Source organism: Brassica rapa, chromosome A04 (assembly GCF_000309985.2).
Source record: "Brassica rapa cultivar Chiifu-401-42 chromosome A04, CAAS_Brap_v3.01, whole genome shotgun sequence".
In the NCBI taxonomy this organism is placed as follows: domain Eukaryota; kingdom Viridiplantae; phylum Streptophyta; class Magnoliopsida; order Brassicales; family Brassicaceae; genus Brassica; species Brassica rapa.
The window spans coordinates 14,287,877-14,428,197 of NC_024798.2; the positions used below are offsets into that span (position 1 = coordinate 14,287,877).

At 34.1% G+C, this 140,321-nt stretch overlaps 15 protein-coding genes and 6 long non-coding RNA genes across 28 annotated transcripts in view; 8 read left to right on the plus strand and 13 right to left on the minus strand.

Annotated features, from left to right (window-relative positions):
• Positions 1 to 5,004: 5,004 nt before the first annotated feature.
• LOC117133674 lies at positions 5,005 to 13,300 on the minus strand. 3 transcript variants are annotated; one of them, XR_004457614.1, is made up of 4 exons: positions 11,756 to 13,300; positions 7,609 to 11,653; positions 5,533 to 7,506; positions 5,005 to 5,430 (listed from the first exon to the last, which is right to left on the minus strand). It is a non-coding gene; the product is annotated as an uncharacterized LOC117133674 (long non-coding RNA). The 3 variants fall into 3 exon arrangements; XR_004457613.1 differs by having other exon boundaries at positions 5,006 to 7,506; positions 7,609 to 9,578; positions 9,682 to 11,653; XR_004457612.1 differs by having other exon boundaries at positions 5,006 to 7,506.
• Positions 13,301 to 13,382: 82 nt separating this feature from the next.
• LOC117133675 lies at positions 13,383 to 14,439 on the minus strand. Its single transcript, XR_004457615.1, has 2 exons — positions 13,825 to 14,439; positions 13,383 to 13,721 (listed from the first exon to the last, which is right to left on the minus strand). It is a non-coding gene; the product is annotated as an uncharacterized LOC117133675 (long non-coding RNA).
• A 6,995-nt stretch (positions 14,440 to 21,434) lies between these two features.
• LOC117133420 lies at positions 21,435 to 24,456 on the minus strand. The gene is made up of 2 exons (XR_004457208.1): positions 22,788 to 24,456; positions 21,435 to 22,684 (listed from the first exon to the last, which is right to left on the minus strand). It is a non-coding gene; the product is annotated as an uncharacterized LOC117133420 (long non-coding RNA).
• Positions 24,457 to 26,081: 1,625 nt separating this feature from the next.
• On the minus strand, positions 26,082 to 27,215 carry LOC117133421. Its single transcript, XR_004457209.1, has 2 exons — positions 26,926 to 27,215; positions 26,082 to 26,822 (listed from the first exon to the last, which is right to left on the minus strand). It is a non-coding gene; the product is annotated as an uncharacterized LOC117133421 (long non-coding RNA).
• Positions 27,216 to 33,251: 6,036 nt separating this feature from the next.
• Positions 33,252 to 34,537, minus strand: LOC103864685 (mitochondrial fission 1 protein A). The gene is made up of 5 exons (XM_009142447.2): positions 34,308 to 34,537; positions 33,983 to 34,121; positions 33,777 to 33,898; positions 33,637 to 33,700; positions 33,252 to 33,543 (listed from the first exon to the last, which is right to left on the minus strand). The coding sequence occupies exons 1-5, from the start codon at positions 34,398 to 34,400 to the stop codon at positions 33,458 to 33,460; spliced, it is 504 nt and encodes a 167-aa protein (XP_009140695.1). The 5' UTR covers positions 34,401 to 34,537; the 3' UTR covers positions 33,252 to 33,457.
• A 3,380-nt stretch (positions 34,538 to 37,917) lies between these two features.
• LOC103864686 (sulfite exporter TauE/SafE family protein 3) lies at positions 37,918 to 41,254 on the plus strand. The gene is made up of 12 exons (XM_009142448.3): positions 37,918 to 38,601; positions 38,674 to 38,833; positions 38,910 to 39,110; positions 39,367 to 39,431; positions 39,537 to 39,564; positions 39,672 to 39,751; positions 39,829 to 39,915; positions 40,000 to 40,050; positions 40,138 to 40,359; positions 40,431 to 40,524; positions 40,601 to 40,741; positions 40,912 to 41,254. Exons 1-12 carry the CDS (start codon positions 38,404 to 38,406, stop codon positions 40,995 to 40,997), a joined length of 1,413 nt encoding a protein of 470 aa, XP_009140696.1. The 5' UTR covers positions 37,918 to 38,403; the 3' UTR covers positions 40,998 to 41,254.
• Positions 41,255 to 45,529: 4,275 nt separating this feature from the next.
• Positions 45,530 to 49,400, minus strand: LOC103864688 (protein unc-13 homolog). Its single transcript, XM_009142449.3, has 5 exons — positions 48,823 to 49,400; positions 47,589 to 48,452; positions 47,043 to 47,498; positions 46,775 to 46,967; positions 45,530 to 46,696 (listed from the first exon to the last, which is right to left on the minus strand). The coding sequence occupies exons 1-5, from the start codon at positions 49,345 to 49,347 to the stop codon at positions 45,759 to 45,761; spliced, it is 2,976 nt and encodes a 991-aa protein (XP_009140697.1). The 5' UTR covers positions 49,348 to 49,400; the 3' UTR covers positions 45,530 to 45,758.
• Positions 49,401 to 59,073: 9,673 nt separating this feature from the next.
• LOC103864690 (aquaporin TIP4-1) lies at positions 59,074 to 61,194 on the plus strand. The gene is made up of 3 exons (XM_009142451.3): positions 59,074 to 59,364; positions 59,535 to 59,773; positions 60,667 to 61,194. The coding sequence occupies exons 1-3, from the start codon at positions 59,238 to 59,240 to the stop codon at positions 61,048 to 61,050; spliced, it is 750 nt and encodes a 249-aa protein (XP_009140699.1). The 5' UTR covers positions 59,074 to 59,237; the 3' UTR covers positions 61,051 to 61,194.
• LOC103864689 (putative pentatricopeptide repeat-containing protein At5g40405) lies at positions 61,154 to 63,465 on the minus strand. The gene is made up of 2 exons (XM_009142450.3): positions 63,258 to 63,465; positions 61,154 to 63,090 (listed from the first exon to the last, which is right to left on the minus strand). The coding sequence occupies exon 2, from the start codon at positions 63,061 to 63,063 to the stop codon at positions 61,231 to 61,233; it is 1,833 nt and encodes a 610-aa protein (XP_009140698.1). The 5' UTR covers positions 63,064 to 63,090; positions 63,258 to 63,465; the 3' UTR covers positions 61,154 to 61,230.
• A 3,610-nt stretch (positions 63,466 to 67,075) lies between these two features.
• On the plus strand, positions 67,076 to 68,126 carry LOC103864692 (ethylene-responsive transcription factor ERF042). The gene has a single exon (XM_009142452.2). The coding sequence runs from the start codon at positions 67,130 to 67,132 to the stop codon at positions 67,739 to 67,741; it is 612 nt and encodes a 203-aa protein (XP_009140700.1). The 5' UTR covers positions 67,076 to 67,129; the 3' UTR covers positions 67,742 to 68,126.
• Positions 68,127 to 75,589: 7,463 nt separating this feature from the next.
• LOC103864693 (probable transcriptional regulatory protein At2g25830) lies at positions 75,590 to 81,813 on the minus strand. Its single transcript, XM_009142453.3, has 7 exons — positions 81,595 to 81,813; positions 77,219 to 77,554; positions 76,958 to 77,019; positions 76,708 to 76,864; positions 76,355 to 76,632; positions 76,122 to 76,242; positions 75,590 to 75,924 (listed from the first exon to the last, which is right to left on the minus strand). The coding sequence occupies exons 2-7, from the start codon at positions 77,504 to 77,506 to the stop codon at positions 75,832 to 75,834; spliced, it is 999 nt and encodes a 332-aa protein (XP_009140701.1). The 5' UTR covers positions 77,507 to 77,554; positions 81,595 to 81,813; the 3' UTR covers positions 75,590 to 75,831.
• Positions 81,814 to 81,947: 134 nt separating this feature from the next.
• On the minus strand, positions 81,948 to 86,646 carry LOC103864694 (nuclear poly(A) polymerase 2). 2 transcript variants are annotated; one of them, XM_009142455.3, is made up of 13 exons: positions 86,190 to 86,606; positions 86,042 to 86,119; positions 85,872 to 85,979; positions 85,722 to 85,784; positions 85,490 to 85,651; positions 85,095 to 85,208; positions 84,946 to 85,008; positions 84,532 to 84,861; positions 84,298 to 84,462; positions 83,282 to 84,169; positions 83,087 to 83,182; positions 82,685 to 82,761; positions 81,948 to 82,591 (listed from the first exon to the last, which is right to left on the minus strand). In XM_009142455.3, exons 1-13 carry the CDS (start codon positions 86,289 to 86,291, stop codon positions 82,561 to 82,563), a joined length of 2,277 nt encoding a protein of 758 aa, XP_009140703.1. In that variant the 5' UTR covers positions 86,292 to 86,606; the 3' UTR covers positions 81,948 to 82,560. The 2 variants fall into 2 exon arrangements, with proteins under 2 accessions (XP_009140703.1, XP_009140702.1); XM_009142454.3 differs by having other exon boundaries at positions 81,948 to 82,761; positions 86,190 to 86,646.
• A 7,285-nt stretch (positions 86,647 to 93,931) lies between these two features.
• Positions 93,932 to 97,250, plus strand: LOC103864695 (tryptophan--tRNA ligase, chloroplastic/mitochondrial). Of its 3 annotated transcripts, XM_009142459.3 has the most exons (16): positions 93,932 to 94,226; positions 94,301 to 94,417; positions 94,473 to 94,569; positions 94,689 to 94,730; positions 94,815 to 94,904; positions 94,976 to 95,098; positions 95,202 to 95,273; positions 95,345 to 95,457; positions 95,566 to 95,587; positions 95,679 to 95,744; positions 95,998 to 96,054; positions 96,281 to 96,327; positions 96,413 to 96,494; positions 96,591 to 96,680; positions 96,783 to 96,923; positions 97,038 to 97,250. In XM_009142459.3, the coding sequence occupies exons 1-15, from the start codon at positions 94,180 to 94,182 to the stop codon at positions 96,912 to 96,914; spliced, it is 1,197 nt and encodes a 398-aa protein (XP_009140707.1). In that variant the 5' UTR covers positions 93,932 to 94,179; the 3' UTR covers positions 96,915 to 96,923; positions 97,038 to 97,250. The 3 variants fall into 3 exon arrangements, with proteins under 3 accessions (XP_009140707.1, XP_009140705.1, XP_009140709.1); XM_009142457.3 differs by having other exon boundaries at positions 93,955 to 94,226; positions 96,783 to 97,045; XM_009142461.3 differs by having other exon boundaries at positions 93,979 to 94,226; positions 94,482 to 94,569; positions 96,783 to 97,045.
• A 144-nt stretch (positions 97,251 to 97,394) lies between these two features.
• On the minus strand, positions 97,395 to 101,953 carry LOC103864696 (receptor-like protein 32). The gene is made up of 3 exons (XM_009142462.3): positions 98,691 to 101,953; positions 97,757 to 98,495; positions 97,395 to 97,645 (listed from the first exon to the last, which is right to left on the minus strand). Exons 1-3 carry the CDS (start codon positions 100,513 to 100,515, stop codon positions 97,609 to 97,611), a joined length of 2,601 nt encoding a protein of 866 aa, XP_009140710.1. The 5' UTR covers positions 100,516 to 101,953; the 3' UTR covers positions 97,395 to 97,608.
• A 233-nt stretch (positions 101,954 to 102,186) lies between these two features.
• On the plus strand, positions 102,187 to 105,442 carry LOC103864697 (endoribonuclease YBEY, chloroplastic). Its single transcript, XM_009142463.3, has 12 exons — positions 102,187 to 102,642; positions 102,708 to 102,959; positions 103,059 to 103,154; positions 103,410 to 103,587; positions 103,661 to 103,729; positions 103,816 to 103,916; positions 104,033 to 104,125; positions 104,219 to 104,290; positions 104,403 to 104,522; positions 104,594 to 104,644; positions 104,737 to 104,925; positions 105,098 to 105,442. Exons 1-12 carry the CDS (start codon positions 102,250 to 102,252, stop codon positions 105,263 to 105,265), a joined length of 1,782 nt encoding a protein of 593 aa, XP_009140711.1. The 5' UTR covers positions 102,187 to 102,249; the 3' UTR covers positions 105,266 to 105,442.
• A 718-nt stretch (positions 105,443 to 106,160) lies between these two features.
• LOC103864698 (oleosin 1) lies at positions 106,161 to 108,383 on the plus strand. The gene has a single exon (XM_033289695.1). The coding sequence runs from the start codon at positions 106,291 to 106,293 to the stop codon at positions 106,729 to 106,731; it is 441 nt and encodes a 146-aa protein (XP_033145586.1). The 5' UTR covers positions 106,161 to 106,290; the 3' UTR covers positions 106,732 to 108,383.
• Positions 108,384 to 108,638: 255 nt separating this feature from the next.
• Positions 108,639 to 111,973, plus strand: LOC103864701 (probable cyclic nucleotide-gated ion channel 12). Of its 2 annotated transcripts, none has more exons than XM_009142465.3 (8): positions 108,639 to 108,973; positions 109,208 to 109,641; positions 109,836 to 110,039; positions 110,150 to 110,451; positions 110,524 to 110,635; positions 110,728 to 110,964; positions 111,045 to 111,439; positions 111,517 to 111,973. In XM_009142465.3, the coding sequence occupies exons 2-8, from the start codon at positions 109,225 to 109,227 to the stop codon at positions 111,797 to 111,799; spliced, it is 1,950 nt and encodes a 649-aa protein (XP_009140713.1). In that variant the 5' UTR covers positions 108,639 to 108,973; positions 109,208 to 109,224; the 3' UTR covers positions 111,800 to 111,973. The 2 variants fall into 2 exon arrangements, with proteins under 2 accessions (XP_009140713.1, XP_009140714.1); XM_009142466.3 differs by lacking the exon at positions 108,639 to 108,973 and adding an exon at positions 108,994 to 109,128.
• LOC103864700 lies at positions 111,963 to 114,638 on the minus strand. The gene is made up of 2 exons (XR_004457286.1): positions 112,929 to 114,638; positions 111,963 to 112,821 (listed from the first exon to the last, which is right to left on the minus strand). It is a non-coding gene; the product is annotated as an uncharacterized LOC103864700 (long non-coding RNA).
• A 447-nt stretch (positions 114,639 to 115,085) lies between these two features.
• Positions 115,086 to 120,954, minus strand: LOC103864702. The gene is made up of 3 exons (XR_632283.2): positions 118,425 to 120,954; positions 115,975 to 118,332; positions 115,086 to 115,339 (listed from the first exon to the last, which is right to left on the minus strand). It is a non-coding gene; the product is annotated as an uncharacterized LOC103864702 (long non-coding RNA).
• Positions 120,955 to 134,488: 13,534 nt separating this feature from the next.
• On the minus strand, positions 134,489 to 137,001 carry LOC103864704 (piRNA biogenesis protein EXD1). Of its 2 annotated transcripts, none has more exons than XM_009142469.2 (10): positions 136,862 to 137,001; positions 136,320 to 136,498; positions 136,112 to 136,243; positions 135,961 to 136,011; positions 135,778 to 135,874; positions 135,520 to 135,566; positions 135,209 to 135,428; positions 134,993 to 135,122; positions 134,855 to 134,897; positions 134,489 to 134,761 (listed from the first exon to the last, which is right to left on the minus strand). In XM_009142469.2, the coding sequence occupies exons 1-10, from the start codon at positions 136,914 to 136,916 to the stop codon at positions 134,687 to 134,689; spliced, it is 1,029 nt and encodes a 342-aa protein (XP_009140717.1). In that variant the 5' UTR covers positions 136,917 to 137,001; the 3' UTR covers positions 134,489 to 134,686. The 2 variants fall into 2 exon arrangements, with proteins under 2 accessions (XP_009140717.1, XP_009140716.1); XM_009142468.2 differs by having other exon boundaries at positions 136,320 to 136,501; positions 136,862 to 136,999.
• Positions 137,002 to 138,186: 1,185 nt separating this feature from the next.
• The window catches only part of LOC103864705 (protein EARLY FLOWERING 3), a 3,687-nt gene continuing 1,552 nt past the window's right edge, over positions 138,187 to 140,321 (plus strand). The window contains exons 1-2 of the mRNA XM_009142470.3: positions 138,187 to 138,769; positions 139,149 to 139,702. Of these exons, the coding sequence (XP_009140718.1) occupies positions 138,536 to 138,769; positions 139,149 to 139,702 (788 nt within the window). The 5' untranslated portion in view covers positions 138,187 to 138,535. The remainder of the gene's footprint in view (positions 138,770 to 139,148; positions 139,703 to 140,321) is intronic.

Below are 140,321 nucleotides of genomic sequence, written 5' to 3' on the forward strand. Positions count from 1 at the left end.
GCAAGGTTTTCAATTCCACAGGTTTTGGAAAAAAAAATTAAATTTCAATACGATTGTCAAGGTTCTGGGACGGGTTCCAGACTGGTATGTGGCACACTGATAAGCGCCTTAAATCGGTAGTCAAACTCGGCAAATTTCATCTTTCAACTGAGTGCAATTTAACCGATTTATGTCCTTATATACAAGTATTTCAAGACTTATTACCATGTCTTGATAGCTTTTGTCAGAGGCTTTTAGTTGATGTCTTGACATTTATTTTGGATCGTCTTTTGATTATTGTTGATTTTTCAAGATCATCATATGATTATCAGTTTTTGTAACATCCATCCAAAATTTGATCAGCGGTGAGTTATAGTTTCTTGATAAAGAATATATATTTATTTTATTAATTCGTTTTAAAATATAACTTATACAAGAGTTCAAACTTGTAGGCTCTAGATTTACATTATTTTAACTATGAAAGATATTTTCTTATGTATTTTTTTAGGCATTACAATTTATTTAAACAAGCAAAATCAGTACTATCTCCACCGTAAATTTTGAATTGAAACTCATGACTTTGGTATAATCATTCCGTTTTGATATGTCGATTTTTTTGTTTTTACAAAATATTTGCACCCATACATATCCAACAAGCTAGTTAACGTAACAAATACATGAAGTAAAAAACACTAAAATTTAATAGAAAGTTATATAACGGTTTCTTTATTTTATATTTGAATTCTAAAATACGTCTTAGTGATTAATGCACTATCGTTGCCACATTGTTCATATTCTCTGATTATATCTTCTATAATTACAGTTAGGGGTGTCAAATGAGTCAACCCATCCATAACCCAAATAGGTTTACTGTTAATGGGTCATGGGTCAACCAAACCCATTTAATAAATGAGTTTGATTGACCCATGACCCATTAAATTAAATAAGTTAGATGGGTTAATGGTTGACCCATCAACCCAACATCCTACTATATAAAATGGACTAAATTCAAGGCTTTTGGGAGTATCCACCTCAACCAAAATATTATCATCCAAAAAAAATTAGAAATAAATATCATGTAAAAGATAATTAACTAACATACAACTTTTGATATTTCTAAAAATTTTAAATATGTAACTGCTAATTTATTAATAGAATCATATATCTATATTGAATTATGTTCTATTTTTAATAGTTAGACTTCAAGGATAAATAAATTATTAATTTATAATATATATAGTTTATAACTTTATATTGTAGTTATAAATAAAGAGAAAATAACCAGGAAGGGTGAAGAAGCTCATATAAAATTATGTAATTAAAATGGTAAAATGGTGAGTATGATGAGGTGAATCTAAGAAAATTTGTTGTACAAATTATTGTGTTTTCTTCGTCCACTATAGTGATTTAAAATAAAATATATATTCACATAAATAAGTCAATATTTATTATTTTTTTTGGTAAGATCTTACTATATAAAAGGGACTAAATTCAAGGCTTTTGGGAGTATCCACCTCAGCCAAAATATTCTCATCCAAAAAAATTAGAAATAAATATCATTTAAAATATAATTAACTAACTAACATACAACTTTTGATATTACTAGAAATTTTAAATTTGTAACTGCTAATTTATCTATATTTAATTATGTTTTATTTTTAATCGTTAGACTTTAAGGGTAAATAAATTATTAATTTATAATATATATAGTTTATAACTTTATTTTGTAGTTATAAATAAAGAGAAAATAACGGGGGAGGGTGAAGAAGCTCATATAAAATTATGTAATTAAAATGATGAATATAATGAGGTGAATCTAAGAAAATTTGTTATACAATTTATGGTGTTTTCTTCGTCCACTATTTTAAATTACTATTTTAATGTAAACAAACCGACAAATAATATTATAAATAAAATAAATTTATAAGACACAATCCGCGCGAAGCGCGGAAAAAATCTCTAGTCTTTATAATGAATTGTTTTTAAGTTAAGACCAAGTTGATCAAAATGAGAAAACGTTTTTTGTCGTTTAGGCGGAAAAACGCATTTTGCGGAAAAATGAGTTTTTACAGTTTCGGTGGAAAAATGAGTTTTGCTGTTTTGGTGGAAAACATTTTTTTGCGATTTAGGCATGAAAACACGTTTTTGCGAGAAAATGAGTTTTTGCAGTTTTGGCGGGAAAACGCGTTTTTTGGTTTTAGCGGAAAAATGTGTTTTTGCGGATTTGGCGGGAAAACACGTTTTAGGTTTTGGCGGGAAAACGCGATTTTGCGGGAAAACACGGTTTTGCGGGAAAACGAGTTTTACAGTATTGGCGGGAAAACTCGTTTGGTTGTTTTGGCGGAAAAACACATTTTGGCGGAAAACGAGTTTTGCAGTTTTGGCGGAAAAACGAGTTTTTGCAGTTTTGGCGGAAAAAAGCGTTTTGTGGTTTTGGCGGGAAAACGCGTTTTGCGGTTTTGGTGGGAAACACAGTTTTGCGGGAAAACTAATTTTTACAGTGTTGACGGGAAATTGCGTTTTGCGGTTTTGGCGGGAAAACACATTTTTACGGTTTTGGTGGGAAAACACGTTTTTGCGGAAAATTTGATTTTTCAATTTTGGCGGGAAATTGCGTTTTGTGGTTTTGGCGGGAAAATGCGTTTTTTGCGGTTTTGGCGGGAAACATGTTTTTGCGGGAAAACGAGTATTTGCGGGAAAACGAGTTTTTGCAGTTTTGGCGGAAAATGTGTTTTTTTGGTTTTGACGGGAAAACGCGTTTTTGCGGTTTTGGCAGGAAAACGCGTTTTTGCTGTTTTGGCGGAAAAACATATTTGCGCGGTTTTAGCGGAAAAAAGTATTTTTGCGCTTTTGGCGGAAAACGCATTTTACCTATGAATAAATGATTGAACTTTAGAGAAACTCATGATTTTCCAATTTTATCAAACCTTAGAATTGAGTTTACTCATGGTTTTTTTTAATTGAAAATAAAATGGATCAGAGTTTACCCAACCCAATAAATTCATTAACTTGTTAACCCATTAACCTGTTAACTCATTAACATGTTAATCCATAACCTATTAACCCATTAATCAATTGGATCAAAAATAAATAGTTCATTTGGGTTAATGGGTCAACTTGGGTTAACTTGGGTTGGGTCAATCCATGGGTCATAACCCATTTTGACACCCCGAATCACAGTAACAAGCCAACCTTTGACAATCTAGCATAAACCTCTTTTTTCTAATACAATGATGTGCACATTCTTGACAAAATCCAAGTGGATTATTGGCAGCATGAGGTTTAATTTTTTCATCATGAAGCACTTGGTTTTGTATTTGGATATCAAGTTGAGGGCTAGGTGCTTGACTTGAAATATCTGTTTTATCTTCAGAAGAGGATTTTGCAAAAATATTTGAGGCACCTACAAAATTTTCAGTCATATATAGAGCTATTAGATATTCATTTAAAATATTAAAGATATTAAAAAAGTATGATATTATATTTATCACTGAAAATCAACTTACATGACATAAAAATTACTAGAAGAGTTGCAAATAAAACACCAGATTTCATCTTTTTGGAAATTTAATAGTAGTTAAGAATTACCGATTTTAAAATCTATTTATTTTGATATTTTGTTGTGATGTTTAAAAAGTTTGATGTCTTCCTATTTATATAGGTTTTCACAAATGTTACGAAAAAACAATGTTTTAAGTTTCAATTTGTGATATTAATAAGCACAAAAGAAACTGCTAACTCTTAGATACTTTTACGAAACTATGTGGAACTGCAGTTACTTATTTTTTGTATTGTGAAATGTTAGAAACTGTAATAAGACTGTGCAATGGCCAAATGTTTGTACACATAGTAAAAATGATTGTTATTATGATGAAATTAAAAGTTTGAATTTGTACAGTTCACGGAGATTTATGATCAGTTTCAAAAGTTTAAAGTGATGTTTGTAAATATTGTAAAATAGAAGGACCACCTTGCAGACAAATAAAAACGATTTTATGTCTTCATCAAGTGCATCGATTCAATTTGAAGCCCAAAATATGTATTTACTCGTTTCAGCGCCTCCCCCCCCCCCCATACTTTTTCTACAGCCTCCTTTGCGGATTAGGATTAAAATTGCTGAACTTTTGTTTATCCCTATTCACCTCTTTTGGATTTTGCCAATAAATAAATGTGATTTCTAGTATTTTAATAATTACACTTTATTGGTTTTAGTTTTGAAAATTTATGGTCGCATTATAGCTTGTTTTAAATGATTTTGTAAGCTTCTACTTTTTTACTTTCAAAATGTTCCACCGTCAAAGAGATTTAGCAAATCATTGATGATTTCATGTTTGATTCAGAATTACAGTGGAAACTATACAGTTCCAGAAACTCAACAGCGTTGACCGTTCATTATTTGACCACTTGAATCAAGGAGAATCTGATGGGCAAGGTTTTCAATTCCAGAGGTTATGGGAAAACAATTAATATTCTAACCGAATGTCTAGGTTCTGGGACGGGTTCCAGACTGGTATGTGGCACACTGATAAGCGCCTTAAATCGGTAGTTAGACTCGGCAAATTTCATCTTTCAATAGGTGCAATTTGACCTATTTATGACCTTACAGACAAGTATTTCAAGACTTATTACCATGTCTTGATAGTTTTTGTCAGAGGCTTTCATTTGGTGTCTTGACATTAATTTTGGATCGTCTGTTGATTATTGGTGATTTATTTACTCTTCATGATCATCATATGATTATTGGTTTTTGTAACATCCATCCAAAATTTATCCAGCCATGTGTTATAATTTCTCTATAAAGAATATATATATTTTATTAGATTTAAAAATATAACTTATACAAGATTTCAGACTTGTAAGCTCTAGATTTTCATTATTTTAACTATTAAAAATGTTTTCTTCTGAATTTTTTGAGACATTAAAATTTGTCTTAACTACCAAATCAGTAATATCTCCACCGTAAATTTTGAATAAAAATCTGTAACTTATGTATAATCATTCCATTTTAATATGCTGATTTTTAAAAAAAATATATATGCACCCATACATAACCTACAAGCTAGTTAACGTAACAAATACGTGAAGTAAAAACACTAAAATTGAACAGTAAATAATATAATGGTTTCTTTATTTTATATTGGAATTCCAAAATACATCTTAGTAATTAATGCACCATAATCTTTGCCACCCTTTACATATTCTCTGATTATATCTGCTATGATCACAGTAACAAGCAAAGTTTCGGCATTCTAGCATAAACCTCTTCTTTCTAATACAATGATGTGCACATTCTTGACAAAATCCAATTGGATTATTGGCAGCATGAGGTTTAATTTTTTTTATCATGAAGCACTTGTTTTTTTATTTGGATATCAAGTTGAGGGCTAGGTGCTTGACTTGAAATATCTGTTTTATCTTCACAAGAGGATTTTGCAAAAATATTTGAGGTACCTACAAAATTTTCAGTCATGTATAGAGCTATTAGATATTCATTTAAAATATTAAAGATATTAAAAAGTATGATATTATATTTATCACTGAAAATCAACTTACATGACACAAAAATTACTAGAAGAGTTGCAAATAAAACACCAGATTTCATCTTTTTGGAAATTTAGTAGTAGTTAAGAATTACCGATTTTTAAATCTATTTGTTTTGATATTTTGTTGTGATGTTTAAAAAGTTTGATGCCTTCCTATTTATATAGGTTTTCACAAATGTTATGAAAAAACAATGTTTTAAGTTACAGTTTGTGATATTAATAAGCACAAAAGAAACTCCTAACTCTTAGATACTTTTACGAAACTATGTGGAACTACAGTTACTTATTTTTTTGTATTGTGAAATGTTAAAAACTGTAATGAGACTGTGCAATGCCCAAATGTATGTACACATAGTAAAAATGATTGTGTTATTATGATGAAATTAAAAGTTTGAATATGTACAGTTCACGGAGATTTATGATCAGTTTGAAAAGTTTAAAGTGATTTTTGTAAATATTGTAAAATAGAAGGACCACCTTGCAGACGAATAAAAACGACGTTATGTTTTCATCAAGTGAATCAATTCAATTTGAAGCCCAAAATATGTATTTTCCATCAAAATGTTCAATATTTATACTCGTTTCAGCGCCTCCCCCCCCCCCCCCTAGACTTTTTCTACAGCCTCCTTTGCGGATTAGGATTAAAATTGCTGAACTTTTGTTTATCACTATTCACCTTTTTTGGATTTTGCCAATAAATAAATGTGATTTCTAGTATTTTAATAATTACACTTTATTGGTTTTAGTTTTGAAAATTTATGGTCGCATTATAGCTTGTTTTAAATGATTTTGTAAGCTTCTACTTTTTTACTTTCAAAATGTTCCACCGTCAAAGAGATTTAGCAAATCATTGATGATTTCATGTTTGATTCAGAATTACAGTGGAAACTATACAGTTCCAGAAACTCAACAGCGTTGACCGTTCATTATTTGACCACTTGAATCAAGGAGAATCTGATGGGCAAGGTTTTCAATTCCAGAGGTTATAGGAAAACAATTAATATTCTAACCGAATGTCTAGGTTCTGGGACGGGTTCCAGACTGGTATGTGGCACACTGATAAGCGCCTTAAATCGGTAGTTAGACTCGGCAAATTTCATCTTTCAATTGGTGCAATTTGACCGATTTATGACCTTACAGACAAGTATTTCAAGACTTATTACCATGTCTTGATAGTTTTTGTCAGAGGCTTTCATTTGGTGTCTTGACATTAATTTTGGATCGTCTGTTGATTATTGGTGATTTATTTACTCTTCACGATCATCATATGATTATTGGTTTTTGTAACATCCATCCAAAATTTATCCAGCCATGTGTTATAATTTCTCTATAAAGAATATATATATTTTATTAGATTTAAAAATATAACTTATACAAGAGTTCAGACTTGTAAGCTCTAGATTTTCATTATTTTAACTATTAAAAATGTTTTCTTATGAATTTTTTGAGACATTAAAATTTGTCTTAACTACCAAATCGTAATATCTCCACCGTAAATTTTGAATAAAAATCCGTAACTTATGTATAATCATTCCATTTTAATATGCTGATTTTTTTTTTAAAATATATATGCACCCATACATAACCTACAAGCTAGTTAACGTAACAAATACGTGAAGTAAAAACACTAAAATTGAACAGTAAATAATATAATGGTTTCTTTATTTTATATTGGAATTCCAAAATACATCTTAGTAATTAATGCACCATAATCTTTGCCACCCTTTACATATTCTCTGATTATATCTGCTATGATCACAGTAACAAGCAAAGTTTCGGCATTCTAGCATAAACCTCTTCTTTCTAATACAATGATGTGCACATTCTTGACAAAATCCAATTGGATTATTGGCAGCATGAGGTTTAATTTTTTTATCATGAAGCACTTGGTTTTTTATTTGGATATCAAGTTGAGGGCTAGGTGCTTGACTTGAAATATCTGTTTTATCTTCACAAGAGGATTTTGCAAAAATATTTGAGGCACCTACAAAATTTTCAGTCATATATAGAGCTATTAGATATTCATTTAAAATATTAAAGATATTAAAAAGTATGATATTATATTTATCACTGAAAATCAACTTACATGACACAAAAATTACTAGAAGAGTTGCAAATAAAACACCAGATTTCATCTTTTTGGAAATTTAGTAGTAGTTAAGAATTACCGATTTTTAAATCTATTTGTTTTGATATTTTGTTGTGATGTTTAAAAAGTTTGATGCCTTCCTATTTATATAGGTTTTCACAAATGTTATGAAAAAACAATGTTTTAAGTTACAGTTTGTGATATTAATAAGCACAAAAGAAACTCCTAACTCTTAGATACTTTTACGAAACTATGTGGAACTACAGTTACTTATTTTTTTGTATTGTGAAATGTTAAAAACTGTAATGAGACTGTGCAATGCCCAAATGTATGTACACATAGTAAAAATGATTGTGTTATTATGATGAAATTAAAAGTTTGAATATGTACAGTTCACGGAGATTTATGATCAGTTTGAAAAGTTTAAAGTGATTTTTGTAAATATTGTAAAATAGAAGGACCACCTTGCAGACGAATAAAAACGACGTTATGTTTTCATCAAGTGAATCAATTCAATTTGAAGCCCAAAATATGTATTTTCCATCAAAATGTTCAATATTTATACTCGTTTCAGCGCCTCCCCCCCCCCCCCAGACTTTTTCTACAGCCTCCTTTGCGGATTAGGATTAAAATTGCTGAACTTTTGTTTATCACTATTCACCTTTTTTGGATTTTGCCAATAAATAAATGTGATTTCTAGTATTTTAATAATTACACTTTATTGGTTTTAGTTTTGAAAATTTATGGTCGCATTATAGCTTGTTTTAAATGATTTTGTAAGCTTCTACTTTTTTACTTTCAAAATGTTCCACCGTCAAAGAGATTTAGCAAATCATTGATGATTTCATGTTTGATTCAGAATTACAGTGGAAACTATACAGTTCCAGAAACTCAACAGCGTTGACCGTTCATTATTTGACCACTTGAATCAAGGAGAATCTGATGGGCAAGGTTTTCAATTCCAGAGGTTATAGGAAAACAATTAATATTCTAACCGAATGTCTAGGTTCTGGGACGGGTTCCAGACTGGTATGTGGCACACTGATAAGCGCCTTAAATCGGTAGTTAGACTCGGCAAATTTCATCTTTCAATTGGTGCAATTTGACCGATTTATGACCTTACAGACAAGTATTTCAAGACTTATTACCATGTCTTGATAGTTTTTGTCAGAGGCTTTCATTTGGTGTCTTGACATTAATTTTGGATCGTCTGTTGATTATTGGTGATTTATTTACTCTTCACGATCATCATATGATTATTGGTTTTTGTAACATCCATCCAAAATTTATCCAGCCATGTGTTATAATTTCTCTATAAAGAATATATATATTTTATTAGATTTAAAAATATAACTTATACAAGAGTTCAGACTTGTAAGCTCTAGATTTTCATTATTTTAACTATTAAAAATGTTTTCTTATGAATTTTTTGAGACATTAAAATTTGTCTTAACTACCAAATCGTAATATCTCCACCGTAAATTTTGAATAAAAATCTGTAACTTATGTATAATCATTCCATTTTAATATGCTGATTTTTTTTAAAATATATATGCACCCATACATAACCTACAAGCTAGTTAACGTAACAAATACGTGAAGTAAAAACACTAAAATTGAACAGTAAATAATATAATGGTTTCTTTATTTTATATTGGAATTCCAAAATACATCTTAGTAATTAATGCACCATAATCTTTGCCACCCTTTACATATTCTCTGATTATATCTGCTATGATCACAGTAACAAGCAAAGTTTCGGCATTCTAGCATAAACCTCTTCTTTCTAATACAATGATGTGCACATTCTTGACAAAATCCAATTGGATTATTGGCAGCATGAGGTTTAATTTTTTTATCATGAAGCACTTGGTTTTTTATTTGGATATCAAGTTGAGGGCTAGGTGCTTGACTTGAAATATCTGTTTTATCTTCACAAGAGGATTTTGCAAAAATATTTGAGGCACCTACAAAATTTTCAGTCATATATAGAGCTATTAGATATTCATTTAAAATATTAAAGATATTAAAAAAGTATGATATTATATTTATCACTGAAAATCAACTTACATGACACAAAAATTACTAGAAGAGTTGCAAATAAAACACCAGATTTCATCTTTTTGGAAATTTAGTAGTAGTTAAGAATTACCGATTTTTAAATCTATTTGTTTTGATATTTTGTTGTGATGTTTAAAAAGTTTGATGCCTTCCTATTTATATAGGTTTTCACAAATGTTATGAAAAAACAATGTTTTAAGTTACAGTTTGTGATATTAATAAGCACAAAAGAAACTCCTAACTCTTAGATACTTTTACGAAACTATGTGGAACTACAGTTACTTATTTTTTTGTATTGTGAAATGTTAAAAACTGTAATGAGACTGTGCAATGCCCAAATGTATGTACACATAGTAAAAATGATTGTGTTATTATGATGAAATTAAAAGTTTGAATATGTACAGTTCACGGAGATTTATGATCAGTTTGAAAAGTTTAAAGTGATTTTTGTAAATATTGTAAAATAGAAGGACCACCTTGCAGACGAATAAAAACGACGTTATGTTTTCATCAAGTGAATCAATTCAATTTGAAGCCCAAAATATGTATTTTCCATCAAAATGTTCAATATTTATACTCGTTTCAGCGCCTCCCCCCCCCCCCCCCAGACTTTTTCTACAGCCTCCTTTGCGGATTAGGATTAAAATTGCTGAACTTTTGTTTATCACTATTCACCTTTTTTGGATTTTGCCAATAAATAAATGTGATTTCTAGTATTTTAATAATTACACTTTATTGGTTTTAGTTTTGAAAATTTATGGTCGCATTATAGCTTGTTTTAAATGATTTTGTAAGCTTCTACTTTTTTACTTTCAAAATGTTCCACCGTCAAAGAGATTTAGCAAATCATTGATGATTTCATGTTTGATTCAGAATTACAGTGGAAACTATACAGTTCCAGAAACTCAACAGCGTTGACCGTTCATTATTTGACCACTTGAATCAAGGAGAATCTGATGGGCAAGGTTTTCAATTCCAGAGGTTATAGGAAAACAATTAATATTCTAACCGAATGTCTAGGTTCTGGGACGGGTTCCAGACTGGTATGTGGCACACTGATAAGCGCCTTAAATCGGTAGTTAGACTCGGCAAATTTCATCTTTCAATTGGTGCAATTTGACCGATTTATGACCTTACAGACAAGTATTTCAAGACTTATTACCATGTCTTGATAGTTTTTGTCAGAGGCTTTCATTTGGTGTCTTGACATTAATTTTGGATCGTCTGTTGATTATTGGTGATTTATTTACTCTTCACGATCATCATATGATTATTGGTTTTTGTAACATCCATCCAAAATTTATCCAGCCATGTGTTATAATTTCTCTATAAAGAATATATATATTTTATTAGATTTAAAAATATAACTTATACAAGAGTTCAGACTTGTAAGCTCTAGATTTTCATTATTTTAACTATTAAAAATGTTTTCTTATGAATTTTTTGAGACATTAAAATTTGTCTTAACTACCAAATCGTAATATCTCCACCGTAAATTTTGAATAAAAATCCGTAACTTATGTATAATCATTCCATTCTAATATGCTGATTTTTTTAAAAATATATATGCACCCATACATAACCTACAAGCTAGTTAACGTAACAAATACGTGAAGTAAAAACACTAAAATTGAACAGTAAATAATATAATGGTTTCTTTATTTTATATTGGAATTCCAAAATACATCTTAGTAATTAATGCACCATAATCTTTGCCACCCTTTACATATTCTCTGATTATATCTGCTATGATCACAGTAACAAGCAAAGTTTCGGCATTCTAGCATAAACCTCTTCTTTCTAATACAATGATGTGCACATTCTTGACAAAATCCAATTGGATTATTGGCAGCATGAGGTTTAATTTTTTTATCATGAAGCACTTGGTTTTTTATTTGGATATCAAGTTGAGGGCTAGGTGCTTGACTTGAAATATCTGTTTTATCTTCACAAGAGGATTTTGCAAAAATATTTGAGGCACCTACAAAATTTTCAGTCATATATAGAGCTATTAGATATTCATTTAAAATATTAAAGATATTAAAAAGTATGATATTATATTTATCACTGAAAATCAACTTACATGACACAAAAATTACTAGAAGAGTTGCAAATAAAACACCAGATTTCATCTTTTTGGAAATTTAGTAGTAGTTAAGAATTACCGATTTTTAAATCTATTTGTTTTGATATTTTGTTGTGATGTTTAAAAAGTTTGATGCCTTCCTATTTATATAGGTTTTCACAAATGTTATGAAAAAACAATGTTTTAAGTTACAGTTTGTGATATTAATAAGCACAAAAGAAACTCCTAACTCTTAGATACTTTTACGAAACTATGTGGAACTACAGTTACTTATTTTTTTGTATTGTGAAATGTTAAAAACTGTAATGAGACTGTGCAATGCCCAAATGTATGTACACATAGTAAAAATGATTGTGTTATTATGATGAAATTAAAAGTTTGAATATGTACAGTTCACGGAGATTTATGATCAGTTTGAAAAGTTTAAAGTGATTTTTGTAAATATTGTAAAATAGAAGGACCACCTTGCAGACGAATAAAAACGACGTTATGTTTTCATCAAGTGAATCAATTCAATTTGAAGCCCAAAATATGTATTTTCCATCAAAATGTTCAATATTTATACTCGTTTCAGCGCCTCCCCCCCCCCCAGACTTTTTCTACAGCCTCCTTTGCGGATTAGGATTAAAATTGCTGAACTTTTGTTTATCACTATTCACCTTTTTTGGATTTTGCCAATAAATAAATGTGATTTCTAGTATTTTAATAATTACACTTTATTGGTTTTAGTTTTGAAAATTTATGGTCGCATTATAGCTTGTTTTAAATGATTTTGTAAGCTTCTACTTTTTTACTTTCAAAATGTTCCACCGTCAAAGAGATTTAGCAAATCATTGATGATTTCATGTTTGATTCAGAATTACAGTGGAAACTATACAGTTCCAGAAACTCAACAGCGTTGACCGTTCATTATTTGACCACTTGAATCAAGGAGAATCTGATGGGCAAGGTTTTCAATTCCAGAGGTTATAGGAAAACAATTAATATTCTAACCGAATGTCTAGGTTCTGGGACGGGTTCCAGACTGGTATGTGGCACACTGATAAGCGCCTTAAATCGGTAGTTAGACTCGGCAAATTTCATCTTTCAATTGGTGCAATTTGACCGATTTATGACCTTACAGACAAGTATTTCAAGACTTATTACCATGTCTTGATAGTTTTTGTCAGAGGCTTTCATTTGGTGTCTTGACATTAATTTTGGATCGTCTGTTGATTATTGGTGATTTATTTACTCTTCACGATCATCATATGATTATTGGTTTTTGTAACATCCATCCAAAATTTATCCAGCCATGTGTTATAATTTCTCTATAAAGAATATATATATTTTATTAGATTTAAAAATATAACTTATACAAGAGTTCAGACTTGTAAGCTCTAGATTTTCATTATTTTAACTATTAAAAATGTTTTCTTATGAATTTTTTGAGACATTAAAATTTGTCTTAACTACCAAATCGTAATATCTCCACCGTAAATTTTGAATAAAAATCCGTAACTTATGTATAATCATTCCATTTTAATATGCTGATTTTTTAAAATATATATGCACCCATACATAACCTACAAGCTAGTTAACGTAACAAATACGTGAAGTAAAAACACTAAAATTGAACAGTAAATAATATAATGGTTTCTTTATTTTATATTGGAATTCCAAAATACATCTTAGTAATTAATGCACCATAATCTTTGCCACCCTTTACATATTCTCTGATTATATCTGCTATGATCACAGTAACAAGCAAAGTTTCGGCATTCTAGCATAAACCTCTTCTTTCTAATACAATGATGTGCACATTCTTGACAAAATCCAATTGGATTATTGGCAGCATGAGGTTTAATTTTTTTATCATGAAGCACTTGGTTTTTTATTTGGATATCAAGTTGAGGGCTAGGTGCTTGACTTGAAATATCTGTTTTATCTTCACAAGAGGATTTTGCAAAAATATTTGAGGCACCTACAAAATTTTCAGTCATATATAGAGCTATTAGATATTCATTTAAAATATTAAAGATATTAAAAAAGTATGATATTATATTTATCACTGAAAATCAACTTACATGACACAAAAATTACTAGAAGAGTTGCAAATAAAACACCAGATTTCATCTTTTTGGAAATTTAGTAGTAGTTAAGAATTACCGATTTTTAAATCTATTTGTTTTGATATTTTGTTGTGATGTTTAAAAAGTTTGATGCCTTCCTATTTATATAGGTTTTCACAAATGTTATGAAAAAACAATGTTTTAAGTTACAGTTTGTGATATTAATAAGCACAAAAGAAACTCCTAACTCTTAGATACTTTTACGAAACTATGTGGAACTACAGTTACTTATTTTTTTGTATTGTGAAATGTTAAAAACTGTAATGAGACTGTGCAATGCCCAAATGTATGTACACATAGTAAAAATGATTGTGTTATTATGATGAAATTAAAAGTTTGAATATGTACAGTTCACGGAGATTTATGATCAGTTTGAAAAGTTTAAAGTGATTTTTGTAAATATTGTAAAATAGAAGGACCACCTTGCAGACGAATAAAAACGACGTTATGTTTTCATCAAGTGAATCAATTCAATTTGAAGCCCAAAATATGTATTTTCCATCAAAATGTTCAATATTTATACTCGTTTCAGCGCCTCCCCCCCCCCCCAGACTTTTTCTACAGCCTCCTTTGCGGATTAGGATTAAAATTGCTGAACTTTTGTTTATCACTATTCACCTTTTTTGGATTTTGCCAATAAATAAATGTGATTTCTAGTATTTTAATAATTACACTTTATTGGTTTAGTTTTGAAATTTATGGTCGCATTATAGCTTGTTTTAAATGATTTTGTAAGCTTCTACTTTTTTACTTTCAAAATGTTCCACCGTCAAAGAGATTTAGCAAATCATTGATGATTTCATGTTTGATTCAGAATTACAGTGGAAACTATACAGTTCCAGAAACTCAACAGCGTTGACCGTTCATTATTTGACCACTTGAATCAAGGAGAATCTGATGGGCAAGGTTTTCAATTCCAGAGGTTATAGGAAAACAATTAATATTCTAACCGAATGTCTAGGTTCTGGGACGGGTTCCAGACTGGTATGTGGTACACTGATAAGCGCCTTAAATCGGTAGTTAGACTCGGCAAATTTCATCTTTCAATTGGTGCAATTTGACCGATTTATGACCTTACAGACAAGTATTTCAAGACTTATTACCATGTCTTGATAGTTTTTGTCAGAGGCTTTCATTTGGTGTCTTGACATTAATTTTGGATCGTCTGTTGATTATTGGTGATTTATTTACTCTTCACGATCATCATATGATTATTGGTTTTTGTAACATCCATCCAAAATTTATCCAGCCTGTGTTATAATTTCTCTATAAAGAATATATATATTTTATTAGATTTAAAAATATAACTTATACAAGAGTTCAGACTTGTAAGCTCTAGATTTTCATTATTTTAACTATTAAAAATGTTTTCTTATGAATTTTTTGAGACATTAAAATTTGTCTTAACTACCAAATCGTAATATCTCCACCGTAAATTTTGAATAAAAATCCGTAACTTATGTATAATCATTCCATTTTAATATGCTGATTTTTTTAAAAATATATATGCACCCATACATAACCTATGGATATCAAGTTGAGGGCTAGGTGCTTGACTTGAAATATCTGTTTATCTTCACAAGAGGATTTTGCAAAAATATTTGAGGCACCTACAAAATTTTCAGTCATATATGAGCTATTAGATATTCATTTAAAATATTAAAGATATTAAAAAGTATGATATTATATTTATCACTGAAAATCAACTTACATGACACAAAAATTACTAGAAGAGTTGCAAATAAAACACCAGATTTCATCTTTTTGGAATTTAGTAGTAGTTAAGAATTACCGATTTTTAAATCTATTTGTTTTGATATTTTGTTGTGATGTTTAAAAAGTTTGATGCTTCCTATTTATATAGGTTTTCACAAATGTTATGAAAAACAATGTTTTAAGTTACAGTTTGTGATATTAATAAGCACAAAAGAAACTCCTAACTCTTAGATACTTTTACGAAACTATGTGGAACTACAGTTACTTATTTTTTGTATTGTGAAATGTTAAAAACTGTAATGAGACTGTGCAATGCCCAAATGTATGTACACATAGTAAAAATGATTGTGTTATTATGATGAAATTAAAAGTTTGAATATGTACAGTTCACGAGATTTATGATCAGTTTGAAAAGTTTAAAGTGATTTTTGTAAAATATTGTAAAATAGAAGGACCACTTGCAGACGAATAAAAACGACGTTATGTTTTCATCAAGTGAATCAATTCAATTTGAAGCCCAAAATATGTGTTACAGTTTGTGATATTAATAAGCACAAAAGAAACTCCTAACTCTTAGATACTTTTACGAAACTATGTGGAACTACAGTTACTTATTTTTTGTATTGTGAAATGTTAAAAACTGTAATGAGACTGTGCAATGCCCAAATGTATGTACACATAGTAAAAATGATTGTGTTATTATGATGAAATTAAAAGTTTGAATATGTACAGTTCACGGAGATTTATGATCATTTTGAAAAGTTTAAAGTGATTTTTGTAAATATTGTAAAATAGAAGGACCACCTTGCAGACGAATAAAAACGACGTTATGTTTTCATCAAGTGAATCAATTCAATTTGAAGCCCAAAATAAATAGAAGGACCACCTTGCAGACGAATAAAAACGACGTTATGTTTTCATCAAGTGAATCAATTCAATTTGAAGCCCAAATATGTATTTTCCATCAAAATTTTCAATATTTATCTCGTTCAGCGCGCCTCCCCCCCCCCCCAGACTTTTTCTACAGCCTCCTTTGCGGATTAGGATTAAAATGCTGAACTTTTGTTTTATCACTATTCACCTTTTTGGATTTTGCCAATAAATAAATGTGATTTCTAGTATTTTAATAATTACACTTTATTGGTTTTAGTTTTGAAAATTTATGGTCGCATTATAGCTTGTTTTAAATGATTTTGTAAGCTTCTACTTTTTTACTTTCAAAATGTTCCACCGTCAAAGAGATTTAGCAAATCATTCATGATTTCATGTTTGATTCAGAATTACAGTGGAAACTATACAGTTCCAGAAACTCAACAGCGTTGACCGTCATTATTTGACCACTTGAATCAAGGAGAATCTGATGGGCAAGGTTTTCAATTCCAGAGGTTATAGGAAAACAATTAATATTCTAACCGAATGTCTAGGTTCTGGGACGGGTTCCAGACTGGTATGTGGCACACTGATAAGCGCCTTAAATCGGTAGTTAGACTCGCAAATTTCATCTTTCAATTGGTGCAATTTGACCGATTTATGACCTTACAGACAAGTATTTCAAGACTTATTACCATGTCTTGATAGTTTTTGTCAGAGGCTTTCATTTGGTGTCTTGACATTAATTTTGGATCGTCTGTTGATTATTGGTGATTTATTTACTCTTCACGATCATCATATGATTATTGGTTTTTTTAACATCCATCCAAAATTTATCCAGCCATGTGTTATAATTTCTCTATAAAGAATATATATATTTTTAGATTTAAAAATATAACTTATACAAGAGTTCAGACTTGTAAGCTCTAGATTTTCATTATTTTAACTATTAAAAATGTTTTCTTATGAATTTTTTGAGACATTAAAATTTGTCTTAACTACCAAATCGTAATATCTCCACCGTAAATTTTGAATAAAAATCTGTAAGTTATGTATAATCATTCCATTTTAATATGCTGATTTTTTTAAAAATATATATGCACCCATACATAACCTACAAGCTAGTTAACGTAACAAATACGTGAAGTAAAAACACTAAAATTGAACAGTAAATAATATAATGGTTTCTTTATTTTATATTGGAATTCCAAAATACATCTTAGTAATTAATGCACCATAATCTTTGCCACCCTTTACATATTCTCTGATTATATCTGCTATGATCACAGTAACAAGCAAAGTTTCGGCATTCTAGCATAAACCTCTTCTTTCTAATACAATGATGTGCACATTCTTGACAAAATCCAATTGGATTATTGGCAGCATGAGGTTTAATTTTTTTATCATGAAGCACTTGGTTTTTTATTTGGATATCAAGTTGAGGGCTAGGTGCTTGACTTGAAATATCTGTTTATCTTCACAAGAGGATTTTGCAAAATATTTGAGGCACCTACAAAATTTTCAGTCATATATAGAGCTATTAGATATTCATTTAAAATATTAAAGATATTAAAAAGTATGATATTATATTTATCACTGAAAATCAACTTACATGACACAAAAATTACTAGAAGAGTTGCAAATAAAACACCAGATTTCATCTTTTTGGAAATTTAGTAGTAGTTAAGAATTACCGATTTTTAAATCTATTTGTTTTGATATTTTGTTGTGATGTTTAAAAAGTTTGATGCCTTCCTATTTATATAGGTTTTCACAAATGTTATGAAAAAACAATGTTTTAAAGTTACAGTTTGTGATATTAATAAGCACAAAAGAAACTCCTAACTCTTAGATACTTTTACGAAACTATGTGGAACTACAGTTACTTATTTTTTTGTATTGTGAAATGTTAAAAACTGTAATGAGACTGTGCAATGCCCAAATGTATGTACACATAGTAAAAATGATTGTGTTATTATGATGAAATTAAAAGTTTGAATATGTACAGTTCACGGAGATTTATGATCAGTTTGAAAAGTTTAAAGTGATTTTTGTAAATATTGTAAAATAGAAGGACCACCTTGCAGACGAATAAAAACGACGTTATGTTTTCATCAAGTGAATCAATTCAATTTGAAGCCCAAAATATGTATTTTCCATCAAAAGTTTCAATATTTATACTCGTTTCAGCGCCTCCCCCCCCTAGACTTTTTCTACAGCCTCCTTTGCGGATTAGGATTAAAATTGCTAAACTTTTGTTTATCACTATTCACACTTTTTTGGATTTTGCCAATAAATATGTGATTTCTAGTATTTTATAATTACACTTTATTGGTTTTAGTTTTGAAAATTTATGGTCGCATTATAGCTTGTTTTAAATGATTTTGTAAGCTTCTACTTTTTACTTTCAAAATGTTCCACCGTCAAAGAGATTTAGCAAATCATTGATGATTTCATGTTTGATTCAGAATTACAGTGGAAACTATACAGTTCCAGAAACTCAACAGCGTTGACCGTTCATTATTTGACCACTTGAATCAAGGAGAATCTGATGGGCAAGGTTTTCAATTCCAGAGGTTATAGGAAAACAATTAATATTCTAACCGAATGTCTAGGTTCTGGGACGGGTTCCAGACTGGTATGTGGCACACTGATAAGCGCCTTAAATCGGTAGTTAGACTCGGCAAATTTCATCTTTCAATTGGTGCAATTTGACCGATTTATGACCTTACAGACAAGTATTTCAAGACTTATTACCATGTCTTGATAGTTTTTGTCAGAGGCTTTCATTTGGTGTCTTGACATTAATTTTGGATCGTCTGTTGATTATTGGTGATTTATTTACTCTTCACGATCATCATATGATTATTGTTTTTTGTAACATCCATCCAAATTTTATCCAGCCATGGTTTATAATTTCTCTATAAAGAATATATATATTTTATTAGATTTAAAATATAACTTATACAAGAGTTCAGACTTGTAAGCTCTAGATTTTCAATATTTTAACTATTAAAAATGTTTTCTTATGAATTTTTTGAGACATTAAAATTTGTCTTAACTACCAAATCGTAATATCTCCACCGTAAATTTTGAATAAAAATCCGTAACTTATGTATAATCATTCCATTTTAATATGCTGATTTTTTTTTAAAAATATATATGCACCCATACATAACCTACAAGCTAGTTAACGTAACAAATACGTGAAGTAAAAACACTAAAATTGAACAGTAAATAATATAATGGTTTCTTTATTTTATATTGGAATTCCAAAATACATCTTAGTAATTAATGCACCATAATCTTTGCCACCCTTTACATATTCTCTGATTATATCTGCTATGATCACAGTAACAAGCAAAGTTTCGGCATTCTAGCATAAACCTCTTCTTTCTAATACAATGATGTGCACATTCTTGACAAAATCCAATTGGATTATTGGCAGCATGAGGTTTAATTTTTTTATCATGAAGCACTTGGTTTTTTATTTGGATATCAAGTTGAGGGCTAGGTGCTTGACTTGAAATATCTGTTTTATCTCACACAGAGGATTTTGCAAAAATATTTGAGGCACCTACAAAATTTCAGTCATATATAGAGCTATTAGATATTCATTTAAAATATTAAGATTTTAAAAAAGTATGATATTATATTTATCACTGAAAATCAACTTACATGACACAAAAATTACTAGAAGAGTTGCAAATAAAACACCAGATTTCATCTTTTTGGAAATTTAGTAGTAGTTAAGAATTACCGATTTTAATCTATTTGTTTTGATATTTTGTTGTGATGTTTAAAAAGTTTGATGCCTTCCTATTTATATAGGTTTTCACAAATGTTATGAAAAAACAATGTTTTAAGTTACAGTTTGTGATATTAAAAAGCACAAAAGAAACTCCTAACTCTTAGATACTTTTACGAAACTATGTGGAACTACAGTTACTTATTTTTTTTGTATTGTGAAATGTTAAAAACTGTAATGAGACTGTGCAATGCCCAAATGTATGTACACATAGTAAAAATGATTGTGTTATTATGATGAAATTAAAAGTTTGAATATGTACAGTTCCGGAGATTATGATCAGTTTGAAAAGTTTAAAGTGATTTTTGTAAATATTGTAAAATAGAAGGACACCTTGCAGACGAATAAAACGACGTTATGTTTTTCATCAAAGTGAATCAATTCAATTTGAAGCCCAAAATATGTATTTTCCATCAAAATTTCAATATTTATACTCGTTTCACAGCGCCTCCCCCCCCCTAGACTTTTTCTACAGCCTCCTTTGCGGATTAGGATTAAAATTGCTGAACTTTTGTTTATCACTATTCACCCTTTTTGGATTTTGCCAATAATAAATGTGATTTCTAGTATTTTAATAATTACACTTTATTGGTTTAGTTTTGAAATTTATGGTCGCATTATAGCTTGTTTTAAATGATTTTGTAAGCTTCTACTTTTTTACTTTCAAAATGTTCCACCGTCAAAGAGATTTAGCAAATCATTGATGATTTCATGTTTGATTCAGAATTACAGTGGAAACTATACAGTTCCAGAAACTCAACAGCGTTGACCGTTCATTATTTGACCACTTGAATCAAGAGAATCTGATGGGCAAGGTTTTTCAATTCCAGAGGTTATAGAAAACATTAATATTCTAACCGAATGTCTAGGTTCTGGGACGGGTTCCCAACTGGTATGTGGCACACTGATAAGCGCCTTAAATCGGTAGTTAGACTCGGCAAATTTCATCTTTCAATTGGTGCATTGACCGATTTATGACCTTACAGACAAGTATTTCAAGACTTAATTACCATGTCTTGATAGTTTTTGTCAGAGGCTTTCATTTGGTGTCTTGACATTAATTTTGGATCGTCTGTTGGATTAGGATTAAAATTGCTGAACTTTTGTTTATCACTATTCACCTTTTTTGGATTTTGCCAATAAATGTGATTTCTAGTATTTTAATAATTACTTTATTGGTTTTAGTTTTGAAAATTTATGGTCGCATTATAGCTTGTTTTAAATGATTTTGTAAGCTTCTACTTTTTTACTTTCAAAATGTTCCACCGTCAAAGAGATTTGGCAAATCATTCATGATTTCATGTTTGATTCAGAATTACAGTGGAAACTATACAGTTCCAGAAACTCAACAGCGTTGACCGTTCATTATTTGACCACTTGAATCAAGGAGAATCTGATGGGCAAGGTTTTCAATTCCAGAGGTTATAGGAAAACAATTAATATTCTAACCGAATGTCTAGGTTCTGGGACGGGTTCCAGACTGGTATGTGGCACACTGATAAACGCCTTAAATCGGTAGTTAGACTCGGCAAATTTCATCTTTCAATTGGTGCAATTTGACCGATTTATGACCTTACAGACAAGTATTTCAAGACTTATTACCATGTCTTGATAGTTTTTGTCAGAGGCTTTCATTTGGTGTCTTGACATTAATTTTGGATCGTCTGTTGATTATTGGTGATTTATTTACTCTTCACGATCATCATATGATTATTGTTTTTTGTAACATCCATCCAAAATTTATCCAGCCATGTGTTATAATTTCTCTATAAAGAATATATATTTTTTATTAGATTTAAAAATATAACTTATACAAGAGTTCAGACTTGTAAGCTCTAGATTTCATTATTTTAACTATTAAAAATGTTTTCTTATGAATTTTTTGAGACATTAAAATTTGTCTTAACTACCAAATCGTAATATCTCCACCGTAAATTTTGAATAAAAATCCGTAACTTATGTATAATCATTCCATTTTAATATGCTGATTTTAAAAAAAAATATATATGCACCCATACATAACCTACAAGCTAGTTAACGTAACAAATACGTGAAGTAAAAACACTAAAATTGAACAGTAAATAATATAATGGTTTCTTTATTTTATATTGGAATTCCAAAATACATCTTAGTAATTAATGCACCATAATCTTTGCCACCCTTTACATATTCTCTGATTATATCTGCTATGATCACAGTAACAAGCAAAGTTTCGGCATTCTAGCATAAACCTCTTCTTTCTAATACAATGATGTGCACATTCTTGACAAAATCCAATTGGATTATTGGCAGCATGAGGTTTAATTTTTTTATCATGAAGCACTTGGTTTTTTATTTGGATATCAAGTTGAGGGCTAGGTGCTTGACTTGAAATATCTGTTTTATCTTCACAAGAGGATTTTGCAAAAATATTTGAGGCACCTACAAAATTTTCAGTCATATATAGAGCTATTAGATATTCATTTAAAATATTAAAGATTTTAAAAAAGTATGATATTATATTTATCACTGAAAATCAACTTACATGACACAAAAATTACTAGAAGAGTTGCAAATAAAACACCAGATTTCATCTTTTTGGAAATTTAGTAGTAGTTAAGAATTACCGATTTTTAAATCTATTTGTTTTGATATTTTGTTGTGATGTTTAAACAGTTTGATGCCTTCCTATTTATATAGGTTTTCACAAATGTTATGAAAAAACAATGTTTTAAGTTATAGTTTGTGATATTAATAAGCACAAAAGAAACTCCTAACTCTTAGATACTTTTACGAAACTATGTGGAACTACAGTTACTTATTTTTTTGTATTGTGAAATGTTAAAAACTGTAATGAGACTGTGCAATGCCCAAATGTATGTACACATAGTAAAAATGATTGTGTTATTATGATGAAATTAAAAGTTTGAATATGTACAGTTCACGGAGATTTATGATCAGTTTGAAAAGTTTAAAGTGATTTTTGTAAATATTGTAAAATAGAAGGACCACCTTGCAGACGAATAAAAACGACGTTATGTTTTCATCAAGTGAATCAATTCAATTTGAAGCCCAAAATATGTATTTTCCATCAAAATTTTCAATATTTATACTCGTTTCAGCGCCTCCCCCCCTAGACTTTTTCTACAGCCTCCTTTGCGGATTAGGATTAAAATTGCTGAACTTTTGTTTATCACTATTCACCTTTTTTGGATTTTGCCAATAAATAAATGTGATTTCTAGTATTTTAATAATTACACTTTATTGGTTTTAGTTTTGAAAATTTATGGTCGCATTATAGCTTGTTTTAAATGATTTTGTAAGCTTCTACTTTTTTACTTTCAAAATGTTCCACCGTCAAAGAGATTTAGCAAATCATTGATGATTTCATGTTTGATTCAGAATTACAGTGGAAACTATACAGTTCCAGAAACTCAACAGCGTTGACCGTTCATTATTTGACCACTTGAATCAAGGAGAATCTGATGGGCAAGGTTTTCAATTCCAGAGGTTATAGGAAAACAATTAATATTCTAACCGAATGTCTAGGTTCTGGGACGGGTTCCAGACTGGTATGTGGCACACTGATAAGCGCCTTAAATCGGTAGTTAGACTCGGCAAATTTCATCTTTCAATTGGTGCAATTTGACCGATTTATGACCTTACAGACAAGTATTTCAAGACTTATTACCATGTCTTGATAGTTTTTGTCAGAGGCTTTCATTTGGTGTCTTGACATTAATTTTGGATCGTCTGTTGATTATTGGTGATTTATTTACTCTTCACGATCATCATATGATTATTGGTTTTTGTAACATCCATCCAAAATTTATCCAGCCATGTGTTATAATTTCTCTATAAAGAATATATATATTTTATTAGATTTAAAAATATAACTTATACAAGAGTTCAGACTTGTAAGCTCTAGATTTTCATTATTTTAACTATTAAAAATGTTTTCTTATGAATTTTTTGAGACATTAAAATTTGTCTTAACTACCAAATCGTAATATCTCCACCGTAAATTTTGAATAAAAATCCGTAACTTATGTATAATCATTCCATTTTAATATGCTGATTTTTAAAAAAATATATATGCACCCATACATAACCTACAAGCTAGTTAACATAACAAATACGTGAAGTAAAAACACTAAAATTGAACGGTAAATAATATAATGGTTTCTTTATTTTATATTGGAATTCCAAAATACATCTTAGTAATTAATGCACCATAATCTTTGCCACCCTTTACATATTCTCTGATTATATCTGCTATGATCACAGTAACAAGCAAAGTTTCGGCATTCTAGCATAAACCTCTTTTTTCTAATACAATGATGTGCACATTCTTGACAAAATCCAATTGGATTTTTGGCAGCATGAGGTTTAATTTTTTTATCATGAAGCACTTGGTTTTTTATTTGGATATCAAGTTGAGGGCTAGGTGCTTGACTTGAAATATCTGTTTTATCTTCACAAGAGGATTTTGCAAAAATATTTGAGGCACCTACAAAATTTTCAGTCATATATAGAGCTATTAGATATTCATTTAAAATATTAAAATATTAAAAAAGTATGATATTATATTTATCACTGAAAATCAACTTACATGACACAAAAATTACTAGAAGAGTTGCAAATAAAACACCAGATTTCATCTTTTTGGAAATTTAGTAGTAGTTAAGAATTACCGATTTTTAAATCTATTTGTTTTGATATTTTGTTGTGATGTTTAAAAAGTTTGATGCCTTCCTATTTATATAGGTTTTCACAAATGTTATGAAAAAACAATGTTTTAAGTTACAGTTTGTGATATTAATAAGCACAAAAAAACTCCTAACTCTTAGATACTTTTACGAAACTATGTGGAACTACAGTTACTTATTTTTTTGTATTGTGAAATGTTAAAAACTGTAATGAGACTGTGCAATGCCCAAATGTATGTACACATAGTAAAAATGATTGTGTTATTATGATGAAATTAAAAGTTTGAATATGTACAGTTCACGGAGATTTATGATCAGTTTGAAAAGTTTAAAGTGATTTTTGTAAATATTGTAAAATAGAAGGACCACCTTGCAGACGAATAAAAACGACGTTATGTTTTCATCAAGTGAATCAATTCAATTTGAAGCCCAAAATATGTATTTTCCATCAAAATTTTCAATATTTATACTCGTTTCAGCGCCTCCCCCCCCCCCATACTTTTTCTACAGCCTCCTTTGCGGATTAGGATTAAAATTGCTGAACTTTTGTTTATCACTATTCACCTTTTTTGGATTTTGCCAATAAATAAATGTGATTTCTAGTATTTTAATAATTACACTTTATTGGTTTTAGTTTTGAAAATTTATGGTCGCATTATAGCTTGTTTTAAATGATTTTGTAAGCTTCTACTTTTTTACTTTCAAAATGTTCCACCGTCAAAGAGATTTAGCAAATCATTGATGATTTCATGTTTGATTCAGAATTACAGTGGAAACTATACAGTTCCAGAAACTCAACAGCGTTGACCGTTCATTATTTGACCACTTGAATCAAGGAGAATCTGATGGGCAAGGTTTTCAATTCCAGAGGTTATAGGAAAACAATTAATATTCTAACCGAATGTCTAGGTTCTTGGACGGGTTCCAGACTGGTATGTGGTACACTGATAAGCGCCTTAAATCGGTAGTTAGACTCGGCAAATTTCATCTTTCAATTGGTGCAATTTGACCGATTTATGACCTTACAGACAAGTATTTCAAGACTTATTACCATGTCTTGATAGTTTTTGTCAGAGGCTTTCATTTGGTGTCTTCACATTAATTTTGGATCGTCTGTTGATTATTGGTGATTTATTTACTCTTCACGATCATCATATGATTATTGGTTTTTGTAACATCCATCCAAAATTTATCCAGCCATGTGTTATAATTTCTCTATAAAGAATATATATATTTTATTAGATTTAAAAATATAACTTATACAAGAGTTCAGACTTGTAAGCTCTAGATTTTCATTATTTTAACTATTAAAAATGTTTTCTTATGAATTTTTTGAGACATTAAAATTTGTCTTAACTACCAAATCGTAATATCTCCACCGTAAATTTTGAATAAAAATCCGTAACTTATGTATAATCATTCCATTTTAATATGCTGATTTTTTAAAAAAATATATATGCACCCATACATAACCTACAAGCTAGTTAACGTAACAAATACGTGAAGTAAAAACACTAAAATTGAACAGTAAATAATATAATGGTTTCTTTATTTTATATTGGAATTCCAAAATACATCTTAGTAATTAATGCACCATAATCTTTGCCACCCTTTACATATTCTCTGATTATATCTGCTATGATCACAGTAACAAGCAAAGTTTCGGCATTCTAGCATAAACCTCTTCTTTCTAATACAATGATGTGCACATTCTTGACAAAATCCAATTGGATTATTGGCAGCATGAGGTTTAATTTTTTTATCATGAAGCACTTGGTTTTTTATTTGGATATCAAGTTGAGGGCTAGGTGCTTGACTTGAAATATCTGTTTTATCTTCACAAGAGGATTTTGCAAAAATATTTGAGGCACCTACAAAATTTTCAGTCATATATAGAGCTATTAGATATTCATTTAAAATATTAAAGATATTAAAAAAGTATGATATTATATTTATCACTGAAAATCAACTTACATGACACAAAAATTACTAGAAGAGTTGCAAATAAAACACCAGATTTCATCTTTTTCGAAATTTAGTAGTAGTTAAGAATTACCGATTTTTAAATCTATTTGTTTTGATATTTTGTTGTGATGTTTAAAAAGTTTGATGCTTTCCTATTTATATAGGTTTTCACAAATGTTATGAAAAAACAATGTTTTAAGTTACAGTTTGTGATATTAATAAGCACAAAAGAAACTCCTAACTCTTAGATACTTTTACGAAACTATGTGGAACTACAGTTACTTATTTTTTTGTATTGTGAAATGTTAAAAACTGTAATGAGACTGTGCAATGCCCAAATGTATGTACACATAGTAAAATGATTGTGTTATTATGATGAAATTAAAAGTTTGAATATGTACAGTTCACGGAGATTTATGATCAGTTTGAAAAGTTTAAAGTGATTTTTGTAAATTTTGTAAAATAGAAGGACCACCTTGCAGACGAATAAAAACGACGTTATGTTTTCATCAAGTGAATCAATTCAATTTGAAGCCCAAAATATGTATTTTCCATCAAAATGTTCAATATTTATACAATGTTAAAAACTGTAATGAGACTGTGCAATGCCCAAATGTATGTACACATAGTAAAAATGATTGTGTTATTATGATGAAATTAAAAGTTTGAATATGTACAGTTCACGGAGATTTATGATCAGTTTGAAAAGTTTAAAGTGATTTTTGTAAATATTGTAAAATAGAAGGACCACCTTGCAGACGAATAAAAACGACGTTATGTTTTCATCAAGTGAATCAATTCAATTTGAAGCCCAAAATATGTATTTTCCATCAAAATGTTCAATATTTATACTCGTTTCAGCGCCTCCCCCCCCCACCCCCCAAGACTTTTTCTACAGCCTCTATTGCGGATTAGGATTAAAATTGCTGAACTTTTGTTTATCACTATTCACCTTTTTTGGATTTTGCCAATAAATAAATGTGATTTCTAGTATTTTAATAATTACACTTTATTAGTTTTAGTTTTGAAAATTTATGGTCGCATTATAGCTTGTTTTAAATGATTTTGTAAGCTTCTACTTTTTTACTTTCAAAATGTTCCACCGTCAAAGAGATTTAGCAAATCATTGATGATTTCATGTTTGATTCAGAATTACAGTGGAAACTATACAGTTCCAGAAACTCAACAGCGTTGACCGTTCATTATTTGACCACTTGAATCAAGGAGAATCTGATGGGCAAGGTTTTCAATTCCAGAGGTTATAGGAAAACAATTAATATTTTAACCGAATGTCTAGGTTCTGGAACGGGTTCCAGACTGGTATGTGGCACACTGATAAGCGCCTTAAATCGGTAGTTAGACTCGGCAAATTTCATCTTTCAATTGGTGCAATTTGACCGATTTATGACCTTACAGACAAGTATTTCAAGACTTATTACCATGTCTTGATAGTTTTTGTCAGAGGCTTTCATTTGGTGTCTTGACATTAATTTTGGATCGTCTGTTGATTATTGGTGATTTATTTACTCTTCACGATCATCATATGATTATTGGTTTTTGTAACATCCATCCAAAATTTATCCAGCCATGTGTTATAATTTCTCTATAAAGAATATATATATTTTATTAGATTTAAAAATATAACTTATACAAGAGTTCAGACTTGTAAGCTCTAGATTTTCATTATTTTAACTATTAAAAATGTTTTCTTATAAATTTTTTGAGACATTAAAATTTGTCTTAACTACCAAATCAGTAATATCTCCACCATAAATTTTGAATAAAAATTCGTAACTTATGTATAATCATTCCATTTTAATATGCTGATTTTTTTAAAAAATATATATGCACCCATACATAACCTACAAGCTAGTTAACGTAACAAATACGTGAAGTAAAAAACACTAAAATTGAACAGTAAATAATATAATGGTTTCTTTATTTTATATTGGAATTCCAAAATACATCTTAGTAATTAATGCACCATAATCTTTGCCACCCTGTACATATTCTCTGATTATATCTGCTATGATCACAGTAACAAGCAAAGTTTCGGCAATCTAGCATAAACCTCTTCTTTCTAATACAATGATGTGCACATTCTTGACAAAATCCAATTGGATTATTGGCAGCATGAGGTTTAATTTTTTCATCATGAAGCACTTGGTTTTTTATTTGGATATCAAGTTGAGGGCTAGGTGCTTGACTTGAAATATTTGTTTTATCTTCACAAGAGGATTTTGCAAAAATATTTGAGGCACCTACAAAATTTTCAGTCATATATAGAGCTATTAGATATTCATTTAAAATATTAAAGATATTAAAAAGTATGATATTATATTTATCACTGAAAATCAACTTACATGACATAAAAATTACTAGAAGAGTTGCAAATAAAACACAAAATTTCATCTTTTTGGAAATTTAGTAGTAGTTAAGAGTTACCGATTTTCAAATCTATTTGTTTTGATATTTTGTTGTGATGTTTAAAAAGTTTGATGCCTTCTTATTTATATAGGTTTTCACAAATGTTATGAAAAAACAATGTTTTAAGTTACAGTTTGTGATATTAATAAGCACAAAAGAAACTCCTAACTCTTAGATACTTTTACGAAACTATGTGGAACTACAGTTACTTATTTTTTGTATTGTGAAATGTTAAAAACTGTAATGAGACTGTGCAATGCCCACATGTATGTACACATAGTAAAAATGATTGTGTTATTATGATGAAATTAAAAGTTTGAATATGTACAGTTCACGGAGATTTATGATCAGTTTGAAAAGTTTAAAGTGATTTTTGTAAATATTGTAAAATAGAAGGACCACCTTGCAGACGAATAAAGACGACGTTATGTTTTCATCAAGTGAATCAATTCAATTTGAAGCGCAAAATATGTATTTTCCATCAAAATGTTCAATATTTATACTCGTTCCATTAATATTCTAACCGAATGTCTAGGTTCTGGGACGGGTTCCAGATTGGTATGTGGCACACTGATAAGCACCTTAAATCGGTACTCAAACTCGACAAATTCCATCTTTCAATTGAGTGCAATTTGACCGATTTACGACCTTAGAGACAAGTATTTCAAGACTTATTACCATGTCTTGATAGCTTTTGTCAAAGGCCTTCATTTGGTGTCTTGATATTAATTTTGGATCGTCTGTTGATTATTGGTGATTTATTTACTCTTCGCGATCATCATATGATTATCGGTTATTGTAACATCCATCCAATTTGCATCGATTTTATATCTTCATCAAGTGCATCGATTCAATTTGAACCCAAAATATGTATTTTCTATCAAAATGTTCAATATTTATACTCGTTTCAGCGCCTTCCCTTCTCTTCTCCCCCCCCCCCTAACTTTTTCCACAGCCTCCTTTGCTGATTAGGATTAAATTTGCTGAACTTTTTTTAATCACTATTCACATCTTTAGGAATTTGCCAAGAAATAAATGTGATTTCTAGTATTTTAAAAATTAGAGTTTATTGGTTTTAGTTTTGAAAATTTCTGGTCGTATTATAGCTTGTTTTAAATAGTTTTGTAAGCTTCTATTTTTTATTTTCGAAATATTCCACCGTCAAAAAGATTTAGCTAATCAATGCTGATATATGTTTGATTCAGAGTTACAGTGGAAACAATACAGTTCCAGAAACTCAATAGCGTTGACCGTTCATTATTTGGCAACTGGAATCAAGGAGAATCTGATGGGAAAGTTTTCAGTTCTAGAGGTTTTGGGAAAAAATTAATATTTCTAACTGATTGTCAAGGTTCTAGGACGGGTTTCAGACTGGTTTGTGGCATACTGATAAGCGCCTTAAATCGGTAGTCAGGCTCGACAAATTTCATCTTTCAACTGAGTGCAGTTTGACCGATTTATGACCTTATAGACAAGTATTTCAAGACTTATCACCAAGTCTTGATAGCTTTTGTCAAAGGCTTTCATTTGGTATTTTGACATTAATTTTGGATTGTCTGTTGATTATTGGTGATTTATATACTCTTCACGATCATCATATTATCAGTTTTTGTAACATCCATCCAAAATTTGATCAGGGGTGTGTTATAATTTCTCTATAAAGAATATATATTTATTTAATTAGATTTAAAAATATAACTTATACAAGAGTACTTCAGACTTGTAGGCTCTAGATTTTCATTATTTTAACTATTAAAGATGTTTTTTATGAATTTTTTGAGACATTTCAATTTGTCTAAACGACCGAATCAGTACTATCTCCACCGTAAATTTTAAATAAAAATTCGTAACTTATGTATAATCATTCCGTTTCTATATGTCGATTTTTTGTTTTTAAAATATATTTGCACCCATACATAACGTACAAGCTAGTTAACGTAACAAATACGTGAAGTAAAAACACTATAATTTAATAGTAAATAATATAATGGTTTCTTTATTTTATATTTGAATTCTAAAATACATCTTAGTGATTAATGCACCCATAATCTTTGCCATCCTTTATATATTCTCTGATTATATCTGGTATGATCACAGTAACAAGCCAAATTTCGACAATCTAGCATAAACCTCTTCTTTCTAATACAATGATGTTTAAAAAGTTTGATGCCTTCCTATTTATATATGTTTTCACAAATGTTACAAAAGAGCAATGTTTTAAATTACAATTTGTGATATTAATAGGCACAAAAGAAACGACTAACTTTTTGATACATTTACGAAACTATGTGGAACTGCAGTTACTTATTTTTTGTACTGTGAAATTTTAATATTGTAATGAGATTGTGCAATGCCCAAATGTATGTACACATAGTAAAAATTATGAAATTAAAAGTTTGAATATGTACAGTTCACGGGGATTTATGATCAGTTTAAAAAAGTTTGAAGTGATGTTTGTAAATATTGTAAAATAGAAGGACCATCTTGCAGACTAATACAAACGACGTTATGTCTTCATCAAGTGCATCGATTCAATTTGAAACCTAAAATATGTATTTTTCATCAAAATGTTCAATATTTATACTCGTTTCAAAGCGCCCCCCAACCCCCCAAAAAAAACATTTTCTACAACCTCCTTTGCGGATTAAGGTTTAAATTGCTGAAATTGTTTTATCACTATTCATCTTGTTTGAATTTTCCCAAGAAATAAACAAGATTTCTTGTATTTTAATAATTACAATTTATTAGTTTTAGCTTTGAAAATTTGTGGTCGTATTGTATCTTGTTTTAATTGCTTTTTGTAAACTTCTATTTTTCACAATGTTCCACCATCAAAGAGATTTAGCTAATCAATGATGATTTTCTGTTTGATTTAGGATAGCAGTGGAAATTATAAAGTTTTAAAAACTCGACAGTGTTGACCGTTCATTATTTGGCTACCGGAATCAAGGAGAATCTGATCGGCAAGGTTTTCAATTCCAGAGGTTTTGGGGAAATTTTTTTAGTATTTCAAACTGACTGTCAAAGTTTTGTGACGGGTTTCAGACTTGTATGTGGCACACTGATAAACGCTTTAAATCAGTAGTCAGACTCGACAAATTTCATCTTTCAACTGAGTGCAATTTCACTGATTTATGACTTTCTAGACAAGTATTTCAAGATTTCTTACCATGTCTTGATAGCTTTTGTCAGAGGTTTTCATTTGGTGTCTTGACAATAATTTTGGATCGTCTGGTGATTATTGGTGATTTATTTACTCTTCACGATCATCATATGATTATCAGTGTTTCTAACATCCATCCAAAATTTGATCAGGGTTGAGTTATAATTTTCCTATAAATATTTACTTTAGTAGTTTTGAAAATAGAACACATACAAGATTTTAGACTTAGGCTCTAAATTTTCGTTATTTTAACTATTTAAGACGTTTTCTTTTGATTTTTTTGAGGCATTACAAATTTGCCTAAACAGCCAAATTACTATTATCTCCACCGTAAAATTTGAATAACAATTAATACCTTATGTAAATATTATAATTATTCCATTTTGATATGTCAATTATTTTCTTACAAAATATTTGCACACATACATAACCTATAAGTTAATTAATACGTTTAGTAAAACTTGGTCCCTCTAGTTGCTTAAGTTATTTGAGAACATGAATATGTTAATCAACACAATGTTCAAGTTAATGCCATTGGTTCCTTTCAATTTATGTTTTCCAGGGAAATTTGCTCGGCGTGTTCTTTGTTAATGTCTTAAACTAACATTCCATCAAGTTTTCTATGAGATTATTAGGCATATGTTTATAGCTAAATATTTGTTTTATGTCTTACGTTCATGAGATTTATGAAGTGAACGACGTGGTTGACGATTAGTTATATGGTACTTTATATCTATGCTATGTCTTCTACAAACAAACAATTATCAGATTATGACCGTAGAAAGACAATAAGTTTGGCTCTGACTTTGGGATATAGGCGTGAGGGGAGAGTTACTATTTGAACAGAGCATAGAAAATAAAGTAATGGAACATCTGAAAGCTGAAAAAACAAAAAAAAAAGAACTTAAAAGAAAGCATATGTTATTTATATGCACAGGGAATCTGCGAGGGTCACTTTTTGCGAGCCAAAGCAGCAGCGATTCCACCGGCTATGAGGCCAACGGCCGTAGCCGTGATGCCTATCCCAATAACACCATCTGCAAATTAGGACCAACAAAGTTTAACATCACATCATTTTGTCCAGATTAGCAACAAAAGAAGAAAAGATCCAAAGCCGCATTTTAATTTACCTTTTGCGATTTTGTCTTCAATGGTTTTCTTTAAGGCTAAAGCTTGCCTCCAATCAGGTTGAACCTATTGAAACAAAAACACGTTACAAGAGTTTAAAAAAAACATTTGTTTTATTAACACTATGAGGCTATTATCAAACCTCGAGACAGCGTTCCACGAGCTGCCTGCTTCTTGAGTAGTCTCCAGTACGATAATAACCAACAGCGAGAAGATAAATCTTCTCCCGGTCCTGCAAAGGAGGGCTACTACTTGCTAGAGAAGCTACATCAAAAAAAGAGTTTCGTCAAGCTTTGTAATAATAATTTTTTTTTTAAAACACTTTCATTTGATGCAAACAGTGTATACCTTCGAGCATGGCGATTCCACGCTGGATATCTTCGGCTTGTCGGGAATGGACAAGAGCCCAAGACAATCGCATAATGCTCTCTTTCTTTTGGTCTTCCGAGTCACCGTCCGTTGCTGTCTTAACTTCTTTCTCACATTCCTAAAAACAACCAATCATCATGCTTTGACTTATAATCTGAATTTATACACATCAATTACGGTTTTCAGATAAGATTAAGAGTCTTCCGATCAATCATCGAGAAATCAAACAGATTATGAGAAATCACCCATAAATCGAATATCGTGATTTTGTTCGCTTTACATGATCGAGAGAGAGGAGACTTACAAGGATGACGTCACGGTCGCACCAAGGGATCTTATCGCCGCCGCTGAAGAAGGAACCGATGGAGTCGAAGAAATTTCCCATTTTAGAATCCATTTGAGGAGCTTTTAACGAATTAATGATTTGTTTCTCTTCTCTCTTAATTGTTAAGAAGCGACGGACTTGACGCCCAAGGCCAGACAAATTATATTCTTGTTGAAATTGCAGGAAGACACATGTATTTTAGGATATTCATAAAAGTATCTCTATATTTTCATGTCAGTCAATTCACTGATTATAAAGGCTAAAACGGCAGATTACCATGTCTGATAAGCCCATTTTCTTTCGTAACACATGTACCGGTAAGGCATGTACAGTGAAATAGTTGAATCTCTCGTTTAATTAAATTCATTGCAAAAGATAGTTGAACTTTTTGAAAAGACACGTATGGATTGAATAGAATTGACTACATTCAATTGGTTATATACAAAAATTGGAATATGTAGTGATATATGTTGAAATGTGAGTGGAAAAATGGTGAGAAAGTGAAGCACACACTAATATGTTTATCCATTTATGAGTTGTTGTGGTTTTCTAAGTTGTCTAATTATTTTTGATACTTTTATCCTCTAGAATTATTGGAATTCCATTAATTTGAAGTAAATATTTTAAAAAAAATATTTATATTAAACTTCATGATCTTTTATGATTTATAAATAACGAATAATTTCATTTCATTTAAATATAAACATGCTCGTATCAAAACTAATTTTCAGACATACTATTAAAAATTTTGTATTCAAAATATTTTAATCATCCACATTTTTATCCAAAAATCCATCAGTAGTGAGCTATAATTTTCCTATAAAGAATATATATTTATTTTACTTGTTTTAAAAATATAACTTATACAAGAGTTCAGACTTGTAAGCTCTAGATTTTTATTATTTTAACTATTTAAGATGTTTTCTTATGAATATTTATGAGGCATTTCAATTTGTCTAAACGACCAAATCAGTACTATCTCCACCGTAAAATTTGATTAAAAATTCATAACTTCTGTATAATCATTCCGTTTTGATATGTCATTTTTTGTTTTTAAAAAAATATTTGCACACATACATAACCTACAAGCTAGTTAACATAACAAATACATGAAGTAAAAATCACTAAAATTTAACAGAAAGTAATATAGCGGTTTCTTTATTTTATATTTGAATTCCTAAATAAATGTTAGTGATTAATGCACCATAATCTTTGCCATCCTGTACATATTCTCTGATTATATTTGCTATAATCACAATAACAAGCCCAATTTCGACAATTTAGCATAAACCTCTTCTTTCTAATACAATGATGTGCACATTCTTGACAAAATCCAAGTGGATTATTGGCAGCATGAGATTTAATGTTTTCATCATGAAGCACTTGATTTTTTATTTGGATATCAAGTTGAGGGCTAGGTGCTTGAGTTGAAATATCTTTTTTATCCTCAGAAAAGGATTTTGCAAAAAAATTTGAGGTACCTACAAAGTTTTCAGTCATATATAGAGTTATTAGATATTCGTTTAAAATATTAAATATTTTAAAAATGTATGATATTATATTTGTCACTGAAAATCAACTTACATGACATAAAAATTACTATAAGAGTTGCAAACAAAACACTAGATTTCATCTTTTTGGAAATTTATTAGTAGTTAAGAATTACTAATTTTAAATTCTATTTGTTTTGATATTTTGTTGTGATGTTTAAAAAATTTGATTCCTTCATATTTATATATGTTTTCATAATGTTACAAATGTGTAATATTTTTAATTACAGTTTGTGATATTAATAAGCATACAAGAAACTGCTAATTTTTAGATATTTTTACGAAACTATATGAAACTTCAGTCACTTAATTTTTGTATGGTTAAATGTTAAAACGGTAATGAGACTATGAAATAGCCAAATGTATGTACACATAATAAAAATTATTTTGTTACGTTCTGAGGGAAATAAAAGAGATTTCTTGTATTTTAATAATTACAGTTTGTTGTTCAAAAAAAAAAAATAATAATTACAGTTTATTGGTTTTAGCTTTAAAATTTTCCAGTCGTATTATAGCTTGATTAAATATATTTTGTAAGCTTCTTTTTTTTTCAAAATGTTCCCCTATTAGCTGATCAATGATGATTTTCTGTTTGATTAAGAATAGTAGTTTGTTTCTATTCTTTATAATTCTTAAGAAGCGACGGACTTGACTCCCAAGGCCAAACAAATAATATTCTTGTTGAAATTGTAGGATGACACATATATTTTAGGATATTCATAAATTTATCTCTATATTTTCTTGTGTTCAAATGTAGCCTCTGTAAGTGGACTAAACAGAGTAACAAGTATATGAAAATTAAATGTATTTATCTCATGTCTAGCCTTACTTAAAAAAATTGCTACACCTAGTTTTAAAATTTTTAACAAAAATAAACAAGTACCAAGTATTACCAAGTTATTTATAAGTATTTAAAATTTAAATAATATTTGATCGAATCAAATAAAAGTACGAGTAAAAAAATTAACACTTGCACAAAAAAAATCAAGTGACGAGTAATGCTAAAACACCAAGTACCCGGGTTGCACCCATGCCTAACATCTACCGGTAAGTTCATGTAAATGAAATAGTTGAATATCTTATATATTAAAACAGAAATCATAATTTTCTTAATGTGTGATTTTTTTTTGACCATTCCCGAGAAAGTTGATCAAGTTTTACACAACTTAATCATCATATCTTTTAATATCTTTATCTTTTATTTATAATACAAATAAATATTGTTTAAGAAAATTCTAAAAAATCTTTTCAGAATCAGGATACAATTTATTTTCGAAAATTAATTAACTTAAATTTTAATTATATAAAATAGAATGAGAATTTAAAATTAAATTTATTTTTGATTAATGAACGAAAAATAAATCATATAAATATTTTAAGTATATTTTAATGATAATAACAATTTAGATTGATTAATTTTCTAAATATATTTGGTAAAGATCTTCGAAAGATTTTGTTAGACAGAAATATCCTTTCTGTTTCAAATAAAAATATTTACTACAAAATTATTTTGTAAGTACAATATATTATAGTCTCTTTTAAAAAAATTTGTTTGTTGTTCTTAACGGTATCTCCAAATATTTATTTTCTATTATGTAGGTCGAATTTAATTTAACTTCCATATACAAATTTCAAATTTAGAAATAAAACCAGAAATTATGTTGGTAAGTTCCATATATTCACTAAAGCTAATAATATAAAATCTTTATAACTACTTTAATAATGATATAGTTTAATTTTAAAAAGAATATTATTATATTGAATTAAATATGATAAATTCTATTTTATTTTTAGTTATCGTTTATTAAATGGAAAATAAAACTCTATTTTTTATATATGTTTTATAATAATAATAAATCATGTTAAAATAAACTATTATATTGAATTAAATATGATAAATTATATTAAATTGATATATTTATTTTCATAAATATAAATATTTATGTTAAATATATAATATGATGACCAAACGGCTTAATATTCGCAAACTATATAATACATGTATAAAATAATATTAATATCTCAAAATTTTGTATATAAAAATAATATATTATTTTAATGTAAAATTATCCGCACAGCTAATAAATGTTAAATCCATTACGAGAAGTAGTTAAATTGTTTAAAATATGCATGTGGGTTAAATGGAATTTATACGTTCAATTAGTTGAATACAGAAAATATGGAACATGTAGCGACATATGCTGAAATGTGAGTGGAGAAAATGGTGAGATAGTGAAAAGCACACACATAGATGATTATTCATTTGGGAGTTGGTGAAAACTTATTTCATGATCTATGTTATCTGGCGTCATTAATGACAATACTTATCTTTGATTTTAAAGTACAAACAGCTAGGCGACAGATGTAGATTTGACTCACCTCATACGTCACCTCAATCTAGCACGTCTAGGTTCCAAGTCTCAGAGGCTCAGGCGGTATTTATTAAAAAAAATAAGAACAGACGTTATATAGAAAAAGTAAGATACGGATTCACTCGTGTACTTGTGATTTTCGAAAACACAAAAATGTCGGAACTGAGATGGAAGTGTCGGGGTCTGAGATCAGTGATCGTTCTCTTCACCAATTTCGCTTTAGCTTTTGCCTTCGTTTCCGCTGAGAGGGGCTTTTTTTATTCCAAGGCGAGGGAAAGTGACGAACCACCCAGTTTCTTCCTGGATTTTCTATGGGAACCTGATCAGACAGGTTATCATCATGTCTGGCCCGTAAGTAGTTTTTCTCTTTGATTTGATCCAGATTTCATAAAAGAAAAAGAAAAATTAAAATCATTTTTCCAGGAATTTGAGTTCAACTGGCAAATTGTTTTGGGCACACTCGTTGGATTCTTTGGAGCTGCGTTTGGTAGCGTAGGCGGTGTTGGTGGAGGTGGCATTTTCGTACCTATGCTCAGTTTGATTATCGGCTTTGATCCTAAATCAGCAACAGCTTTGTCAAAATGTAAGAGTAACACTATACTACCATTGCTTTAGAGCATCAGTTTTATATGGTTATTTTAATCATTTTCTTTTAATAGGCATGATCGTGGGAGCTTCTGTGTCAACTGTATATTACAATCTTAGATTGAGGCATCCTACGCTTGATATGCCAATCATCGACTACGATCTCGCACTGTTGATCCAGCCCATGCTTATGCTTGGGATTAGCGTTGGTGTCGCTTTCAATGTCATGTTTCCTGATTGGATGGTCACAGTACTCCTCATAATCCTCTTTCTAGGTAAAAAAATCCTCTTAAAATTTTACCATTCATAATAATAGTTTTTCCTTTTCGTTCCTTCTCGTTCCTTTTGTTGTAGAGAAATATTGAATAAATTTGTTCCTCACTAAATATGATAAAGAATCATTATTCCTCATCATTCCTATAATTTTATTCTTTTCTATTCATTTTATATCCGTTCCCAATGTTCATCTTATCAGTTAAACTTGTTGTCTTTCTCCATCCACGGTTAGACATTATATCAATGGGTATGCAGGTACATCAACAAAGGCGTTTTTGAAAGGTCGTGAGACTTGGAACAAGGAGACTATAGAGAAAATGGTACAGCCTTAACTTTCATGAATTATTCTTTGAATATCCTTTCTATAATATTGTTTTATAAGAACTTTCAATCTTTAATGCCTATCAAACGTTTTTGTGCTACAGGAAGCTGCTAAGCGTTTAGAGTCAGATGGTGAGTTGAGTTTTTATTGTGTTAAACATGTTTCAGCGACAACCATATTACAACCTCTGTTTTTTTTCTTTTGTTTTTGGGTTAAACATTAATCTACTTTTTATCAGGTGTATCTGCCACAGAAGTGGAATATATGCCTCTTCCTGCAGCTCCAAGCACCAATCCTGGAAACAACAAGAAACGAGAAGTGAATTAATTTTATAATCTTTACTCTAGTGCTAGTTCTGTGTTATGTAAAGAGTTAACAATCCTAATTTACTGCAGGTAAGTATTATTGAGAATGTATACTGGAAGGAACTTGGACTTCTCGTTTTTGTCTGGATTGTTTTCCTGGCACTGCAGATAGCCAAGGTTAGTTAGTACACATTCATATGTATCATTTTGAGCATACTTTTACATTTTCGAACTTTATTCATGTTCTTTTCATGGAAACAGAAAAATATGCCAACTTGTTCAGTTGGATATTGGGTCATAAACTTGTTACAGGTATAACATTCAGTTACATTTTATTTTTATTAGTTAGCTGAGAGAACCATGTACACTGCTTACTTACACCTCTTCTGATTCATGCAGATTCCGGTTGCAGTTGGTGTATCAGGCTACGAGGCAGTAGCTTTGTACCAGGGTAGAAGAATCATTGCATCTAATGGACAAGGAGGCTCTAATTTTACCATTGGTCAGCTTATTCTTTACTGTTCATTTGGCGTATTGGCGGGTGTAGTCGGTGGGTTACTTGGTTTAGGCGGAGGTTTCATCATGGGACCATTGTTTCTTGAGCTCGGTGTCCCTCCACAGGTGTGAGAATTTATCATAATCGAGAATCACTAGTACTTGTATCATTTGATCTCTACTTTTTGTTATTGCAGGTCTCAAGTGCCACAGCGACTTTTGCTATGACTTTCTCTTCATCCATGTCAGTTGTAGAATACTATCTTCTCAAACGATTCCCTATTCCATATGGTGAGTTTATCTGTTACATTATGTTTGATAAGACTGTTTTTCTTACCTCGGGATGTCTACTTTTATGTCTGTGTAGCTCTGTATCTTGTGGGAGTGGCAACAATTGCAGCTTTGGTTGGACAACATGTAGTCAGAAGACTGATAGCAGTCCTCGGCCGAGCATCCCTCATCATCTTCATCCTCGCCTCCACGATTTTTATCAGCGCCATATCACTTGGTACATGACCTCCCTCGCTCACCAAAAACTATTTCTTTGAATTTCAGTACTTTTAATTTGTTCTGCTTTAACATTTATCTATCAAAATGGATAGGATAGATATCTTGCGCAGCTAGTGACGGAATTTTTAGTCACCTTGAGTAGATGTGTAATGTTATATTTGTTATTAGGTGGCGTGGGAATAGTGAACATGATGGGCAAGTTGCAACGGCACGAGTACATGGGTTTTGAAAACCTCTGCAAGTACAGTGGTTAAGGTTTAACAATATGGATCATGTCAGAAAATATCTCGGATTTTTACCTATTTTTAACTGAAGCCAAGTCGTCTCTACTCAGTAAAGTATAGCTTGTAAAAGTTCTCATTCTTGATGGCAAGATTTATTGTCTTTCCATGTCTGTGGCTATTTCTTTAGTCTAGAGACTATTCCGCTTGTTCGCTATCTGTTCTAAATATGTTTTTCTAAAATAGTTATTAAGGACAATCTCTAACCTCATTCTATTTTTCACTCTAAAATAGAGTTTAGAGTAAAAATATTCTAATGATACTATAATAGAATGAAAAATAGGTTTACTCCAAATATAAAGTAATTTGTTTTTTTTTTGTTTATCATTCTATTTTCTATTCTAAAATAGAATACTATTGGAACAAACTCAAATTTGTAAAAATAAAAAATAGAATAAACTATCAGAGATGGTTTAATGTTGGACAACCAAAACATATTTGTCCTGTTATTGTTTAGTCGTATCTTATACAATAAAGTAGAGTTTAGTCTCTCCTCCTTCCTCCACGTCATCAGAGAAGGAGGGGCAATTGAGGACACGTGGCACCTCAAAAAATCTACAATTTTTATTCAACATTTACGGGTCTTTTCGTGGGCCTGTTATTTTTAATACTGAATCTTAATATTTGGCCTACATCGTCGTCCTCTTCCTACCCTAATTTCGAGTTCCTCTGCAAAAATGGCATAGTAACGCTTAGGTTTAGCATTAAGAGCTCGACATTTACATTCACATTAACTCACACTAATCGGAAGCATCCACGACGTCTTAGTAATTGCCCCACCACCTTCTGCTTCAGCTTCTTCATAATCAAACACCTCTAAATAGCCACCTCCCTGTCGATCGTTTTCACAGATTCATTACACCCTTCCTTTCCTCATATTCTGACAAGCATCCAGTAGTCATGGCCGCTTCCCAGCTATCGCTTTCCTATTTGAATCCCAGACGTTGTTCTCAGGTCGTTGTCATCCGCCTTCTCTGCTTTTGGGAAGCTAAGAATATGAAGTAAGGTGGGAAACTCATGGGCCTCGACCATGCTACTCTTGGATGATAAGGTTGTTCCTACTGTGTTACTATCATTACAACGCTTCGTCCTTTTCATTCAAATATTGAAAACATTCATTCTGTCAGGCTTCGCTCATTGGATTTGTAAGCCTGATTTCTTCTATGGTGGTGCTAGATTTAAATTTTAGATACCATGTATGTGTTGGATGGGATTAATGATTGCAAGGAATAAATAGGCCCAAGGAAAGCTATGGACGATGTTGGGATCTGATTCTTAAGCTCAGGTACTTTCCCTTTAATTGTTTATTACATGCTTAGACATAATAACTTACATTCTAATTTTGCAGGATGCAATTCGTGTAGCCGTTGCAAGAATCAGAAGCTTCATAACCTAAGGACGAGAAATCACGGTTACATAACTTCAGAGTTGTCCATGCTAGCGCTAAGGTATGTATGGCTTTGCTTCACTTTCAGTTGTCCTTAAGCTGAAGCTTACTAAATATTATCTACCATTGATATCAGTAGAGAACTTTTCAGTGTATGACAACATATGTGATTGCAAGAATTCATGACGTTAAGCAACATTGTGTTCTGAATCTGTTTCTTATGGTGTTGATGTGGCCGTATAAACTCCACGTGGATCATTGATCTAATTAAGCGAGGAGATTTAAATCTATATATGGGGTTCAGTTTCCTTTTATTTGTTAGGTTAGGTATGCTCTTAGTTGAGAGTGTTGAGACTTTCAAACTGTTAGATGGACGAAGGCAACATTTGATTGCATTTAAGGCAATTTGATCATATATTTCAAGAGGGAGGAGGATTACACTGATAAATAAAGAAGAGCAACAGAACCTCTCTTTATCTTTCTGGCAGCTCCATCACCAGGCAACAGATATTGTTTTCAGCAGTTCTATATGGTGTTGTAGTCGGATTTTCCAAATACTTTGAGGTGAGTAGGGGTATGAACAAGAGCAGAGTGATCAGTGACCACAACATCTTTCTTTTGCATCTTTCTTATACATCTGAAAGACATGCGAGTGCATATTAAAGCAGCATATTTGATCTTTCAGAAACAAAAGTTATCTTTTTGTACGTTGTTCTTTCCTGAAGAATGATGGAAGACTAAAGAGAGAGAGACAGAGCGAGCAAGAGACGTGACTGCAGGTAAAAAATGATCTGTGAACATTAAACTTCATTAAAGTTAACTTAATTGCTTCCACCGCTGATATTTTATTTTTCTTTTGTGTTTTTTCTATTCTGGATGAATAATAGAGAGCTTGATCAAGTGTTGTGATGCACACGTAAGCTATCATTGGCGGGTGAACTATTTATGCGACGGCTGAAAGGCATGATTTGCCTCAGTTTTTGGAAGATCATCATGGGAATTTCCCCTGAGAATGAGTTATTGGCAAGGTTCAAGACTCTAAGTCTGGTCAAACCTGAAAGAGAGGCTGGGATGCTTCCCTTGAGTTCATTGTTGGAAATATCAAGAACTTTGAGATTCCTTACTCCAAGAAAATCGCTGGTAATGGACCCGAGTAAGTAGTTAGGTGTAAGATAGAGATGAGTCAGGTTCTTGAGGATGATGATGTAAGAAAATGGCATTTGTTTCTCTGTAACAAATAATTCTTTAGCTGGAGAATTTTTGCAGGTTAAAAATGTGTTATATATTATGAAATTAGATAGATACGGGGGCAAGTTGCTTGTAAAAAATATTTGTTTTATAGTCTGAGAAAAAACAAGATGCAGCCATTAACAAATGATGACTATTTCTCTGCATTTTAGTTTTCTAACTGTTCTATTATTTAATTTTTTTTGCGTGAAATATTTTCGCAGTAACAATTATTTTCACTGTAATGTAAAGCAATCAGGGTAAGCCGTGACCGGTGTAAATTTCAAGGCGATCAACTCTTTTTTAGTTAAAGTTGAAATAATCTACAACATTTCAAAGTTAAAAAAACTACAACATTTTATGATAGTTTACAATATTTTCTTATTTACTTTTGTATTAGGGGTTATCCACAAGGAGAAGCACAACTAAAGATTAATAAATAATGAAAAAGATTTCCAAAAAAATAAGAAATCTAAAAAATATATATATAACAATAAAGTTTGATGAAAATATACTATATAACCCAAAACACACAAAATAAGAAAAACACATAAATATCTAAATAAATAGGCAGCTTAGAATAAAACTTAGGGATTTTTTTTTTACGATATTGTCTTTTAATGTTCATCAAATGAAATTAAAGGAAATTAACAAGAAATTGATGAAAAACAAAACTAAAGTAGTATACAATCAAATCATCTTTTAATAAAAATATTCAAAAACCAAAAGATATACTCTTTCTGTTTTTTTTAATTAAATGTAAGCTTTATTATTTTCACCCATATTAATAAAAATATTAAATATTTATTATTGACATATTAATCTGTAATAAACTATATCCCAGAACTTTTAATCAATATAATTTAAAAAAAAAGAATTTGTTTTTGAACTGTAAAATTTAAAATAAACAATGTATTGTAAGTGTAAAAATGTATCTTTTTAAAATATATGTTATTTTTTAAAATATGAATCTTTTCTAAAAAGGAAAAGTATATACCTCAAAAATAAACACAAGAACAAAAAAAATATCTAAAATAAAGGAAAAAGTTATGTCATGAATTTCGGAAAGTCCTCAAAATACAAATAAAATACTATTATGAAGAACAAAAATGTATATTCATATAATATAAATGAGAGACGCAATATAATATAATTTTACAAAGATAATAATAAAATAATAAACAAATCAAAAGACTTACACTGTTAAAATATATTCTCATAAAAACTTTCACAATAATTCTATTACTAAATTTAGTTTTTGAAATAAAATTTGGAGCTGGATATCAAAATATCAAACAGTTTCAACTGAAAAGATGATAAAAATGAGTAAATGATTCAACATTTTACAAATAATAAATGAAAATCCGATCAATCTTGGAGCATGATTAAGAATTAACTTACTAGATTCAGGATCCCCTTTAACCAATGCGGTCATAATAAAGTCCCTAACAAATTTCCACATCGTTGACATGGACAAAGTATGCGAAGATTGTTACTATTTAAGTAGATTATCAAATTAACCATGCATTTACATTATTCATTTTCAAACTAAAATTTACTTTGTAATGACTATCAACTATTTCTCTTACTTTAATTATATCAATTAGTCACAACTATTTATGTTATTCTTCTTTGTCCTTAGCAACTTCAAAACAAATTAATACATTGTAGTCGTTACCACTATCAAATGGATCGAAAAATATCATTTTTCAACATATTTTCATCTTCATATTTTTGAAAATAGTTTCTTTACTAATACCATAAAAAAATTGTAAATTCATTACGTGATAAAACATACAAGAACCCGTACGCGCCGGAAAACCACTAGTTACCATATAAAGTAATGGTTCCCCAGCCGCGGGACATCTCTAAGCATATAACTTCACACACGTGATGGTAACTACATCGAATAGGTCATTTAATATATTGTTCAAAAACAAAATTAACAAACGATATAAAATGAATATAGTACGTATAGGAAATGTATACAAAAACAAAAACCATAAAACAAATAATTATTAAACAAAAAAATGAAACTCACTATACAAATCTCGGATCCTCCCTGAAGTGAAACACACTCTTAAATCTTGTGAGGTTATTAACCGTTCCAGTAGATTCCACTAGAGCTTCTTCGGTAGATTATATGTTTTCTTAAGAAACCTCGTTGCAGCTTCGTCGTTACGATAACACAAAACTCGTAAGAGCGTGTTTGGTTCCATACCACTCCACTGGCCTGAAGTCGGAGGCAACGGAAGTCTAGACTTAGCTGAAGAACCATATGCTTCGAGCGTCATTCCCTTAAACCTCTCTATCAAACTGTCTGTGTCTGTACTGAACAGAGGAAGCACACCTCTAACCGTGGTCGAGAACTTATCGATCAGGTCCATGGCCAGACCATCTCCATTCGCCCAGAACAGATCTTTCATAGATTTGAAATCTTGTTCCATAATCTGAGAGTCTTGTATTGTAAAAGCCCTAGAGGGTCCTCCAGCAAGTAGGACAAGTAAGAAGCCATCGAAAGAAGCTCTCATAAGATCGGTTATGATGCGCGTACGGACTCTTTCATGTACCGTCTCTGCTATGACTGTCAAATTCTGTTCGAGCTCCTTGAGGAAAGGCTCGATTCTAGAGGACGAGAGGTCACCGATGTATAATCCGTCCCATAACGCGTGGCTTAGGTCATGGAAGACGACTTTGTAAGCTAAAGACTCAGATAGCTGTTGAACGCCTTCGATGCAAGCCGCTGGTGTGAGCTCAAACTTTTTCCCTAAACCGTTGGAGAAGTCGTCGGTGTGAGCTGACTCACAGTTCCTCAAATGCGTGATCACTCTCTTCTCCACAACGTCAAGCTCGCTGCGGATTTTGTGCAAGCTGTTTATTCTGATACATATCTGCGTGACCCCAAAGGAACCAGCCTCTCCGTTGGCAATCGGAACCTGAGAGTTTTTCTTCTGAGAAGGAGGTGACTTTTCTTTCTTCTTCCAAACACCTTGGAACTTTGACTCCGTTGTACATCGTGTGAGTGCAGGCATTGTAGGCATGTACGTAGTTCGAGAGCCTGAACATCATTATCATTACATGTTAGAAAATCAAAATTTTCAACAGATAGGAATCAATCATATGCCAGCAAACTTACCACAACCAGATTTCGCCTTTGAGACATAATACTGAAGATATTTGTCTAAACCAATGATCAAATCAGGTAACACAGCAGGATGCATAGGTATGGGAAGCTGAAAAAACGCTTCCAAAGTTTCATCAGTAATACGCAACACTTCTGCAGCAGATAGTGCATATCCTCCTTCTTGGTTCTCCACCGGATTCCAAACCTGGAAAAAGAAAACTCTGGTGATTAATTAAATCACTCCAAAGCTTAATAAAGACTATGTTTGATTTTTACTAACCTCTTGCTGCAAATTCCTGTCGACCCATTCCTTGAGTCTGTCTATCCTTGCCTTGATCCAGTCTTTGACCAAATTAGCAATAACAGTCTCAGCTTCGAAAGGAGGCATCTCACGGATAATCGCTTTGCCACCATCATCGCTGTCAACAGAATCCTCTACTGCGATTTGCACAAGATCCTTCTCTAGCTTATCAGCAGCTCTTAATACCTGAACAGCATCGGGTGTCAATTCAGATATCCCGGAGATAAACTGTTTAATCTCGTTTCCGTAACAAACATGGAGTGTAGCCACAGCAACTCCTGCGGCAAACGGATGCCACCTCTTCCATATTGGACTGAACATCCGCTTTTCCTGAACAGCTAGCTCGCCAATGTCTTTAGCAAGGATGGCAAGAACAGGAAGAGGGTTTTTCTGGTTCCTCGATGCCCTCCTGCTAGAATCTGCTTTCTCCATTCTCTATTAAGGGACATATAAAATAATCAAATATAAGTTGATAGAATCGTTATAAGAAACGGTAAGTAAAAAAGACACAATGCCAACACTTGCCTGAGCAAAAGCAGTACGTAGTGATGACCTGATGTATGTCTCAATCCTCGTACGAGCAACATCAACTTCTCCTTTCCTCCTTCTACGATATTCGTTAGATATATCTTCAACTAAAATCCTAGCTGCTGATACACCCAAAGAAACAATGCCCTCCATTGTACCGACATTGCTTCGGTCAAAGGTGTCATGGTACGCAAGGAGCCTCTTCTCTGCCCAACCCAATATAGCACTAAGCGTAGCACTCAAAACTTGGGAGTACTCAGGATCTTTCGTCGTCTTTGCATCTTTAGCAACTTCCGCAAGCTGAGACTCACAAGCGTAAAGCAAATCCATCTCAACTTGTCCAGTCACAACATACCGAGAGAACAAAAGCCACGTGAAACAGAGGTTATGAAGCATCTGGTTAATCCCAAGAATCACCCACGTCTTCTTTATATGTTCCATAAGGTCATCAACTTCCTCCACCATGGAAGTAGCGTCGCTAGAATCAAAGCAAGCCTCTAAAAGCATTTCATATAGCCTGAGATTAAACGGAGATCCATCAGCCCAGTGGCAAGAGTCAGAGAAAGACCCGTCAGATCTAGAGGCTAGCGACATGACCGCAGATCGAAGACTCTGCATCTGCTCGTTGTTCCTTCCAGTCTCCAAAGGCCGGTCAAGCGCACCGTGAATGATCTGCCGCAGTCGTTGAGAAGAACTCGTCTTGTCAAGCGGTACGCGAGGGTGCAACAGAAGACCTGCCTCAAGAACCTTGAGTGATCTCTTCAGCCACGCGTTGTACTCTTGCTGATCCGTGAAATCAGATGACTTAAGCTGCTGTAACAATTCTAACGGAAGAACCACTGACTCTATCTTCCTTCCAACCTGAAAAAAAAAACATTAAATAAACTTTCCAGCAATTAACATATTCATATCCAGAAACATACAATTAAAGATCTATAAACATCAAGAAAATCAAATCACGGATAAGTTAGGCTCTGGTAACTGCGGTTTGAGCGGTACGGGACAAGCGGTTCAACTGCAGTGCAGTTTTTAACAGTTATAAAAATGTATAGATATATAGTATATGTAGAGATTTTTGGGCGGAGAGAAACCTTTAATTGGAATCAATACAACAAGATCATGATATGAGAGATTAGATTCAACTAAATCAACCTCGAGATTTACTATAGATCGAACAATTGACCAGGTCAAGGTGTGAATCAGCTCAATGCAGAAGCGAAACTGAGCTAACCTGACTAGCAGCGATCCTAAGGAACGCTCTACGAACGCGCGAATCGACGGACTCCGATACTCGCATTTGGATCCGCATCAGCTCACCGACAGTAGTGGGGCGCTTCGGCTTACCACCCGAGCCCGAACCAGAGCCCGAGCCAGGGCTCTTGGTAGATCCAGGCGATAAGGATGACAACGACTTCATCCCCAGGGCCTTCTTCATCTTGCTCGCGGCGGCTGCGGTCAGAGAACGCTGCGCTGCTGGAGAAGCGGGAGAGACGCCGTTGCTCGGAGAGTCCGGATTAGCAACAGAGAGTGACGAAACGGCGGATGAGAGAGGCTTCCCGGTGGCGCTACGGCATGCGGCGACGAAGATCTCGTAGGCGATGAGGCGGAGGTCGGATTCGGAGAACTGGACGGCGAGTTGTCCGAGTGGAGACGGTGGTAGATCGGAGGGAATCGTGGATGTCATCGACGGAGGTGGCGGCGGCGTCGTCTCTCTCTTGGAGTGACCCAGAGACAGCTCTCTGAAGAGGTGAGCCATTTTTTTGTTTGCGTGTGGAGAGCAGCGAAAAGGAACAATAATACAGCTTCTAATAACAGTTGCCCCCAGAAAAAAAAAGAAGAAATGGCACTATTGTAATTTTTTTTTTTTTCCGCCAAGTTATTTTTTTTTTTTATTAAAAAGGAGACTAAGCCCAACAACAAGTACCGGGCCAAAGCCCAAACAACTACTAGACTTAAAGCCCATCACGAAAGGGCATACACAAACCAGCAAAACGGACCTACGGCCCAAACCGAAAGAACCCCACTACGCGGGCCGGACGCGTCCTTGCTGACCCATGCGTCAAGGAAACTGGACGCGTGTTGAGATCTCGTCGTCAGCGCGACACGCGTCACCTATGCCTCGACTTGACCATCGCCGCATCGGAGCACCGCCGGAACACCCCCACCATACACCTCGTTTCGTCAGAGCTTCAATACCGAAAGCCTCCACCGAAACCGAACTTTTTTCTAACGCTTTACCATTCCGCGGAGAGCTTCATCAAACTCTTCTAGAACTCATCCGCCAGAAGGACACCGCGAGCCACTGAAAACCCACCACCAGAACCCACAACGCAACTTCACACGCTACAAACTAGTAGCCACAACCCACAAAACAACGGGTCTCATAACCGACAGGGCATAGCTTTGAAAGCCTCCACCCTCGGAGCCAAGAGCCAGCGAAGACGGAGCTGAGTAAGTCTCCTCTTCCCGGGAACTGAGGCCGGAGTCGGTGGATCTGCGTAAGCCTCCACCTCCCGGAGAAAGGCCGGCGACGACGGAACTAGGGTAGCTTCCATGTCCCGGAATCAACACCACTGAACGACGAACCAAATTACTCACGCCAGCACCTAACCCGACCGCGTCTTTCCTCCAGACGCTAAACCATCGTAGAACGATGACTCAGATCCAGAACTTAGACAAGGCGATCGTTGAAAGACGGCGAAGAAGAAAGAAAATAAGGGAGCTTGAAGGAAGAAGACGGCCTCCGGCGACGGCATGGACGCTCACGCGCCGTCCGTACGCCGGGCCCTAAAACGAGATCTACTTTCTCTCTCTCTCTACTTTTCTCCTCTCTCAGGAGATATTCAATCTTAGTGTCTATTGTAATTATTTTTTAACTATTGATTTTTCGTCTTATTATATTAATGAAATTTCATTGCGTTAGTTGGTCAAAGTTAAAACTTTTTTTTTTGGTATAATTGACCAAAAACTTGACCTTTAAATTTCCTTATAAATTGAAGTGCCTGAGCTGTAAACATATCTTCATTAATCTCTACCTAATTGTATATTCATGAATACCAGCTATGTTTGTATAATTGGTTGTACATTAACCGAAATTGTCTTACACATGATCATACTTTTGTTTAATAACACAAGTTGTTTGTATAATCGTTTATAGCATCAGTAAAAAATAACTAAAAGAAGTAAAAATGAATAATAGAATGGTCGAGTGGTAAAGAGGACTTAGAAATGTGATAAGTACTCCATGTTTAAAAACTACCATCTCAGATTTATCTGTTTGTATGATTAGACGTAATTTTCATTACAAACAGCTAAACTGGTGTTGATAGGCAAATTTTTAAACATTAGTCGGTTAAGAATCGCTATTACAGATATCCCAGATTATGAAAAAACTGAATAATAGACATAATTGTAAGTTGTAACCATTTTCGTAATTGATGAAAGATGACGTAATTTGTAGGTGTAGGAAGAAAAAATTACCACTGATAATGTTTTGGTTAATTCAGAAAAGTAAAAAAAAAATAACAATGAGAAACAAGTAAACAGATTCCATTATGGTAAAGAAAAGAAGCATACATAATTGAAGGATTAAAATAAAAAGAATAAAAAGTGTGGAAATGGGAGCTGGAGCATGAGATGCGAACAGCTTGGAGACGGTCTCACGCTCATGTCTCATGATCCTTCTTTTGTGGGCGAACTGGACCACGTAATATGCATATTTTAAGTTTCTTCTTTTTCTTTAAGTAAATTATAGTTCACAATTTCACACCACCAGTTGATTGTTTCAAACAATTTTGCAGTTCGAAGTCTGGATATAAGTTTAGGGAGATAGTTACGGTATTTGGGTGATTACTTTGGTTATAGTGTTGGACATATATTTGTTACAAATAACCTATCAAAACTAGACCTATAATATCAAGTTTGAAAGTAAAGTCAACTTGATTTATATTGTGATTAAATATACATGGTGATTTAATTTACCGTGAATAGTAATCCAGGTTCACTAGCATGTGGGTTTGTTTTGTTTTTTTTAACGCTGTGTATTATTAAGCCACATGGGCAAGATCATACCAGTAGGTATATCATAAGAGAGGATAAATAGAAAATATCAGAGGTTATCCTACTCAAAAGAACACAAAGGCAATACACGAAGACAGTACTCTTCTGATGGCGTGCACTCGGAGATGAGGTTGGAAGAGAGGCTAGTGTTTCCTCATACATCAATGATTGTAATTTACACCATCTGCGATGGAAACTCGCCATATGAAATCAAGGTTCTGGAAGGATGAAATGCTAAAACCATGAGCTCAAACCCTCCAAACATTTGGGCTCTTCTTTTATCCACATTAGTGGCTTGAAAAGAACTCAGTTTTTTGGAAGTCTGGCTCCATGAAATCAATCCCACCAGTTCTGACAGTCGCAACAAATTTCAGTAAAGCAAGACCACTGAAACGCCTAAAAGTGAGAGGCGAGACATAGTAGAGAACACTCGATAGATCACTAGATAACTGAACACCCTACCAAAGATGCATGACCGTCTCAAATTGAGACGATTCTTTGATAGCCCGAGGCCATTGCAGACCTCCATCAACAACAAACGATTGAAACCATTTTCACTTCAAGACCACCTCAAATAGAAACAGAACCATTTGCACGACTAAAGATAACAAACAGAGAAACTGAAGAAGAGAACAATCCTTAAACTCCAAAAGCATATGCCGCTCCATGCCGTCAAATACGGGAAGACACAACCAAAACCAGGTGAAGCTCCGATGTGATACGACAAACCAAACACCGCCAAGAAACTAAGAGATCAAATCTGGATATATGATATCAAGAGTACAAGCGGGATACCCGCACCATTGATCGAACAAATCCGGAGCCTCCATCGTTATAGCAGAGAAGATCATGGCCCAGGCAAGAATATTCAGCATCAAACGCTCCAACTCCACAACAGCCTTTTGAGTAGCTATAGAACATAAGATTCTCCAGCGACCTCCGTTAGAGAGATAGAAAAATAACACATAACCTTGCTGTTGAAAAACACCACCCCTAACACCAGAGAACGCTAAGACACTACAATATCACTAGATCCGTATATGTTGATTGAAAAGCGTGAAAGATGTCAAACAAAGGTAAATGATAGCGAAGGGAGCCTCTCCTGGCGATGGCGAGGAGCGCCGAACGCTAGAGAAGCGAGGATCTGGCCAAGGAAGACGACGGCGGCTGATGAAATTATTTTCAGTTAATAATGTCTTTATTTAACTTAGTATCGTGGGTTTGTTTTGTAAGCTAGAACAAGCTTGAGGTAGATTGGAGAAGAAAACAACTTTCTTATTAGTCTCTTTACTGCTTAGTTACAAAGATGTCTAAGCTACGATATATATATGAGTGAGAAGAGTCTCAGACAAAGCCCTTTAGGGCACAGCTCAGCAGGTGACAGCACATCCCATCAAGGGTTCAAAACGGTTGGATAGGATCGCTTCCTTAGCTGGCAGAGCCGTACGGAGGCAATGCTTTGGCGTCACGTGAGGAGTAGAATTACTACCGTTAGAGGAAGGCACAGTGGGCTTGATGGGCTGAGACTGATGGGCCGTTGGAGTCTTCAGACTTAGACACCCCCTCAAACTTGTGGTGGGAGGTGCCACAACACCAAGTTTGTCTCTCAACCTGCAGAAAGGAACTTGAGCAAGGGACTTTGTGAATATGTCCGCAAGTTGCTGAGCCGCTGGAATCTGATTAACGACCAAAGCACCCAGGACTACTCTCTCTCGAACATAATGAAAGTCGGTATCAAAATGCTTCGAGCGAGTGTGCAGCGCAGGGTTAGCAGTCAAGTAGACAGCTGATAAGTTGTCACAGAACAGCTGAGGCGTGTCAGGTAGAGAGATACCCATTTCTCCAAGCAACGATGCTAACCACTTCAATTCCGTCGCTGTTATTGACAACGTGCGGTATTCAGCTTCAGTTGATGATCGAGACACCGTAGGATGTCGCTTTGCAGACCAAGAAATAATGTTAGAGCCAAGGAACGTACACAGACCGCCAGTTGAACGTCGTGTTTCACGACAGCCCGCCCAGTCACTATCACTGAATCCATAGAGAAGGAAACCAGTCTTCGCATTAATCGTGAGACCTAGATGAGACGTGCCTTTGAGGTAACGAAGAATGCGTCTCAGGTTAGTGAAGTCTGCAACAGTCGGAGCATGCATCTTCTGACATACGTAGTTGACAGCGAATTGAATATCAGGCCTAGTCAACGTGAGATACTGAAGCTTGCCTGCGAGGCTCCTGAAATACGTCGGTTGATCAAACAGCTTGTCTTGACCAACAACTCTGTCTAGTTGCAGAGGCAGAGGAGTTAACATTTCATCACAACCCGCCATGCCTGCAATCTCAAGCAGATCTTTTGTGTACTTCTCCTGACATAAGAACAACCCTTCATCGTAGGTCTTGACTTGTATGCCAAGAAAGTAGTGGACTGGTCCCATGTCTTTCATGCGGAACGTGCCGTTCAGCGTAACCATTAGTCGCTGGAGCAGTTGCTCATTATTACCTGTAAGAAGCATGTCGTCCACATATAACAAAAGGTAGATCACATCAGATCCATGGAGATACACAAATAAGGATGGATCACCATGAGTGCATTTGAAACCAAACTCTATCAAGAACGTGCTAAACTTATCGAACCAAGCCCGAGGAGATTGACGTAGACCATAGATGGCTTTTCGAAGTTTACACAAATGGTCCGGTTTCTCTGGATCAGCGAACCCCGGAGGTTGTTTCATATACACTGTCTCTTTAAGATCACCATGAAGAAAGGCGCTCTCTACATCAAGTTGCTTGATGTTCCAACCCTTAACCGTAGCTATGTGGAGTACTGATCTGATCGTTGCCGTACGTACCACGGGACTGTATGTTTCAACGAAATCAATGCCTTCTTCTTGCTGATTTCCTCGTGCCACCAAGCGAGCTTTGCGTTTCTTCAGGGTTCCATCAGCATTGAACTGAGTTTTGTAAATCCAGCCACAACTTATAGGTTCTATAGTAGGGTCAGGAGGCACCAAGTCCCATGTGTTTGTTATCTCCATATTCCCTTTTTCTTTTCCCATTGCAGCAGTCCAGTTCGGATCTTGTAGAGCAGCAGCAACAGATTTTGGTTCAGGGAAAGCAGATTTGACACTCAGGAGAACGTATCTCGGATTTGGTTTGCGAATTCCGTCTCTCCCGCGTGTGATCATAGGGTGAGCTGGAGGAACTTCTTGAACAGGAGCTGGAGCAGGAGCTGCAGCAGGAGACAGGGGAGGAAACTCCTCATCGGAGAATATGGAAGCAGTAGACTGTGGAGAAGGTGGAGGTACTGGAGAGGAAGGCAGCGGTATCTGAGGAGGTGGTATGTGTCTTGGAGGAGCAACATACTCTTCTGATACCACAGGCTCTGCTTCAGTTACTTGAGTAGTAAGGAACTCTGATTTCCAAGCTTTCAAGAGAGGGGTTGCTTCAGTAGGAAGAAACGACTGATATTCTTCTAGATATGGGAACTTGGCTTCGTTGAACAAGACATGTCTGCTTATATAAACGCGAGCACTCGGAGGATGTAAGCACCTATATCCTTTGTGTTTCTCGCTGTATCCTAGAAACACACAGTGCAAGCTTTTTGGATCAAATTTATTCTTTGCGTACGGCTTAAGAAACGGGAAGCAACTGGTTCCAAATACTCGGAGAGAGGAATACACAGGTTTCTGTTTGACAAGAGCTTCATACGGACTGATGTTACCAGGAAGAACAGAAGAAGGGAGCAGGTTACATAGATAAGTCGCAGTGAGGAAGGCATCTACCCAGAGTTGTTGAGGTACTTTGCTGTGAAACATTAGTGACAAGCCAAGCTCCGTCACATGTCGATGCTTCCGCTCAGCTAGGCCGTTTTGCTGAGGGGTGTGAGGGCATGACATTTGATGTTTTATACCACAATCAAGCAAGTATTGAGTGAGCTGGTTGCTTGTGAACTCGCCACCCCCATCGCTTTGAAAGATTTTAATGTGAGACTCTAACTGATGTTCAACCAACTTCTTAAAGCTCAAGAAAACAGAAAAGAAGTCTGATTTCAATCTCAAAGGGTACAACCAAGTATATCTTGAGAAATGATCAACAAATACAGCATAAAAACGAAACCCCTGAGTCGAAACAACTGGAGACGGCCCCCAGAGGTCACAATGAACTCTTTCTAAAGGTTTGGTAGCTACAAAATCCGAAGTGGAGAAAGGAAGACGACTAAACTTGCCAAGCTGACACGCCTCACAGAACTTTGAGCTGGACTTATTGAGATTTATGGCTTTATTTTGAACGAGACGCTGGAGAACTTCTTGATGAGGATGGCCTAGCCTCATGTGCCAAACATCACCAGGTGCGGCTTGCTGTCTGTGAGAATAGAAAGCCATGAACTGCTGGTTCTCCAAGACGTAAAGATCCTTCTGTCGACTACCCTTGGTGAGAAGCTGCTTTGTCTGTTTGTCCTTCACAACAACACTATCAGAGTCGAACTCAATGGAACAAGGATAGTCAGTAGTGAGTTTGGAAACAGAAAGTAAGGACTTAGTGATCGAGGGACACACAAGTACATCATTCAAAAGAAGCTTACCTTGCAGACTAGGCAGCACTGCAGTACCAACGTGTGTGATAGGGAGATAGTCACCATTTCCCACCAAGACTGTGTCTTCCCCTCTGTATGCCTGAGCAGACTGAAGCTGAGCAGAACTGTTCGTGATGTGAGCCGTTGCTCCCGAATCAGCATACCAGTCGTGGCTGTGAGGAGGATCTTGAGTACGTGTAGCCGTCAACGCATTGGGAGGTTCCTCAGTTTGGTAAGAGTGATCGAAGCGTTTGTAACAACGGTACGCAGGGTGACCAAACTTGTTACAGATTTGACAAGTTGGTCGAGAGTCATTCGAGGAGGAGCCACGGCCTGTTCCTTGACTGATTTGTTGAGGAAAGCCACGACCTTGAGTGGAATAACCACCCCGACCACGTGAACTGCCTCTGTTGTGACCACGACCTCTGTATGAATAACCTCCGCGAGAAGAATAGAACGCCTGATGAACCGAGGCTTCAGCAGGAGAGTCATACGTCTGAAGCCTGTCGTTGAAACCGATGAGCTTAAACACCACATCTTCAAAATTAGGACCAGGAAACAGATCCATCGAACTTTCTATGACAGTAGAAATGGACTCGTACTCACGTCCAAGACCCCTCAAAATGCCGTATATCTTTTCTTGTTCAGACAGGGGGGCTCCTATCGAGTCGAGTTGGTCACAAAGTCCCTTAATTTCGGACAGATACTCACTCAGAGACCGCGTACCTTTCTTCGTGGACTGGATCCTGCTCTGAAGCTCAAGCTTGCGGAGAGGAGAAACCCTATTGTACTTCTGAGCAAGAAAGTGCCAAACTTCCTGAGAAGAGCGGAGTCCATAGACAGTTTTAATGGCATCTTCAGTGAGGGATCCAAGAAGCCAAGCCATGATACGCTGGTCCGTACGAACCCATTTCGCATATTCAGGGTTTGGTGTTTCTGCTACTTGATCTGCAGTTCGGACGGTGAGAGTAGACGGAGGAGGAGGGGTGGAGCCGTTGACGTAGCCAAGAAGAGACTGACTACCGAGAAATTGTTCGAACTGAAACTTCCAGGAGAGGTAGTTAGAGTCGCTGAGCTTGAGAGTGACGCATTGCGTGATAGTTAACGGAGCAGTAAACGGATCTCCATCCATGGCTCTGATACCATGTAAGCTAGAACAAGCTTGAGGTAGATTGGAGAAGAAAACAACTTTCTTATTAGTCTCTTTCCCATCAAGGGTTCAAAACGGTTGGATATGATCGCTTCCTTAGCTGGCAGAGCCGTACGGAGGCAATGCTTTGGCGTCACGTGAGGAGTAGAATTACTACCGTTAGAGGAAGGCACAGTGGGCTTGATGGGCTGAGACTGATGGGCCGTTGGAGTCTTCAGACTTAGATGTTTGAATAGATAGATAATTTTTTTTTGGAATGAATATTAAATTTGTATTCATCAAAAAACATTTCTCATCAAGTTTGTGCTTAAGCAAATCATTTTTCAAAAAGCTGCTTGGTCTCTAAAGAAGATAAGAACCACCTAATTATCAAGAAACTATTTTAAGGTCAGGGAGAAGAAAATGTGTAAGTTTGAAAAAAGAATGAGAGAAATGAACTCCAAGGTGGATGCAATATAAAGGTATTTAAGCAAAAAACGATGAACTATTGCTTCTCATGTGAAAGTTATGGACACTCAACTAGCTCAAGTAATAGCCGACACTAAAGGAGTGGCAATGAAAAAAGAGGCCTAGTAATAAATATAGCAATCCAAGACTCTGAGATCAAAAGCTTCATGTCCACATAAATAATCATATACGAGTTTGAAAGTTTAAATTACTGCTCATAAGAAGATTTAGGTGACTAGAGCTGTGAGTGAGAATAGTTCAGTACACTTACCTTTGGACAAGTGATTTTGATGAGGAAGAGAAGGATTTGGTTGAGAAAATTTTGGATTTGGCCAAGCAAAAAGACAATATGGTCGACAAATTCTATCACTCTGTCCGACCATGAACCCACGGTCAAGAACCAGGCCGAGTGCATGGCTGGAGACAAATCCATATGGACCAATCCAAAGAAAACAATGTGAAATGTCAAGGAAAGCCTAAGCATTCTAAGGATGCTTCACGTTCATTTGGTGGCGATAGTAAATAAAGAAAGTACATAATTAGATGAGTTCAAAGGATGCTTCCTAATCTTAAACAAATACTTAGAAATGAATTGCTAAGTTGAAAATGTTAAGGAACTTAAATGAGAAAAGTACAGGGTTAGGCGAGACTGATTAATAAAGCACAATTTTATGTGAATAGAAATGTACAAGGAAAAAAGACTTATGTGTATTTTCTTGGGCTGTTTTTTAGCAACTTGGCTTATCGCTTCTCTCATAGTTTAAGAATCGTTTTCTGACGATCTAGATTTTGTTCAACTGAATTCAATACTTTCTTATAATCGTCAATTTGTCTTGGTATTTCAAATAACCTAGTATCAAATTTTCATCTATAAAAATCGGCCAAATTCAGATCAACAATGTTCTATTCAGTTATTTTAGCCAACTCAAGTCCAAACTGAACCATCTAAGTATGGTCAGTTTGGGTCGGTTCCTTTGGTTCTAGTTTAGTCATTTCATGCTCATGTCTAGTGGCGAGACCTTCCTCTAACATACTTGTCCCAATATTTTCGGTAATACTGAAAGAATACAACAAATAAGAAAATGGTACAATCTGTACCACCCTTTAAGGACACCAATCAGAGCACTGTAATGTGTAGCATGACTCGAACTGTAACCTAATTTCCAAAAACGATATGTTAAAGAAAGTAATACATCGCACATCTCACTAAAGAACATCATACAAGTCAACTTTCGACTCATATCAATCATTTATCATACAATAATTGTGTCCATGTGCTCCCTTAGCATTTTCTTCTCAGTTCTCGCTTTATTTTGTTTGACCAAAACGAACTCATTAAAAGCCGCTCCGATGTATTAACGCTCAACATCAACCAGAACCATCCAAGAATATTTCTCTGGTTTAGATTTATTTCAAAACCATGAAGAAGATCGACTTGGGGAACCACCGCGAGGCGGCTCAGCCAGACTGCATCAAAGCTCTCATTGTCGAATTCATCACCACATTTTTCTTTGTTTTCGCCGGCGTCGGATCCGCCATGGCCACAGGTAAATTATTTTACAACACATTCATGTTCTTTGTTACAATTTGGTCTTACCAAGTTAGTTACTGGCTATGTACAAGCAAATCTAATCTAAGTCAATTTGCATTGGTATATTTAACCATTCAGCTTCTCAAATCTATGGCTTATGTTGTTTATATTTTATTCATGGTATAGACAGCTTAGTCGGAAACACATTGGTCGGACTTCTGGCGGTCGCGGTGGCTCATGCCCTTGTAGTGGCGGTCATGATATCTGCGGGCCATATCTCCGGTGGCCACCTCAACCCCGCTGTCACCATCGGCCTACTTTTCGGAGGTCACATCAGTGTCTTCCGCGCATTCCTCTATTGGATCGATCAGCTGTTGGCCTCCTCCGCAGCCTGCTTCCTCCTAAGTTACCTCACTGGAGGAATGGTACGTTTAATATCACCAAAATTAATTAAAGAGAAAAATACTAAAATAGCACTAAACCAAGTTTTTGTTCCTAAAGTAGCACTCAAGGTTAAAAGTCACAAAAATAGGTTTCATTAAAGAGGTAATATACACTTATACCTCTTGGGTTAATTAATCCAAACCTTAGGGTTTAGAGTTAAGGGGTGGGATTTTGGAATTAGAGTTTAAAATTTTATAAAAACTAAATTCTAAAATAAAAAATAAAAATTTTAAAAACAGTTTCAAAAAGTATTTTTAAATTATAAAAAAAAAATTTGAAAAAAAATAAAAAAAAATTTGAAAAAAAAAATTTGAAAAAAAAAATTATAAAAATTTCGAATCTGAAAACATATAATCTGAAACTATAAAAAAAAATTCTTTTTTTCATTTTTTTATTTTTATTTTATTTATTTTTATTTATTTTTGTTTGCTTATTTAATTTTAAACCAAGGGTATTATGGATATTTTATCCTTTAATGAATGTCATTTTTGTGACTTTCTCCTTCTAATGCTATTTTTGAGACATAAACTTCAAAAGGTGCTATTATTGACAATTGCCCTAAATTAAACGTTAATTAATATAGTTTAACACGTATTAGTAGCATACATGTTGGTATGAGACAAATACAAATTATAACGCAATAATTCATATTTCACATGGTTTTATTCTTTAGTATTTTAATTTGACACTAGAAACCAAAATATTAAATATAATGGATCTTTTTAAATACTTTTAACAATCTCAATTCGAGTTAAATGTATAAAATAAAATACACAATTTAAACACATGATGCTACGTAAATCATACGTGATAAAACGTTTTTTAAAAGATTATGCATTTTACCAAGTTTGACATTATTACGTTTTGTGATTAGGGAACTCCGGTTCACACTTTGGCAAGTGGAATCAGTTACACCCAGGGTATCATATGGGAGATCATCTTAACATTCTCACTTCTCTTCACTGTCTACGCCACGATGGTGGATCCCAAGAAAGGCTCCCTTGATGGGCTAGGCCCACTTCTCACCGGATTCGTCGTCGGAGCCAACATCCTTGCCGGTGGCGCCTTCTCTGGAGCCTCAATGAACCCGGCCAGATCATTTGGACCTGCTTTGGTCTCTGGGAACTGGACTGACCATTGGGTATATTGGGTTGGACCGTTGATCGGTGGTGGACTTGCAGGATTCATCTACGAGAACGTCCTCATTGACCGTTCAGATGCCCCACTCGCCGACGACGAGCAACCATTCCTAAATTGAATGCTTGAATCTATACTATGCACGTTACATATCTATCAAGCTCATCACTAATGATGCATCTTCTTGGTACACTTCAAGATGTATCTCTTGTATTCTTATCGTATTTCAAGCAATTTCTTTAAAACTTATCAAGTTCCAATTATCGAAAGTATAAAACATTATAAAATATCAAAACAAGATTCACCAAAAGCCATTGCAAGAACAGCGACCGTCTTTGAAATGGTGGAACCTGTTTCTGTCTCTCACAATGATCTCTCTGCCAAAAATCTTGGAGATCATCATAGAAACCTGATGACAATCACCACAAACTCGAAGGTTCTTCACGATCCTAATAGGGACATCTTCTTTCAAACTCATTATACCAAACGCAATCGCTGCCTTTTCGCTATGCAGACACAAAGCATCCTCTTTCTCCTCTTCATCTATGTCAAACATAACCGGGCTCGTGTCTGCTTTATACCCAGCGAGTCTCAGCCTCCTCGAGATCTCCTTCCAAAACGACTCGATCTCTGTATACCTCGGGTGCGATTTATCTCCGACAAAGAACTCATGGACTTCTCCGTTGACCTCCATTACACTGCACCCTGGTTCCTTTCTAACTCCTCTAGATTTCATCGACTGTCTAACGTGACTAACATTTTCCCAATTGTCTGACTCTGCATAGATGTTTGATAACATGACGTAAGCACCGTGATTTGTCGTCTCTAGCTCGAGCATTTTTTTAGACGCAAGGACGCCAAGTTCGAGGTTCTTGTATATTCTAGATGCGTGGAGGACAGAACTCCAAACAGCAGCATGAGGCTTCATGGGCATACGCTGGATGATGCCGACTGCTTCTTCTAAGTGGCCTGCACGAGCATACAAATCAACCAAGCAGCCGTAGTGATCAAGCTGAGGCTCAATCCCAAACTCATCTCTCATCGAATCGAAATGTCTCTGCCCTTCATCTACCAAACCGACCACACTGCAGCCTCTTAGAACCGAGACGAACGTAACGGCGTTTGGAGTAACGCCGTCCCGTTTCATAAGAGAGAAAAGCTCGAGACATTTCTCCCCGAACCCATTCATGGCAAACCCGTTCAAGGCGCTGCTCCACGTGTACACGTTCTTCTCTTCCAAACCCCAGAAAACTTCCATAGCTCTGTTCATGTCGCCGCATTTCGCATACAAGTCGACCAACGTTGTCCCGAGCCTCACAGTGATTTTGATTTTGTTTCTCTCTATGTAAGAATGAGCCCACCTCCCTTGGTCCAAAGCTCCCAACTGAGTACAAGCGGATAAAACGGAGATCATAGAAACCGCGTTGACTTTCACACCTTCCAGCTGCATCAAATGAAACAAGTCCAGAGCTTCCCTTGACTCTCCAACCTGAGCATAGCCAGAGATCATAGCGTTCCAAGCAATGGGGTCTTTCTCCGGCATCTCCTCAAACAACTTCCTCGCAAAACCAACATCCCCGCATCTAGCACAAGCCGTGACCATCGCTGTCCGACACACGAAATCCGGACAAGGAACAGAGTCAAACACCTTGTGGCAAGAATCCGGACACCCCAGCTCAGCGTACAAAGAAATCAACCCGGTTTGGACATGCGGGTCATTGTCGAAACCGCGTCTTATGGTCGTACCGTGAACTTGAAGCCCCGTCTCACGCATACCCATCCCGGTACAGGCCTGAACCAAGAAGTTGACAGTGTAATTATCCGGTTTAAGATCGGAATGAAGTATCTTTCTGTAAAAATCGAAGCTTTTCTCTGGAACAGGGCTTTTACAATGTGCTCTGATCATAGAGTTGAGAGCAAACAATGTAGGTTTATCAGACCTATCCAGGATCTGATTCGCGTAGTCTAAGTGTTTCTGATCGCTCAAAGCCACTGCCTTTACGAACTGACCCACGAGATGGTCATCGTTGAGCGTCCCGTCGACTACGAGCTTGGCGTGGATTTGCCGCACTTCCTTAAACGGAGTGCCGGAATCCAAAAGAGCGATGACCGGGTGTTTCACGATTCTGCTCATGACTATAACAACAACATCCTATGCAACCTGCAGGGAAGAAGGTACCGAGGAAGAACATTGTCAAGTAATGGTAAGAGATTGTGTTTAAAGTTCAGTTGGGCATTTTATCGAACATCTGGTGTGCGACTCTCAAAAATTTACATCTGCTAAAAATGTCATGAAAATGCAGAAGATTATAAGGAGAGGATTATAACCTGACTCGGCGGCCTGCAAACTCTGCGCCGGTGAGATCTTTACGGCAGCAAAATTTTCCCAGGAGAGAGAGAGAGAAGAAGAAGCGTATCAATGTGTTTAGACACTAAACCAGTGTTTGGGTTATGTTGCAATTGTGATGCAGAACCGATCCAAAACAAACTTGAAAAAATAGTTTTTGATTCCGAATAAGTTGAACTAAAATGTGCTTATTTGCTGAATAACCTAAATCATAAGTGAAATTAAATGCATGTTTATGATTTTGACATAATTAAGTAAGTAACAATTATACCTCTTTTGATCTGATTATAACCCTCTCTCGAACAAGTAGCAGGTGAAAGGAAAAAGGTAATGCCACATCACTTAAATTAAATAAGGTTAATAATGAGGCCACATCACACACATACAAACCACATAAGCCAAATTAGATAAGGCCACATCATATACATACAAACCACATATGTTTTATTGTTTCAGTAAATATATAGAGGATAATAGAAAAACAATAGTTTGATAAATAATGTAGTCCATTCATTTGTGTAAATATAATGATGTTGTTCTCCACTAAAGAATAAATGTTGACAAATATGTAGATGATGTAATATGGTAAAGTTACAATATCTTGCGTACTATTCCTTAAGGAATTGAATATCTCTAATCTAATCTGGATATGCCAACCTACATCCAAGATATAAACAGTTTCTCACATTTTCAAATATCAAGTGTACCCAGGTTCATACCACTATACTATATAGTGGATATAGTATAGTACGTTTACAGTGTACTGTGAAGTAAACTTTATTAGCAAGGTTATATGGATGTTTAATTACTATATTATTGGATAGAATAGATTGACACTACGACATGAATGAGTTCATATCACTAATACAAGTAACGGAGCAACGAGGGTAAGTTATTGAAACCCCCACCCAGATGATAACACTAAACTGTAACCTGGAAATGTTAACCCACATCTGAGATATAAACAGTTTTCCTCGTTTTCAAATAATGACATCCACCAGGTTCATAATACTATACTATATGGTGGATATAGTATAGTACTTTTAGAGTGTACGAGGAACTAAACTTAGTTCTCGTTCAATAACTCAGAGGACTTTAGTAGCAAGGTTATATGAATGTTCTATTATTCAATTATTAAGTAGAATAGACTGACACTACGACATTTACGGGTTCATATCACTAAAATCTAAACTCTAATTACTAAACCATAACTCAAATATAAACATTAAGCCCAAATATAAACACAAAACCCAAATAGAATAGAACAAAATAAATAACATGGTACATATAAATAAAACTATAAAATATCGATGATTGCATGAAAGAAGTTAATGATCACCCCAACCATACCTCCTCACCTTCTAAATACTAAACCCTAAATTATAGGCACTAAACCCTAATCCAAATATAACCAAAACCCTAAATCTAAATAAATAGATTAAGCTAAACCCTAATCAAGAAAGTATAAACCCAAATAGAATGTATATAATATGGTTTACTATACCCAAACCTTTACTTAGTAAATCTAAACCCTAGACAGGAACCTATAAACCCAAATACAATCTATAAATTGTTTTCCAATATTAAACACTTGAAAGCACATTTACTTGAAATAAATAGATTAAGCTAAACCCTAATCAAGAAAATATAAACCCAAATAAAATATATATAATATGGTTTACTATACCCAAACATTTACTTAGTAAATCTAAACCCTAAACTCTAATCACTAAACCCTAACTCAAATATAAACCCTAAACCCAAATATAAACACAAAACTCAAATAGAATGGAACAAAATAAATAACATAGTACATATTGGTGAAACTATAAAATATCTATGATTGCATGAAAGAAGTTAATGCTCACCCCAACCATACCCCCTCACCTTCTAAATTAAACCTTACATTCTAATCACTAAACCCTAATCCAAATATACCCTAAACCTAAATAAATAGATTAAGCTAAACCCTAATCAATGAAGTATAAACCCAAATAGAATGTATATAATATGGTTTACTATACCCAAACCTTTACTTAGTAAATCTAAACCCTAGGCAGGAACCTATAAACCCAAATACAATCTATACATTGTTTTCCAATATTTAACACTTGAAATCACATTTACTTGGTTAGCATATTGCATATCTTATATTCCATATAGTCTAAGTAGTATACTTAACGAATGTTCCAAATAATCAAATTTGTCCAACACTCGAAAAATGAATTTCATATTACAATCAATCACACAAATTGACAAAGAAGAAACCTATCAAATTTAAAAACATGACATATTATTACATTTTTAAGGAGTAGTATAGAAATATGTCTCAAATAGTATGGTAACCGTACATAAGTAGCTATACTTAAAAATATATACTATACTATTCATTTCATTAAATATAGTATAGACGGCGAATTCATCTTCTTCATTTTTTCTTTTTTTAGACAGGCTGATACACATTCATTTCGTTCACCACCATATAGAAATCATCTTCATCTCCTCTCTTTTTCCCGACACGATGATGCTTTAACTGATTCGCCGTCGTTGTTCATCACCACTAGATCTGTAAAACAAAATCAGAAACAAAAACAGAGTATGTAAACAAAATCTTGATTGTGAGAATCAATTGATTTAAGAAAAAAAAAGGAGAAAAAAAGAAAAAGTTTTTGTGTGTGCTTACCGTTTACGCTTTCATCGCTGTCTGTTCTTCACCACTGGATCTTTAAAACAAAAACAGAAAAGAAAACAGAGTATGAAAACAAAAGCATGATTGTGAAAATCAATTAATTTTTAAAAAAAAGAAAAAAAATGAAAGAGTTGTTGTGTGTGCTCATCGTCTATGACTTCATTGTTGTCTCTTCTTTAGAACAATTGATTGTTCTTTTGGTGAAGTATTGAAAGAGAAGAATTGTGTGACAGAAGAAAATGTATGATTTTTTTGAAAATCTGAAGAAGAAAGAGAAACACTGGAACGAGATGGTGAAGTAGAGACGTGGAGGTGGTGGTGATGGATTAGAAGATGTGGCTAAAAGTTTTTTATATATTTTTTAATTATTTTTGTTAGTAGGTTTCACCGGTTGGTTGCAAGGGTAATATGACAATAATCTATAATGTGTATAGTGTATATTGAAAAAACAGGGTTTTTAGTTAGTGGATGAATTATAATTTGTTTGATGGATGTAGGATGCAATTCCCCAACTAAAATTGTAGACAAAGAAAAATGGAACTTTAAAGGGGTTAGCGGGAATTGTATTCACGTGCGGTTTTGATTTTTATAATCTAGAAATTTGTTAAATTTATAAAGACTTTTTAAAAAAAAAATCACATTGAAAATATTCTATTATAATGATTTTAAAAATCTAGAGAATATGTGCACTATTTTAAAATTTTAGTTTTATGAATAACATTGTTTAGGATTCAATGACGCTAAATTTTAATAGAATCACTAAAATTTACACAGATGCTAATTTCAATATTTCATATCGATCGTCAAATCTCCTCTATACATGTATGTTTTCTTTCCGCAGATTTACACAGATGCTAATTTCAATATTTCATATCGTCAAAACAGTAAATCAAAGTTCATTCGAAATTTACAGCGTATAAATAATTATATAACTCGAAATCAATACCCCCACATTACCTCTCTTATGCGAGCCCACACAGACGCATGCTAACTCTATATAGTATTTGAAGTAATTGAAAACAAGAAACATAACAAAAATGAGTCGTTCATATCATCACAGTTCAAACAACCGACACTCACTATTGTCCCTGGCTTTCAACTAATTCTTATTGTACACTTTGGTACACAATTCGTACAACATTCTCACATCAAAACCAAGAGAACATGGTGGCTTCTAATGGTGAGGACACCGAAAGTTCCTCCACCAGAAAGAAAAAGGAGACCTCCGCAGTGGTATATCGCGGGGCACGCATGAGAAGCTGGGGCAAATGGGTGTCGGAGATTCGAGAGCCTCGTAAGAAATCAAGAATCTGGCTCGGGACTTTCCCCACGGCGGAGATGGCAGCTCGTGCGCACGATGTTGCGGCGCTGAGTATCAAAGGAAGCTCAGCAATCCTTAACTTTCCAGAGCTCACTAACTCTCTGCCACGACCTGTCTCGCTCAGCCCAGCCGACATCCAGGCCGCAGCAACAAAGGCAGCATTTATGGAATTCAAAACACCATCGCTTCATCTCGAGGATGGAACGCCATCTCAAACTAGATGTGAGACTGAGACGAGCGACAAGGCGTCGTCCTCACCCACTACGTCTACGCTCTCAGAGGAGCTAGGAGAAATAGTGGAGTTGCCGACTCTAGACAATGAGTTAAGTAAAGATTTTGCGTTGTTCGACTCGTTGGAAGTATTGGTCGGGATGCCTCCATGGCTAGATGCTACCGAAAAAGATCCAGTACTGTTTGACCCACTTTTCCAAGAAAGCTTGTTGTGGAATCATTAGTAAGATTTTCTTGGAAAAGAAATTTATATTTTGATTCCTTCTCTCAATAGTTTCATATGCGTACTTTATCTCCAAGTACAACCTTAGATTAGTAAATACTTCCGCTAACGGAATTATATAAAGTGTAAACAACACAAGCTTTCCTTGTTTCTTTTTTTTTTTATCTTGCATTCGATTGTTCACATATAGTTAAACTTTGTGTTATTAATATTTTTGGGTGGTTTAGTCATTTAAATGTAATGAGTATGTAGTAGTGGTTTACTGAAAGCAAGTGTTAAGTTATTTATATCGCAGTGTTTCAAAAAAAAGTTATTTATATTGCTTGTACGTGCTAGTAGATAAAGATCAATACACCTAAGGTAAATGAAAGATTAAAAATAAATCAGAAGAGTACAAGCTCGACAATACATTAATTGTTTTACATTGGTATTCCCATGGTCGACATTTGAAGTTAACTAACGCAAAAGTTGGTAACAATATAAATCAGCTTAAGGTATCTCAGATATGTTTTCACTCTTTTTTCTCCGACTACATTTGGGTACAAATCAAATCATGTGGGTTTTGTCTGAGTTCAGCGTTCAAAAATTATTGGAAAACACCAAATTAGTATTCCAAAACCATCACGTGTATGTTCGTCATTAAATAAAAAATGACCTCTAAAAAAGCAACCCGATCGAAGAGATTCCCACTCTGTCAAAACTGATTTTGCTATGACTTATAGAAAACCATCTAACCGAAATTTTAGGGATCTTATTGAACAGTATTTTCCTATTTGGGTTTTATTAGTGGGTTACAAAATTTGTAAAAGGCAACGTCACGTATGCATGAATCAAACTGATCATTCGTGTGCATTACTGTTGGTATATTCTTTTCTTCCTTTTTTTGTCTAACTATTTTTTTGTCTAACTATTATTTTGCTTTTTCTAAGTTTGGAAAGAAAATAAAGACAAAGACTTTACATAGACGCATTTGAAATTTTGATTGGTCGGATTATCTCACTCAGGAGCGTGTCCCCTGCTACACACAATTCTCTTTCATGTCATTTTCAATCCTCGCTTAATTTTCTTTTCAAATTATGATACAGTATCTGAATGTAGTTTATAATTTAGATGCCTAAATTAATAAGTCGCGACCAATTGCTTGAACCACGCAGCGTTAATGAGATCGCGAACGGTATTACAAACTCTTATAAATTTCACATAAAAGTATATTATGAGTCATCCTATTGCTTTGTTTCAGTTAGAAGAATCTTATATTTATTTCTTATACTTGTTCATTTATAAAGCTTATAAATGTTCATTGTTTGAGCTTATCCTGCATAGTTTGGATCGACAAATTTACTTCATGTATACAAATTTAATGCCGTGTTTCACCTCAAAAACTAGCTACCTCGCCTACATCGTTATTATTTTGTTTCTTATCGACGGCTTCCATAACCTCATTTAGCCAATCAAATTTTAGTAGAGATGAACAAATTTGTGTGAGACGGTATATTTGGGTTAGGTTCGATAGAGAAGCGTACAAAACTGAAGTCAATTGCTATTTAGAATATATATATAAAAAAGATTTATTGTTCAAATGAAGTCGTCGGGAAAATATATAGATGTTTAATTAGTTTTATATGGGACAGATTTTTCTTTTGGATCTCGCGTCAAAGAAAAGAAGACGAAGAAATTTGGTATTCAACATATTTTTAATCATGTGCACATTCATTTATTCTTATAAGGCTGTATATTTTAAAAATATACACCTTTTATTTGTATTTGTTAATAAGGCTGTATAGTGTTTAATTTATCCTACCTAGTATATTAAATTGCTTATAAATAACGTCACTAAAATCAAATTTGTATATCAAGTTTTTTTTTTGAAACAATATCAAGTTTTTTTAGTTTTAGTTAGATACCTAATAATTATTTTTGTTTACTAGGTTTTTGGGCGAGTTGATACAGTAGTTGCAATGATTTATGTTCTATGTCAAACTCTTGACAAACAATAGTAAATGACTAAATCGTATATATATATAAATATTGAGCGTTCAAAATGCCTATAACAAGTTGGAATTTTTGCAAAATTGACATATAACTTAAAGTCAAACACAAAACTAACCTCCTTTTTTTTTGAAAATTGGTTTTGCCCTATTCACCCCACAAGTTCATATAATTTACGAAAATGCCATCCATTTTTTTTTTATTTTTTTTTTCGAAAATGACATTTTTACTCTCTCACCCTCATCATCTTCAAGTAATTACAAGATTGCCATTGTCATCAATACCACAACCACCATGAACAACCAATTTGAAGCTCTTAATGCTCCTAAAATCGATTTACCCTTCTTCTTTTTCCATTCTTGTGACCTAAACACAACATATCTCTCACTTTCTCTCCACAATGAGCTAAAAAAACTCAAGATTTTGATTCTAAAATTTTCATGGTTCATAGAGTCATAGAAGCTAACGATTATGGGTGGGTGACTTCCGTTTGTGATTCTGTGTGCTTGGAGAAGCCTTATGTATGCTAAGGAACTTATCTCACTAATTTAAGGTATGACATCGAGTTTTTTTCCAGATCTGTTCGTTAGACGACTTACTTGGGAAGTCGTCTGGCTGTAGACGACTTACCTTTCAGTCGTCTGGCTGTAGACGACTTACCTGGAAGTCGTCTGGTCAACGCAGAGGTTATTTTTGCAATTGACTTTGAAATCTGTAACCTGAGACGACTGAAAGTTAAGTCGTCTACTATTGTTTGGTTTCAAAAAAAATTCCAAAGAACCTAGACGACTTACATTTCAGTCGTCATAGGTTAGTTTTGTATTTGACTGGATAATTTCAGAAGTTTGACTTCCCCAGACGACTTACATTTCAGTCGTCTGGCGAAAATTAAAATAATAATATTTTTTTTAAAGTAAACGACTTACAATTAAGTAGTCATAGGTTAGTTTTGCAATTGAAAAAAAAACTTCAAGATTTAATTATACACAGACGACTTATAATTCAGTCGTCCACCAGACGACTTAATTGTAAGTCGTCCAGGATTTTTTTCCGAGATTCTGGTCAAACCTCGTAAATCCTGGACGACTTACATTTCAGTCGTCTCGTGGACGACTGAATTATAAGTCGTCTGTATATAATTAAATCTTGAAGTTTTTTTTTCAATTGCAAAACTAACCTATGACGACTTAACTTTAAGTCGTCTACTTTTAAAAAAATATTATTATTTTAATTTTCACTAGACGACTGAAACGTAAGTCGTCCAAAAAGTCAAACTTCTGAAATAATCCAGTCAAATGCAAAACTAACCTCTGACGACTGAAATGTAAGTCGTCTAGCTTTTTTGGAGTTTTTTTTTAACCAAACAATAGTAGACGACTTAACTTTCAGTCGTCCGAAATAACAGATTTCAAAGTCAATTGCAAAAATAACCTCTGCGTTGACCAGACGACATATAGTTTAGTCGTCTAGACAACTTAGATTGAAGTCGTCCGCGTCTTCTCCACTAGTTTTTAAGTCTTCTACGTTAGTTTTTGAATAACTTGTATTTTTAAGAGTGATAAGTAACTTCAAGATATGTAAAACTCATATTTACAAAATATGTTCTCTCCCTTAGTTTTACTAAATTTGACTAAGTTTTTCAATGCAAACTTATAAAAAATATGATATGCTTTGACTAGTTACTATTGTTTGTTTCCATCTCTTACCAACATTCTTGTTTATTAAGATGAGAAAAAGGCCATTGGAGTTTATTATTGCATATGAGAGATCCAAAGATAAGAAAAAGGCTACTGAAGTCTATTATTTCATTGATTTGTAAATGTGTAAACACATTGTTAGCACATTTAATACATCTTGGAAAACATTATTACTGATTTTACAAAAAATTCACAACTAAAAGAGTATACATGCAATTCATAAAACAGATCACAAACAAAACTATTATAGATCATTCATCTACAAAGACAAGCTTGGATTCCACTTGAGTAGACAAGACCAGACAACTTTTAAGAAGTTCAGACGACTTCTAAGAAGTCCAGACGATTTCCAGGAAGTTCAGACGACTTTGCCAGAAGACTTTTAGGAAGTTCAGACGACTTCCAGACGACTTTACTGGAAGTCCAGACGACTTTACAGGAAGTCCAGACGACTTTTAGGAAGTCCAGACGACTTCCAGACGACTTCCAGATGACTTCCAGACGACTAACAAGTAAGTCGTCCCAGAAGTTTTCCAGATCTGAAAAACCTGCATATTAAATCCAGATCTGAAAAACCTGCATATTCAAAAACGTTCAAATGGCTTAAAAACAGAAAAAAACGAGTGGAAGATTATATAAATCTACCTTTACAGAACACACAAAAATACATATCTAAAAATAATAGATCTACCTTTAAATTAGTGGAAGATGAGTACCAAATAATTAAAAACCTGCAAAAAAAAAAATAGATTAGTAACAAAGACATGAGACAAAATTGAAAAATTCATATAAAGTTTGGTGTTTTCAAGTCAAAGAGATTAGAGTGGGTTTGGAGAGTTTTAGTTTGGGAAAAAAGTAAGAACTTTATACAACAAGAAGTTACCAAATGAAGAAAAATCAGACATAAGAACTTACCAAAACGCTCAGAAAAATCCAGACGACTTCCTAGAAGTCCAGACGACTTCCTGGAAGTCCAGACGACTTCCAGGAAGTCCAGACGACTTCCTGGAAGTCCAGACGACTTTGTCAGAAGACTTCCAGATGACTTCCAGACGACTTCCAGACGACTAACAGGTAAGTCGTCCCAGAAGTCTTCCAGATCTGAAAAACCTGCACATCAAATCCAGATCTGAAAAACCTGCATATTCAAAAACGTTCAAATGACTTAAAAATAGAGAAAATGAGTGGAAGATTAGATAAATCTACATTTATAGAACACACAAAAATACTTATCTAAAATTAATAGATCTACCTCTAAATTAGTGGAAGATGAGTACCATTTGATTAAAAACCTGCAAAAGAGATAGATTAGTAAGAAATACATGAGACAAAACTGAAAAATTCATATAAAGTTTGGTGTTTTCAAGTCAAAGAGATTAGAGAGAGGTTGGAGAGTTTTAGAATGATGAACATTACATTTTTGTTGTTTACTATACACAGAAATAAACTTAATTATCTAATTAAACACTTCATAAAACCAAATCAAACTTGAAAAGTGTTTACTATACACAGAAATAAACACATATAGGTGAAAACTAATTTTTGAAAAAAACATTTTAGTTTTCCAAAATCTAGCCCTAACAATACATACAATACTACAACATATGTTTGCCAAACTCCTAAACCAAAGTATTTCATGATTCACTACTTCCACTCATATATCTTCAAAACAAATCAATTTTATCATATCTTAATTTATATCAGTTAAAACTGTTTATAATTACTTGATTTTTATTTTTTACGAATCAAAATATTTTTTTACAAGATTTATAAATTATTTTTAAAATAAACTGGTACCAGACGACTTACACTTCAGTCGTCCAGACGACTTACACTTCAGTCGTCCAGACGACTTCCAATATCTCAGACGACTCAGACGATTTACTGGGGCTATATTCGTAAAAATGGCTTCTGTTTTTTTGTTTGGTCACAAGGGGCTGAGCTGTAATTTCACTAGGCTTTTAGGTTAGTTTTGCATTTGATTCAAGTTTGGGTATAGGTTTGGAATTAAAATCAAGTTGTGGGTTAGTTTTGGCAAAAACCCCTAACAAGTTGGTACTGATTTCGTCATGATTGCCATGCAAGACCAATCAAATTACTACAGTTTTCCTTTTGTTCGAGCACGTTGATCCATTCCTTTTTTTGCAGCGATCAATTCTTTGACAACGAAATCGTGAAGGGAGAGTTGCACCATGTGTTAAGTGTGCTTGTTTTCACACCGTTGTGTTTGTGTCGGCGATACTTAAATACTCCCTCTGGGTACAAGTACATTATGCTTATGGTTGTTCACACAATATTAAAAAAAAAAATATTTATTATTGTCGATTACTTTTTGGTTTTACTTTTAGTTAGTTTAAAGTTTTATTTAATTTTCAATAGAATCCAAGCACTTACATTTTTTTACATTTTGATTTATATTTTATTTTGAAAACAAAATGCATTAGTTGAAAGTAGAATGCCAATCTTTTGTATAGAAAAAAAAAACTAAAATATCATGCATTGGTATAGGGATGAGTATAATTTAATATAATTTAGTTATAATTGCATTATTTTTTGTTTATGACGTAATTAAGTCTATATCCCAACCACTTTTTATATTTTTATATCTATTTTCTAGTTCTCTTTCAACTTATCTACTGTTTTTTTTTCTTCCGCTCGTAAGGGAGAGCTGCATTCTATGTTTTTTTCACTCCATGCAGACCCCGATTCTGACCCCATTCCTATGATTCAAAATGTATGGGGCTTAGGATTTTTTAAGACTTTTAGAGTCTGTTTATTTGATTTATTGTTAGTATTAATGTAGTAACATAATTTTTTGAAGAAGTGAAATGCTAGAATTCACAAGCTGTGGAACCAGTTTAAAATGCAAAAACAAATAAATCTTAAATACTGTTTTTTTTGTTTTCATGAGAAAAAAAACTAATAAAGCAACATTATGTTTCAGGTTAAGTTTGCTATTTAAATTTAATTTTTATGAACTATTTAGGACCCAAATATTTTTATTTTGTATTAGACCCCGAATATCTCAGGACTGGCACCATGCCATTCTTTATTTATTACTCCAAATTCAACCGGTTTAAATTCATTAGGGTGTATAGTAGAGATGTGATCTTTGATGAGAAATATATGGTAAATCATGCGAGATCAGGCCGAATGTATGTGAAGTTGAGGTTATAACATAAATTCTGAAACAGATCAGAAACGGTCTTGTAGAGTTAGACCATCAACCGATAGTGATGAACAGTGTACAAAGTAGAGAACGGTTAACAACGTGTTAATAACATACATAAACGTGTATCGAAGCCCTTGTAGTTGACACAGATTATCAGTCTTGCCCTTGCAGTCTACAAAGGGTTGAAGACATGATCAATTAAACCCTTGCAGTTGACACAGATGATACATCCAGTTTTTTCATGAAGCTATAAATATTAAAGAGAGATGAATAGGTGCTACGAAAGAGTCAGTGAATCTGGATAAATATCGGACTTGAGATTTTATTGACTTGCCAAAAAGGGATGCGATATGTCGCAAGTAAGTTTCAAGAAGAAATTGGGAGTGTATGGAAAAGAAGCTGTTTGGTTTCAAAGACTTGTAGCAAGCAATTGTGGTTCGCCCAGAAGCTAGATAATCTATACTATTAAAGCATAATCCTTCTTAGAATTATGTTCCTAATTTTCCAATTAATTGGATTCTTCTTAGTTTAGAAAAACTTACTATTAGAAAAGAAAGTCGGCTTTTTAGGGCTAGAAATAGGGATATATATTCACAAAATCAATTAAAACTCAAAAATGGATATTTGTGTAAATAAAATTTTCTCTCAAGTTTTTTTTTTGCTTTTTCAAGTTTTATTTACCAAGTTTTTTTTAACAAGTTTAAACTAAGAGGGAGATAGCAGAAGATGAGCACAAGGTGAGAATATAAAGACTATTTTGTGTTTAGTGATTTTCTTAGTTCCAACGCAAAACGGTAAATAGATGGGGAGACTGAACTTGGTCTGTGTTAGTATAACCTCATATGAAGCTAAAGCTTTGTAAGGAGCCATTCCATCAGTTAGAGTGACTACAGAGGAAGCTATGTGAACTTTTCATGATTAGTTCGAGTTCCTGCACAGCTTGCATTAGGCTCATAGTTCTGATGTATAGCTTAACCTATACATACAACAGTAAACCCAACAAATATTGCTGTGATGATGATTATAAATAAATTGGCTAACAGTCTATGATCAAGAGAAAAATTATTAAGAATTACAAGGTAACATCTCTGATTTTGTAGCTTCAAAATGGAAACTAGAAGAAGTGAATCGTAAGTGTGTTCCAGAACCATCATCGTTCCTTCTTCACAATATATGCAGACTTGAACCAGTTCCTGAGATTGATCTGAAGTGAAACTTCCTGTAATGTATTGTTCATTTCTGGTCGATATAAACAGCGTCAACATCATCAAGTTCAAGCAGTTTCTGCATAAGCTCTTTGTTCAGTTCCATGGCCTCATCATCCACCTGCAACAACCCCAGTAATCACATTTCCCAGCGAATGAACTGATGAATAATGATAAGAGTGACTTTTATATGAGGGAAAGACAAGTTTAAATGGAAGGCCAAGGGATCATATCTTGGGGGTGTAAATCTATCAGTATTAGGCATGAGGAAAAAGGTTATGGCACAGAGGAAAACAGTACAGAGCAAAGGTTCGCTACCTCAACTGTAGTCAGAGGGAGAAGTTCAGAGCCATTGTCAGGCTCAAAGTTCACTCCTTCATCACGTAGCTTGGACAACACTGTTGAGTAGTTCTCATTAGAAGTTACAATTTTGTAGTACCTGAGAGACAAGAAACAGATGAAACAAAACAAAACAAAACAAAAAAACATTACAAAAATGTACTTGTGAATCATCTCGAAAAAAACAAAACAGTGACAGTAAAAGTGTATACCTTTCTTCCCTATCTTCATCAGTATCATCTTCATAACTAGGGGGATCAATAACATCCTCAGCACCAGCATCTAGAGCAATAATAAAGAGCTGGTCTTTGTCAGCCTCGGTGACCTTTATGTTGACGACCCTAACTCGTCTAAACTTGAACATGACAGATCCTGAATCAGCCATTTTGCCGCCATAATCCTTAACAACTGATCTAACAGCTGCCACTGAACGATTAATTTTGTCTGTTAAGACCTCCACTACCATACTAACTCCACCATACCCATACACCTAAAAAAAAAGTGTTTTTTTCAGAGTCATCAAAACACAAAACTAGAGTTTGAAGCATTTGTGACATAAATAAACCTCATAGATCTTCTCGATAAAATCTTCTTGGCCCTTCTCAGAAGCCCTTTTAATATTACGCTCCACAATGTCCTTGGGTACATCCAGGTCTTTTGCTTTCTCAAGGATGGTAGCTAGAACTGTATTGGACACTGGGTTTGGACCCCCTTTCCTGACACTGCATAGTCTTTGTCATAAACCTTACCCACACAAAGAAGTTGAATCCAGCAAACTAAACATAGAAGATGCAACACAGAGAAAGAAGACTTACGCAGATACAACCTCCTTGCCAATCCTACAGTATAGCTTCGCCTTCTTTGAATCTTGAGCCCCCTGTATTCACCACAAAGTTCAAGGTTCAAGTTTCTAAAACACAATCTATTACCAAACAACTCAAAGACATTTCATCGAACAGGTGGTGGGCAACAACAATGACAAGCTCTAGAAACAACTTCTAAATCGATTATTCCTGAAACTATTTACAATCAGGATTCAGTAGTAAAGCATTTGTGTAATCATTGAAAATTGGAACCTTTCGGCCAGCGATTTTGGAAGAGCGACGACCCATACAAAGAGGAGAAGATATCCAAATCTTTCTGACTTGGCGATTGGTGCACTTCTTCTGCTCATGTGTGAAGTTGGAAGTAGTGTGAGTGGAGATTGAGGAGAGAGACGAGAGGGAGTTGGGGATGGTGAGAAGAAGACGACGACGATGATGGTTTGCGGAGTTGAGAATGGATCTGGAAGAGACGACGCCATTGGAGAATCGGAGGAGGAGTACTCCAACAGCGCCTCTCATCGTGCAGTGGGACGACGCCATTGTTCGATGGATAGAGAAGAGAGGGAACTGAGGTAAACAACGATCGTAGGCCTGGGCAATCGGTGGTCCAGTCGGGTTTCGGTTTGGGTCCATTCGGGTGTCGGGTTGTCGGGTTTACGAAAATCAGACCCATTCGGATATTATAAAAGTTCGGTCCGGTATCGGTTCGGTTTTCGTCGGGTTCGGTTCGGATTTTATAACTGTGTCGAAAACCAATAGAAACCGAAATATGTATGGATTTCGGTTCTTAATCGGTTATTCGGTTACGGATGCACTAATTTGAATTCGGGTTGCCTAATTTTTGAGCGGTTAAAGTCGATTTGGTGCACGGTTAAACTTGATACAAATCAAACCAACGTTGATTCAAACTCTAAAAGACCTCTGCTTTACATTTGGAACTCATCACGACCTATGCCCAAAACTAAGACACAAAGTCACAAATGACAACATACCAAAGACATATTCAAACTCGAGACAACTGAAAGGCAAAGCCAAAGATGAAAGCAACATTAAAACTTTATTAAGATAGATGTGATACAAAGATCACCATTATTCAAATGAAAAACCAAAACAAAAATCACCATTATCCAAGTGATAGCCAAAAGAAAGCAACATAGATCAATAAATAAATAAAAACTCTTTGAAACTTCAATCTCCAGCCTTCAACCTTCAAAATCCAGACTTCAATCATCAAGATTGTGAGCTTCAAACTCTGATATAAAGGCAAACAAAAATCAGTTACATGGCCAATAATACGCGCAAACAAATAGAAAAGAAGTGCAAATGAATTCATACCTTTCTCAAGCTTATCAAACTCTTCAACATCAGCTAGGATTTGCTCATTTGTGATGATGGTTTCCTTAAGCTTGATGTCAGCATGAAGCCATTGCTCAGTACACATAAGAACCTCTATCATGTAGTGAGTCAAGCAGCTTCGATAAGGCTCCAATATCCTCCCACTTGTGCTGAATGCACTCTCAGATGCCACTGATGAAACCTGCATAGCCAACAGATCTCTCGCCATCTCTGCAAGAACCGGATACTTCACTTTATGCACCTTCCACCACGACAGAATGTCAAACTCCATTCCCGGTAAGAGCTTTGGGTTCTCAACCGCCTCTTTCAAGTAAACTTCAAGCTCATCCCTAGTGTCTTCACCTTTTTCTGCCACAAGTTCCTTGTACACAGCATCCATCCTTTCATAACCGAAATCCTCAACCACCAGTTCCATTCTGTCTACTCCTTCTTCCTGAGAGTCTTGAGTAGAGACGCCAGAGGCTTCAGTTGGCTGTGATGCTTGTACAGAAGCTACTTTCAAACGCATGCTGTACTCCTTAAACATGGATGTGAGGAGATCAGTCACCGTCTTTGCCATTTCCTTAGCCTCAAAGCTGTCTTTCCCATACAGCTTCTCGAAACAGAGCTTCGCGAAATGCATCTTCTGTGTAGGGTCGAAGATGGTTGCTAAGATCAACATTTTGTTGACACCCCTGATGCCATCCCAATACTTTAAAAACTTCTGCAACATTTCTGATGCCTTCAACTTCAGCTCAGAGTCTACGCTACTAGCTAAACCCGTGAGATTTCTCTCAATTGTCACTATCTCACCGTAGCATTTGAAAGCATTGACCTTAGATGAGGCAGAGACAACCAAGGTGCTATTGTAAAAAATGACCAGAAACCTAATAAGCTTCTCCACAGCTTTCCAGTCCCAAGAATCAGGTGGTCCACACCTCTTAGCCCCATTATCTACCTCTAGAAAATAGTCATTGTACAGCCTATCTTCTGCTTCCATTCTATCAAATGCTACCTTAAACTGTAATGCTCTAGATAGCATAAGGAAAGTTGAATTCCACCTAGTCTTTACATCTAGGGGCAAGCTACCACGAGTCATCTTACCATTTGTGACTCTCTGATCAAAGGCATTTAACCTAGTGGTCGAGGACCTAACATACTGAACAGCATTCCTGATAGCTAACACATTCTCACTTAAATCACCTAAACCCTCCTTAGCTATCAAGTTTATAATATGAGCCGCACACCTCATGTGTAAAAAATTCCCGTCTAATACAAAAGCATCAGGGGAAACGGAAATAAAGCTCTCATGAAACCTCTTAATAGCAGAAGTATTTGCGGTAGCATTGTCTACTGTGATGCAAAACACCCTCTCAAGACCCCAGTCAGCTAAACACTCTAAAAGAACATTAGAGATTGTCTGACCTTTGTGATCCATGACATACTTGAAGCCAATGATTAACTTCTTCAGCTGCCACTGCTCGTCAATGAAATGTGCAGTGATAACCATATAACTTGCACCTGCAAGACATGAAAACCAATAGACACAATTTGTATAAGCGTATAAAAATTGGTATAAGCGTATAAAACCATTAACAATTAGTATAAGCGTATAAAAAATGGTACCTGTCACTTGAGATACCCAAATATCAGTTGTCAGTGAAACTCTTTGTTTATTCGTCATGAGTAAGTTCTTCAGCGCTGCTTTCTTGTTCACAAACATCTCCACAATGTTCCTTGTCAATGTCCTTCTTGAGTGGGGCTTGAAAGGCAAAACCTTGCACAATAAGACATTAAAAGAGTTAGTAAGTTTGACGATATCAAAAAGCTATAGTAGTGTTGTAAAAAGTTAAAGGCTACGTTACGTAAGGTTGTACCTTGTCGCAGAAGTGCTTAAAAGCAGTACTTTCAATGAATGAAAGTGGCAACTCTGCTAACACCACGAGCTCGTTGCAGGCTTCTCTGAAAACCGCTTCAGTCAGTTTGGATGCCTTCAGGTTGCCTCCATTACCAATCTGCTGTTGATTCTTTTTCTGCGAAGTTAACCACGCTATGTGCTCTTTGCAAATTTGAAGATGCTGCTTCAGGTTAGAAGTTCCTGACTTGGATGCACATGAAAAGATCTTCTGGCAATGGTGACAGACACACTTGTTTCGATTCTCTTTCTTTCGGGTGAAATGCTCCCACACAGTAGACCTAGGCACGACCATCTTCTTCACCTTCTGCGCCTGAGATGGTGCTCCAGATGTAGCATTTGCAACCGCAAATGTCTCTTGGTACTCTTGGTCTTCACCTTGCATTTCAACGTCAGTTGCTTGGTTATCGAAAGCTGAGGATGTCATCTGCAAGATAAAAAAAACTTTTATAAGCTTTAGACTTATTTAACTAACAGCATATAGAAGAACTAAGTTTGAAATAGTAAATACGAGTTCTACTAGAAACAGCAAACTAACATTGCAATATGAAAACTAGAGAGGCACTAACATTAATTCAAGTTAGTTCAAGTTTAAGAACTGAAGAACTAACATCATTTCAAGTTTAAGAACCAATAAAAGAACAGCTGCAGAACTAACATCACACGCATCATTACTTATTATACACGTATCAGTACATACAAGAACCGCTGAAGAACGCGTCATTACAAACAAGAACAGCTGAACAACTAACCAAACTACAATTCGAGTTTAATGTCCAATTCTTTTCAGACTAAGCATGAAAATCACACGACTTCACCCGAAATCCGAAACCAATAATATTATCTATCCAAAATCTATATTTGAAAAAGAAAGCAACATGAATGATACATCGAGACTGTACTTTGAGAAGAAAATAAGCACCTCGGATTGATTACTTTGAGGTGGAATGGCTTCTCAAGTCTAAGGATTTGCAGAGGCATATATAGGATTAGTAATAAGGGTTTCGAGTTTGAATCGACAATAGAATCGTTGAGAATATTTGATTTTCGGGTAAGGGAAAGGATTTCGGATTGCATGATACGCAAGTTGAGATTTTGGAAAGGTTTGGTTGAGATTTTCGGAGATAATCGTGGTGTATCTACTCTCGATTCGAAAATGGAAGAAAGAGGGGCTAGGGTTGAGATTCGTCGGGTTTCGGTGGTTATGATTCGGTTGTCGGGTTTTTACCCGATCCGACCCGACATCCATTCTAACCCAAAATCACGACCCGAATGGTTATTTAATATAATCCGAAACCGAATCGAACCGCTTTGATCGGACCGGATACCGATCGGTTGTTCGGTTTACGGATATATTGCCCAGGCCTAAACGATCGTATCCGATTCCTAAAATCAAAGCCTTGGATCCGACCCAATAACATTATAGGATTTGGGTTATTTTGGTGTTGAAAAAATAAGGATTTGGGTTATTTTGGTTTAGAAAGGTTCTAGTGAGGAACCCAATATGTGTTGGTCGGCTTGAAGACCGCTCAATCCAACGAAAAGGGAATGACGGATACTGAAATAGTTGTTTTCAATTTAAACTTGTTTCAATTGAATTTTGTGTAACACTTTGGTGGGTGTACTAAGTAGACTCCGAGGGTAATACAATAGGTTCTATATATATCCTAAGCGTAGGTTTGTTTCGAACATTCTAAAATCACAGTGCCAGCGTCATGAATGTGCCTATCATGAAAGAAGCGAGTAGCAACAGACGGTTTTCATGCCGAAAATCATATAACATTGAAAGATTTCACTCTGAAAGCTTACAAAAAATACATAATAGAAGAATCTGAAATACCCTGCAAAAAGGCAAACAGATACACCTCACTTGCCTTCTTTCATGGCGACCTCACTGATTCTCTTCTCTGCAATTTGCAATTCTCAGACAAAATGCAATGAACCAGCACCAAGCTTCACACCTAACTCTCCCAACTTCCTTCCGGAGCACTGAACAAGGCATGGCCTTTACGTCCCAACCACAGTTATTCAAGCTCGCTCACCCCAGCGTTTGGATACTCGCCCCATATCCCACCAAACAAACAAAATCATTTGAAAGTTCTCTTTTTTTTTTTCCTTTTTTTTATCCTTCCATCTTTTTGGTTTTTTGAAATCTTTTTTTCCTCCTTTTTAAGCTTTTCTTTTTTCAAAATTAGGTGTGCTTACCAATGAGTGTCGAATTCTGGAAGCTGTAGTCCACCAAAGCAACAGTTAGTTGCTCTGATTCTTCTTATTTATTTATTTTTGTTTTTTGGTCTTTATCCTTTTCTTTATTTGCAGGCTCTCATTACGATTGCTGAGACCCTCACACTATCGACTTCAAGCCCAACCTGTTGCTGCTACAAAAAAATACCAAGAAAACACCAAAAAAAAGAGCATAAAGAGATCATGATTTGCATAAATTAACAATGGGTTGCAAAAGTACATGCCTCATCAGTGAATTCTGCAATGATTCTGACCTAGCTCCGTCTTCCGGCCTCCCCATCCCCATGAGTAAATTATTTGTCTAAGCCACGAGAAAAGGAAATTTATAAGCAAGTAGAGCAGTGAATGAAAAAATATATAAAGTTTTCAAGTAGATGCTACACAATAAAGCATGGAAGTAAGGGATCTGTCAATGACATATATTTATATATGCACTAGTTAGGATGCACAACATTCTATTTTAAGCTAGTTACATCATATGTTTATTTATTCTAAAACAAAAGTACGAGGAGGATCACCCTTCAACATGTCATGCACTGGGTGGTGACATACACAAGCTACCAAGCGCGGAAACTCTACAGGAGAATAAACCTAATGCCAAATGACAAGAGTTAGAATAAAAAAACCTGAAGTTCTTCTGACAAACCACTTTTCAACAATCCATCTGAATGCAAGTTTCTATGTTCCCCAGATGAATCCAAACTTGCAGCAGCCAAAAAACCCTGTAACAACCCATGATGACAAAGACTAGTACGTTCAAGACATTTTTTTCCCAATTTGTTACGAATTTAATACTATAATCATCGGATAGGAAAACTCACCTCATGATCAAGGCTCCGCCTACATAATCCATTCTGCAAAACACCATCAGCAATTTCTCCTAACATGGATTCCCTCTCAACTCTATCAACATCCTCTTTCAGATTTGGTCTCCTTGGAAGACGTTGCTTGTCAGTGTCATTGATAGATGCAGAGTCCACAACACGACCTTTTTCTTTATTCTGCCCACCTTCACATGTTACCACAACACTAGGATCAGGTCTCGCATCCTTTCCTACAGGCTCAGCCAGGTCACGACAGCCTTGAACTAGAGACCTATTATCCACTTCTACGTTTTGCTTGCTACCAGAGTTAAGATCATTAGGGATGGAGCAACCAATATCACTAGTTACTAAGCATTCGGTTCTAGGACCTGAAACAATGCCAATCGGGGGAGTCCCACCAGTTGTGATAGCACTACTTTCAGGAGAAACTACATCTACACTAGGTGGACTAACAGATGCACGCTTCTCAGGTTTCTCTGGCCTTGTATCCATCAATTCATTGTCGTTTTTTCTCTTGGCATGTCTCTCAACATTGGCGGACAAAGATTCAACCGGCTCACCAGGTTCTCCGCCTTGTTGATTCTGGAGCTTGGGTTGCCGAAACCTTTTGTATCCGTTTGGAAAAACAAAAGGAGGGAGCTGCCGTCTACGAACATGAGAAACAAATACGTCCATCCCAGGTCTCCAAAACATATACATGTTTACGTCTTGCCTGAACTCATCCACAGTTCCACGTATATCAAACTGTTGACACTCTTGGCCACCATATCCTTCTGCCCTTTGCAAGCCCATGAAAAAAGCACAATGCCGAAACTGCTTGGAAGTGTCCACGTACTCATTTGGTTGAGGATGGCACATTAACATCCCATTTGTGTCTCGTTCTATCTGCGTTATTGGATAAAAAAACAGAACACAAACCCTTCAGTTATTGAAATTTTTACCAGTAAAAATTAGAGAGCACATTGAAGACACTAAAGGTGTACTCAACATCAAACGAACATAAGTCTATATACCTTCAAGGTCAGCTGCCGGAACCTTGACTCCACCCAACCCTTCCAAGCCAATAAATCTTCTGCATCTGCTGCTAGTACATCAACCTGAAGGTAGTTTTTATATGCCTCGAAGAACATATATTGCTCAAATAAGGAACTCCAGTGTTGTTTGTTTAACTCAATCTCCTGCAGACAAAATGATGCTTAGCAATAGGAACAGAGGATACTGTTCATAAACAAAATCGTCTCCCTCACCTGACAGATCTTGTTACCATACTGGAATTGCTCCATCATAACACGAAGAGTGCTTTGAGAGACATTGTAACTAGAATTCATGCATGGGTAAGCAGGAGTTATTATTGGCATAAGATGATAGCGGTCACGGTGATACTTTCGCGGATCCCAGACAGGAATCCCAAGCTCATCCTCTTCTATTGCACAGAGCATGACTGGATTCGGCCAACGCCATTGTGTATACACTCTAAAGAATCGAGAAACCAACATACTGGGAATAGCATTTGGATAAAGCTGGCACAGGCGTGCAACCAGAAGCGCCCAGTTTACGCCACCAAGAAATCCAGTAACCTGCTCAAAATAATAGAGATAGATGTCAAGAGCTTGAACATTTTTTGTCTAACAGATGTAACGTTCAGAAAGAAAACACATTACATTTGAATAGACCCCACGCCTCTTAGCCCAGTACTTCATGCATCTTAATGTTGTCCGGAAGTGCTACATTTGCAAATAAATGTCAGAGATAGCTTACAAAATGTGTTAAGTCTATTTACCAAAAAAAACTGGCATTCAACTGACTTTACCTCGAAATTTGGAACGAGTTTAAGAATCTGATCAGCAACTCTGCAACCATTGAGACTGCGGACAGTTTGCTCATCAACATCAGAAAGCACAGAAGAGTTGGAGATATCCAGATCCTGTTAGAAACAAGGGATCTGACTCAGCAAGAAAAATATAAACTTTGGCGAGAATTCAGCTTAGTACATGTATAAATCATGCCTGAAGGTTCAAAAAATGGCAACCCAACATCTAAGTGTTTACTAAGGCCAAATTTCCGAAAATAAGTTTCTTTGATATCTGAGCCCCCGAAGAGTATGACACTATATGTGACCATTAACACGCAACAGAAGCACGAAAACCACCAAACTAATCACCCCTAAGTTTGAGCGGAAACAGAAAGAGGCTACACTGAAATTACCTGTGGCACAACAAGAAGTGAGATGCTAGCATACAAAAGATCAATAGATATTCCTTGGAACTTAAATTTCATGACAGGGACATGGGCATCGGTAACAGGTTGAAGGTCAGTCACCTCTTCCATCTCAGCCAATATATCACGCAAGATGATGAAGAAATCCTCCTGCACGAATAAACCCGTTAGAAAACTTAAAAACAATACGCATCAGTAAAAGACGTGTACAAAGTGTCACCTCTCGGTTAACATAAGACGGGCCAACACATAAAGTATCAATATCAGCCCCAGGTCCGTGCACCTGCAAGTCCAAAAAAAAAAAAGATCAATAATAATCCAAGTAAACCATAACATTTAGCCAAACAGATTACAATGAGTAGCAACTTACTCCAAGGCGGTAAGATCCAAAAGTGAAAATGAGAGCGTTAGCGTCCTCCATCATCTGATCTGAATATCCCCTCTGATGAGTTAACTCTTTCACCCACTCTTTTACAATCTATACATGAATGGTAAAGATTAGACCTTAAAACAGCAAACAAGGTTGAGCCAATTTCGAACCTGATCAATGCGTCCAAGAACTTCCTCTCTCCGCATGGTTTCCTCCTTGCTCTCGTACAGCCCCTCATCAACCAGAAACTACGGATAACAAAATCAGCAAAAATCAAACTCACAAAAGCAAAATACACAGAAGAGATTGATTGGTTACCTTCTCCAGCTCCAAATTACGCTTCAAATCAGCCGCGGAAGGACCAGAAACAGAGAGCGGCTTCGTGATTCCATAGCTTTTAAGAGCTTGAGTTCCCACCATGATTATAAACCCTAAGCCGATCCAGCAGAAAATATATCTATATAGCTATCTAGGAAGATAATTATTATATAGATATTTTAAGATCTGATCGAAGCAGAGATCATGATGATTTCGAAATCTAATAAGGAAAGGGAATTCAAATTTCGAAAAACTGGAGACGGAAAAGGAAACCGAGAGAAGAAGGAAGTGGCGAGAAAAGCTCGGAAGCCCTAAATCGGTGACTAGAAATTCAAAGAGGAGTCAAAGAGAGAAGGACGAGGAGGTTACAATCAATTTTTTGACTGGTTCTTAGGAGGAAGAGAGAGAGAGAGAGATGGAGACGCAAAGGGCATACGAGAGGGAAGGAGAGACGTCTATTCGTCTAGATATTTATTAGGTGAAAACCAGACTTATCATTGAATAATCAAAACGTTTTTTTTTTATGTTTACTTGAAATTTGAAATTTTTGTTAAATACCGTAATAATTATGCGCAAAATATCCGCACCCTAAGAACCGATTCAAAATTAAAAGTACAGAACTGAATCTAGATATATAAAAGTTTTAGTATTGAATAGGCCTGGGCATTCGGGGTCCCAATCGGGTTTCGGTTTTATCCATTCGGGTTTCGGTTTTTCGGGTTTATCAAAATCAGCCCCATTCGGATTATATGAAAGTTCGGTTCGGGACCGGTTCGGGTTCTATCGGGTTCGGGTCGGGGTTAGTAAATCTTCAAAGAACCGGCACAACCCAATATACTTTCGGGTTCGGGTCCCAATCGGTTTTTCGGTTTAAAAGTACCTGATTTTTACCTATTTTAGAACTAAAACATGAGTAAAATCGGTTCTTCAATTTAAAAATATCTGATTTGTACCTATTTTGTAACCAAAAGTTAAGTAAAATCGATTCAAAAATAAGGAACATCAACCTTGATCATTCAAAATCAAACGAAAAGTAAACATATTTACTGATAAAAAGAAAACCAAATAAATAAAAGCATAAAACGAAAACCAAGTTCTCATGAAATGAGAAACATTGTTTAACGAAAACAAAATCTAAATCTAAATACTTAAAGATTCAACGGCCAACTTCAACCATCAACCTTCATGCAATAGAACCACCAACATTCATGTAATAGAACCACCAACCTTCATGTAATAGATAAGTATTTTAGATGTTCAATATTTCTTAGTGTATTTTGGATACATATTAGGAATTGAGATCATGTTTGGTATAAGATCTTTTCGAGGTTTTAAATGTTTCGGGTTCTATCGGATATCCATTTAGATTCGGGTTCGGTTCGGATAATACCCATAACCCAAAATACCACAAAACAAGATCCATTCGGTATTTACATCGGGTTCGGATCGGTTCGGATTCATTTTTATCGGATCGGATTCGGTTCGGGTTATCGGATTCGGTTTATTTGCCCAGGCCTAGTATTGAATCTACCCCTGCGAAAAAAATGAAAGTTAAATTATCAACTTCTAAATTTGTTTGAAAAGAACATGATTTTTTTCGTGAATCATTTAAAATTATTTTGACTAACCGTTTTAACTTTTAACATATTTTGACTAAACCGTTTTCAAAACGACATTATAAATTGAAGTTTTAAATGGTCCACGAAAAAAGTTCATGCATTTTTTCAATCAGCTTTGAAGTTTGGTGATTTTTTCTAAAAAATATTCTAATATATTTAATATATATATCTCCAAAATATTAGTTATAAAAATAATTATAATAATTATAGTACTGAAAAACAAAATCATAAATTTAATATGTTTGGGACATTTTGTTATTAGTGCTACTTTGTAATCGGACCCATTAGGGTTTTCTGTGGCTTTTATTTCTTATTTTAGTTTGTACCTATACGCAATAGTTTGTTCCCCCTTGTGGGAGGAATTTGTCGTCGGGAAGTTTCTGGATATTGCCCCTCACATAGCAAAGGTTCATATGGTGGTAAATAAGATCTGGAGCTATGGTGACTCTAACTCTAAAGTAGAGGTGTATGATGTGGATGCTAAAACGATGAGATTCAAGATATCGAGTTTGAAAGCTAGGGAGAAGGTAATCAAAAGAGGGATGTGGAATATTGTGGATGTTCCGATGGTTGTGAAGAAGTGGTCTCCAAAGGTTGAAGAGGAGAAACAGGAAGAAGAAACTATTCCGATGTGGGTTCATTTGAGGAAGATTCCGCTCAGTACGTTCTCGTGGGAGGCTCTTAGTTTCATGACGAGTATTGTGGGGTATCCAGTCAGTCTGCACCCTGAGACAATTGCGTGTTCCAACTTTGATGAGGCTAAAGTTTTTGTCAAAGTTGACATAACAAAAGCTTTATCAAAGGAAATTGATTTCACATGGGGAGGTAAGGAGTTTACGGCAGCTTTCCATTACCCGTGGTTACCATCTAGGTGTAACCTTTGTGAGAAGTGGGGGCACACTGATATGGTATGTGGGATGAAAAGAAGAGAGAAGAAGCCGGAAGAAAATGGGAATAAGGAAGAGAGTCCAACAGCTAAAGTAATGAAGATAGTAGGAGAACTAGAGAAAAGTATTGTTGTTCATGAGAGATCTGTTCAAATAATGGAGGTTGGTACTAGTAGAAAGGAGGTTTCAGAGGTAAAGAAAGCTGATGTAGTGGAAAGTTCGGGTCAGGACTCAGAATTGAGGAAAGGAAATGGTTGGTTGCTAGTATCGCCTGACAAAATTGGCAGAGCTCACTCCACACCGGTGGAAACTAGTGTAGTTCAAATCTCTGCTTCCAAGTTCTCTGTTCTATCCATAGATGTGGAGGAAGGGGAGATAACTGGAAATCAGGAGGATGATGGTATCGAAAATGAGGAGACTGAGGCAGTGAGCATTCTGGAGGGTGATGTGTTTGAAGATGAGATTCTTGATCAAATGGGTATAGAAAAGGATAAGGCGGTTATGCAAAAAGGAGGTAGAAGAGTTCAGAGGGCTAAAGCTCAACAGGTTCAACCTAAGAGTAAAAGGTCCTCTAGACGTAATCTATAATCATGGCAAGTTTCTTCTGGAATGTTAGAGGATTTAATAAAGATTTGAAGCATTCCGTGGTAACTGACTGGGTAAATAATATGGAGATGAAGTTTGGCTGCATTTTAGAGACTAGAGTGAAGGAAGGGAAAGCTGAGAAAATTCTTAAAAAAGTGTTTAGTGGTTGGTCTTCTATAACAAACTATGAAGACAGTAGAGGTGGAAGAATCTGGTTAGTTTGGAGAGACATGATTCGCATGACTCCTGTATATAAGTCTGATCAGATTATAACCTGCTTTGTGGAGATGCAAGGTGAAGAGGGTTTTTATTATTCATGTATATATGCTAGTAACCAAGAAGAGGAGAGGAGGGCGTTGTGGGAAGACTTGGCTCATCACAACAGTTCTTCCAGTTTCAAAGATAAAGCTTGGTTGATTATGGGTGACTTTAATGAAATATTGGATGGTGGAGAGAGTTCAAGATTTGATAACATGAGAAAGGTTTCTAACGGGATGAGCGAGTTTCAGAGATTGGTTTTGCATTGTCAGCTTACCGATATGGCTTACCAAGGGCCAAAGTATACGTGGTGCAACAAGCGGGAAGATGGGATCATTTGTAAGAAGTTGGATAGGGTTCTACTGAATGAAGAGGCGGTTCAGAGGTTCAGCAATGCATATTCTGTTTTTGAACCAGGAGGCTGCTCAGATCATATGCGTTGTACAGTTCAGTTTTTTCCTCCAGGCGAAAAAGTTAGAAGACCTTTCAAGTATGTTAACGCTATAGGTAGTCTTCCTGATTTTCTACCTATGATCCAAGGATATTGGGATTCCACGGCGAGGTTATATCACTCAACTTCTGCGATGTATAGATTCTCAAAGAAGCTAAAGACATTAAAGCCTTTGATTCGAGAGATGGGGAGAAATAAGTTGGGTAATCTCACTGTAAGGGCTAAGGATGCGTACGAAGTATTATGTGAAAAACAGAAAAAGACACTAGTGAACCCAAGTGCTCTAGCAATTCAAGAGGAGGCAGATGCATATGGGAAGTGGTTACATATTGCAAGTTTGGAAGAAGATTTTCTCAAACAAAGAGCAAAGTTACACTGGTTAGATGTGGGAGACAAGAATAACAAGACCTTTCACAGAGCAATAAAAACTCGTCAAGCTCAGAACATGATCAGAGAAATCAGATGTAGAAGTGGAAGAGTAGTAACTACGCATTCTGAGATTAAGCAAGAAGCTGAAAGTTTTTTTGCTGAGTTTCTTAATCACAGACCTGCAAACTATCAAGGTGCTTCGGAGGAAGAGTTACATGAGCTACTCAAGTTTCGCTGCTCATCAGATGATTGTAGACAATTGGAGGCAGTAGTGACAGAGGAGGAGATTCGCAAAGTGCTATTTGCGATGCCAAACAATAAGTCACCAGGGCCAGATGGATACCCAAGTGAATTCTTCAAAACAGTATGGCCGGTAATATCTCAAGACTTCATTATTGCGGTTCAATCTGTCTTCCGATATGGGTTTTTGCCGAAAGGTGTCAACTCCACCATCCTTGCGTTAATTCCCAAGAAGTTAGACTCGATGGAGATGAAGGACTACCGACCTATTGCGTGCTGTAATGTTATCTACAAGGTGGTTTCAAAGATCTTGGCAAATAGACTTAAGAAGCTTCTGCCCCGCTTAATAACAGAGTCGCAATCTGCTTTCATTCAAGGTCGGCTTCTTATGGAAAATGTTCTTCTTGCTTCTGAGTTGGTAAAAGGCTACCACAAAGAAGATATTACTCCGAGATGTCTAATGAAAATAGACATATCAAAAGCGTTCGATTCAGTCCAGTGGGAATTCATATTGAAAAGTATGAAGGTTTGGGGATTTCCGGAGAAATTTATGCATTGGATAAAGCTCTGCATTACTAGTCCATCTTTCTCTGTACAAGTAAACGGTGATCTTGCGGGCTACTTCCAAAGCTCTAGAGGTCTTCGACAGGGTTGCTCATTGTCTCCATACCTTTTTGTGATGTGCATGAATGTGCTGTCACTGAAGATTGATCGTGCTGTGGCTGAAGATAAGTTTGTCTTTCACCCGGGATGTAAAAAGTTGTCGCTCACCCACTTGTGTTTCACAGATGATCTAATGGTCTTTGTAGAAGGTTCTAAAAGATCCATTGAAGGTGCTCTCTCAGTATTTGAACGGTTTGAAAGCTGGTCTGGGCTGAGCATAAGTTTGGAGAAATCAACAATATATATGGCGGGGTTGCAGAAGCAGAGAGAAGTAGTATCTTGACGAATTTTCCTTTTGCAGTGGGTGAGCTTCCAGTGAAATATTTGGGGTTGCCTCTAATGACTCAAGCCATGAGGAAACAAGATTATCTCCCTCTACTGGAGAAAATCAGGAGTAGGATCTGTACCTGGACGTGTAGGTTCCTGTCTTACGCAGGAAGATTGCAATTGATAAACTCAGTTCTTATGAACATTGTGAACTTCTGGACATCAGTTTTCAGGCTACCAAGTGCGTGTGTTAAAGAAGTGGAGCAAATTTGTGCTGCTTTTCTTTGGACCGGTCCTTCACTTAAAACTTCAAGCACTAAAGTGGCTTGGAAAGAGGTTTGTAGTCTGAAGAGTGAAGGTGGGTTGGGAATTAGAGAGTTGAAAGAAGTAAACAAGGTGTATGGGCTTAAACTGATATGGAGGATGCTGGCTGGAGATTCTTTGTGGGGTAAATGGATTAAAGATAATCTGCTTAAAGGGAGAAGTTTTTGGGAGCTAAATTCAAAAATGCAGAATGGATCTTGGATGTGGCATAAAATGTTGAAGCTGAGACCAGAAGCGAAGAGGTTTTATCAGAAAGAGTTGGGCAATGGTAGAAATATTTCCTTCTGGTTTGATTCATGGTCGAAGCGAGGTCCTATTTTTGATCTGTTAGGCCCGAGAGGTATCATCGATATGGGAGTGGGCAGAAATGCTACATTGGAAGAGGCAGCGCAAAATGTACGTCGAAGGAGGAGACATCGAACTGCTCTGCTTAATGACATTGAGGGAGAGTTGAATGTCATTGGGTGTAAATTGTGCCCTGAGAAAGAAGATACCAGTATTTGGAGAGGAAAATCAGGTTTCAAACAGAAATTCTCTTCGCGAGATACTTGGCTATTATTAAGAGAGAGTAAACCGTTCTGTTCTTGGTCCAAAGGTGTCTGGTTTCCTCAAGCCACTCCCAAATTTGCATTTATAACTTGGCTCTCAATCAAGAACAAATTATCTACATTGGACAGAGTATCCAAATGGAGTCAAGGAGTTGATACTACTTGTGTTCTATGTAAGAATGCTGCAGAAACGAGAAGCCATCTATTCTTTGAATGTGAGTATACTTCTCAGATATGGGAGTTCATCGTAAAGGGAGTCTTGGGAAGTTCATACACTAATGTTTGGTCTGAGATTTTGTTGATCATTGCGGATGATAAGAGGGAGAAGATGAGTAGATTCTGTATACGGTATACTTTTCAGTCAGTATTATATGCAGTCTGGAGTGAGCGTAACAGATTGATGCATGGCGAGAAGCTGTTACCTATGCCAGTAATCAAAAAGCTAGTCGACAAGGGAATAAGAAACAAGATTACTTTGATGAGAAGAGATGGAGCAAAGGGAATGGAGCAGCTAATGCAATATTGGTTTCTTACTAGATTGTAAATAGAAAGCTATATGTAGAAAGGGGGGGGGGGGGGGGGGGGGTAGTAAAGTTCTCATATAAGAAAGGAAGCACAAGTTGTATACAGGCTTTTTTGAATCAATTTAACATTAATTCAAAAAAAAAAAACTAACTTATTTAAGAGGATTTTATATTTTTAATGAAGTTTGGCTAGTTCAATTAGTATGGTTAATTTCATTTGGTTTAATAAAATTTAAGATGGGTTCCGTTGTGTGTAGAGGTGGACATCATTACTCGATATTCGTTTTATACTCGTGATTTGACTCGTATTCGCCTTAAAAAACCGAGTACTTACTGTTAACAAGGCAAGTATTTACTACTTGCAAAGACAAGACAAATATCAAATATCGTTTCATTTTTTGATATTTGCCTCGTTATTCGTTACTTATTACTCGTTTTATAACATACTAGTTACTTGCTAAATAATACTTGTTACTTGCCTCCTACAGAATTGGTTAGAGTTGGTTCCAAGTAACAGGCTAGATGGAAGCTAGATTCTTCTCTTTTATTTACTTTACACAAATATATTTTTTATAGTCTGATTCTTTTGTAAATGTAATTCTTCATCGTAATAGATCAATAAATTTAAAATTTCGTCAAAAAAAAATATTTGTTACTTGCAATATAAGATTCATCATATTATCACTTATGTTTGGTTTGCATTTACGAACTTTTTATTGCATGAACAAAACGTTTTTTTCTTGCAGGAGCAAAACATGACTAAGAAGTAGATAATTTTTTTTTTGAAGCATCGAAGTAAAATGGAAGAACAATGAGTTTCGTATGATCTTTCAATATTTTGAATGCTTATTTTCATTTTTGTCTACTTCCTTGAAAATTCATGTGACTTTTAGATGATAAAATTTTAGAATATGTGTTTTTTTGTATGTAATCAAAAGATAATTACTTGGTTTAACAATTAACGAGGCAAGGCAAGCCAAGGCAAATTATCAAAAGAAATTTCCAGTACTTCAAGTAAGTCAAGTATGGTCCTAACAAAAATTACTCCGACAAAGCCAAGTCAAGTATGGGTTCCGTTGTGTATTGTAGAAATTTTAAGTCGATTGCAGATTCAGAAACTGCAATTCGGTTTGAGCATTTTGGTTCGGTTCACAAGCGATAGAATTGGTTTAATATCCAAAGGGGGAAGGGAGACACAGACATGGTTTGACTCTTTCTCTCTCTCGTGTCATCAGAAAGAGAGAGAAGCTAAAGAATGGCGCACGCGACTCTCTCTCACTCCCTCATCCTCTCTTCCTCCAGGTTTTACCTCCCTCCCTCCCTCACTCTCCTCTTCAAATGCACTTGGATTCCATTTTTGATTCTTCTGCTTCCAGGTTCTCTCGTCTCGGCTACAGCACCAGATTTCTCAGACACCCAAACCCTCTTTCTCTCCCCCTAACCAGACAAAGATTCCGATGTTATTGCTCCGACCAGACTTCTCCTTCTGTAAGGTAAAATTTCATGTCTCTGGCTTCTTGTTAATTGCATTCTTTTGATTCCATGTAGTTTTAGCAGGAAACGTGTGGTCTCTGGAGTCCAGCCTACAGGCTCAATTCACCTGGGAAACTATCTAGGCGCTATCAAGAACTGGGTCGCCCTTCAGGTACGTACCTCCACTATTGTTCTAAAGTTCAAGGTTTTAATGGAATGCGTTTATTTTTTTTGGCTACAAATATTTATCAACTCTTTTGTTTCAGGCTTTATGTGTTTATATGTCTGCAGGATACATATGAAACACTCTTTTTCATTGTAGACCTTCATGCGGTATGTACCAATCAAAACCTTTCAAAAGTTTTAAGTATAGGTAATACTTCCTTGTGTTTAGTTTATCTGTCTTGACCAATGTAGATAACACTACCATATGACCCGCTAGAACTAAGAAAGGCTACTAGGGATACCGCAGCGCTCTATCTAGCATGTGGTGTTGACATTTCTAAGGTTCGTTTTTTTTTGTTTTTTAGCTCTTTATGTGAAGATCTGTAATAACTTATCAAAGAGTGTCCTTGTAGGCTTCGGTGTTTGTGCAATCTCACGTCCGCGCTCATGTGGACTTAATGTGGCTTTTGAGTTCATCCACACCTATTGGTTGGCTACAGAAAATGACTCAGTTCAAAGAAAAATCTCGCAAGGAGGTGCGTTTTATGTTTTTGTTTCCTCATGTTATGTGACTGTATACATACAGGATTCTGTTTACTGATTCCATTTTGATTTTGATCTCTTTTTTTTGCGTGGCAGGGGGGTGAGAATGCTTCTGTGTCTTTGTTAACATATCCAGTTCTGATGGCTGCTGATATCCTCTTGTATAAGGTGAGTGTCATCTGAAAAATTGTGTAATAAAGAAGGAACACTAGTAAAATAAAAGAAATGCTTTTTTGCAGTCGGATTTTGTCCCTGTGGGTGAGGACCAGAAGCAGCATTTAGAGCTTGCCCGCGACCTGGCACAGCGTGTGAATAATTTATATGGTGGAAGGAAGTGGAAGAAGCTTGGAGGGTATATAAATCTTGCTTTCTTCATTTTAGAATATTAAGTATACTGTTCAATTCAATTGCTGATGATCTTCGCTTTTTACATGCTTCCTAATGGCTTAATTTCCCTTAGGCGTGGTGGTTCGATCTTTAAGGTGAGACTTTCCAAATGCTTTGTCTATGCTCATTAATTTTGTTGATTATCACAGATGGTTAATCGGTTTAATAAACTATCCTGTTTTGTAGATACCAGAACCACTCATACCACAAGTTGGAGCCCGAGTTATGTCTCTTACAGATGGTCGTTCCAAGGTAGAAATGTTTTCTAAACTAAAGCTTTTGTTGTTTTTATTTTCTTTCTGCATTCAGCAGTTGCGTCACTGTTGGTCCTAGTGTTAAAGAAATAAATCACATTTTAAACGTATCCTATTGGAAATATGTTGTGGTTATTGTTAAGTTGTAATGATTAACACTTCTGTGACTTGCGTCCCTACATGTGGTCCGGATACAGTTCTGTAGTCAGATAATTTTAGAGGAATTCCTTACCGTCATTGTAATCTTGTAGATGTCCAAGTCTGCACCTTCTGATCAGTCCCGGATCAATCTCCTCGACTCAAAAGATGTAAGTAAAATTAACTGGCCGTTGTCACCATCTATATGAAAGCTGTGAAAACTCTTTAGTTTACAATGACATACAACCCATATATGCTCAAGCTCTCAGATAAATATGTGTGCCTGGTGATTAGTAATGTACACACACACATATTCTTGTAGAGTTCTGTCATGTTGGCTGTAAGTGAAGTTCGTCTGCTACTAAATCTAAATTCATCCTCTCAAAAATTATGTAGTTGATTGCGGATAAGATAAAACGGTGCAAGACAGATTCATTTGTAGGGTGAGTGCTAATTATTTTCTCTTTCTTGTTACTATTTTAGCTTAAAATTGAGATATCTAAATTCAAAAGTTCATGTTTCCAACAGCCTTGAATATGACAATGCCGAGAGACCAGAGTGCAACAATCTCCTCTCTGTATATCAGATTGTCTCTGGCAAGACAAAAGATGTATGAAGAAAAGAAATAATTGGTTTTGAATCTTAAAGATTGCTTTACTTTCTCGTTTTAGTCATAATCATAATCACCGGGGAACATTTTTTGCAGGAAGTGATGGAGGAATGCAAAGATATGAGCTGGGGCACATTTAAGCCTCTCCTTACGGATGCTGTGGTCGAGCATCTTAGTCCAATCCAGGTCTCTGCAAAGTCAAAAACTTTTAAACTCAATCAATTACCTTCAAGTTTAAGTTCATCCGCGTAATGTGGTATTTGGTTTGGTATATGTTTTGGTATGCAGGTCCGTTATCAAGAGATAACAGCAGAGTCAGCGTATTTGGATAAAGTATTGACAGAAGGTGCGGACAAAGCCACGGAGATAGCAGAAGTCACAATTCGCAATTTGAAACAGGCGATGGGGTTCTATATATGAGGAGCAACGGTTGGTTTCTAAGTTCCAAGTTTTTAAAAAAGAGTACGATTCTTTATTCTTGAATTAATTCAACAATTTGTCAAATTAACAATTCGTTTTGTTACTTGATATATCAAATGATAGTCACAGTTGCTTGCAATAGCGTCGACTTGTGGAAGCTGTCGTCCAAAGCAAGTAATGTACAAGAGTGGTTCGCCACGAGACCTCCATCAGGAAGCCTATATAACGGCACTAATGCACACATGTACTACATAAAAAAATAGAAGCATATTATGGCAAAAACGTTTTTGGTCTGCATAATAGGTCTTATATTCAATTCAGTTCAAAAAAAAAAAATCACAAAAATCAGGTTCTTGACTAGGGTGCTTTTTTGGTCTATACAGCAAATATATATTTTGATTACCACCTAGCTATATTGGATCAATGGCGAATTTAGGGATGTTTATCTGGCAACAGATGAAGTAAACACACACATGTGGGTGTTGTTCTGAATCAACAGGTTTTTGCCATAATATAGAGACAAACATAAAAAGAAACTCACTAAGCGAAGCCGGAAAAGTGAAAACTAAGACCATGATAAACCAAACTACATACAAAACCAGAATATTTTTATCAAAACAAAAACGAGAATATTGGGAGCTAGGTTGCTTTCTCCGCAAGCTTCTTTCTCTGCAGTTTACTTGGTTTGGTTGATTCATTGTCCTCTTCGAGCAGCTTGGGTTTTAAAACGGCTATAATAAATATAACTCGATACGTTAGTTTCATTTAATTTTGGTGATTTCTCCAGACCATTTCATTATTATAAATAGAGTTTTTGTATTCTTACAAATTCAGAACATTACCTTTTAGCCTTTAGCATTGTGGAGCTTCTGCGTTCGTTTCGACCAAAAACGTTCATGAACCACTCTTGTTTGCATGAGAACAATATGTACCCAATCGTCAATCCAAATACAACACCAGGTCCAAATCCTATCGCAGCTGCCACCCAACTCACCACCTCTTCTTTTTCTTCCTCTGGCTTCGACTTTTCATGCTGCTGTGGTGCAGGCGCGTGGATATCTCTGCAAACTTCATCGAGAGCCGGACCAAAGAGTCCAGAGTTCTCCTCGTACGAAGAGCACTTTTGTCTCCGAAACTGAGTGCCTCCTGGTACTAGACCAACAAGCTGATTGTGAGAAAAGTTCATGTAGGAAAGATACGAGAGGCTCCCTAGCTCTTGTGGAATTTCTCCGGAAAGCTTGTTTTGGGAAACGTCCAGTGACTCGAGAGCTGTCAAGTTTCCCATAGATGATGGGATGTGATGGGTGAAAGCGTTGTATGATAAGTTGAGCACATGAAGCTCTTTTAATGCACCGATGGACCGTGGAATCTCTCCTTCAAGCTTGTTTCCGGAGAAGTCGAGTGCGGTGTAGATTTTAAGAATACGTACCAGCTCCATCTCTATACCTTTATTCGTCAAAACCATTGAGTCATGATAATAGCCAAAAGAATCTCCCATGTACTTTTCTTTAGACCGATCTTCGTTAGCCTTAAGTGATGACATGGCACTCCAGTTCACAAAGTAATTTGAAGGCAAAGTTCCTGTTGAGAACAAAAGCTGATTAATTTAGGAAACTTAAGAGCAAAAAAAAACGAATTGATACAAATATATCCGTTTAGGATTGTATATTGATCATATGAATGAATAAATTTACAATATTTTCCGAATTTATTATAACAGTCTCAAAATCTTATTTTCTTTTACAAAAATAATTTTCATAATCGTAAAAAGCGTACCATTGAAGTGATTATCTGATACGTCTATGATTCTCAACGTAGGAAATGAGGCTTGATGTACCGGTCCATGAAATTCATTGGAGCGTAAGACAAGAACTTGAAGATGTTTTAGGGAACTCAACCAGACAGGAAAGGTGTCACTGATTCTGTTGCTTTCCACATTCAAAACTTCAAGAGTTGAGAAATGGATCAAAGATCTTGGAAGCTTACCCGTGAGTTGGTTATGCCCGACATCAAGCGACCTTAGACTTGCAAATGTGTTATTTGGAAGATCTCCACTAAGATGATTCTGACGAAGGTTTAAAAATGAAAGATTGCTCTTGAGGTTTCCCATACAATGAGGGATGGCACCATTGAGGTTATTGCTAGACAAATCAAGAGTGATTAGAGAGCGCATATCACATATGAAAGAGGGAATCTCGCCCGTGAAATTGTTATTTGAGCCAACCAAGTACTGCATAGATAGTCCAAGTTTCGTTGATCTTTCAAAACCAATGAACATGTTGTAGGAAAGATCCACAAAATTCAAAGTTGGTAGTGTCCATAGCCATCCAGGAACATGACCTTTGATTTTGTTGTTGGAAATGTCAAGATTCATCAATTTTTTTTGGGTTCTTAAGAGCTCAGGAAACTCGGTGATACCGCATCCTGACATGTACAACTGGCTTATCATTTGCAAATGATGATTCACACCTGAACTTTTGTTGGTGGTTGAAACATGGTTCCCAGAGAGATCCAGTAAAAAGATTGACTTGAGATTCGAGTGTAAGATTGCATTCAAGTCAACAGTAGTGGGGGTGTTTAAATGGGATATATTAAGAAGTTGAAGCAACTTGAGATTCGAGAAGACACTAAAGTCAACCGGGCCTTGAGTGTTTAAACGAGAAAGGTCAAGGTCTTGAAGGTTTACTAATTTGGAAATGGATTTTGGGATTGGTCCTATGAAGTTGTTATCGCCAAGGACTAATGATGTTAGTTTAGATGGTGAAGATATATTGCCAAATTCAAGAGTACCTTTGAGTTGGTTATCTCTCAAATCAACATAAGTCAAAGAAGGAATAGTGAATAGAGAAGAAGAAAGAGTTCCACTAAAAGAGTTGTCCCATGCCTCAAAGTACTCCAAGTTGTAGAGTGAACTCATGTTAGAAGGAAGTGTGCCAGTAAATTGATTGTGGGAGAGATATAAATCCGATAACATTTCAAGATTGAGAAGGGAATGTGGGAAGTTGCCACTAAGTTTATTGAATTCAACGCTTAAGAGGTTCAACTGGTTCATACTGCCAAAAGATGGCAACTCACCAATGAAATCATTACCAGAAAGATCAAGAATGGTAAGATGTGAAAGATTTCCAACTGAAGAAGGGATCCAACCACTAAAATAATTTTTAGAAAGGTCGAGAATGGTAAGATGAGAAAAATTTCCAATAGAAGGTGAGATGTGACCACTAAAATAATTGTGTGAGAGGTCGAGAGTGGTTAGGTTTTTAACCTTATAAAGACTGCTATTGGAATGAAGCCGACCATGGAGGCAGCTGCGACTAAGGTCTAGCTCGATCACTTCCCAAGACTTGGTATCACATGTGATACCATCCCAATCGCAACAGTCAATATTAACTGCCCATGAATCCGTCTTGGGACGAATGCCGTCCAAACAAGGTTTCTTTATCTCAAACTCGTTCTTGAACTTGAGAAGTGCATCTCTTTGTACAGGATGACACAAGTGTCGAGCAGGAGCTGTAAACACGGCCGTGAAATTATAAATGAAAAAGAGAAGAGAAGGAAGAGTAATATGAATGATACTCCTTGAATTCCAAGAGCCTTTCATTTTTTTTCTTCTATTTATGATAGTTTGGCTGAATATTAACAATGAAAAAGCAGAGATGAAAATTTGAGATGGTATTATGGTTGCATACTTGCATGACCATCTATTTATATATACATAATTATATAATATATTGCATAAAGATAAATTAAATCAAGTTGACTCACTAATAGTTTTTCTACCAAGTCTTCTTGAAGTTGGAAAGGGTAGGTGAAAAGTCTTTTGTGTTGAATTCTCGATTTTTATACATTTTGGTTGTTTTACTGGAAAGTTCATATGTCCTTGTCTAAAACCAACTGCAAGCTAACATATTCCACAAAAGAGAAGAATAACAAAAATGTAAACAGTACAATCACGAAGACTCAAATTTTTTTTTTGAAGAAATAAATTATAAATCAGCTCGATAGACGGGAATAGGTTTCGGTTACAAGCTCGATTCAAACAAAAGCTTCCTAGTCTACTAATTACAATATTAGCTTCGCCCACCCACTAAACCCGTCACATTCCGCTAGTCTGTTTTTAGCAAACATAAAAAATCGATTTCTGTTCTCAACCGTCATCGATGATCACGAAAAAGTGAGGTTCTCCTTGTCGTCTCGGATGCCGGGAGTTCCCGTGTCGTCTATGGAGTAGCTAGGTCTCGATGATCTTCTCGAAACTTATAACCGTCACCTCCATAACACACAAACGCTATCGAAGAAGGGATTTAGAACACAAACTATTGAAAACCGATCCAAAACCCGCTATACAGACTTCGAGAGCGCCAAACCGGTCAATGGCCTAGAGACGTGAGGACCCCAAGCCACGAACGCGAGGACCCCAATGTAAACAGTACAATCACGAAGACTCAATTATGCTTGATCAAAGAAATATAGGAAGAGTTAATCTAATAATAAATATTTTTTCCACAACGCCTTCATGAAACTTTTGAGCTATGAAAGATTTGAACTCATCATAAGGTGAGCTAAATTGAACGGGATAATTCGTTTTGCAACCCCCTATATAATCTACATATCCGAACATGTCTTTAAAACGAAACTAAACCATACTGGCTATGCATGGCGTGTCACGTATGCGTATAATTTAGTTTGTGTTCACCAAATGTCTCATGGTCTAATCAACCTTATTTGAGCTATTCAAAGTACACTCAAAGGTGAGCCTAGGCATGTGGGTTCTAGCAGTTTAAGTAATTCAAGTAGGGCAGTTCAGAATTTGGATATTTCGGTTTGACTCGGAAAAAAGTTTGGGTCAGTTCTTTTCAGTATTTTGTTAGTCCGGTTTAATTTTTCTTTTTTACCAAAATGACTGAATTTTTGTTTCGATTATATTTTGGTTAAATTTAGGTAATTTCAGTTCAAAAATTTGGTTAACAATTTTTTAAAAAATAAATAAATAAACTAACCAATTAACCGAAAACCAAAGTATTTTACAAACTTGCCGAATCGAACCAAACTTCTCATCGAACTAATCGAAATTTCTGTTTGGTTCAAAATCCAGAGGCTTAGTTGAGCCGAGATCAATTGGAATAAACACAGACGAACATAAGTTAAGGCTATCTTTCGTTGAAAGAGGATAGAAAAACTATTGTTTACTGTTTGGTTCACGATAAAACTCAATTCGATAAAAATCTCTCAGTTCGGTTTAAATCTGAATAACCTCGGTTCGATTCGGTTTTGTAGTCTCTCCACACATTTAGCAAAATTGGAGACTAGTGCAGTCTACGCCTCCCCTCCCTCCATGCTCTCTCGTCTCTCCCCAATCCTCCGCCATAACCGTCTCTTCTCCGCAGAAGCGCGTGCGATGACACGCGCCTCTCTTTACCACCACGCCCGTGTCCTCCAGCCCCTACTCGTTCGCTCTTCTCCGAGAATCGCCCTTGCGACCACACCGAATCTTCTCAATGTTTCCTCCTCCGATTCCTCTTCCATGTTCCACCGGAGATTCCACGCCCTACGCAATATCGTCGGAGGAGACTGGAAGCTTCCAAAGCCAGCGGCGGCGGGTCGCGTGTTCGCGGAGAGGAGAGAGTACAGGAAGATGAGGAAGAGAGCGCCTAAGAGAAAGCAAGAACTCGAGCTCAGCGTCAGCATCTGCATCGAAGAGCAGCTTCCTGACGATACCGAGATTCAGGTTTGTTTGTCTTTGACGCTACTCGAAAATTCAGATTTGGCTTATTATAATCATTCTTTTTGTAGAATATTGCGGAGATGCTTCGTGTCAATGTTCCCATGGCGATGAAGCTGGCGTTCAACGGTTTGAAAGATTCCAAGTATAAAACGAGAGAAACTGATATAGAAGACGTTGGTGGGTTTGAAACCGTTGAGTTATCTGTGATGCTTTGCAACGATGAGTTCATCTGTAAACTCAACAAAGAGTGGAGGGGTGAAGATCATCCTACTGATGTGCTTTCCATGTCGCAGCACGTCCCTGAACTCAAGCTTCCCGTTGTAAGTTAGAGAGAGAGAGAGAGAGATGTTATTTTTTCATTCATTCAGTATGGTTACCAAATAGGGATAAAACTTATCTATACATTGTTCTTGGTGTAGCTTATGATGGGAGATATCGTCATTTCTGTTGAGACTGCTGCAAGGCAGGCTGCTGAGAGAGGTCACTCTCTCCTTGATGAGATACGCATTCTTGTGGTATGTTACTAAGTAAAATGTGGATCCTGGTGTAAATTAGAATTACTAAGAGTTTTGTTTGAATACATTAGTATTCTTTCTATTAGAAGTATAGTTCTTGATCTTTGCTATTCAATGAACCATGTAAGAAGTCAGTGCTGTGTTTCAATAATCTCTAGAAAATTTAAGAAGGGAAGGATCCTTTTTTTAATATATTCTTGATGTGATTTGTGTTGCAGCCTCTTTTTGCTGATACCTTTATGTTTTATCTTAAAGATACATGGGATGTTACACCTACTGGGGTTTGATCATGAGATAAGCGACGAGGCTGAGAAAGAAATGGAGGAGGAAGAGGAGTTGCTGCTAAAGAGCCTTGGGTGGAAAGGGAAAGGACTCATTCAGAGTGCATATGACATTGAGAAAACAGCTAAGCCTCTGCCGGAGAAAGCAGATGGTAATTTTCCTCCTTTTACATTTCTCTTCCTGGTTACTGTTCTGCTTGTTTGTGCTAAGACTAGTGTTAAAAGACAGGAAGAAAGGGGACGGCCTAAGATTCTACAGACCCAAGTTCTCCTATATATTCTGTGATATGGATGGTAAGGTTTACGTATTCAACAATCTGTAGTTGTTGCTTTTTTTGGTTTTCTTCTCTTATCTTATCGGATCATAATGTGAATGTTAGGCACACTGCTTAACAGCAAAAGTCAGATTTCAGAAGCTAATGCGAAAGCTTTAAAAGAAGCCACGCTAAGGGGACTTAAAGTCGTGATAGCAACGGGGAAGGTGAGAAGAGAACAGTATATCCATCTGATAACACTCTTCCCCTTTCTTTTCTGTTACTTGTTCTCCCTCTGAATGTTTTGGAGTTGGCTATGGCTAACATCATTTATTTGTCACAGTCTCGCCCAGGTGCGATGAGAATCTTGAAAATGGCTGATCTAGCTGGACGCGATGGCATTGTTTCAGAGTCCTCTCCAGGCGTATTCGTTCAGGTCTCTTATTTTCCTTGACCAGTAGTGACATGCACATGTCTAATTGTATATCTCTGATTTTCTATATCTCACGGAATCTCTGTTTGATTACAGGGGTTACTTGTTTATGGTAGACAGGGGAAAGAAGTGTATAGAGGAAACTTGGACCGGGATGTCTGCAGAGAGGTAATCCACTAATGATTTATACTATAGCACATTTGTAATTGTCACAAGACTCACAACATTCGTTATAGTCCTCGAACTCAGATATTTAGAAATGTTGATTTGTGATATGCAGACGTGTCTTTATTCTCTGGAGCATGGGATTCCTCTCATTGCATTCAGCCAGGATCGCTGCTTGACATTGTTTGACCATCCTCTTGTCGACTCTCTTCACACAACTTACAATGAGCCAAAGGTAGATTTCTGTGAAAACACAGTTCCCTTCTAGTTTGATTCCTTGTCGGGTTCTTACACAATCTCTAACAGGCCGAGATCATATCGTCGGTTGATCAACTTATAGCTGAAGCTGACATTCAGGTAATTCCTGGAGTCAGAAATTTGATTTTGCTTTCTTGCATCTGTATAACCTATGTACTGACTGATGTTCGGTTCTCTTTGTGTATCTGAAGAAAGTGATATTTATGGACACCACAGAGGGGGTCTCATCTGTTATCCGTCCGTATTGGTCAGAAGCAACGGGAGACCGTGCTAATGTCGTTCAAGCTCAGTCAGACATGTTAGAAATCGTCCCACCCGGAACCTCCAAAGGCAACGGTGTAAAAATGCTGCTCAATCATTTGGGCGTTTCACCGAATGAGGTAAAAAACGAAAACTGGAGATAAATGAATCTTACTCAAAACGAACAGACCTGAAGTTTCTATTTGGTTCTAGTTCGGTAGAGATTTAAGTCAAAATTAGACTGGATTTGTTTCATCTATCTTATTGTATAAAGTAAAGGTAGCTGATGCGGCAAATGGGATTTTTGATCAGATAATGGCGATAGGGGATGGGGAAAATGACATAGAGATGCTGGAACTAGCGTCTTGGGGAGTCGCTATGAGCAACGGTGCAGAAAAGACAAAGGCCGTGGCTGATGTGATTGGTGTGAGCAACGACGAAGACGGTGTTGCTGATGCCATTTACCGATACGCCTTCTGAGTTCTACCCACACCACCACAATTTCACACTCGACTCGAGCTTTTACAACAAGAGATGCCAAATTTCATTTAGATTATTCTTCTGATAGAAAAAAGAAACATTGTTCTATTCTTATTGGGAAATTGATTTATGGCAGAGACTTGTTTTAAGCAATTTATTAAAGTGTGTTTAGGACTACGAGAAGACAACAATACACATGAAAAAATTGATAGAATGATCTTCAACTTTCAAAAATAAACTAAAAATTTTCAAGTAAAAACACGTCGTTTTAATCTTTTAACATTTTGATCAAACATAAATAAAACTGATAAATTTATTAATCAAGCTATTTCAATCCATTCAAAAGAAGTTAACTGTTTAGTGTCGTTAGTTATATTTAACAAAACGAGATCAAAATAACTTGGTTAACACAAATATAAAACTTTTATTCTAGTTTAAAATTTGAAAATTAAACTTGTTTGTTTAGAATGATTTACTTAAAAATTGTAGTTTTTCATCTCGATTAAGTGGCTTACTTAAGAAAATATGTTTTTAAGTAAGCTTAGAAATAATATAATGTTTTAAATTCAAAAATATTATTTCTAAGCTTATTTAAAACATATCTGTTTATTTTATGTTTTTTGTTTTCATAAAATACTAAAACTATGGTTATAATTTTACACTATAAATTATAACGATCAACATATCAGTTAATCTTCAGCCTGCATGATCCCTTATTCAAATGCATGTGACTCTCTACTCTCATCGAGACAGGCCCAACTAGTAGCCCAATTGCCTTAAAGAACGTTGATTTAATTCGAAACGGAATAAGCACGTGTAGGTACCTCGTCAAGGTAACTCCATGCAGAGCTGACACGCCCGCGTGACACTCTGCTCTATTGACTAACTGTCCACTTCACACGCGCACATATCCCGCTTCATCGTTCGCCAAGCCTCTCCTTTTACCTCTCCCATTATATATTCCTCAGCTCTCATTCTTCACAAATCGCAAAATAGCATAAACAAACAAAACAGAAAAAGAGAAAATGGCGGATCTTCATCAACAACATCAGCAACCAATGACGAGAAATCTCCACGAATCATCATCATCACCATCGACAAGACAAACCGTGAGATTCCTAACGGCGGCGACGATCGGCATGTCACTGCTCGTGCTCTCGGGATTAACGCTCACCGGAACCGTGATCGGTCTAGTCGTAGCGACGCCGTTGATGGTTCTGTTTAGCCCCGTGCTTGTGCCTGCGGTGATAACAATGTGCCTTTTGACAGCGGGATTCTTGTTTTCCGGTGGCTGTGGGGTGGCGGCAGCGACGGCTTTATCGTGGATCTATAGGTACGTCACCGGAAAACATCCCATGGGAGCGGATAAAGTGGATTACGCGAGAATGATGATTTCGGAGAAGGCTAAAGAGTTGGGACATTATGCTCAGCCCCAAACGGACCAAACCACAACAGCTCCTTATTAGTCAATAAATGCTATATAGATCTATGCAACTTCTAATTTGTGTTCAATTTTGGATTTTTTTTATGGTTTCAGCTCGCCACCTTAACTTTTCTTTTAATGTTTTAACTTATCCTACGAATGCGTTTTTCTTTCTTTCTTTAAGCCTACGTACTGGCCATCTGTTTGGGACAAAATAGATATGATCTTCTTGGATAAATATATGAAGTTTCTTCCAGATGATATTGTTAATTTTTGAAAAAGATCTGATAATGCTTTGTTTTCAACTAGATGCTGTATAATGAGGCCCCTATGCACTTTTTGTACATGTAAAATAATCCTAACTTAACGAACTATGTTTATCTCCAAATATAATAAATACATGTTTATCTCCAAATATAATTTCAACCGAGTATATATCACTTATACAAAGATATTAACCAACACGTACCAAACATTTTTGGATAAGAGTACTCAATACCCCGTTTAGTGTACGAAAATTTTAAATGTCCAACTTGAATAAAAACGATTGGAAAACCTTTTCGGAAAGAGCTAATTCGTAAAACTATCTGCCACTTGATTTTCGTTTGTTCAAGGCTTTTTCTTCCTGAGAGTGTTTTTTTTTTATGTTACAAGCAGTTATTGTCTCTTCGTTGTACATGTCACAAAGTAAACTTTGATATTTGTCGGTAAGCAATTATTGTGGTACTACGTACAAAACATTTGCTTATACTATTCATAGCTTGGATAACGAGTTGTATAAACTTGAGCTTGGTTTTCGGTGGGTAAATGGTTACAAAAATATTTCGTCAATACCTGAGGTTTAAAGTAAAGTTGCTCCCTCTTTCCCAATATTTTCGTCATATCGTTTAAATAGAAAAGTAAGCGAGGGGAGAATGATATATATATATATATATTTTTTTTTTTTGCAGTGGTCTACCTTTTAAGGATGATATGATTGTTTTTATGAATGGGTCACTGACCCAACATTGCCGTACAGGTTATTAGTTTAAGATTACCGCTTACGAAAAGACACGAGTCATCTTGATTAGTTAAACCCATGTGCTAATAATCCATATCTTTAAACTTGAAGATGAACAAGATTAATAAAACCGTAGATCATGCTTCAAAGCCCATGTGCTAATCCATTTCAAAACTAAAAAGTAAGGAAGGAGAATGTATTAGGGGGGGGTTATTGGTAGTTAAATTTTGAAGGAGTTATAAAATTTAGAAATTCTATTGTTATTAGTTTATGTATTCTTACAATCTTGTTAGAATCCTTTGTTATTGGTTTATTGACTTTTAAATTCCATATAAAATCTTTTGTTATTCAAAAAGTCTAGTTTTTATTGATTTTGTAATTCTAGTAAACTCTCTTGTTATTGGGACATAAATTCTCTCTAATTTTACTCATAACACTCAACTTTACAAATATCATCTATACTCATAAGATTCTTAGAATCTAGGTAACAAAAAACACAAATATACAAGCACAAAAAGTTTTGTATTACATTCTTGTTGTCATGTAAAAGATAATTGTAAAAAGAAATTTAAAGATAGCAAATTTTTTAAAGATAACATGATCAAGAATCATGAAAAAAATCATAGGTTGACCTTAGAAAACTTTAAAAAATCAAACAAGACAAATTCAAATATTTAAAAATCAAAAAAAAAATATTTTAACATCAAATAACTATATTTCTTGAAATAAAAAAATTAGAAGTATTTTTATAGAAAGATAAATCTGGAAAGAAAAACATATATGGAAATTCATGCTAATCAATCATAATCAATGACAATTTATACAATACATATGGCAAAAATTCATCAAATCTACTTGATTCTTAAAAATCTTTGAACTTCAAAATTTTTCTGATTCCACACAAATTTCATTTTCAATAGGCCCCCCTTAATATATAGATTTATCAAAACTTGATTTCATCCAATCATAATAAATCAAAATTCTTAATTAATATATAGCATTGATGGGTAATCACTAATCAACAAAAATATTTATTGGTCGACAAAGAAAAACAAATAAATTTATTGAGGTGGTTCAAGTTGGCCCCCTGTATTAAACCACTCAGTTTGACTTTTTATTTGTTTTCGTACTAGAGATGTTGAAAACTCTGCATCCTCTTCCTCTCCCATTGGTTGCGGCTTTGAAAAATCTCTGAAGAAGCTTGGGAAAGTTTTGAACATTAATCCATTTTCCAACCATTGAAGGAGGAATCATGCATCCTCCTCATCCATTTTCTGACTGCCAGGTTTAATTTTCTCTATCCATCTGATCGACCTTAATCGAGAGTATCAGTCTCTCTTAGTGTTGCAGTTTTGTTTTTTTCTAAAAAGTCAAAGTACTGATTGGTCCATATTGGTTTCTAGTTTAGTTCTCGTTTACATGTAATCGAATTAGTGTAAAGTAAAAAGTCAAAATACTCTGTTGCAAAGTGATTTCTAGTTTAGTTTTCATTTCCATGGACTTTACCTTGTTGGTGCAGGTTTGATAACTGGAAAAATGGAAAGAGCTTCAACGATACAATCTGTACATGAGAATATCAAGAGTGTTAGAGGACAGTTAAAGAAGGTTTATAAAACTCTAAAAACTCTTGAAAACTGGAGGAAGGCAATCTTGTTAGTTTGCGTTGTTGCATTGGGTGTTGATCCTTTGTTTCTCTTCATCCCTGTGATTGATTCTCCTAACTTCTGCTTCACTTTCGACAAGAAGCTTGCAGCAGTAGTTTCGGCCATTCGCACCTTTATCGACACATTCTATGTGATTCACATCATTTTTAATTTCATCACCGAGTTCATAGCCCCTCGTTCTCAAGTGTCTTTACGAGGCGAGTTAATTGTGCATTCTAAGGCTATAAGGAAAAGACTCTTCTTCTTTCAGTTCATTGTTGATATTTGTTCCGTTATTCCCATCCCTCAGGTGTGTGTTCACTTCCTCTTGAGTGTTCTCCATCATAAAATCTGTTTTTTACCATGGCTGGAACAAACTAATATTACATGATGTAGTTTCGGGTTTGAGGATTACTGGCTTCGGCTCCGAACCTCCTGATATTAAAAAACAATATCTCTTCTCTTGTTATCGTGATTAGTGGTGTGGAATGGAAAATATTGTAGGTTGTGGTTCTCATTCTTATTCACCGGTCTGACTCGCTGGTGTCACAAGCAATACTGAAATGGATTATACTCACTCAATATATACCAAGAATCATCCGTATCTACCCGCTTTTAAAAGAAGTGACAAGAGCCTCTGGGACAATAGCAGAAACAAAGTGGGTTGGTGCTGCTTTCAATCTTTTCCTCTACATGTTGCACAGTCATGTAATTTCTTTTCTCTTGATTGCTCCCACTGTTATTATTATTATTATTATTATTTTGTTATGAAGCAACAAAAATTGTTACAATTGTGATATGCATATATGACGGGTCAGGTGTTTGGGGCTTTCTGGTACGTGAGTTCAGTAGAAAAGAAAAATAAATGCTGGCGTCTAGAGTGTGCTAAGATATCCGGATGTAATCTCAGACATCAGTATTGTGCACGAGGTCGCGAAAACAACGGTCGCTATCTGAATACTACATGCCCATTAATCGACCCTGACCAAATCATAGGGTCTACGGTCTTCAACTTTGGTATGTACACTGATGCATTGAGGTCAGGGATCGTAGAGTCAAAGCCAAGGGATTTCCCAAGGAAGTTTTTTTACTGCTTTTGGTGGGGTCTACGAAATATTAGGTATGTGAAAATTCAACCATCTATTGTGAGATCTAAAGTTTCATAGCTGAACATGTTGTTTAATATTTACAGTGCTTTAGGACAAAATCTAAAGACAAGCAACTCTGTAGGGGATATCGTTTTTGCTCTCATAATCTGCGTCTCTGGTTTACTCTTGTTTGCTGTACTCATTGGAAACATTCAGGTAAAATGCGCACATAAATGGCATATAGTTTTTTTTTCTATCTCATAGAGCTGATGCTTAGAAGATTCTTTTTTTTTTTGGGGTGATCGTAGAAGTATTTGCAATCAACTACAATAAGATTAGATGAAATGGAGGAGAAAAAGAGAGACACTGAAAAATGGATGTCGAATCGGATGCTACCAGAGTATTTGAAGGAACGCATTAGGAGATATGAGAACTACAAATGGCGAAAAACTAGAGGTATCGAAGAGGAAGCTCTTCTTCATAGCCTTCCTAAAGACCTCAGGCTTGAAACCAAACGCCATCTTTACCTTACTCTCTTAAACAGTGTAAGCTCCATTTTTTTTTTCTTATTGATTGATTTGTGAATTTATTATAGTTGTTAACTTATTGTTTTTTGACTTGTCAGGTTCCGTGGCTCAACATGATGGATGATAGTTGGTTGCTAGAAGCACTGTGTGACCGCGTGAAGTCTGTGTTCTACTCAGCTAATAGCTATATAGTGAAAGAGGGTGACCCGGTTGCAGAAATGCTGATTATAACTAAAGGCAGCCTGAAAAGTATGATCGGGTCTAGTGATATAACTGGCTACTATGATTCATCTTATCTCCAAGCAGGTGACATATGTGGAGATCTTCTCTTTTGGGTTCTTGATCCACATTCTTCTTCTAGCCTCCCCACCTCAGACCGATCAGTATTGACTCTGACGGATGTTGAAGGCTTCATCCTCTTGCATGATGATCTTAAGTTTGTAGCTTCTCATTTCAATCGCTTTCACAGCAGTAGGCTCAGACACATGTTCAGGCAAGGCTTCGAATAGAAGTTCAGGTTCTTTACTTTGTTACTACCTTCAAAGTGAGCATGTAATTCCCTTTTTTCAGGTTCTATTCAGCGCATTGGCGATTATGGGCGGCATGCTTCATACAGGCAGCATGGAGGGAACATTACAAAAGGAAGCTTTCTAGGATCTTACACGCCAAAAGGGACTATAATCATATCCCACAAGGCACACAACTCAATATTGGAGCAGCTCTATATGTGTCGAGATTTGTATCCAAAGCATTGCGAAATCGACAGAAAAATGCAGCAAATTGTTCCATATCTCCACATATGTTACCCCCAATACCTCATAAACCAGCTGATCCTGAGTTTTCAAAGAATTAATCAAAGTGAATACTTCAAAGCAAATGATATAGAGTAGTGTATGATTGGGCATGAGTGAGCTTACACACGTTAGTTATGTGGTCGTCTGATTTTGGTAAGAAAAATTTGTGGACAGACTTGGAAATGTGAACATAATGTTTGGTATTAATTAGTTATGGGGTCATTTCTGTTAAATAGTAATCTACTAATCTCCACATTCCCAAACCATAAAACTTTTTATGGACATTTTCCATATCAATAACTTTCTTTTTCTTGGAATTGCACTTATTCTTTTTCTTTTAAGTCATAAACTTGGGGATTCCTCTTGTCTTTTCTCCAAGATACACACTTGCTCTCCAAGTTTACACGATTTCAGCTCAGCTTCTTGATTCCACATGGTCTTTATCACTTCACAGTCTTCTGCTTCAGCGACTACGTCAGCAGATACTTCAAGGCATACCATTGACATCTACAAGCTCCTGCTTGCATTTTTAATCTCCCCTTTTAGCTTTGTGTGCCGATCAATCACAACGCTCTTCTGATTCAACAACCACGTTTACTCACTTGGAAACTTCCATACTAAATGTGTTTTTTTCCTCCATGAGATGTGCAGCACACCATGCTTTTCTTCCCCATGAGATATGCATTCTCTATACCGGAACGTCAGCACAATATTCACACAACCACTAATCACCTCATCCACATTACTCATCGTTGATCTGTGCTACTCCCCATCCGCAATACCTACTTTTATACATTTATTCAGTCATAATACAACCGGTTAGTTTTGACATCTGCGATACCTTTTTTTACATTTGTTCAATCATCCACAATACCAAATTTTCAGTACATCAACAAAACAATCACAATCAGAAAGCATAATGAGATCATATTAACAAAGCAAAAAAAAAATCCTAGAAGCATTACAATAGAAAGAGATGAAATCCACAACCGGTCCTCACATTTTCCTTGGACGACAAAGATCCGGATATAGAAGAAAGAGAAAGAGGCAGCCACACAACCAAAAATCTGTAGTACTCTTACTAGTTAACAAAAGATGAGAAAAAGGATCAGAGATCAGAACTGTCACATCTTGTGACAGACCATCACGAGGAAGAAGGAGAAAAAGGAGATCAAAGTCTTATCTTACGGTTGTAGACAAATCGGACAAACAACATCAATCAGGGGCTGCAACGGATGATGAAATAGAGCGATCAATGCCGATGATGTGATTTGACTGGGTGGTGGGGAGATAGATGAGACATGAATAAGAGTAATTCTTGCAGCTAATTTAGAATTCAGTCGAGCACCATTTTGTTTCCGGCAATCTGCTCATGATCTTGATGGGATCGTTTTCTCTAGACTATTTTGTTTTCAAACCTACTTTAATTGAAAGTAACAAGATTTTGTTCCGCGATTCGAAATCACGGATTTTATTTTGGATTGTAAACAAAGTTTGTGAATTAGTATTTTGGAATTGATGTACATTATTATGTTACAAAGTCAGTATATAGAAGAAGGATATTTGTTTAAAATCATATAATTTATGAATTGGTTTATATTAAATTTTGTATGTACACTCTTACATAACTCTTTTTAGACCTGAACATGTTACCAGATCCGAAAAATCAAACCAAAATCGACCCGGAAATATAGCTTTGGTTTGGATCCAAGTCCAAGGAAAAGTACATATTTGATTTTTTTTTCTTCAACTTGCGGTTCCTGTTCGATTCCGGGTCCTACCCAAGACTCAATCGGGTATCCAAATTACTTGAAATATATTGTGTATACTAAGTATATTTTGGTATTTAAGATATATATTTGGTGTTTCGAATGTGTTTTCAGTAATATGAATAATATTTTAAGTTTCAGATCCAGGTTTTCGACTATACTTTCGAGTTTCGAGTAAAATTTTAAATTAAAAAAAAAATTGGGTATTAGAAAATGTTTTTAGGTATTTTCGGTTTCTCATGTCAAATTATGGTAAAATTTTGTGTTTTTTTTGGGAATTTAAATATTTCCAGGTATTTGTTTGTGTTTTCGGGTATTTTTTTGTGTTGCAGTAGTTTTGAGTTTTTGGGTACTTCAAGTCTTTTTCGAGTCCTAAAAATCTCAAACCAATTCAGACGCGTTAAGTACCCAAAACTTATAGGTATTCTATAGGTACCCAAAAATTATGAACCTGGATCCCGCATGAATCGACCTGAATCTGAACCCGAAAATTTTAAATACCTAGTTATGTCCAAATATTTAGGATGCTAAAAACCTAGACCTGAAAGGAACCGATTCGTACCCGACCAGAAGACCTGATGCCCATACCTAATCTCTCCTATTATATTTTATGTACATTTCATAAGAGTTATATTTGTTGAGCTCGTGAGACTAAAGATTTATTTGGTAAATTTTTGCTAATTTAATAGTATACTAGATTTTGATCCGTGCATCCGCACGGATGTTTACTTTATTTTTATATAAATACATATTTGTTGTAAGTAGAGAGTTTTATATAAATATATATTTTTAGGTAATTAGATTGTACAATTTTCGTATATTTTAAGGCTGACCAAGATATATAGTTTCTATAATGGATTTCCAATTTTTCTTAATAACCTAAGCTCATTACTTTTGTTAATATACTGTTATCTATGTTTCCAAACAATATTTTTTTGTACTGTTATCCATGTTTCCAATTTTTTCTTAAAAGTACTTCTACTTTAATAAGGTTGCGCGGGTTTTTGTTTTCATTTATTTTTATATAAACATTTTGTTTTCAATTCTAAATCGGTATATATTGTAATATATATGTGTCTATCAATTTTTAAAACAAAATAAGTTTACGGTATATTTTTCATTGAATAAATTGTTTCAAATTTTCACAAATATTTGTATCTTCTTTTATATATATATATTTTTGGATTATTATTTCATTATTAAAATCGTAACTATATATATAAATATTAGTAAAATATTATTTTATTGTCATATTAAAAGATATTGTAATATTTCACAAATTTAGAAAGTTTTTTAAAAATAAAAATTTTATCTTCATAGATTTATATTATCGAGTAAATAATTAAACATTTAGTTTTTGTTTAAAGTTTAAAATAAAATATATAGTTTAAAATTTGTTTTCATTGGTTTAAGGTAGTAAAGATTAATCATTGTTAGATAACATTATTTTTGTTATTTTAAAAAAATATTTATAGTTTTAAAAGTTAACATCGACTAATATTTAAATAATTAACATATAGAAGTATAGTATTACAACATGAAATTGTATCTATTTAATTTATACTGTCTATAAATCCAATGGATCATCTATTGTTTAAATTCAATTATTGATATCCCAATAAAAATTTCTGGTAGGTCCAAAATTTAAATGATAAGATTATAGATTAAATGTAACATGACTTTCTAGAAATAGGTCCATTAGATCCATTTTTTTTAAAATCACACATGAATCAAGGTTGTGACTTCTGTTTTAATATATAAGATATTTACAAAGTTTTTTAATAACTTTTAAGCCTATATTAAATAACAGATCATCAATTTGCATGGATACTTTGGTACATTTGGAAAGGTAGAAATAATAAGGTTTTCGGTAATTGGGACATGGATCCTATGGACACGCTAAAATTAGCTAAAACAGAATCCACATTGTGGGCTGAGGCACAAGTAAAGAATGACCAGAGGACACCATCACCATCAATAGCTACGGTACTGTCGTCGATCCCAGGAAGATGGTGTTTTACGGATGGCTCGTGGAAGGAGGGTGTTATTTTTTCAGGACAAGGTTGGTTCAGTACTCTGGAAGGTTTTGATGGTTTGTTGGGGGCTCGAAATGTGAGGGCTACTCTCTCGCCTCTCCATGCAGAAATGGAAGCATTATTATGGGCAATGGAATGTATGAAGAACTTGCGTTAATTTCAAGTTACGTTTGCAACGGATTATTCTCAACTGGTGAAGATGGTTTCAGAACCAGAGGAATGGCCAGCTTTTGCAAATTATTTGGAAGATATCAAGATCCTGAAGGAGAGCTTCACCCGATCAGAGCTCATCTATGTACCACGGACGCACAATTCAAAGGCGGATAGTCTAGCACGCAGTGCTCAAAATCAACCGTCTTTCGTCGTTCACATAGGTGCAGATCACCCAGTTTGGTTCACGGAGTCAGTATGAGTCTGTATCTTGATGACAAAAAAATATATATATATAATTTTTCTTTTTTAGATATGGTTTCTAAAGTGTTTGTATAATCTTTGATTTTGTAAATATTTGGAACTATATAATGTAAGATGAGATAGTATTACATAATGTATGAAATATTCTAACTTTTAAATGAGTTTTGAAATCTATTAAAGTTAATAAAATTAGTGGATTTAAATAGCATATCTATAATTTTTTTTGTTAAAATATTTTGTAACAATATATGATATATTTTAAAAAAAAAATTAAAGTGAAAATATAAGAATATTAAATTTTTGATTTTTTTTTAAAATTTAGTTGCCTTTAAAAATAAGGTGCTCAAACGAATGTTATATTTTTGGTATAATATTTTCGTAAACAAAATTATTTTGTATGAGAAATAAGAGTATTGACTAAAGTATTTTTAGAGAAATATAAAGTAAATTATATGGTATAAAATTTTTGTTTAAGATATATAATAAATAATATGATTGACTAAACCACAAAACAAATTGATTTCTTGGTATAAAGATATTATGATTTTATTAAATGCGAAACTTATTTAAACGGCTTTCGATTCCCGGAGAAAGCGGAATTATGTGAATTAATGGAGAAACGGTTTACAAGAGATTTTCAGCATGGCGCAAAGAGTATCGTCAAGGGTGGATCCGATAGGGCGGCTCAGGTGATGCAGTCAGACGTGAATCTTCGTAAGGCAGGTAGAATTGTCGGCTGTAGAATCGTCTGTAATATTTCTCTTTGTAATAGCATAATATATCCAGTGTTAAAAAAATGAGAAACTTTTTTAATATATATTATTACATATATATTTGAAAAAAAATCTTATTTCTTTGTTATAAAAATTGGTAACTTAGATAAGATATTTATATAAATTTATGGTCGATTTTAAATGTATACTTTTAACACCTGTTTATTTTGATATATGAATATTATATATTATTAGAATTGTGAAAATCTAGGATAGTTTAACAATTTTTAAAAAATATATAATTTTTTGATTGGCTGTTATTTATATATTTGAAATTATCAAACAGCCATTTTTGAGAAGCCAAAACAAATAAATTAGGAAAATGAGTAATATATTACCACATGGGATAAAAACATATTTCTAATATACTAATGTATGATATACTAAAATAGAATATACTCTTTTCGTTTCAATATAATACATGTTTTAAAATTTTCATATTTTTAATAAAGTATATTAAAACTTAGTTATAAATGCATAGTTTTTTGTAAGTTTATATTTCTTATATTTTTAAACCAATAAAATTTTAAGAGATTCAATTAATATTTTTGAACTTTACAATCTTTTATTATTAGTTGATAAAAATTGTATTGAAAATATAAAAAATATAGTTTTTTGAAATAATTTTTTTTCTCTAAAACATGATTTTTGAAACGGAGGTTATTCGTTATTGTATTTGGACTGATTGATTTGAAACCACGAAAAGTAACCAGATATGTCAAATAGTATTTGGTAAGTATCTAAAAGGACATAAGTTTTTTAATAGACTAGATATGTCACAAACTTTCAAAAAGATAAAAAAAAACATTTATCAATTACCTAAATCTAAGAGAAAGATCTTGATAAGATTCTGTGTTACCGATACTTTTGTATGTTATATTTCTTAGTGAATTGGTCCAATAGACTTTTATATAATTAATGAATGGGTATAATAACTTAGTTTAAGTAGATTTTTCAGAATTATCATTTTTATTGTAGGGTGAATTGGTTTAAGGCCCTAAAAATTAAAAATACCTATGATGTGACTAGTTTGTGTCTATGGAAAAATGTATCACAGTGTGGAATTTAAAATATTTGGTTAATTAGGGTAAAAGTCTAGTGCATGGCGTGCAATTTTTCTTTATTTTTTTTTGTATAGATATGGTCATGATTTGTTTAAAATTGGTGGTAGGTGTTGAAGATGAGATTAATGGTAGCTTTCGAAAATAGTACCACACAATGACACAAATGATATTATTCAAAGTTATATATTCTGTGCAAACTTCTAATATTTGTTAAAAAGTAGCAGTTTAAAGTTCACATAAACTTATTTTAATTAGAGTTTGCATTCAAACAAAAAAAAGATAAATCAAATTTTGCAATTTTTATTATTCATTATTTTATTAATGTGATTGTTGATAGATTATGGATAACAAATAAAATCAATTTGGGCAAGGATAAGCGCATATGCAGTTTGGACTTTTTGTACTCACACACTCGCCGAATCCCTTCCAATTTGTAGCACAGTCTAAACTGCATACCATAGATTCACAACCTTCATTACCATAAGATATATTTGTATGACACGTATTTTCTCCTTGTGTTTCCTTCGCCACCATACCTAAAATAAATATATAAAACATTATTTCAGTTTTTTAATATAAAAGACAAGAGAAAATACTTGATTTTAAATAGATTTTGTGTAAAGCACACCTAGAACAAAGACGACCATAAGAATAACACAAATGATGGGTCTAGTCATTTTAATGATATTAGAAGAACAAAATCACAAATAAAATCACAATGAGTGTAATGAGAATGTTTTTGACAAAAGAGTGTAATGAGAATGCACACATGAACAATCATATGTATATATATAATATTAAAAAATGTTCAAATCCAAATTAGCTAAAATATCAACAAGTCAACTAGTCCACTAGTAATTTAGGACATGATCGGAAAATGATCTGATAGGATATAGTCTGTAATGAGTCAAAATTAAATATTGATATATAATAATTATTTAATATTGATATAATAATCTGTAATGATCTGATAGGATATAATCTGTAATGAGTCAAAATTAAATATTGACTCATTACATATAAGAACCTTATTAATAAGCAACAGCTAATAATATTATTCAAAACTACGAATAACAATATTGATCTATAATAATCATGTAATGAGTCAAAATTAAATATTGATATATAATAATTATTTAATAATAATAACGAAATTATTTACTTATTTATATATTTACCAAATTTAATATCTTTAAAAAAACCGTGGATTTCTAGTTTTTATAAAAAAATATATAGTAGACTTTTATTAGATTAAAATATTAGAAAAATTTGAACGAAACAACTTTTTAGTTATTTTTTTAATATTTAGTTAAATAAGTAAGTTGGATGGAGTCATATTATGATGCATAGTGAATATAAGAGTTTGAATTGGATAATATCACACGATAAGTTAAATTTAGGTACGAATAATGATTTTGTTTTAATAGTATACTAGATTTTGATCCGCGCAACTAGGTCTGCAATTTTGGTTTTCCGAAACCGAACCGCACCATCGGTTTTTGGTTAACCAAAATTGTGAAAACCAATTCTGAAATTAACCGAATTAAATTTTGGTTCGGTTCGGTTATCAGTTAATTTCGGTTTTCAAAATTATTTCCAAAAATAACCATTTTTTTGTTTTCAGTTCATTCCGGTCTAATTTTCCAAAAAAAAAATCGGATATTTTTGGTTATTTCGGTTAAATTCGGATATATTTGGGGTTTTGGTTAAATTCAGTCTGGTTTTTCGGATATTTTCAGTTATTTTCAGGGTTTTTTTTTGGTTTTTTATTTTATTTTTGAAAATAAAAAACCGAACAGAACCAAAAATGAATTATTTTTCAATATCCTACCAAACTAAACCAAACTCAAAACCAAAACCGAACCGATAACTAAAAAATTCGGTTTGGCTCGGTTCGGCCCGGACAAAAATCGCAATGCTACGCAAAACCGTGCTGGCATTTTTTCATTTATACATATAAATATTTGATTTACATGTTAGTGGTGTATAATATTAATATTTATCATTTTACTAATAGTTTAATATAATATTTTCAAACACAACAATTTTATAGTATGCATGCAGTAATTCAATTTAATGTTTCAAATTATTAGTGATATCTCTCTTATTAAAATATGAACAGTAACTAAAGCCTTACATTATGTGATATTTACGATAAATTCTGTTCAATTTAATATTAATTTAGATATTAGTTTCCTTAAGATTATACTTGTATTTTAGGTTTCGATCATAATAAATCGAATTATTTGTATAAATTATTATTTTTGACTGAATAACCTATAAGTGTAATTTATTAAATGTCTGCTTCGGTTAACTTATTAAAACATAAATTGTAATGCATTGTGTTTGTTTTTGTCTTTTCAAACATGAATTTTCTTGTTTTTTTCTATCTATGTTTTTTGAGATTTCTTATGTTGTCTGTTGATGATTTAGAATTTTCTATCCCAAAACTCTTGAATTATATACAATGAATATTTAAATGTTAAAAACTTTTATTTGGAATTCTACATCTATCTTACATCACGTTAATATATATTATATTTAATAATAAACATACTGAAAATAAAACTATTCATATGAAATATATTTTTTCAATCATTTATCTGTCATTTATGTTAATGAAATAAATTGGTACACTATCTATTGCACTTTCAAAATTGCACAAGATAAAAAAAAACAAAACAATTACATTAATGAATAATATATGAAAATGTTCTATAAAAAATAAGCTTGATTATATTTCCGTTAACAAAGCAATCATATACTTATATTATTGAAATATAAAATTAAACCAACCACTATATTTAATAGCAAAAACAAAATGTATTTTCAAAATAGCTTTTGTAGACCGATCATTCATATTGATAGCATATTTTCAACAGTATGGTAAAAATTCTAAATTAACAAATCTAAAGTGTTTAAGAAAAAAAAATAATTAAAAAAATAAGGGAATTTTCATGTCTACCATTTTTTGGTACCATTATTCATGTTTACCATCACTAAAGAGACATTTTCAAAAATATATTTTTCATTAAGTGGCAAAAGAATCTTATACGCTTGTTCTTTATATATATACAAATAATTATTTAAATAAATTAAAACTATAAATTTTTGTATGTGTTTCGAATTATACTTTTTTCAAATTCAAACTTTTTAATAAATTATTTGTTTCGAATTTTTTTTCAAAATTTCTTTTTGAAAATCAAAAATGATTTTGAAACTATTTTTTAAAAATTTAAATATTTTTAAGTATTTATTTATATATTTATTAGAATCTTAAATTTCACATTTCAAAAACCCTACCTCACCCCTTAACTCTAAACTCTAAGTCTAGATTTGATAACCATAGGGTTATAAATATTTTTTACCCTTCATTAAAAGTGAGGGTAAAAGTAGTTAATGTAAACATAAAAAATGGCACTATGAATGTGTTATTTTTATTTTCCTACAAAGTATTATGCTAAATTAATATCACAAATTTAATACAAAATCGTAATGAGTTTAATATAATTACAAAATTAGTTAGATACCTAAAATATTTAATTTAGCAAAAATGAATATACATTTGTATTTTAAATAATTACGAAATTAATTAAATATTTAAAAGGTTTGTTTAACTGAAAAAGGAAAGTACATTTATATTTTAAATAAATATGAAAGTAATTAAGTATTTTAATTTTTTTGCTTTGATGAAAAATGAAGTATATCGTAAATAAAAAGATATGCAAAGATTTTATTCAGATGTAACTCAAAGAAAATATGGGAATATCTATTTGATTTTTTTATAATAATTAAAATATGTATTTAAAATTCATTAAAGTAATTTTCTAAGGGATAGTCCATATAAAAAAAATTACATATGAAATAAGTCATGACTTCTAATATGTAAGACTAGATTTTGATTTGTGCTTAGAAAGCGTAAATGTTTTTTTTTTCATTTATTGATTCAAAATTGATTTAAAAACTATATTTTATTTTATTTTGTTTTAAATATTAACAATTTAGTTTTAATGTTTTTGTCAATTTTTCAAAAAAAAAATTAAGAAGTTATGTATGATTTAATATTATATATTTTTATATTGAAGAATCATTTTCTCATTATTGAGATGTAATAACGATATGAATTGTCTTTTTTTAATTGAAAATGAGTTTCTATTTTCATATGTTTGTATTATAGTTATAATCATTAACTATGTTTTTCTTTCCATTTGATTTAGAAGTTACTGCTATCTTTTGATAAGTTCTTTCAAAGCCCGGATATCGTTTTATTGTCTACTATTTTAATAAAATTTGCATGAATTTATAATTTTTATCAGAAAATTAATAATTGAAAGTTGTTAGATTATTATGTTTTGAGTTTCAAGTAGCAATTTCATATCCGACCCAGACGCATATTGTCAAACCAATAGATCCGATGTTTTGTATATAACCCGGTACTAATAGAACCCGGTAAAAACCCAAAAATCTACTATTAACCAATTGGAGATAATATTTGTTAAAAATGATCTGGATCTAACAAAATTTAAAAGAAACAAACACATGGCCTAAAATAAATGAATATGATTTCTTAATAAACACAACTCAATCTTGGAGCAACTCACTCTTTGTCGAGATTTGTATCCAAAGCATTGAGAAATCGACGAAAAAATGCAGCCAATTGTTCCATATCTCCACATATGTTACCCCCAATACCTCATAAACCAGCTGATCCTGAGTTTTCAAAGAACTAATTAAAGTGTATACTTCAAAGAAAATGATATATAGTGTAGTGTATGATTGGGCATGAGTGGTCGTCTGATTTTGGTAAGGAAAATTTGTGGACAGACTTGGAAATGTGAACATATTGTTTAGGTATGGACAAGAATATAATCATCCATGGAGAACTTCACATATTGCTGTTTCTATGTCATTTCGGTTACTCGCAATGAGTTAACTCGTACTCAAAAGAAAACATGAGATTATAATCGTTTCGGAAGAAACAAAATAAAAAGCAAACCAAAGAGGGTAAATCAATTAAACCAAATCAACCAAACTCAAACTGGGTCAACCAGGTAACCAAACCGATATACAAAACAGAAACGGGCGACAAACTTTGCTGAATACTTCACTGAAACCTCACCAAAAAACTTGCAGAACTCACGGGAATTCACTTAAAAAATTTCTGGAAAACATGTCTTGGCTTGTTGTCAGATATTCCACGATAAACGGTCACCATTAAAACTGTAACAGGACTAACGGGGAACAATAGTAAGATTTTAGGAAACATAATCTTAATTGCAAACTTATATTACTCATGACTAATGACTACTATATGTACACATACTATAATTCAATGATGTTTATTTATATATGAATAAAACAGGAACAAATCGATAGTTTAGAAGAGATATATAGTCTTTTATAGGCACACTCAGATTCAGACGTTTTGGAAGTAAACAACAAAAACTGAAAGAATACATAAATCGAGAGCCATTTAGTTAGCCATAGAAGTTGCGGGGACTGTGGATGCAATGGAGAATGAGGGTGAAACTATGAGGCTAGGAATCGAAGGATGAGATGAATACTAGCAACTGTCGCAGCTCATTTAGAATTCCGTCGAGGACCATTTTATTTCCGGCAAGCTGTTCATGATCGTGATGGGATTGTTATCTCTCGACTATTTTGTTTTCAAACCTAATTTTAAATTAATTGAGAGTAATATGTTCATGATCTGTTCAAAAAAGTGGTAGCTGTTAAAAATTAGATTAAATTGTAGTTTTCGAAAACACCACACAATGATTAAAATGATATTTTTCAAAATTATATATTTTGTGCAAACTTATACTATACGTTAAAAAGTAGTAGCAGTTTAAAGTTCACACCAAATTATTTTAATCAGAGCTCGCATTCAAATAATAAAAAAAAGGACAAATCAAATTTTGAAATTTTTAATACTCATTACTTTATTAGTGTGATTGATGAAAGATTATGTATAACAAAGGAAATCAATTTGGGCAACGATAAGCGCATATGCAGTTTGGACTTTCTGTACTCACACACACGCCTATTCCCTTCCACTTTGAAGCACAATCAAAATTGCACGCCATAGATTCACAATCTTCATTACCGTAAGATATATTTATATGACACGTCTTTTCTCCTTGTGTTTCCTTCGCCACCATACCTAAAATAAATATATTCAAACATGATTTCAGTTTTTTTATATAAATAAAATACAAGAGAAAATACTTGATTTTAATATAGATTTTTTTGTAAAGCACACCTAAAACAAAGACGACCATAAGGATAACACAAATGATGGGTCTAGTCATTTTGATGATATTAGAAGAATAGAATGACAACGAGTGTAATGAGAATGTTTTTGACAAAAGAGTGTAATGAGAATGCACACACTAACAATCATATTTATATATTAGAAAATGTTCAAATCTAATTTAGCTAAAAAATCAACTAGTCAACTAGTAATTTAAGAGATGATCGGAAAGGATCTGATAGGAAATAATCTGTAAATCTAAGGTTATGAATTATGACTAGAGAACGATGAGGAATAATGCATTACTTAACGTTCGTATAAAATATCACAATTCATGATGAATAAATTTTTTTTCTCATTTCCTACCATTCTTTTTTTAGAAAAATAAATAACAAAATTATTCTTTGTTAAATTTGAGAAAGAACAATCATTCGTTTTTATTCCTTTACGTTCATTTTCTATTTGTTCCTCTTGTTTACAGAATGGTCACCAGTCGAATTCTAAGTCTATGTTTTTGAAAAGGTGTTGGGATACTGTAGAAAAAAAATCAGTTACAAAAACAAAATCTGTAAATTAATTAAGAGAGAAAACATATAAGAACCTTAATAAGCAACAGCTAATAATATTATTCAATACTACAATTAACAATATTGATGTATAATAATTATTTAATGAGACAAACTACACATTTTTTTAAATTGAAGATGAGTTTTATTGCTATATATTGTATCATAGTTTTAACCATCAATCTACACATTTTTTTGTTTCAATACGATTTAGAATCTATTGCTATTTTTGATCCGCTTTTTCAAAGCGCATATATCTTTTTGTTGACCATTTTGATAAAAATTGCATGAATTTATATTTAATTTATTAGAAAATAATCAATTAAAAGGTGTTCTATTATTATGTTTTGAGTTTCAAGTAGTAATTTCATATCCTACTCAGATGCATTGTGCAACTGGTAGATCATTAATTAAAAATCCTATAAAACCCGATAAAATCCGATAAAACCTGAAAACCTGTTATTAACCAATTGGAGGTAGTTTTATAAAAAATAAATTTTAATCTAACAAAATTAAAAAGAAAAAAAACATATGCCTCAGATAAATGAATCTGATTTCTTAATAAACACAATTCAATCTTGGATCAGCTCTCTATGTGTTGAGATCTGTATCCAAAGCATTGCGAAATCGACAGAAAAATACAGCAAATGGTTCCATGTCTCCACATATGTTACCCCTTATACCTCATAAACCAGCTGATCCCGAGTTTTCAAAGAACTAATCAAAGTGTATACTTCAAATCAAATGATATATACAGTAGTGTATGATTGGGCATGAGTGGTCGTCTGATTTTGGTAAGGAAAATTTGTGGACAGACTTAGACATGTGAACATCATCAAATGTATGGTGTACAAAAGTTGTATGCAATCTATCTACGTTTTTCAAAAAATAATAATATATATTTATATATATTAAACTTTGTGCTGATCTCCGACTAAATAAATTTGAAAAACAAACAAATTGAATAATGATTTTAAGACATGAAGAATATATGTGCAGATGAACTGTTAATTTTCCACTACACCATTCGAAGCCTTAGTTTTAGCGAACTTGACACTTAGAAATTTAGTTTTTAGCGAACTTAGCTTTAGCAGTTTTCTCTGTCTTACTTTGTTTGCTATGTCTTACTTTGTTCTTTAGACGAACCTTACGAAACGATTCAATCTCTTCTTTATCGGGTCGGACTGACTGGCTAACCAAAAACGAAATACAAAAGAGAAACGGGCGAGAAACTGATATGTTGTGTTTTCGACACATTGTATATATGTTTTCTAAATTGTTTTAGAGTCTTTATTGAGTCTTTATCAAGTATTTCTAAATCTTTTTGAGTCAATTCTGGTCTGGAGTAGGTATAGAGGCTCTTGGAGAGACACATGAGGAAGAGAATCAGAATTGGAGTTTTTTTTTTCGTTTGAAAACCGGATAGAGGAGCCTGGTGGGTGTTCTAACAGAGCAGATCACCCGAGTGCATGCTTTAGCTGCTCGAGATTTTTAAAAAAAACTCTCAATATTTTGGGATTTTACCTAGGGATCTCCTTTTTTCTAATGGGCCGCCATAGACATGCAAAAATTCATTTTCTTATTTTTTTAAAGACTACACCACTTTTTAGAGGGATTTTGGAGAGAAAAAACTTGTAACCTTGTTAAGGGAGAAGAATCTCTACATCTTTTGGAGAAGTTTTCTAAACCTTTTTTGCTTATTATTATTGATTCAGACATGTTTTCTTCATCTATTATCTTTGTAGTTTCTCTGTTTATGGCTGAGTAGTTAATTGTTAGGTCTAGGGTGTTAGGGTGTTTAGATCCATGAGCTAAATACAAATAAGGATTATTGTTGTGATTGTCTCCATTCATGGTTACGCTTATTGTCTACATTTAACTAACCATTAGTGTTTGAAACTAGGTTTAATCGATCTAATCATCAAAAGTGCTTAGGTTGTTAGAAACAATATGAATGGACAACTTGTTCCTAACCAGCGAAAGTAGATTAGGGAAACTTGTGAAAAAATCGAATTTGAACTTAATGTTTGTCTTCGTATTATAATCCAAACGACAGTTTAGGTGTTAGAATTGTTTGATAAAAGGTGAGATGCCACGAGAGTGGATCGATCTATATGTGTATTTTGAGTTCTAGACTTGTTTGAAATTGTTCCTTGAATAGTTATTTGGCTTATGATCGCTTGACACCTAATCCTTCACCCTAGACTTAGCATCTTTTATAATCTGAAACCAAACTAACTATGTTACTTGCTTTATTTTAATTATTTTATTTTATTTAAGTCGATTTGTCTTAGCTTGATATTGAATTCATGATAGAAACAAAGTGTAAGAATAGTCATTTGGAATTAAACCTCAAATATTACATCAACTACCGGTAGCTCGTTCAATTTTCGTGTATCACACAACTTAGCTGAAGAATTAACTGAAACCTCACCAAAAAAACTTGCCAAACTCACGGGAAATTCAGTTAATTTTTTGAGTATTTAGGCTCTCTATACCTACAATAATTCATAATTAACTATCTACCACTTCACTGTATTTTACACTGTTCATTATTTGATAATCCGATTTTGCCCTCTTTCAAAATTTTCTTTATCTCTCTCTCACGTGTCTTCTTGAATATTTCAGCCCCACTTTACATCTATTTATCATCTCTGTAATTGATTTATTCTCTCTTTCTTCAGGTATAAACAAAACTTCATATGATGTCATCTCTTGCTCGTCCATATGCTATTGCCGTCGTCGTTTCCCATACCTCCTTTGTGAAAATCACAAATGAAACCTCCATGGTCCAACAGAAAGAACATCATCCCGATTCAGACAGTCATCAAGCCTCGTCACATCGATGTTGGATAGCATTCGGCCTAAAGCTTGTCTTCAACGTTCCACCACCATGAATCTGTTTTTGGCTAGATATATTCATTCAAAGCAGCCCATGGCTCCAATTAGTGTTTCTCTGTCGACAAGATTATATACCGTAACCGCTTGGCGGTTTGATCAAAGCTGAACAGTATGGGGAATTTAAAGTCATTCCAAATTAAGCATTGTGAGCTGATACAAATTTGGTTATATGTTACCAAATCGTGGATGCCGCTAACTAATAAATAGTTGATAGGGTCTTACAAAGTATTAGTTGATACATATTTGATTAGATGTTACAAAGGATGTTGCCGCTTTATAAAATAGTTGGTAAAATGTTAAAAGATAGCTTCCATTAACTGAAACATGCTTTGTTAGATGTGAAAAAAATGTTAACGTGTAATACGAAAATATAACTCGCTAACAAAACATGTAGTATGTTAATATACATTGATATATTCATTGGGAGCATACTTTCAAATGGATAAGTTATCGGTTAACAATTTATATATCATTTCACGTTAAAGTGTAGCCTTTAACATTTTTGTTAACATACTAGTAGTTACGCCCAAGTTCCTCAATGTACCGTGCTTTTCTCTCCTTGGAATGAGTTGCAGTTGCCAATTTTCTAAGATAATTCTAGAAATCACAATTTCCAACTCATCCATTAATATTCAACTTCAGAAATCTAGTGGGCAAGTCCATAGATTGGAGAAAATTATTTTGTTCGATCTCAGATTGATGTTCTATAACGCGGAGATATTTTTGGGAGGCACCTCTTTTTGAGTCAAAGATTTACTGGAGTATATGGCACATCCAGAGTCAAATGATTTATTGTGACAGCGGCGATGACGAAGCGACGCGAAGAAGTGTGTATGACGGTGATTGTAACAAAATCGGCCATTGTTGAAGGATTGAGAAAAAAAAGATTGGGAGATGTGAATTTGAGGAGAAGCTAATGATGTCGATGGTAAGAGAAGAGATTACTATTGTCAGAGATGAAGAAGAAGATAAATAATGAAGATGGTGTTGGATCTTTCTCTTACTTATTGTCACGTGATCAATCAAGGGATAATATAGTCAAGTTGTGTTATTTTTGCTACAGGAAATATTAGGGGTGATTGGTTGGGTTATAACTATAAAAAATTTACTTTAGCATTTTGTCTGTAGGATTTTTGATTTACCTTTAAGTGATGTAGTTTTAAAATTTACTACAACTAAAAAAATGGAGCTTTAAAAAATAAGATGTTTACAACCATTTTTGTGTGTTTTTGCTGTAGTTTTAATTTTTTGGTTGTACCTTTAAAAACCAAGATAAAGCATAATTGGTAATATTTAAAATTGTAGATGAAAATTAAAGCTAAAGTCACTTCCTACATCCCAATATTGTTTTACGTGTGTCAGGGTAGTTTCTTAATTTTGCTTCATATTAGGTATATTGAGCAAATTGACTCTAATTTTTTTATGGAAAACATGTCGTGGCTTGTTGTCAAGATATTCCTCGATAAACGGTCGGTCCCAGTTTAAACTGTAAAAGGACTAACGGGGAACAATAGTAAGATTATAGGAAACGTAATCTCAATTGCAAACTTATATTACTCATGACTACTTTATGTACACATACTATAATTCAATGATGTTTATTTATCGTATGAATACTTGAACAGCAATATATCGATAGTTTAGAAGAGATATATAGTCTTTTGTAGGCACACTCAGATTCAGACGTTTTGGAAGTAAACAACAAAACTAAGAGAATACATAACTCGCGAGCCAGTTAGTTAGCTAGAGAAGTTGGTGGGACGGTGGATGCAATGGAGAATGAGAGGGAAACGATGAGGCTAGGATCGAAGGATGAGACATGAATAAGAGCTAATGTTGCAGGTTATTTAGAATTCAGTCGATGACCATTTTATTTCCGGCAATCGGCTCATGATCGTGATGGGATTGTCATCTGTCGACTATTTTTTTCCAAACCTACTTTTAAATTAACTGAGATTAATATGGCATGCTTTGTTCAAAAAAGCGAAGCTGTTGAATATTAGATTTAAGGGTAGTTTTCGAAGATAATACGACACATTGACAAATGATATTATTCAAAATTATATATTTTGTGCAAACTTCTATATATATGTTCAAATGTAACAGTTTAAAGTTCACACCAAATTATTTTAATTAGAATCCATTCAAAAAAAAAAGACAAATCAAATTTTGCAATTTTTACCACTCATTAATTTATTAATGCGATTGATTATAGACTATGGATAACAAAGAAAATCAATTTGGGCAACTATAAGCGCATATGCAGTTTGGACTTTTCGAACTCACACACTCGCCTATTCCCTTCCACTTTGAAGCACAATCAAAATTGCACACCATAGATTCACAACCTTCATTACCATAAGATATATTTATATGACACATATTTTCTCCTTGTGTTTCCTTCGCCACCATACCTAAAATAAATATATTAAAACAAGATTTCAGTTTTTTTTAAAAATAAAAAATACAAGAGAAAAATACTTGATTTTAAATAGATTTTGTGTAAAGCACACCTAAAACAAAGACGACCATAAGAATAACACAAATGATGGGTCTAGTCATTTTAATGATATTAGAAGAATAAAATTTAAAATAAAATGACAATGAGAGTAATGAGAATGATGAGGATGTACACATGAACAATCATATATATATGCTAAAAAATCAACTAGTCTACTAGTAATTTAAAGACATGATCTAGAAAGGATCTGACAAGAAGTAATCTGTAAATTAACTAATACCATTTACAGAGAATCTGTTGAAAAAATAAATTAAACAGATTAGTTGCTTAAGTGCTATGTTGAATAATGAATTAAAATCTAAGTAGATTAAATTTATGTTGAATAAATTCAACTGGCTTTTAGATAACAAAAATAAAGACTTGTTTTGTAATGTTATTGGCTATTGATAGTTATAAATTTTTCATCCCAATTATAAAGAGTCAGTTTTTCCATCATAAATTTAATTTATTTTAATTTTATTTATATCAAAATTTATCATTTTTCATATTCTATAAATAGATATATTTTTTATTTAATTTGGATATAAAATAAAAAAAATTATTATAATTCCTATTTCTATTTACTAAGTTTATAAAAAAATTGTTTTAGTAAGATCTTAAAATAAAATTCAATTGTACTTTTAAATCTGCAGTGATAAAACTTTTAAATAAAAATATTAATGCAACAAGATATAATATTAAATTTTATTAACCAGAACTATTATAGAGTAAAAATATTAAGTGCTGAAAGATCTTTCTTTTTGTGTGGACAACAGTGTTGAAAGATCTTAAACCATCTTTGTCACTATTCATAGTTGCATCAGAACTGAATTTACCATTTTTTATTAATCAGGCCCAGAGTTACACAATTTTGGGACTTGGACGCGCATTTTATCGTTTTTAGCACTTGGATGGATGGTAGTACAATACCCTAATCTAATTTTAAAACTATGTCTTTTAATATATTTTGTCTAAACTATAGAACACTAATATAAAAGTAATTAAATTTTGAATAAAATAGTCGAATCATATCAATTGTTTATAAGAACAGTAAATTTAAACCACTAAAAGTATAGTTATTTTTGTACGTTTTGCCATGCAAAATCATTCATTAAACGAACATAATCAAATATTTAATCATAGCAGTATCTATTGATAACAAAATCAATCCATGTAATTTCTTGTGTGGCATGTGATAACACAAATAACAATTTATCAATTTAAACTTAAAAAAACTATATGTGGTAATTGATATTAAAATATTCAATAATACACACTAAACAACTTATGTATGCTAAGCCCTTTCTCAAAAAAAAAAAACAATTTATGTATGCTAGATAACAATCCTTCATTTAAAAATATATATATATTTAATAGGCCTTTAACCTATTTTAGTATTATCTATCGTAAAAGTTTTAGTTCTATTAACAAATGATCACCAATTATATTCGAATACATACCATTTTAAAGAAGTTTCCAGATTCAAACCTTATGCCTTCAAATTATCATAATTAAAAATGTACAATAAGTATATTTTAACTAGATTTTTTTTTATCGATAAACATTACTAAAAATAAAATTAAAATAAGTGATTTGGTTATTCTACTTCTAAGTAGTACAGCTCATGAATTATTTATTCAATTAGTGATTTAAAGTCAATTATTAATGTTTTGTAGTCTATCAAATTTTAAAATTCTAAGAAAGTTTAAGTCGATATATTTTAAAATCTCTGGAGTATGCATTGGATTTTGAGTTCAATCATTTATTCACGAGACTCTATAAAAAATGATTTGAAATCAATTTAAAATACAAAAAAATAAATCTTTAAAAGCTGAATAACTCTAGATTTTAAAAACTGAATTTAAATAATTCATTGAATAACACTAGATTTTAAAATAAAACTTATAATCATCATTCGAATAACAGTGAATTATGTTTGGATTTAAACTTTATTAAAAACATGATTGAATAACACTACCTTATATAATATTTTATTACAAAGATCCATTTGGAGTCGATTTCAAAAACATGTGTGAGAAGAGGTCTTTGAGAGATGTCAATCTAAGTTCCACATCGAAAGTTTAGATAAGAAGTGACTAATCTATAAATATATGTCCAATTCTAATTAATATGAAGCCTTTTAAAAAAGAATAAGTAAATCTATGATGGCTTACCTCTTTAAGTCTAAATTGGACAATATCGTACTAATCAAACAATATAGAATTGGACATAGACTCACTAAATTGCGGTCTTCAATTGTGAGAACTCTGTCCTAGCTATTTATTTTATGTTTCAACGCTAAAATAACATTTGTGTGTGTGTGCGTTTTTTTTCTTCTAGAGCTGACTGATTCCCAACTCTAGCAAGTGATATAGCAGCCACTGCAAATGGAGCTCTTGGAAAATTCAGAGCAGAAAGCAAGAAAACGGGAAATCGGCTAATTCTTACATCAACAAGGATCAACGGTCCCGATCAGTACATAAACATGTTACCTGTGCGAAAACATACATCAACTAGTACAAAATTTAATTTTCATACATGAACTTTCAAAATTTGGTTTTATCATACATTGACCTAATTTCCGTTAGTCAAACGTTGAGTTGTCGTTAACCGGTAATAGAAAACCGGCTAATTCCTACAACAACAGGGACCAATGATACATATCAATACATAAACACTTTACTTGTGCAAAAACATACATCAACTAATACAAAATTCAAATTCAATACATGAACTTTTGAAATCTGGTTTTAACATACGCTAAAGCTTGATATTTACCTAACTTCAACTAGTCAAATAATATCGAAGATAAATTGTCTGTCACGTATTGATTAAGTAAGGTTTTTAATGTATTATGTGGTAATTAAACTGTATTACGCGGTAATTGAATGAGAAAAATAAATCATGTATGTCAAACTATTTTTTTGTGTGTAATTTATTAGTTAGTTTTTCTCTTTAATTTTTTCTTCAACTTTTACGACAACAGAAAACGCTAACACCAAAAAAATGAAAGAAGACAAAATTGAACAAAGAGAAAAGAGAATTTCTTCGATAAGCTAAACATTTTCATTTCTCTCTGTCAATTACTACGTACTATGGTTTAATTATCACATAATACAATAAAAAACTTTACTTAATCAATACATGACATACCATTTATTTTCGGTATTATTTGACTAGTGGAAATTAGGTAAATCTATTTTATTAAATTTAATTACAAAATAAAACTAACATTATTTTCAACAGATTTATTACATCTTTTCTTTCCTTATTTTCATTCAACTTAACTACTTTATTAATTGCATTTTTTTCAAATAATTTGACAGCATGTCTTATAAAAATATAAAACAGAACTTACCTATTTTTAAGTGTTTTATTATATCTTTTACATTTTTTTATACTTCTTAACTACTTCATTAAGATATGGATATCAAGTATACGGTTGGGTATGGATTGGTTCTTTCGGATATCAAATTTTTTTAGGTTTTGAAATTATGCTTTGTTCGGGTATTATAAAATTTTGGGTGAGATTCGAATAGGGTCTTTCAGATCCAGATGGCTTTGGTTTTTATGTATAGGAACATAATAATTAACAAAAATTTATATATTTAGGAATGTCACTAAACAATTTATAAAAAAATTAACAACAAATATCCGCACGGACGCGCATGTCAAGCTTTAGTGTATGTTAAAAACAGATTTCGAAAGTTCATGTATTGAATTTAAATTTTGTATTAGTTGATGTATGTTTTTGTACAGGTGAAGTGTTTATGTATTGATCTGGACTATTGATCACTGTTGATGTAGGAATTAGCCGATTTTCTGTTACTGGTTAACGACAGCTCAACGTTTGACTAACGGAAATTAAGTCAATGTATGATAAAACTAAATTTTGAAAGTTTGCGTATGAAAATTAAACTTTCTAGTAGTTGATGTATGTTTTCGCACAGGTAACATGTTTATGTACTGATCGGGACCGTTGGTCCTTGTTGATGTAGGAATTGGCCTATTTCCCGCAAGAAAACGGTTCTGCGTTAGTTTAAAAAAAACGGTTCTGCGTTTGCTGGGCATGGGATCCAGATACTTCATTGTTGCATACACGTAAACGATAACTCTTATTCTTCAGCAGACCCATTAGTAGAAGAAAAGTTAGATAATGACAATGTTATAAATTTTGGACCTTGCATAATGAACTTCATAGTGTAATTTTTGTTAGGGGTTTGCAGATCAAAAATAAAAATTTGCAAGCGAATGAATTTCAGGTCAAAGTCTTAACATCTGAGTTTTTAAATTTCAAAATGCCAGATCAAAAACACCAATGTCGTCTAAATATTAAATTACTTAACTAGAAACAAAAACTGCGCTTAATGCGTGTTAGAATCTAGTGTTATGGTTAAATTTTGGTTTTGATTCGGTTGATGAGTTTAGATTTGATTCAGTTTCGATAATTTGCTTTGTGTTAGACGGTCTAGAAAGAGAAAAGGAGACAAAACTTACTGCAGATAATTTGGTAAAATGGAAGGATAGTTTCCAGTAATAGATGTAACTTTATTGGAGAAGGGATTCTCTCAGGTCGTACTCAGTATCCGAACCATTGAGTTCCAAGTTTTAAAAAGGGTTTCAAGTGTTTTTATCACAATCGGTTTTTGAGATGACCCTCTCATCTCCCTTCAATAGTCTATCATCCTTCCTCTCAGTATCGCCTCCGCCTTACGCACCTCCTTCACCGGTCCAATCACAAATATCTGCACCAAAACCCACATTAATTACATCTTTCGTTTCCGCCAATTCTATCATTTAATGCAGCATATTTTATGTCCAAAGGACTTAAGGCTAACCTTGTCAGGTGGACCCTTTGCCCCTCCGATTAGAATTTCAGCACTGCATGACACAGAAAAAAACATCACTTATATAGAGACCAGATGTGGTGTTCAAGTTTGAGCTACAACAACATGAAGGAGAGAGTATATACTTACTTGCAAGCTTCCTTAATGGCGAGGATAGATGCTCCTTTCCTTCCAATCACGCGTCCCATCTTTCCTGGTGGAACATCAAGCACTGACAATATTTCTTCTTCAGGACATTGATCTCCGATCTTCAAGTTATCTGAAACAGTTAAACCCATTGAAGCTAGCTTCACCCATTTTCATATTAACTAATTTATCCTGAAGTGGTCATATATGCACACAAACCTGGAAGCGGCGGGACAGTTGGCCAATTAGCAAAATCAGTATCATTCATGCAGCAGAGACACCTGCAGTACAAAGAACCACGAACTGCCAGGTGCCATAGTGACCGCTGGTTCAGTTTTCCCATCATTTTGTGATAGAGATACAGAAGGAAGCGGACATCATCTGCGGCTGCACGGATCATGAGCTCAGTCATTGGCCTGTATGTCCAGAACTTTGGGTCCTAAATTTTGAAAATTTTAAGGACTCATTTATCCATTCTGGAATCATAGTTAGAATTTAAAAGTCAAGAATGGATTCAGAAGAAATGTAACCTGCCGCATGAGCACACGAACTTCTTCTTTCTCTTCATAAGATATGCCTACACCAAAAAGAAAACAAAAGTAAAGGGATTTATTCACCACCACCAAAGTGTTGTTATCATTATTTCAAGGCGCAAGAAATGGACCAGAACAAGAACTTCCAGAAAAGCAGTCTCAACATTTGCTCGTTTGAAACCAGTATAGCCATACTCATAACAAGAATAATAAGATAATCATAAACAAAACTAACATGATAATAATAAAAAGTACCGCAGTAGCGTGGATCAGCAAGTAGGGAAACAAACGATATGTAATCATCTAGAGGTCTCCTCCTGCCTTCTTGTTCTTCTATCAGAGAAAAAGCAATCTGTAGTAGAAGGCAAAAAAAAAAACAAGATCAAGGTTTTTTCCAAGGCAAGAATATAGCCTAGAGGCAAGAGAGTTAAACCGTACTTGAGTGTCCACAACATTGTGCAACCTTATCCCAAACTGAAAGTACAAGGCCTGTAGTACGGAAAACAAAATAATAGTTAAAAGACATGCTGTGATGAAGTCTAAAGATATCCCACGAGGTACTACAACAACAAGTCAAAAGTTGAGACACCTCACTGTCACGTTTGCAATCGTGAATGACTTTTGTGATGTAAGCAGACTCGAGTGCAGGCTTACACGCTTTCATAAGCACCTCTCCACCTTGGATGACATCAACCAGGTATATCGCATTAGGGAATGCAATCTGCCAAACACAAAATCTCAATCATATAACAACATGGAACAAAATAAACAGTATGTGGTGTCTCTATGAGTCAGACCTGCATGATACAAAGCTTGCCATGACGGCAAAGGTCAACACCCTCGCAGTCAAAACCAATGACCAGCTTCTTTTCAGGAGAAGGGTTTAAGAAATCAGCAGGGAGTTGCAAAGGCTCTGTCACTATGTGAATAGGAACAGGTGGCTCATTAGCATCTTGCGTCAGTGACCTTCCTCCTCCTCCTGGATAGTTAAAAATGAATCATGTCAGTCACTGTAGAGCAATAGTGTTGGATGACAATAAACAAATCGCTAAACAAACAGAGATACTGTTAATCAAATCGTTCTAATCAAGAAACGTATGCGCTACATTTCGATCACAGAGTAAGTATCGTTTTAACATTTAATCGGTTTGATAATCAATCAATTGATCAACGGGGAAATCATTTGGAGGTATAAGGAGATCGAGATACGATGAAACAGAAAGGAGAATCAGTAGCGAAGGGTTTGGTTGGTTGGTGGGGTGATTCGAAAGCAGAGTGAGAATCGGAGGATCAAGGGAAAGGAGAAAGCGAATCGGAGGGGGAGGGAATAAAGAGGCACCTGGCTCGGGAGGGATCGGGACGTGAGTACGCTGAGTTGGAGAAGACGACGCCATTTCGATCACAGCATCGAAGCGACTCACCTGTTTGTTTTTTATTCACTGTCAACGCCAAATTGGATTCGGGTTTGGTGAATATGGACGGTATTTGGGCTGGGCTTTACTTGAATCAGAGCCCAACTAATAGTCCGGCCCTTTCGATAAAAATAATAAATTAACAACAATTTTGTTTTTCTTAAAACTATAAGTTAATATTTAATAAATTAATAAAATAATAATATAATATGAAATTTCAGTTCAAATTTAAGTTAGTTTGAAATGCACTCGATAAGTTAATAATTTTTTAAAAATCATGTAAATACATTAACATCATAAATTAATCATTATTATAAAGTAATATTTATGATGATATAATAAAATATTGTATTATTTAATATTTCTTCAAAAGAAAGTATCAATATTTATATTTCTTACTTAAAAAATTTATGTGTTATTTTGTTAGAGTACATCTAAAACGCATTGACCTTGTAATACATGTATCTCTAATGCATCAAAACACCAAGTATATAAATGATATATGAATGTTAAATCTATAAATTTTAGTGAACATATAATATCATTAATTAAAAATATTTAAAAATACAAATCGAAAATATAATTATTTTTAAAAAGTTAATTCCTTATAAATTAATAAATATTATAGTTTCAGTAGAGTTTTGTATTGTACCTCTTCAACTTAATGCTCGAATACAGTTTTTTCCACCAAGGTTTAAAGATTTAATTCACAGAAAACTGCAGGTTAATACAAATTTATCATAGGGGATTTTGTCATGATCTTTCTTCAAAGAGAGTTGAAGGCATCTCTTCTTCTTCTTCTCATCTACAGTTCAACGGGGCCCGCTACATACTGAATGCCAAAGATTTTCCTCTTCCATATGCGTTTGTGTTGAGCCAACAGTGAGACAAGACAAGCTAACGAAATGCAGCCGTGATTTCATCGGAAACCACAATGATGATTGGTTCCTTTGTGTAAATCACAACTAATCCTTGAAGTATACAAGTAATCATAAATACAGCTGAAGAACGAAAAGAACAAATGCTAAATGAGGTAAGCGTGATAAAGTTATGGTTGTGGAAACCATTTCTAGAACCTGAAAACTAGATTTGCTTACAATGATTAATTTTTGTTTGTGATGAGAAAAAAACTTTTACATGACCTACGGACAAACGCAAGAAACAAAAAGTAGATTAGCTTTCAAGATTTCTTACACTTTAATAGTTTATTTTTTTAAATTATAAAACGGGTCCCCGGTGTCAAGCACTTTACTTTCCAGTAGTGAAATGTTATCTTCTTCTTCGATCTTATTGGACCCCATTTTCTTCCTCTACCCTTTCTATCCCCTAAGTCATCTTGGTCTTCCTCTCTCTCTCGAATCTTGTTCCTTTGCTCATCTGCGTTTTTTACATCTATACTTCATACCGTCTCTCTGTTTCTCTACTAACTCTCTATCACCTTTGATTCCCACCTGAAACTATTTTTTCTTTGATCGGTGAGATCGAATCGTAGTCGGTGGAGCCTGGCTCACGTGATTGGTGGGCTCTTTCAGGTCTGAGGTTTATACTAGTTGGAGGGGTTTTGGTGAGAATTTGAGATAATTAGGGCTTTGGGGGTGGTGATGAAGAGAGGGAAAGAAGAGGAGGAGGAGAAGAAACTGGAACCAATGTTTCCTCGACTTCATGTGAACGATGCAGACAAAGGAGGAGGACCTCGTGCTCCTCCTAGAAACAAGATGGCTCTCTATGAGCACCTCACCATCCCTTCTCACAGGTTTACTGATCATCATAGTTCCTCGCCACGTCACACCAACACTCTCTTTCCTCCTCCTCCTCCTCCTGGACCATCTAACCAGGTACTGCTGAGTTTAGTAATATATATTGATTACAACAAATCTTAATTTCTTGCTCTGTCTTATTACCATGTTTCAGTTTTTTGTTTGCGGACAGAAAAAAATATAGTAGTGTGAGGACTTCTAGTATTCTATTTTTTTTTTCTATAATTTAAACTAAAATAGAGTAACTAAAAAATATATTAGTGTAATTTTTGCTTATACTATAATAGAAGTTACTCTATTTTAGTGTAAATTATAGATGAAAAAATAGAGTTCTGTTGGAGATGGTCTGAATGATTATCTTTTAAAGCTATAACCTTCTTGTTATGCTGAATAGTTTCAGTAGAAGATTATATAGTGTATGTGGGACATTGGAAATAATTATCTTTTTGTTCTGCAGCCTTGTGGGGTGGAGAGAAACTTGACTTCCCAGCATCTTGATTCTTCAGCTTCTGGCCATGTAACCCAAATGTCCTCCATGGAATATGTGACAACTTCAGCACATCGTCGTCGTGATCAAAGGAAAACGCTAAGAGAGGAAGATGATTTTGCGGTTCCTGTATATGATAATGATAGCTCAACAAGATTTCAGTCTCCTGGTAGAAGAAACGGTGAAAAACGCACCACTTTGTTTGGAGACCAGGCTAAGGGTAGTAGTAGCAGCAAAAGGCATGGAATGGATCTTGAAAAGTCAGCATCGGGTTGTGAAAGAGTTAATGCTTCCTTCTTGTTGAGACAAGAGTCTACAAGTAGTAGGTTAGAGTTAGACCAAGATGGTGATGAAACTGGAGTGATGGAAACTGATGATGGAGTTGAATCTCATGGCGATCCTAATGACGTGGACAATGATGATGTTTCTGATGATTCGATATCCAGCGTAGACGTCTCTCCCGATGAAGTTGTGGGAGTAATAGGTCAAAAACGTTTCTGGAGAGCAAGGAAAGCTATTGCCAAGTAAGTTCCACTATACCTTTAGTTCACAGCGCTCTTTTTAACCATCTCTTCCTCAGCTTTTCTTTGAATGCTTAAACGATGCAATGGATTGCTGCCATACCTGATTTTTAATGCTTAAATGATTTTGGTTTATTTTTTATTGAGAAATGATGGTTTAATAGTGAAGAGTCCTCCCAAAATATGTTAGTCAAAAACCTCGGTAACATTTTAACATGCATTTAACGCATTGGATCGTGTTAGCAGGGGGGAACATTCTCTGTTGACGTACATTGTGCAAGGTTCCCGCCGAGACAGTACATGGATTTAGACTGAATCTTCTTTGTATCTGCCTTTTGGAACATGTCTCTGTCTCGGTTTGATATTTGCTTTTATTCTGCACTGTCGTCTTGGGCATTTTTCCCTTCTTGTCATTCAAAGGGTTGAACCAGGTAGGGAAACTTGCTTTTGAGGACCTCGGGATCTAAATTTTTAGTTAACCATACATAAAAGCTAGTTATGTGTCTTATGAAAATGCAGAATTACAGTAGCGAGGTTGTAAACTATGGAGTTTTCTATGGATTTTAGACTCTGTTACTCAGGTTTTAAGGTTCTGTGTATTCTTATCGCTATGGTAAGGTAT

Excerpts from the sequence above, each read along its gene's own strand:
- LOC103864685 (XM_009142447.2), bottom strand. The coding sequence starts at position 34,400 with ATGGATTCTAAAATGGGAAATTTCTTCGACTCCATCGGTTCCTTCTTC. Across the intron at positions 33,701-33,776 it reads TCGTGGAACGCTGTCTCGAG|GTTCAACCTGATTGGAGGCA; the intron begins GTTTGATAATAG and ends TTGTTTCAATAG. Across the intron at positions 33,544-33,636 it reads TGAAGACAAAATCGCAAAAG|ATGGTGTTATTGGGATAGGC; the intron begins GTAAATTAAAAT and ends CCTAATTTGCAG.
- LOC103864686 (XM_009142448.3), top strand. The coding sequence starts at position 38,404 with ATGTCGGAACTGAGATGGAAGTGTCGGGGTCTGAGATCAGTGATCGTT. Across the intron at positions 38,602-38,673 it reads GTTATCATCATGTCTGGCCC|GAATTTGAGTTCAACTGGCA; the intron begins GTAAGTAGTTTT and ends TCATTTTTCCAG. Across the intron at positions 40,051-40,137 it reads GGGTCATAAACTTGTTACAG|ATTCCGGTTGCAGTTGGTGT; the intron begins GTATAACATTCA and ends TGATTCATGCAG.
- LOC103864688 (XM_009142449.3), bottom strand. The coding sequence starts at position 49,347 with ATGGCTCACCTCTTCAGAGAGCTGTCTCTGGGTCACTCCAAGAGAGAG. Across the intron at positions 48,453-48,822 it reads TTAGGATCGCTGCTAGTCAG|GTTGGAAGGAAGATAGAGTC; the intron begins GTTAGCTCAGTT and ends TTTTTTTTTCAG. Across the intron at positions 46,968-47,042 it reads ACAGGAATTTGCAGCAAGAG|GTTTGGAATCCGGTGGAGAA; the intron begins GTTAGTAAAAAT and ends TTCTTTTTCCAG.
- LOC103864690 (XM_009142451.3), top strand. The coding sequence starts at position 59,238 with ATGAAGAAGATCGACTTGGGGAACCACCGCGAGGCGGCTCAGCCAGAC. Across the intron at positions 59,365-59,534 it reads CGGATCCGCCATGGCCACAG|ACAGCTTAGTCGGAAACACA; the intron begins GTAAATTATTTT and ends TTCATGGTATAG. Across the intron at positions 59,774-60,666 it reads GTTACCTCACTGGAGGAATG|GGAACTCCGGTTCACACTTT; the intron begins GTACGTTTAATA and ends TTTTGTGATTAG.
- LOC103864689 (XM_009142450.3), bottom strand. The coding sequence starts at position 63,063 with ATGAGCAGAATCGTGAAACACCCGGTCATCGCTCTTTTGGATTCCGGC.
- LOC103864692 (XM_009142452.2), top strand. The coding sequence starts at position 67,130 with ATGGTGGCTTCTAATGGTGAGGACACCGAAAGTTCCTCCACCAGAAAG.
- LOC103864693 (XM_009142453.3), bottom strand. The coding sequence starts at position 77,506 with ATGGCGTCGTCCCACTGCACGATGAGAGGCGCTGTTGGAGTACTCCTC. Across the intron at positions 76,243-76,354 it reads GATGAAGATAGGGAAGAAAG|GTACTACAAAATTGTAACTT; the intron begins GTATACACTTTT and ends CTTGTCTCTCAG. Across the intron at positions 75,925-76,121 it reads TCCCTCTGACTACAGTTGAG|GTGGATGATGAGGCCATGGA; the intron begins GTAGCGAACCTT and ends GGGTTGTTGCAG.
- LOC103864694 (XM_009142454.3), bottom strand. The coding sequence starts at position 86,291 with ATGGTGGGAACTCAAGCTCTTAAAAGCTATGGAATCACGAAGCCGCTC. Across the intron at positions 86,120-86,189 it reads GTAATTTGGAGCTGGAGAAG|TTTCTGGTTGATGAGGGGCT; the intron begins GTAACCAATCAA and ends TGTTATCCGTAG. Across the intron at positions 85,652-85,721 it reads CGTCTTATGTTAACCGAGAG|GAGGATTTCTTCATCATCTT; the intron begins GTGACACTTTGT and ends TTATTCGTGCAG.
- LOC103864695 (XM_009142459.3), top strand. The coding sequence starts at position 94,180 with ATGGCGCACGCGACTCTCTCTCACTCCCTCATCCTCTCTTCCTCCAG. Across the intron at positions 94,905-94,975 it reads GTGGTGTTGACATTTCTAAG|GCTTCGGTGTTTGTGCAATC; the intron begins GTTCGTTTTTTT and ends GTGTCCTTGTAG. Across the intron at positions 95,274-95,344 it reads CTGATATCCTCTTGTATAAG|TCGGATTTTGTCCCTGTGGG; the intron begins GTGAGTGTCATC and ends GCTTTTTTGCAG.
- LOC103864696 (XM_009142462.3), bottom strand. The coding sequence starts at position 100,515 with ATGAAAGGCTCTTGGAATTCAAGGAGTATCATTCATATTACTCTTCCT. Across the intron at positions 98,496-98,690 it reads ATCAGATAATCACTTCAATG|GAACTTTGCCTTCAAATTAC; the intron begins GTACGCTTTTTA and ends TGTTCTCAACAG. Across the intron at positions 97,646-97,756 it reads ACAATGCTAAAGGCTAAAAG|CCGTTTTAAAACCCAAGCTG; the intron begins GTAATGTTCTGA and ends TATTTATTATAG.
- LOC103864697 (XM_009142463.3), top strand. The coding sequence starts at position 102,250 with ATGCTCTCTCGTCTCTCCCCAATCCTCCGCCATAACCGTCTCTTCTCC. Across the intron at positions 102,960-103,058 it reads CTGAACTCAAGCTTCCCGTT|CTTATGATGGGAGATATCGT; the intron begins GTAAGTTAGAGA and ends TTCTTGGTGTAG. Across the intron at positions 104,126-104,218 it reads CTCCAGGCGTATTCGTTCAG|GGGTTACTTGTTTATGGTAG; the intron begins GTCTCTTATTTT and ends GTTTGATTACAG.
- LOC103864698 (XM_033289695.1), top strand. The coding sequence starts at position 106,291 with ATGGCGGATCTTCATCAACAACATCAGCAACCAATGACGAGAAATCTC.
- LOC103864701 (XM_009142465.3), top strand. The coding sequence starts at position 109,225 with ATGGAAAGAGCTTCAACGATACAATCTGTACATGAGAATATCAAGAGT. Across the intron at positions 110,452-110,523 it reads TGGGGTCTACGAAATATTAG|TGCTTTAGGACAAAATCTAA; the intron begins GTATGTGAAAAT and ends TAATATTTACAG. Across the intron at positions 110,965-111,044 it reads ACCTTACTCTCTTAAACAGT|GTTCCGTGGCTCAACATGAT; the intron begins GTAAGCTCCATT and ends TTGACTTGTCAG.
- LOC103864704 (XM_009142468.2), bottom strand. The coding sequence starts at position 136,916 with ATGGCGTCGTCTTCTCCAACTCAGCGTACTCACGTCCCGATCCCTCCC. Across the intron at positions 136,012-136,111 it reads ATTGCAAACGTGACAGTGAG|GCCTTGTACTTTCAGTTTGG; the intron begins GTGTCTCAACTT and ends TCCGTACTACAG. Across the intron at positions 134,898-134,992 it reads GCCATTAAGGAAGCTTGCAA|TGCTGAAATTCTAATCGGAG; the intron begins GTAAGTATATAC and ends TGTGTCATGCAG.